The 121,896-nt window shown below is 41.0% G+C and overlaps 4 protein-coding genes and 2 long non-coding RNA genes across 17 annotated transcripts; 4 read left to right on the forward strand and 2 right to left on the reverse strand.

The window, feature by feature from the left end:
- Nucleotides 1-25,333: 25,333 nt before the first annotated feature.
- On the reverse strand, nt 25,334-26,747 carry LOC122234937. Its single transcript, XR_006212938.1, has 2 exons — nt 26,660-26,747; nt 25,334-25,662 (listed from the first exon to the last, which is right to left on the reverse strand). It is a non-coding gene; the product is annotated as an uncharacterized LOC122234937 (long non-coding RNA).
- A 13,320-nt stretch (nt 26,748-40,067) lies between these two features.
- TRMT12 (tRNA methyltransferase 12 homolog) lies at nt 40,068-45,205 on the forward strand. Of its 3 annotated transcripts, none has more exons than XR_444210.3 (2): nt 40,068-41,654; nt 44,969-45,205. XR_444210.3 is itself a non-coding variant. In XM_007076831.3 (2 exons), the coding sequence occupies exon 1, from the start codon at nt 40,068-40,070 to the stop codon at nt 41,601-41,603; it is 1,536 nt and encodes a 511-aa protein (XP_007076893.2). In that variant the 3' UTR covers nt 41,604-41,636; nt 44,969-45,205. The 3 variants fall into 3 exon arrangements, 1 of the variants encoding a protein (XP_007076893.2); XR_006212937.1 differs by lacking the exon at nt 44,969-45,205 and adding an exon at nt 42,783-44,717; XM_007076831.3 differs by having other exon boundaries at nt 40,068-41,636.
- Nucleotides 45,206-55,425: 10,220 nt separating this feature from the next.
- RNF139 (ring finger protein 139) lies at nt 55,426-68,382 on the forward strand. The gene is made up of 2 exons (XM_007076845.2): nt 55,426-55,993; nt 65,740-68,382. Exons 1-2 carry the CDS (start codon nt 55,813-55,815, stop codon nt 67,557-67,559), a joined length of 2,001 nt encoding a protein of 666 aa, XP_007076907.2. The 5' UTR covers nt 55,426-55,812; the 3' UTR covers nt 67,560-68,382.
- Nucleotides 68,383-68,437: 55 nt separating this feature from the next.
- Nucleotides 68,438-113,458, reverse strand: TATDN1 (TatD DNase domain containing 1). Of its 9 annotated transcripts, none has more exons than XM_007076834.2 (12): nt 113,412-113,458; nt 102,739-102,804; nt 100,785-100,834; nt 97,407-97,470; nt 95,522-95,665; nt 95,389-95,431; nt 90,154-90,239; nt 90,022-90,062; nt 87,910-87,986; nt 73,244-73,314; nt 71,686-71,812; nt 68,438-68,632 (listed from the first exon to the last, which is right to left on the reverse strand). In XM_007076834.2, the coding sequence occupies exons 1-12, from the start codon at nt 113,431-113,433 to the stop codon at nt 68,530-68,532; spliced, it is 894 nt and encodes a 297-aa protein (XP_007076896.2). In that variant the 5' UTR covers nt 113,434-113,458; the 3' UTR covers nt 68,438-68,529. The 9 variants fall into 9 exon arrangements, with proteins under 9 accessions (XP_007076896.2, XP_042829586.1, XP_042829585.1 ...); XM_042973652.1 differs by lacking the exon at nt 113,412-113,458 and adding an exon at nt 111,923-112,025; XM_042973651.1 differs by lacking the exon at nt 113,412-113,458 and adding an exon at nt 103,324-103,484.
- On the forward strand, nt 83,386-93,410 carry LOC122235149. 2 transcript variants are annotated; one of them, XR_006213274.1, is made up of 3 exons: nt 83,386-83,539; nt 85,039-85,385; nt 92,940-93,410. It is a non-coding gene; the product is annotated as an uncharacterized LOC122235149 (long non-coding RNA). The 2 variants fall into 2 exon arrangements; XR_006213275.1 differs by having other exon boundaries at nt 85,064-85,385.
- Nucleotides 113,459-113,505: 47 nt separating the features above from the next.
- On the forward strand, nt 113,506-120,877 carry NDUFB9 (NADH:ubiquinone oxidoreductase subunit B9). Its single transcript, XM_007076846.2, has 4 exons — nt 113,506-113,666; nt 116,777-116,969; nt 117,543-117,656; nt 120,648-120,877. Exons 1-4 carry the CDS (start codon nt 113,566-113,568, stop codon nt 120,777-120,779), a joined length of 540 nt encoding a protein of 179 aa, XP_007076908.2. The 5' UTR covers nt 113,506-113,565; the 3' UTR covers nt 120,780-120,877.
- The last annotated feature ends 1,019 nt before the right edge of the window (nt 120,878-121,896 follow it).

The following is a 121,896-nucleotide window of genomic DNA, read 5'->3' on the forward strand; positions in this document are numbered from 1 at the left end:
AAAAACTGTTGGAACTAATAAATTCAGTAAAATTACAGGAAACAAATCAATATACAAAAATCATCTGTGTTTCTATAGACTAAGAATGAGCTATCTGAAAAAGAAATCAAGAAAGCAATTCCAATTACAATAGCATAAAAAACAATAAAATATTTAGGAATAAATTTAAATGAGGTGAAAGATCTATATAATAAAAGCTATAAAATGTTGGTGAAGACTGTTAAAAACTGAGAACAAACTGAGGGTTGATGGGGGGGTGGGAGGGAGGGCAGGGTGGGTGATGGGTATTGAGGAGGGCACCTTTTGGGATGAGCACTGGGTGTTGTATGGAAACCAATTTGACAGTAAATTTCATATATTAAAAAATAAAAAAAAAATAAAAAAAAAATAAAAAAAATAAAATGTTGGTGAAGAAATTGAAGAAGATACAAGTAAAATGAAAGATATCCCATGTTCATGGGTCAGAAGAGTTGATATTGTTAAAATGTCCATACTACCCAAGGCCATCTATAGATTTAATGTAATTGCTATCAAAATTTCAATGGCATTTTTCACAAAAGTAGAAAAAAAATCCTAAAATTCATACAGAACCACAAGAGGTTCTGAATAGCCAAAGCAATCTTGAGTGAAAAGAACAAAGCTGGAGACATCATACTTTCTGGTTTAAGCTATATTACAAAGCTATAGTAATCAAAACAGTATGGTACTGGCATAAAACAGGCATATAAATCAATGAAACAAAAATAAGCCCACACATATACAGTCAACTAATCTTGGACAAAGATGCCAAGAATATACAATGGAAGAAAGTATAATCTCCAACAAATGGTGTTGGGAAAACTGGAAATTCATATGCAAAAGAATGAAATTGAGCTCTTATCTTACAGCATACACAAATTTCAACTAAAAGCAGATTACAGACTTAAATGTAAGACCTGAAACCATAAAACTCCTGGAAGAAAACATAGGGGTAAGCTGCTTGACATTGGTCTTGGCGATGATGTTTTTTGGATATGGTACCAAAGGACAGGCAACAAAAACAAAATTAAACAAGTGGGACTACATCAAACTAAAAAGCTTCTGCATACCAAAGGAAACAATCAACAAAATAAAAAAAACAACCTACAGAGTGGGAGAAAATATTTGCAAACTATATATCTGATAAGGGGTTAATATTCAAAATTTATAAAGAATACTCAATGCAAAAACAAACAAACATAACTCAAGAAACTTCTGGGGAACAAACTTCAGTGAAAATCAATTTAATAGAGACTGCTGAACATTTAAGATGTTATATACAAACCCAGTTGTAACCACAAATCAAAAACCAGTAATAGATATGCAAAAAATAAAGAGAAAGGAGTCAAAATATATCACAAAAAAAAGTCCAGAAAACTGTAAGAGAGCAAGAGAAAAAGGAACAGAGAAAAATAAAAACAACCATAAAACAAGTAAGAAAATGGTAATAAGTACATACCTATCAGTAGTTACTTTGATTGTAAATGGAATCAACACTTTAATCAAAAGACATAGGATGACCTAATAGATAAAAAAGCAAGACCCATCTCTATGCTGCCTACAAAAGACTCATTTCAGACCTAAAGACACAGCATGCAGATTAAAAGTGAAGGGATGGAAAGGCATTTATCATGCAAATGGAAGTGAAAAGAAAGCTTAAGTTGGACAAAATAGACTTTATAATAGACTGTAACGGGAGACAAAGACACTATATAATCATAAAGGGAACAATCCAACAAGAAGATACAACAATTGTAAATATTTATGCTTCCAACTTGGAAGCACCCAAATACATAAAACCACTAATAACAAACATAAACAAAGTAATCAATAGTAATACAATAATAGTAGGAGACTTTAAGACCCCACTTACATCAATAAATAGATCATTCAAACAGAAAATCAACCAAGGGATAGTGGCTTTGAGTGACACATTGGATCAGATGGATCTAATATATATATTCAGAACATTCCATCCTAAAACAGCAGAATACACATTCTTTTCAAGTGCACATGGAACATTCTCCAGAATAGATTACATATTAGACCACAAAACAAGTCTCAACAAATTAAAAAAGATTGAAGTCATATAATGCATCTTTTCTAACCACAACACTATACAACTACAAATCAACCACAAGAAAAAATCTGGAAAGAACCCAAAACATGGAGGTTAAATAACATGCTGCTAACCAATGAATGGATCAACAAAGAAATGCCAAAGAGGAAATCCAAAAATACACGGAGACAAATGAAAATAAAACCAGTGGTCCAAAATCTCTGGGATGCAGCAAAAGCTGTTCTAAGCGGGAAGTTTATAGCAATACAGGCCTGCCCTAAAAAGCAAGAAAAATCTCAACCTAACCTTACACCTAAAGGAATAGGAAAAAGAACAAACAAAAACCCCCCAAACCAATAGAAGGAAGGAAATAATAAAGATTAGCACAGAAATAAAGAAAATAGAAATTTAAAAACAATAGAGATCAATGAAACCAGGAGCTGGTTCTTTGAAAAGATTAACGAAATTGATAAACTTTTAGCTAGACTCATCAAAAAAAGGGGAGGGGGAGAGGACTCAAATAAACATCAGAAATGAAAGAGAAGAAATAGCCAACACCACAGAAATACAGAAGATTATAAAAGAATATTATGCAAAATTATATGCCAACAAATTGGACAACCTAGAATAAATAAATAAATTCTTGGAAACATATCCTCCCAAAACTGAATCCAGAAGAAATAGAAAATTTGAATGGACCAATTACCAGCAATTGAACAAGTAATCAAAAAACCCCCGACAAACAAAAATCATGGACCAGACAGCTTCACAGGTGATTTCCACCAAATATTTAAAGAAGTAATATCTATTCTCAAACTATTCCAAAAAATAGAAGAGGAAGGAAACCTTCCAAATTTATTCTATGAGGCCAGCATTACCCTGATAACAAAACCAGATAAAGGTGCTACATAAAAAGAGAACTGTAGGCCAATATCTCTGATGAACATAGATGCAAAAACCCTCAACAAAATATAGTAAAACCTTGGACTTCAAGTAACTTGTTCTGTGAATGTTCTACAAGATGAGCAAACATTTCTAATAAATTTTAACTTGATAAACGAATGATGTCTTGCAATACAGGTAGTACATGACAGTGAACATCACATGATCACAACTGAGCCAATGGTTCTTCTCTCTCTCTCTCTTTCTCTCTCTCTCTTGCTCTTTCTCTGCCACTATGGGATTGTGGGTGATCATCTCTCATGCTCTGATGCTTACTCTCAGGCCACAATGTTTGGAAGAAATCCGTGATTTTTCAGAACATTGGAAGATCCCCACAACTGGCACTAGTGTATTTTTTGTCACTTCCAAGCACCTATGGACATTCCTTTGCTTTTCCATACAAGAGTAAGCTTAGCAATACTTTGCTTCATTCTAACTCAGGCTGCCTGCAGGTATAGACCCTTTCATCTGCTGCCTTATTGCCATTTACATTAAATACAGTGTATGACAAGAGTTAATTAATACTGGACTGTAGTCACCATCCATGCGAGCATATACAATGGCCCCCATGCGGAAAAAGATTCCAATGAGCCAATAGGTAGAAGTGATTCCATTAGTGAAAGTTGTCCTATGAAACATCCCTCCTCTGTCTTGTTTCCCTCAAACTAGTCACGAAGGTTTTCAAGGTTAAGTGTAGGTTAGTTTGTTTATTTTCTTTATATTTTGTATTTTCTTTATTATTTTGTATTATATTACAGTATTATAATCAATTTTATATGAGTATTTTTGGGTTGTGGAGTGAATCATCTGAGTTTCCATTATTTCTTATGGGGAAATTTGCTTTGATATACAATTGTTTTAGATTACACGCATATTTCTGGAACAAATTATGCTCACAAACTAAGGTTTTACTGTATAGGCCAACCGACTCCAACAATACAGTAAAAAAATCATTCACCATGATCAAGTGGGATTTATTCCTTGGATACAAGGGTGGTTCAATATTCACGAATCAATCAATGTGATACATCATATCAACAAGAGAAAGGACAAAACCGTACGATTATTTCAAGAGATGCAAAAAAAGTATTTGACAAAATACAACATCGATTCATGATTTAAAAACCTTCAACAAAGTAGATTTAGAGGAAATATGCCTCAAAATAATAAGACTTTATATGAAAAAAAAAAAACCCACAGCTAACATCATACTCAGTGGGGAAAAATTGAGAGTTTTTCTGTTAAGATCAGGAGAAAGACAAGGATGTCCACTCTTACCACTTCTATTCAACAGTACTGGAGGTCCTAGCCATAGCAGTCAGACAAGAAAAAAAAAATAAAAGTTATCCAAGTTGGTAAAGAAGAAGTAAAATTTTCACTACTTTTATATGACATGATACTAAATATAGAAAACCCTAAAGACTCCACCAAAAGCTACTAGAACTGATAAATGAATTCATAAGTCACAGGTTACAAAGTCAATGTACAGAAATTCACTGCATTTCTATGTGTCAATAATGAAGTAGCAGAAAGAGAAATTAAGAAAACAATCCTATTTACAATTGCACCAAAAATAATAAAATACCTAGGAATAAACTTATCCAAGGAGGTGAAAGACCTGTACTCTGAAAACTATAAAATATTGATGAAACAAATTGAAGATGACACAAACAAATGGAAAGGCATTCCATGCTCATGGATTAGAAGAACAGATATTTTTTTTAAATGTCCATACCCAAAGCAATCTACACATTTAATGCAATCCCTATCAAAATACCAACAGCATTTTTCACAGATCTAGAACAAACACTCCTAAAATTTGTATGGAGCCACAAAAGACCCAAATAGCCAAAGCAATCTAGAAAAAGAACAAAACTGGAGGATCACAATCCCAGATTTCAAAATATACTATGAAGCTGTAGTAATCAAAACAGCGTGGTTCTGGCACAAAAACAGACACATAGATCAATGTAGGAGAATAGAGAGCCCCAATAAATGTATGGTTATATGGTCAATTAATCTTTGACAAAGGAGGCAAGAATATACAATGGGAAAAAGACAGTCTCTTCAACAAATGGTGTTGGGAAAACTGGACAGATACATGCAAAAGGATGAAACTGGATCACTTTTTTACACCATACACAAAAGTAAACTCAAGATGGATTAAGGACCTAAGCGTGACACCTGAAATCATAAAAATCCTAGAGGAGAGCCCGGGTCAAATTTCTTTGATATCAGCCATAGCAACATTTTTCTCTTTTTTTTTTTTTATTAAAAATTTTTTTAATGTTTATTTTTGAGAGAGAGAACACAAGTGGGGGAGGGGCAGAGAGAGAGGGAGACACAGAATCCAAAGCAGGCTCCAAGCTCTGAGCTGTCAGCACAGAGTCTGACACAGGGGTCGAACCCACAAACTGTGAGATCATGACTTGAGCTGAAGTCGGTCGCCCAACGAACTGAGCCACACAGGCGACTCTTCTCTCTCTCTCTCTCTCTCTCTTTTTTAATGTTTATTTATTTATTTTGAGATAGAGAAAGCATGAGCAGGGGAGTGGCAGAGAAAGAGTCCCAAGCAAGCTCTGTGCTGCCAGTACAGAGCCCAACATGGGGCTCAATCTCACGAGCCATGAGATCATGACCTGAGCCGAAATCAAGTCAGATGCTTAACTGACTGAACCACCCAGGTGCCCCCAATAGCAACATTTTTCTAGATACGTCTCCTATGGCAAGGGAAATAAGAAGCAAAAATAAACTATTAGGACTACTTCAAAATAAAACCTGCACAGCAAAGGAAATAATTAGCAAAACTAAAAGACAACCTACTGAATGGGAGAAGATATTTGTAAAAGACCTATCTGATTAAGGGTTAGTATGAAAAATATATAAAGAACATATACAACTCAACACCAAAAGAACAAATAATCTAATTTAAAAATGGGCAAAAGACAGGGTGCCTGGGTGGCTCAGTCAGTTAAGCGCCCGACTTCATCTCAGGTCATGATCTCACAGTCCATGAGTTCAAGCCCTGCATCGGGCTCTGTGCTGGCAACTCAGAGCTTGAAGCCTGCTTTGGATTCTGGGTCTCCCTCTCTCTCTGCCCCTCCCCCACTGCCCTCTGTCTCTCTCTCTCTAACAAATGAATAAACATTTTTTAAAAAGTAGGCAAAAGACATGAACAGACATTTCTCCAAAAGAGATATACAAATGGCCAACAGGTATATGAAAAGTTGCTCAACATCACTAATCACCAGAGAAATGCAAATCAAACTCACATCTGTTAGAATGGCAAGTACCAAAAAGGCAAGAGATAAGTGTTGGAGAGTGTGTGGAGAAAATGGAACCCTTAAATATTGTTGATGGGAACTTATACAACTAGTATGGAAAAAGTGTGGGGGTTCCTCAAAAAATTAAAGGTAGAACTGCCATATGATCCAGCCATTCCTCTTCCAGATGTATATCCATATGAAATGAAATCATTGTTTTGAAGAAATATTTGCACCCCATATTCATTGCAGCACAATAGCCAAGATATGGTAACAGCCTAGTTGTCCATCAACAGATGAATGGACAAAGAAAATGTGGTATATTGATAAAATGGAGATTGCTTGAAAATCCCTGAAGCAGACAAAACCATATAAGCCACATAAGCAAAACTTAATCTAGCTTATTTCATGATTGTAAACAAAACTTAACATGTTATTTCTTGTACATGACTCTGATAATCATAAATGAAACTTAAGTCATCTTCCTAAAATGGTATAAGATAATCACTTTTAACTAATATCTTGCCATATCTAAACTCCCCTTGTAGTAAGCAGTCATTGTAAAGGTTAAACAATTTCTTCATTTTCACTTTATTAGCCATCCTGTAACATCATGCCTATGATCATATCAGTTTCAGGTTTGCAATATTCCTGTTTGCAGTTTGTTTCTCACTCAGTAAAATAGTCATATCACATAAAGTTCTCTGAATTTCCTTTCTGTGATACACACAATGCAATATTACTCATCCATAAAAAAGAAGGAAATCCTGCCATTTGCAACATGGATGAACCAGGAAGACATTATGCTAAGTGAACACGGCAGATACAAAAAGACAAATACCATGTGGTCCCATTTGTATGTAGAATCTAAAAAAGTAGAACTTGACCAGAGGATAGAACAGTGGTTGCCAGGGACTGTGGAGGAGGAGGGGATGTGATGTTAGTCAAAGGGTACGAACTTTCAGTTATAAAATGAGTAAGTTTGGGGATGCACAGCATGGTGGCCATAGTTACTAATGCTGGATTGTGTGCTTGAAATTTGCTAAGAGAGTAGTTCTTACGTGTTATCACCACACACAAAAATGGTAGCTACGTGATAGATATGTTAATTAATTGATTGTGGTAATCATTTCACATATATACTTATATTAAATCATCACATTGTATGCCGTTAAAAAAAATTATGCTGTACAACCTAAATATAACAATTTTGTTTGTAAATCACACCTCACTAAAGCTTGCGGGAATAATGGTGAAAAAGGCTTATTTGGTGAAAGCCTCATGACTGTTTGACCTGTAGGTGGAAAGCAGTCCTTGGACAGAATGTGGCTCAATGAAGTTGTGCTTGCTTCAATCTTTATCATCTTTTCAGACCCAATCAGGACTTCTATTTCCTGAAATGATTTCCAGGACAGTCTCTACTCCACCATTTGGAAACACTTCCAAAGGACTAATATTAGCAAGCACGGGATGGGGTTCAGGAGAGGGATAATGCTACTTTCTACCACTATCACTTCCCAGGAGCTATAAAATTAAATGATTAGGTCTGCTAAGCAATGTCATAGTAATAGCTAATCATTAGTTAGTATCACCACATAGAAGGCACTGTACTAAGTACTTTGTGTAATTCATCTCATTTAATCCTCTTGGCTTTGCAAAGTAGCTTTTTTAAAATCTCCAGCTTACAGATAATAACAATGAAGATTATAGCTCACCATTATTGAGTGCTTATCATGTTCCAGGTACTTTACTACACCTTTAAATATATTTTTTTTAACATTTATTTATTTTTGAGACAGAGAGAGACAGAGCATGAATGGGGGAGGGGCAGAGAGAGAGGGAGACACAGAATCGGAAGCATGCTCCAGGCCCTGAGCCATCAGCCCAGAGCCCGATGCGGGGCTCGAACTCACGGACCGTGAGATCGTGACCTGAGCTGAAGTCGGACGCTTAACCGACTGAGCCACCCAGGCGCCCCTTTACTACATCTTTAATATAGATTACCTCTCTTTATCTTCATTAATAACCCCATCAGGTCATTTTTAGTCCTCATGTTTTAGATGTGAAGCTAGAGGTAAAGACAGGGTAAGTAACTTGCCCAAGGTCACACAGTTAATAAATAATAGATGGGATTGCAACCTATGGTCTCTGTGAATCCAGAGTTCAAACCTTTTCCCCTTCAAAGGCGCAGACAAGTTCAGACAGACATGTTGACCTTAGAGCCAAGAGCTACTGAGTCACTATGGCCTTCTCTTTGCATGAGTTTCAAGGTATTTCAAGATCATAAGTCTGTTTTTCCTCTTGATAGCTCCAGTGGCAACTTCTCTTAGTAAATTATCTGTTGCCTGACTAGCTTCATATCTAATGACTTTATTAAACTCCAGTTTGAATTTTCTTTTAATATTACCCTTTTAACCATCCCAAATGATTTCTTTCATGTAATGTTGCCCCTGAGGCATTGGAAAATATATCATTTCAGGAAAAATTATATAATACATTAAACACAAGACTCATAAAGAGAAACCAAAACACTATAAATGTTGGAAGATTCACATATTTCAGCCTTCTTCACTTGTGACTATTTATTGGCAACCTGTCTGTATGTAGCACTGTACTAGGCATCCCGAGCTCCTAGTTCCATGATCTCCTCTCCCCCCCAGTGATCCTTTGCTCCCCTCTTTCCAGCCACTTATTCCCATGGTCATACCTGGCCTGGTCCCCACAAATAATGTCAACACCCTAAAATTCAACTATAACACTTCCCCCCTCTGATCATCACTTTCTACCCTTCAGATCACCATGGTTGTTTGACCCTATCACGACCTCCAACCATTGACTCCACCACTTTTTCATTATCCATCAATCCTCTCCTCCTGTGTCCTCCCTTCCCTTTGAACCCAGTTTCGATTCCTTGGCATTACACTCACTCCTTTGAAACACTGTTGACTTGCTTGTCCCCTGTCTCTCCATCCTACTTGTTTGGCAAAATAGCAACTCTGGCTAAACTCAGACATTGGCCAGATAACCACGCTAGCTCCTGAGCGGCTGCATGTGGTTGGAAAACATCACAACCTTCTTCACCTGTCCTCGCCTCTGGGGCTTCTCACCCTTTACAACAGATGCAAGATTCCTGCTCTTCCTTTTTCTTGTTCTTTTTTATTTAAGTATGGTTGACACACATGTCATGTTAGTTTCAGGTGTGCAACGACTTAATGCTCACCACAAGTGTGGCTAACATGTGTCACCATGCAAGGCTACTACAATGCCATGGACTGTATTCCCTATGCTACCTTTTATCCCCGTGACTTATTCACTCCATAACCAGAAGTCTTTGTCTCCCACTGCCCTTCACGTATTTTGCCCACCCTCCATCTGGAAACCATTAGTTCTTTGAAGTTATAGGTCTGATTCTGCTTTTTGTTTGTTTATCCATGTGTTTTTTAGATCCACATATAAGCGAAATCATATGGTATTTGTCTTTCTCTGATTTATCTTGCTTAGCATTATACATTCTGTGTCCACCCATGTTGTTGCAAATGGCTAGATCTCATCCTTTTTATGGCTGTGTATTATTCCAGAGAGTGTGTGTTTGTGTGTGTGTAAATATATATATATATATATATATATATATATATATATTTATAAACACAAATACATACATTTATATAAATATATATACACACATGCATACATATATACCACATCTTCTTTATTCATTCATCTACCGACGGACACTTTAGCTGCTTTCATATCTCAGCTATTATAAATAATGCTGCAATAGTTTCCAACTCTTACCAGGCTTGTTTTTTGGGATCTTGCCTGCTCAAGAAGACTACTCCTAGAATTAACATCTTTAATTAACTAAATGTTTCTTGCATCTTTAAGTTCTTTCTCTGGATACTTAGCCCAAGCATAAAATCATCTTGTTGTATCTTCCACCTTTAAAACAAAACAAATCTTCTCTTGAAGAGAATCTGTACATCTACAGCTACAGCCCATTTTTCTGTTTCACTTCAGAGCAAAACTTCTGAAAAGAGGTGTTCATGGTCATCATCTCCACGTCCTCACTTCCTGTTTACTGTTTAACACACTCAGGCCATCCCCCTCCCCCAACTGCACCAAAATTGCTTTTATCTGACAAGTAATGAGGTCTCTGTTGCTAAACCCAATGCTTATTTATCTGTTCTGACTTTCCTCCAAATCCCGAAGGTATGTGAAATAGTGAACTATACCCTCGTTCGAGAAATGCTTTCTGTTTTGACATCTGAGAAAACACTGGAGTTTCTGGTTTTCCTACCCTCTCATTCACGTCCTTCTTCTAAGTCTTCCCTCAAGGTTCCCCTGCATCACCTTGTCATGTTCCAGGTACCACTCCTCAGCCTCCCTCTTTCACTCTTCACTCCAGGCAATCTCAGTCAGTCCCACAGCTATAAATGCCATCCACATGCTTGTGACTCCCAGATCTGCATATCCAGATTCATGCATCTAGCTGCTCATTTGACATTGCCACTTGGATGTACAATACACATTTTTTTAACATTTATTCACTTTTGAGACACAGAGAGAGACAGAGCATGAGCGGGGGAGGGGCAGAGCACGATGGGGGGACACAGAATCCAAAGCAGGCTTCAGGCTCTAAGCTATCAGCACAGAGCCTGACATGGGGCTCGAACTCACAGACCACGAGATCATAACCCTAGCTGAAGTCGGACGCTTAATCGACTGAGCCACCCAGGCGGCCACAATACACATCTTAAATGTGACATTCGCAAAAGACACATGACTCTACACCATTTATCCCTGATCTGGGCCTAGGTAAGCAACACCACCATCCACCAAAATTCTTGGGGCAAAATCCTAGTAGTGAAACGTGAATAATAGGTAAATCTCTGGAGACAGAAAATAGATCAGTGATCATCCAGGTATACTGGGTTGAATGATGGTCCCTAAAAAGATGTGGTCCTAACCTAGGAATCTATGAATGTAACATCATTTATTTGGGAAAAGGGTCTTTGTGATTGTAATTAAGTTAAGCATCTTGAGATGAGATCATCCCAGATTTCCCAGATGAGCCCTAAATCCCATGACAAGTGTCCTTATAACATATAAGAAGAGAGGACTTGGAAGGGCGGGGATGGCATGTGAAGACGGAGGCCGAGATTGGAGGGATGCAACCACAAGCCTGGGAACACCGGGAGCTGCCAGAAGCCAGAAAAGGCAAACAAGTATTTTCCTCTAGAGCCTTCAGAGATCATGCAGTCCTGCTGACAACTTTAGTTTGGACTTCTGGCCTTCAAAACTGAGAAGGAATAGAGGCATCTGGGTGGCTCAGTCGGTTGAGCATCCCACTTTGGCTTAGGTCGTGATTTTACAGTTCATGAGTTCCAGCCCTATGTCCGGCTCTGTGCCGATGGCGTGGAGCCTGCTTCAGATCTTCTGTCTCCCTCTCTCTCTCTCTGCCCCTCCCCCATGTTCCCTCTCTCAAAAACAAATAAACATTCAAAACTGAGAAGGCAAAACTGGGTGAAAAGAAAGTGGGCAAGTGAGGAGTGGTTGCTAATGGGTATGAGGTTTCTTTTGGGGTGACGAAAATGTTCTAAAATTATATCGTGGTGATGATTGTACAGCTGTGTAAATATACTAAAAACCATTGAACTGAGGACTAAGTGGATAAACTTTTATGGTCGCTACCTTATATCTAAATAAAGTTGAGAATAAAACCCTTAGGAGTTACTTTTTAATCTCTTTTTCTCACATCTAAATCCACCAGCAAGTCCTTGAGCTTGCTTCCTCAAATCTGACCACGTCTCATGGTCTCCATGACCAGCATTTTAGTGCAAGCCTATCGTCTCTGGTCTGTACCACCAGAATAGCCTAGATAATTTCCCTGCTCCTACTTGAGCCTCATCCAAATCCGTACTCCTTAAGACAAACAAAACAGTTCTCTTAGAACACAAATCACACCATGACACTCTCTTGCTTAACCCCTTCCCTGCCTGCTCCCATGGCTTTCCTTTCCACTTAGAGTAGAATCGAAACTTCTTGCCAAGTCCTACTGGTCTTGATATGACCTATCTGGCCTGTGTTTACATCCGAAACCTCATGTCCTCAGATACTGCCTTTTGCCCTACACTTCAGCCACACAAACATCCCTTATGATCCTGGGACAGACCATTCCTGTCCCTGTCTCAAGCTTCCGCCCCTGCTGTTCCTTCTGTGAGTGCAACTTCCCATGACTGTCTTCTTCCTGTCAAAACCTCTTCTGACCACCCTATATAGAGTCACCTTTCTCTCATTTACTGTCAATCATGTTGCGTTTTTAGCTATTTTTGTTTTTTGAAATAATCTTGTTTGTTTAGTTGTGTATTTATTTCTAGTGTCTTTCCGTCCAGTAAAAGTAAGCTCTATGGGAATAGGAACCTTATTCATCTTGCTCGCTGCTACATCCCCACTCTTATCCCAGTGCCTGACAAAAGAGATGCTCATTAAATACTGCATACATGAACAAGTAAAGGATATAAATTATCATGCATAGGCTTTTGCCCTTAGGAAGCTTATAGTCTATTGGAAATACAAGACATACTTGCACTGTCCAGATGGCTGTGAAAATTCTTGGCACTTATATTCCGCTTATCTTTATCCTATAGGTTTCTTTAACTGATAAGTTCAGTGAAAAAGAGCACAGGCTCCTCGATGGCAGGGACATTCTCTGCCTCCTTCACCCTGTATCCCTTAGGTTTAGGCTGTAGGCATGTACTACATGCTCATTTTCCTAGTGAACGAATCAGCCATGTTTAACAACAGCTCAAACAAAACACTCCTACCACCACCAACGAATATCCTGAGCATCCCAGCTGCAAATATGCAATATTAATAATATTTAAATAAATAGATGGTCTTTTATAAAGAAGAAAACCCCACCGTGAGAATCGTCAGGGAGGAACAAACACAAATAAATCAACTACCTCATTAAAACGATTAGGCTAAGTGAGCCAAAAGGTCCCTTTCATTATAAAATTCCAATTCCGAGATTATACGTTAGGCATTTGGAATGGCAGCTATACAAATTCACTGAGAAGTAATCACGGTAGACATAATAGTTCCCTAAAGATGTCACCATATGAATCCCCAGAATGCGACTGTATTACTTCACAGGCAAAATGAAATTTGCCCGTGTGATTAAGTTGAAGATTTTCACATGGTTAGATTAACCTGGATTATCCAGATAGGCCCCATCTAATCACAAAGACCCATCAAAGGGAAAAGGACAAGGGAGTCAGAGAGAAGAAGATGTGACTATAGAATCAGTGATATGCTTGCAGGCGGGGTGTCACAAGTGGAAAACTGTAGACAGCATCTAGAAGCTGAGAAAGACAAGGGAACAAATTCTCTCCTAGAGCCTCCAGAAGGAACGCAGCCCTGTCAGCACCTTGATTTTAGTGCCATAATTTTGGATTTCTGCCCTCCAGACCTGTGAGATAATACGTCTGTGTTGTTTGAAGCTGTTGTTTGTAGTAGTTTGTTACAGCAGCAATAGGAAATTAATGCAACATTTCACTATCATTCATCATAACTGTTTTCCTTGGTAATTTTCTCTGCAGTTTGTTTTATGCACTTAAAAAACAATCAGTTCTGCCACTTACTAACCACTGTTGTGACCTGGAGCAAATTGTTTCCACTCTGCTTCCTCATCTATAAAATGAGAATAAAAAATCCACACCGCAGGGTTGTTGAGAGAATTAAATAAGACAATTTCTGTAAGGATCATAGAGCACCAGGCTCATAGTAGGAACCAACAGAATGTTCTTTCCACTGACTGTCTCCCCAAACCTTATGGTTATGGACTTCCTCGTGAATTTCAAGATAATAATCAGAGTATGACATCGTGACATTTTCCAGACCTGACCAGTGTTGTTAAATCTTAATTGTAGCTACTGCTAAAAATATCTAAGACGGGTTGCTTAATCTGACTTTGACCTTGAAATATTCAAGTACTGGTAGTGTTTTTGGAAACCTAGTTCAAGTTTTGACTAGTATTTTCTGAATAGCTTTGGGGAAATAATTTATGGTTTCTGTTTATAACCTTGCTCCCCTCCTTTTGAATAACCTTCAGGTACATAAGTTCAAATACAATTTATAATTGAAATGGTGATTAAGTAAAAAATAAAGTGATAAGGTGTTTTTCCAGAAATCATGCACAATAAATGTTATTGTCTTAAAGATTAAATTGTCCGTACTGAACCCCATATTCTGCCAGTGTCTTAAGTGTCCCTTGTTAATTAAACACCTTTGAAATCATTACCCTTTTGGTGTCTATTTGATATCAGGGAAGTGTGACATATTTAGTACCTAGGTTATCCAAGCCTCAAAGGTCAATGCATTATAAATCAATAAGTACTTATCAAATTCCTACTTTTCTGTCAATTCCTTGAGGGCAGGGATCATGTATTTTTCATTTCTCCCATTTGTGACTCACAAGTTATCTGGAACATATTAAGTCCAATGACATGTCTTCAAAACTTTAAAAGCAGGATAAGAAACCCCCAGGTTACAAAAAGGTTAAAATACAAAGGTTTCCTTTTCTTAGCATAGTTTTCTATAGAAATATAATATGTGTATATTTCTTTAGAAATAACTATATAAGTAGGAATATAACAGAATGTTAATAATCATAAAATATTTTGATACATACTTATAAGTGACTGTCATGTTACATATATATGAAGTTTCCAAGCTGGCCTGTAAACTCCAATTGAGCCCATAATAAATAAAGTAAACAGGCTTCACTTTATTTTGAACATAATGAGATATATTTTAATATAGGACAAGACTAAGGATTGTCCCTAGGCCAGGTTTCCTTTCAAAGCAAAACTCTGATTCACAGCCACTTTCTAAGTCCCCATACAGGATGCTGAGGCTGGATTGGGGCATAGGAGAGAGACAGAAGGCATAGGGCATTCTAATGGGTAGCATTCTTGTGGCAGAAAAGGGGCTAAGAGACTTTGGTTTGCACTGATCTGGCTCCCAGGAAATAATACTAATAACATCCTCTGCCAAAGTTAGTCTTTATGGCTTATAATGCATTTTCATGTGCAGCAGGTGCTTATAACCTAGAGTCTGTGGGATGTCTAGTGGATGTGTAAAAGGACTTTGGAACTTCAGGAGTGACTTCTTAGAAATTGTAGGCAAAGTCTAGGCTACTTGTACGTTTGTTTTAGAGAGGGTCATTCTCAAAGGGCTGTGTGACTCAAATAAATTAATAGCTCAAGAGACATGGTCTCATTTGCCGCCCCCCCATAACCACTTGGTGGGGAGAATAGTGTAAGCATTATTATATCGGGATCGTCCCCCAATCAGAAGCCATGGGTAACAGGTAGTGGCCCCACAGAATCCACCAGCCAGCTGCCCAAGTGAGCAGGGGTCAAAGTGCACAGGGATGTGAGCATGACAGGTGGCTGGTAAGGGAAGGACTAGAGGGAATAAGGAGTTATTGGAAGGAATTCCTACAGGGTAATCTTGTGAGAAGGTGGAAAGAGAACGGGGAGAGCAAGTGGACTTGAAGACATGAGAGAAGCCTGAAAAATAGTAAGGCTTCATTTTTATCTAAGGGACACAAAGAAATACGTGTAAAAGGCGTAGGCACTCCCTCAAGGAGCTCATACCCTTGATGGGGCATGGAGAAGTTGGGATCAACTTCTAAGTTAACTCATAAGTTGACTAAAAGTAAGTGCTATTTTATGGATCTGGCCACATCCCACAGTAATTATCTCAGTGTACATAGTAGGAGCTCAATAAATATTTTGTTTGTATATCATGTTGACAGTAGACACTAGGAGGATAAAAATAGAATGAGTGATCAATGTGTGGTACTATTCACTGCCGTGTGTGGTCAGATAAAGGATGGAATAACAGTGGGAGACCCAGGGAGCCAAGAGCACTCTGGCTGTACCAGAAAAGATGGGTAATATTTTTGCAAAACAAAGATGCAGTTGAGGGAATGTTTAGACAAATATTGGGGAATATAGTGATATTTTTTTCTGATTAAAACTCAGGGAGTGAAAGAAAGGAGGCCCTTTGAATCCAAATTTCTCATGTGATAGGGGAGGTGATATGACAGTTATATAGGAAGTTCAGGGCTATACTCCGCTCTCTTGACTCCTAGGCTTATGATGTCTCCACTATTCCATGCTGCTATGTTGGATAGTAGTGAGAAATAGGGCTAGATAGATAAGGTGGGACCTGATTAGCAGGGTGTTATATCTGAGAATAGGGGTTTGGGCATTGCAAATGCAAGGTATGAATAGAGGAGCATCATAGAAGAGGCATTGGCCAGTGGAGGAAAACTAATCCTGGGTTTACACATGAAGAAAGAAATGGTTCCATTCTACAATCAGTAAACATTTGATGATTTGGCACGTACCCAGCATCAGAATGAGAAATTTGGCATCTGGAGATTTAACATAAACACTGAAGATAACCAGGCACACAGCAGTGTGGCCCAGACCTTTGATAGCAGCCACCTGCACCTAAATGATGATGGTTGTCGGCCAAACATTCATGAGTATCAAAGACACATCCCAGCCACAGCATATAGAGCACTGATAGACTGGATGCTCGTGGATACAAAGAGCAACTTCACATGCTTGGTGCATGAGTGGAGAAATGATGGCCCATTAAAGAAAGTCTTATTAATCATTAACTATGTGACTCGTGATTTTTCACCAAGCCGTGTCAGATGCCTTGTGCCTGAGACACCAGCTTCACGATATAGCCTTCCGCAGTTGCAGACAACATGCTTCCCACATCTAAGATTCTTGTGATGGCAAATCCATCACTTGAACCATTTTTAACCATTCCCAGACATTGTTTAGAGTGGCTGCAAGCTTTTCCTTGACAATGGTCACAGTGACTGAATCACAGACTTCTTTAAGACATCTCAACTGCCAGCAAAGGTGGAAGATCATTAGGTCATTCATACATTTTTTCTGTTTTAAAGGCAGAGTTGTCAGGATTCAAGGCGTTTTTCAGGAATGATTTACGTACAATGAAATGCAGTGTACTTCAATATAAGTTCAGTGAGATTTCGTGAAGGCATACGACCCAAGTTACCCACATCTCTGTAAAATACAGAACATTTCAATCACCCCAGGAAGTTTCCTCACACCCCTGCCTTGTCAATTTCTGCTCCACCCAAGGCAATCAGTATTCCAATTTCTATCACCATAAATTAGGTCTCCCTGTTCCAGAACTTTATGTAAGTGGAATCATGATTATATACTATTATCTTGTCTGGCTTTTTCACTCAGCATACCATTCTTTAGTATCTGTCCATGTTGCTGACTGTAAGTAGTCTGTTGTTTTTGTTGTGGAGCAGTATGCCGTCATGTACATATACCACGGTTTGTTTATCCATTCCCCTGGTGGTAGACTTGTTTCCAGACTTTGGAAATCATAAACAAAGCAGCTACGAACAATCTTGTACTAGGTTTTTGTGGACACGTGATTTCATTTCTCTTGAATAAACACATAAAAGTGGTTTGGTTGGGCATAGGCTAGATGTCTGTTTAACTTTATAAGAAACTGCCAGCTTTCCAGAAAGATTGTACAATTCCGCCTTTGCATCAGCAATGTATGAGGGTTTTCATTGTTCCACATCCTTGCCAACATTTGGTGTTGTCAGTATTTTTCAATTTAACCATTCTAGGAAATGTATACTGGTGTCTCATTATGTCATGATGAAAATTATATTGAGCACTTTTGCATGTGTTTATTGCCCATTTACACGTCATTCTGTGTCTGCTATGACTATGTGTTTGCTAATTTTTGGGGTGGTAGGGTATTTTGTCTTTTTGTTATTGATTCCCTGGAGAACTTTATGTGGCACTGTGAATATTTTCTCCCATCTATTTTTTGATAAGCAGAATTTTTTTTTAATTTTCATGATGTCTAATTTATCAGGTTTTTTCTTCTATGGTTAGTACTTTTCATGTTCTAAGAAATCTTTGTCTGTGCCAAGTTACTAAGGTAATCTGCTGTGCTTTCTTCTAGGAACTTCATGGTTTAATTTTATATTTAGGTTTATGATCCATTTTAAATTATTTTTTCTGTATTATGTGAGGTAAGGATTGGGGTTCATTTTTTTTTATATGAATGTCCAGTTGTTGAAGCATTACTTATTGAAAAGCCTTTCCTCTGCCCACTGAACAGCTTTGGTGCCTTTATCAAAAAATCAGTTAGCTTTATATGTGCCTGTATATTTCTGGACCCTTAATTCAGTTTCATAGTCCTTTTTTCTATCCTTATACCAACTTCAAACTATTTATTGCTGTAGCATTATAGTAAGTCTTCAACCGTGTCCAGGATTGCTTTGACTATTCCAAATACTTTGCATTTACATATAAATTTCAGGACCAATCTGTCAATTTCTACCAAAGAGCCCACTGGGATTGCATAGAATCTAAAGAAAACTTTGGAAGAACTGGCATCTTAACAATATTGCACCTTCTAAATCACGAACATTTCCCCATGTATCTGGGTCTTTAATTTCTCTCAGCAATGCCTTACAGTTTTCAGTAGAGTTCTTACACATTTTCCACTAGATTTATTCCATAGTCTTTTATGTTTCTGATGCAATTGGAAATTATTTTTAATTCATATTCCATTTAGGTTCCTTTGTCTTTCCTTCTTTTTTAGTGTTTGTTTATTTATTTTGAGAGAGAGAGAATGCACATGAGAGCAAGACAGGGGCAGAGAGAGAGGGAGAAAGAGAGAATCCCAAGCAGGCTCCACGTTGTCAGTGCAGAGCCCGATGTGGGGCTCAATCTCATGAACCATGAACCATGAGATCATGACCTGAACTGAAGTCAAGAGTAGGACACTTAACCAACTGAGCCACCCAGGCGTCCCTGTCTTCTTTTTAATATAGCTGTCTTAAGTATTTCTTCTCCATACATTGAGCCCTATGTATCAGATGGTATATAACTTTTGTTTAAACCATCAAATGTGATTGTAGAAACTCAGGAAGAAAAAAAAAAGTTTATGAGAAATAAGTGAGAAATCCAGAGCATCTCAGGACACATATTAAAGGAGGCCAACTCAGTGCTGTGGTCTTTTGACTTTCCCCCTTTCCCTTTCTTCTTCGTGTAGTGCAGCTCTGTGCTGATATATGGAGCAGACATTTTAAGAGCACAAGAATGAAGAGAAATGAGAAATCCAGAAGGATGTCTGGTCTCGGAAGGCATTGTGAAGGTGCCATACCAATTTAGTTTACCTAACTCCAGATTTCTTGCTATGAGGAAAATAAAAGCCATTTGATTAAACTCGTATGGGGGAGAAGTGCCCTCCTTACTAAGGTTTCTGATTCAGTGGTTTGGAGTAGGGCCCAGGAACCTGCATCTTTAAGATGAGCTTCAAGGGATTCTCATGCTGGTAATCCAAGGACATCCTGAAGAAACTCTACTTTGGCAAGTATAAATAGGAAATTTAGTGATAACAGGGGCAGAGGGGTAGCAATGCAAGGCGGAAATTTCAGAGGCATATAAAAGCTTACAAATGACTGCTTAGGCTTTACATTATGATCCACCAACACGATCCTTAAATTTCCTCACTTAAGAGACATGACAGGGAAAAGGAAACTGATGTGAAAACTAGAAATTGCTTTTAGCAGATTCAGTCACTTCAATTCTCATTTAGCTTTATTATGAAATTCTATCAAGTAGCTGAAATGAGAGCATTTTCTTCCAGAGAACCATTACTTTATAAAATATTGACTTGGGTGATCTATACCCAGAAATATAAGATCTATTCAATTCTCCTAAGTGCAGTTCAAGCAGTGCCCTTTCTAAGAGGTAATACTAAACGTAATAAATGGATGCTACCCCTGCTTAAATAAATAAATGGTTTCAATTGTCAATATCACTGCAAAAACATTCTAAAATTTTCTTGCTGAGAGTATCTTATTTATAGACATTAGCCCCAGTTCTAATGTTGAACTATGACAGATCCCGTGCTAAAACCAATCCGACATGCAGTAGTGTGTTCTTCCAGGAAGATAGACTTGTGTTATTCTTTTCTTTATGAAATAGGAAGCTCCCCTAATGCATTTAAAATTGGACTTTATTTTTTTTTTAATTTTTTTTTTAACGTTTATTTATTTTTGAGACAGAGAGAGACAGAGCATGAACGGGGGAGGGTCAGAGAGAGGGAGACACAGAATCTGAAACAGGCTCCAGGCTCTGAGCTGTCAGCACAGAGCCCGACGCGGGGCTTGAACTCACAGACCATGAGATCATGACCTGAGCCGAAGTCGGCCACTTAACCGACTGAGCCACCCAGGCGCCCCAAAATTGGACTTTATTAACATAGCTTCAGAATTCTTATACTGAAATTTTTGTGAAGTGTATATAGCAAATACAAAATAATTACAGTGAAGTCTTATCTTATGCAGGAGTCAGGCACTTAAGTGTGCTCATAACAGTTTGGTGTAGACATAAATTAACTTTGGGAATTTCTTAAATCATGTATGCAGTGTAACGCCAAAGCGGTTGTCTCTGGTCTTTGATGACATGAATGTTGAAATTCAGAATCCCATTCTCTCATACTTTCAGAGCTAGAAGAGAGGAGCTGAGAAGAACTGACAAGAGCAGGTTGAGTGGCCCATATATGCCCAGGGGAGGGGATTTAGAAGAAAAGAATGAGATGGCGGCCCTCCAGCGTTCAGTCTGGTGGGAAAGACAGACAAGCCAAGAAATCCTTATAGCAAGGTAAGTGTTGTAGGGGAGTTATGGTCAGTCTGGATCACGGACCCATATCAGAGTGAGTTCCGAGCTTTGCTGGAGCTGAGACTGAGGCAGAGAAGGGGAGACCAGCTAGGGAAGACATCTGAGGGGAGGTGCTGGCATGGCAACCACATTTTAGAAGGCGGCATAATCGTAACTGTGTGCTATATCTGTGAAAGCGCAAAAGAGGGCGAGGTTGTTCCCCTCCAGAGCACAGTGTGCTTCAGGAGAGGGGCCACACATCCAGGAAGAAGCACATAGGATCCGTGGCAAAAAAAGGTTTGGATGCAATGCCAAGGAATTCTAACTTTATTATAAAAATAATAGGTAGTCATTAAAGGATACTAAGCAGAAAAATGAAGTAACTAGATATGCATGTTAGGAAGTTTACTCTGATTGATCAGATTTGGTGTTTATGATCATTTCTGCAAAGCTCTCAATATTAGAAACTTGATCAGGAACTTTACCCTTCATATATCTCCCCCAAATAAAGATGGCTTCCCATGGAACTCTGCATTTTTCTGGCTTTCCTTCCTTGAGCCATTGTAACTCTTGGAACTTTCTCTTTGAATACAAGAAATCAATGGAAAAATAATTTAATAGCAACTATCTATCTACTTCTTTTCATTCATTTATTTCCCACAGCCAGCTTTTAAGTAAATCTCTACAGAGAAAATGCTACCGTGGATTGCCAACGTGTACCCTAAATGCAAAAGATAACTAATGATGAAGCAATGAAAAATAAGCCCAAATCTCTAGTCATTGGAGCAATATTTCTATTATATGACATGATTTTATTAGTCCATACCGAGGAAATGCAGAATCAAAGCCAGTTTATAAAGGAACCAGTTTGAAGGACAGGAGTCATGAATAATTATTCCATCTGCCCAGAGACCATACAAAACGATAGCCTGTATGTCCGTATTTGTTTATCATGTAAATGGGTGTCATCTCTAAACTGGACATACTTTGGGATACGATCCAAAATCCGATTCAGAGTTCGAACACACCATCATTTATTTCTCTGTTAATCGGCTATGGAGTGTAGTGCAGTAGTCAAGAGCTAAAGCTAGAGGCTGCAGATTTCAGGTCTGCCTCACTCCAGCTGTGTGATCTTGGGTACGTTCTTGACTTTTGTTGAGCCTTCATTTCCTCATCCATAAAAAGGGATAATGGTAATGCAATTTACCATTACCAATTACCTTTACAGGGTCATTGTGAGGGTTAAGTTAGTCAATAGATACAGAGTACCTAGAACAATGCCTTTCTTATAATAAACATTATAAATGTATTTATTCTTGTTGTTAGTATTATCTTTTACTTCTGATCTGGACAACTAATACTGTCTACTTTTTTCAAAAACCTAAAAAACTATTTTTAAATTACAGAAAAATTTTCTATGTCTCTATTTGCATAATTATTTTCCTTAAAATCAAACAAGGCAATGCACTTGGACGTAAATATAATAGATTTTGCCAGGACACATCTCAGGAAAAACTAGTAGTTGGCCCTATTCAGTGATCTCTGATGAGATGAGTCTGGAATCAACAATATTTGAAAATAACTACAACATCCTTGGGTGTACATTAAAGCAGATTTTTAATGGAAATAGTTTCCTGGGGACCTATACTGGCAGACAATGATAGCATTTTAGGATTATGGGCACAAGCCCTAAAGTCTGATAGCCAAGTGAACACAAAAGAATAGAGGAGTTTCTTTTTCTGAATTTTTATTTTTCTAAGCTACATTAAGGCCATCACCGTATAGGTGGAAAATATTGTCACCTGCTTGACTACAATATTCTTTTCCTTTCTTGGTGATTATCGAGTATATGTATAATCATGTCTAAAATTTATGTTATGACTATTTCATATAATTATATAAATATTAATAATTACATTAATTTATGTTATGTCTAGACCTCAGTTCCCCTTATTTTTTAACTTGCACACATTTTTGGTTTTTTATTTATTTATTTATTTTTTATTTTATTTATTTATTTTTTCAGTATATGAAATTTATTGTCAAATTGGTTTCCATACAGCACCCAGTGCTCATCCCAAAAGATGCCCTCTTCAATAATCATCACCCTACCCTCCCCTCCCTCCCACCCCCCATCAACCCTCAGTTTGTTCTCAGTTTTTAAGAGTCTCTTATGTTTGGCTCTCTCCCACTCTAACCTCTTTTTTTTTTTTTTCCTTCCCCTCGCCCATGGGTTTCTGTTAAGTTTCTCAGGATCCACATAAGAGTGAAACCATATGGTATCTGTCTTTCTCTGTATGGCTTATTTCACTTAGCATAACACTCTCCAGTTCCATCCACGTTGCTACAAAAGGCCATATTTCATTCTTTCTCATTGCCACGTAGTACTCCATTGTGTATATAAACCACAATTTCTTTATCCATTCGTCAGTTGATGGACATTTAGGCTCTTTCCATAATTTGGCTATTGTTGAAAGCGCTGCTACAAACATTGGGGTACAATTGCTCCTATGCATCAGCACTCCCACAAAGACAGAACTTTAAAAACAATGAGTTCATTAAAGAGCTGTATTAGTTCCCTTATAACAACATTACTGAAAAAACAAATTTGTTCTCTTACAGTTCTGGAGGTCACAGGTCTAAAATCAAGACACAGACCTCCAGTTATGGAATGAGTAAGTCACGGGAACAAAAGGCAGAGCATAAGGAATACCATCAATGATGTTGTATTGGCGGTGTAATGGGACAGATAGCAGCTACACGTTGTGTTGAACATCGCATAGTGTATAAACTTGTCAAATCACTCAGTCATACACCTAAAGCTAATGTAACACTGTGTGTCAATTATACTCAAAAAATTTTTTTTTATTAAAGAAAAAAAAGATGGTAATAGTGGGTTTCTTCTAGAGGGTCCAGAAAAGAATCCATTTCTTTGCCTTTTTCAGCTTCTAAAAGCCACTTAACATTCCTTGGTATACGCCTCCTTCCTTGAATCACTCCAACTTCTCACTTCTGTTGTCACATCTCCTACTCCCTTTGATCCACATTTCTCCCTCTTATAAGAACCCTTGTGATTACACAGGGCCCACGCAGATAATCTAGAATAATCCCCCAATCTCAAAATCCTGAACTTAATCACACCTGCAAAGTCCTTGTTACTGTGTAAATATGCACAGGTTCAGGTTCTGGAAATTAGGACACGGACATCTTTAGGGGCACATTATTCAGCCTACCACAAGGTCTTACGTTGTTGAAAATCTCCTGTGTTGCATGAACGTTACTTTAGAGATAACCAATCTGGACATCCCCTGAAGGGTCAAACCCAGGGATATTCAGCAAAAAGTCCTCCTGAACTATCTTATTTCAGGCTGGCAAATCCTGACAGACTCTGAATACATTTTATTGCTCTTATAACTTGTTCATACTCAGAAAAAGAGCAGCAGACGCCAGAAGGGAGGATCAGTTCTCTTTGAATCCTTTCCTGGTGTTACCATGTGAGAACTGATACACAAATCTGTGTGGCCTGGATCTCTGAGCACAGGATGGCTCAACTGAAATCCTGGAGCAACAGACGTGGGAGAGCAGATCTTGTCCCTTGTTGGTCATTATCTTTCATGGTTCCCCATCTCCTTCTGGACTACATTCAAGGCCTTCTGCACTGCCCACAGGACTTTCCAGATCTGACCCACATTTATCTGTCAACCTCTCCCCGAGCACCCCCTAGTGGTACGTCAGATGCTTAGTACTACCAGAGTCCATTTAAGCTGTCCAGTCAATCCCACGGGCTCACTGAAACTCTCATGCTTGCACACGCCTTGTTCATTCTGTTCAGCATCTGGCAAATTAACCTGCCTCCAAACAAACTCCTCCTTTAAGGAAATCGTCCTACCTCACGGCCTTACTGAAGAAACATCTCCCTCAGATTATGGGTTCTCCTCTTTACCCTCTTTATAATGTTAGTGATTCTGTAATTATTGTAGTGGGGACAGGTTACACAATTTGTGGGGCTCACTGCACGATGAAAATGTGGCATCCCCCGTTTAAAAATTAAGAATTTCAAGACAGCAGAGCATTAAACCAAGCTTAGGGCACTTCTAAGCCCAGGGCTGTGTGTGACTACCACGGTCGCACATCCATGAAGCCAGCCCTTGACCCTAGTGTGTGTCTGATAAGGACACTGAGGTCAGAAACTCATCTGTAATCTGTAATCCACATGCTTGGTCAGTGCCCCCCACACAAAGGCACACAAAAATAACGGTTGAATAAATGCATAAATGAATGAATAAGCAATATTGAAGATAGTTTTTATTTTACAGAAGATTGTATATATTTGTTTCCTATACAATGGGATGTCAGAGCAAATTGTCACAAACTTGGTGGCTTAAAACAACAGAGATTTACTCTGTCATAGTTCTGGAGGCTATAAGTCTGAAATCAAGGTGTCAGCAGGGCCATGTTCCCTTTGAAGGCTCTAAGGAAGAATCCTTCCTCTTCTCCTCGCTTCTGACAGCTCCAGCAATCCTTGGGGTTCCTTGGCTTATAGCCCCTTCCCTCCACTCTTTGACTCCATTGTCACAAGACCTTATCCCTTCTGTGTTCATCTCGTGTGTCTTTTTCTCTCCTTAGAAAGACACCAGTCATTGGATTGAGCGCCCACCCTCGTCCACTGTGACCTCACCTTAACTCATTACATCTGCTAAGACCCTATTTCCAAATAAGGTTACCTTCTGAGATTCCAGGTGGATGTGAATTTGAGGGGGAAGACACTATTCAAACCACTACATTTGTTTCTGGGACATTCTTCAGAATGCCTCAAGAATATTTTTTGATGATAACGTCTTTAACAGTTCCTAGGATTTGTAACTTAACTGTATTTGCCAAAGTATAATCTGGAGAACTAAAAGACATTTGGATGTGGTCATATAACCAGTATCAATTATGGTTGAAGCATCCTGGAATGTGAAGGGAGCAAAAAAAAACCCCAAAAAACAAAAACAAACAACAACAACAAGAATAGGAAAATGCCCAAATTTTCATAAGGAAGATAAGGAGAAATCCAGGAACTTCTAAGTTTCCTGCCAACTCTGTGTGTATGTAAATGGCTGGGAGCTAGTTGGTTGGAATTTCCTGTACAGTCCCTGTTCCCTGGGGATGGCTAGGTGGTTAGAATGCCCTTGGGCTCAGCAGTTTGCATGCTGTTTATCAAGGGTTAGGAACGTGTATTACCTTGCATGTGATAAGTAGATAAGATCTGAGAGAAGCCTTTTGAGGGTTTTAATTAAATTCACATTTAGTGGCTTCTTGCTGAATGTTCATGGTTTCATTAATTGTTCAAACTATCACAGAAGCATGAGGGTTTAAGTACCCCCCCCACCTGCTTTATTGGGGTACTAAAAGTTGACCAAAATGTAATATATTTAAAGTGTAGAATGTGATGATTTGATATACATATATATTATACACATATACATATGTACCATAATCAAGCTAGTTAACACATCCATCACATCACGGTTACCTTTTTTTTTTCCCCTTGGGTGGGAATGCTTAAGATCTGCTCCCTTAGCTATTTTCAAATATATAAAACAGTATTATTAACTCTAGTCACCAGGCCTTACATCAGATGCCCAGAACTTGTTCATCTTCTATAACTGAAAGCTTGTACCCTTTGACCAACATCTCCCACTTCCCCCAACCCCTAGCCCCTGTCAGCCACCATTCCATTCTGTGTTTCTATGAGGTCAACTTGTTTGTTTGCTTAGATTCCACCTGTGAGATCATACAGTCTATGACTTTATCTGGCTTATTTCACTTAGCATAATGCCCTCCAGGTTCATCCATGTCGTTGCCAATGGCAGGATTTTCTTTCTTTTTTACGGCAGAATAATAATCCAATATATATATTTACATAATATCATATATAATACAAAAATATATAATATAGTAGGTATATTACAGATGATATATTTATATGATATCTACATTATATAAATATATGTTTTCTTTACCATTCAGTTGTCGATGGACACTTAGATTGCTTCTATATCTTGCCTATTGTGAATAAGGCTACAATGAACATGGAGAACAGATAATCTCTTCTAGATAGTGAATTCATTTCCCTAGGATAAATACCCAGAAGTGGGGAGGGCTGGATCATACTGTAGTTCTATTTTTAATTTTTTTAATGTTTATTTTTTGAGAGAGAGACAGCAAGCACAAGCAAGGGAGGGGCAGAAAGAGAGGGAGACACAGAATCTGAAGCAGGTTCCAGGCTCTGAGCTGTCAGCACAGAGCCCAATCCAATGCAGGGCTCACACCCACAAACTGTGAGATCGTGACCTGAGCTGAAGTCGGACGCTCAACTGACTGAGCCACCCAGGCGCCCCAGTTCTATTTTTAATTTTTGAGGAGCCCCCATCCTGTTTTCCATAATGGCTGCACCAATTTACATTCCCACCAACAGTGCACAAGGGTTCCCTTTTCTCTACACCCTCCCCAACACTTGTTACCTCTTTTCTTTATGATAATAGACATCTTACCAGATGTGAGGTGATACCTGATTTGCATCTCCCTGATGATAAGCGATGTTGAGCATCTTTCACAGAGCTGTTGGCCATTTGTAGGTCTTCTTTGGAAAAATGTCTCTTTGGATTCTTTGCCCATTTTTAAACCAGATTTTTTGGTTTTGCTATTAAGTGTTCCTTATATATTTTGGAGATTAATCCCTTATTGGATATACAGTTTGCAAATATTTTCTCCCATTCCATAGGCTGCCTTTTCACTTTGCTTCCTTTGCTGTCCAGAAGCACGTTAGGTTTTTTTTTTTTTTTTTTTTTTTGGTTGTTGTTTTTGCTTTTGTTGCCTGTGCTTTTGGTGTCAGATCCAAAAAATCATTACCAAGACCAATGTCAAGGAGCTTTTTCCTCTGTTTCCTTCTAAGAGTGTTAAAGTTTCAGGTCTTACACTTGAGTCTTTAATCCATTCTGAGTTGATGTGTGTGTGTGTGGTGTAAGATAAGCATCCATTTCATTCCTTTCCTGTGGCCATCCAGTTTTCCCAACACCATTTGGTGAAGAGACTTTCCCCATTGAGTAGTTTTGGTGCTTTCCTTGAAAATTCGTTGACCATATGTGTGTGGATTTAAGATTTTCTCAGTGCATTTCCTGCTGAAGAAAGAGGCAAGTGTGATTAGGTAATAAGAAGAATCATGTTTAACACTCATTTGATAGTAAAACAAAGCCAGTAGAGTTTTTCCTGCTCTGCAGGTACTGGGCTAGGCCCCCTGTCTCTCCTGTCTTTAACAGAAGTAGTGGAGATGGAGAGGATTTCCATTTAAAGTGCAGAGGCACCACCTAGAGTGCTTCTGTGGGCTGTCCTGGGCCACTATTGGCACATTTCCTACTGTTTACCCAGGCTGGCTCCAAACACCTGAATGTTCTCCACGTGCAGTTACCAGACACGGCAACCGTTTTCTGCAGCCCGTGGTTTTCTTGGTAGGGAGCTTATGATTCTCTTCCTCTCCCTCAAGACTCTTTCCCCTGAGTAGGGCTGTAGAGTGAAACCACTTTGCTGGGAAGCAAAGAGGGAAGCAGGCTTACAGCCTAGAACAGCCTCTGGGTTTTGTCTGGGCACGTGGGAAGGCAGAAAACCTCCTGAAAAAGTCCCTGACCCGCTCAAGTGTGGTGGGGACCCCCAGAAGCCTCGCAGATGCACACAAGGGTAGTCACAGCCAACCCAGACCTCCCATTTCCCCATACTTGAGCATCAGCATAATCTTGAAATCATGTCAGAATTTGAGGTGTTGGGAGGGTCTCCAAGACCGTGGCCCAACCCTCCGTGGGGAGAACCCCAGGAATGAGTTTAATTTCCTATCAGCTGGGAGGAAGAGAACCTTAAAATGAAGTCGAATTATAGATAATAATTATTGGACACTGCCTGTCCCAAATGTAGTGGCTAAATGTCCGGAGCCTCTCACGGCCGAGAGGAGTGAACTCTGTTGGCAGCCTGCACCCTGAACATACCCCAAAACATGCTACAGGGGCCCAGAGCTGAGAAGGAGAACAATGTAAGCTCAGGCTTTTCTCCAAGCAAACCCAGAGCATTGCCAGAACAGCCAGCAGCAGATCCAGGTTTTGTGGGGCCTGGAGCTTAGAAATTCGTGGCTGTCTTGGGACGCCGGGGTGACTCAGTTGATTAAGCGTCTGACTTCAACTCAGGTCATGATCTCATGGTCCATAATTTCTAGCCCCATGTTGGGCTCTAGGCTGACAGCTCAGAGCCTGGAGCCTGCTTCAGATTCTGTGTCTCCCTCCTCTCTACCCCTCCCCTGTTCGTGCTCTGTCTCTCTCTGTCTCTCAAAAATGAATAGACGTTAAAAAAATTTAAAAAAAAAGAAATTTGTGACCATCTTTAAAGGATCAAAAAGTATAAACTACCAGCTATAAAATAAATAGGTCATACAGATGTGATGTACAGCATGGTGACTACAGCTAATATTGCTGTGCTGCAAATTTGAAAGTTCCTGAGAGTAGATCTTAAAAGTTCTCATCACAAGAAAAAACAACTTGTAACTATGTATGATGATGGATGTTACCTAGACTTAGATCACTTAGTGGTGATCATTCCATACTACATACAAGTATCGAATCATTGTATTGTACTCCTGAAACTAATATAATGTTATATGTCAGTTATACCTCAAACAATGAAAAAAAGAACACAAAATTACAAGTATAAAAATAGGAACAAAGCAAATATTTAGAGGCACCTGGGTGCCCCAGTCAGTTGAACGTCAGACTCTTGATTTTGACTCAGGTCTGATCCCAGGGTCGTGGGATTGAGCCCTGCGTCGGGCTCTGTGCTGACAGCATGGATGGGATTCCCTCTCTCCTTCCTTCTCGGCCCCTCCCCCTTCTCTGTCTCTCAAAAGAAGTAAGTAAACTTTAAAAAAAAGATTATTTCTCCTTCTGTCCCTCCCCCACTCTAAAATAAAATTTAAAAAAAATTAAAAAGCAAATATTTCAATTAGTTATTTAGAATAAGAAAAGAAACCCCATATTGCTAACTTAAAAAAAAAAAAAGGTTTATTTATTTTGAGAGAGAGAGAATGCATGCGAGGCATGAGTGAGGGAGGGGCAGAGAGAGAGGAAGAGAGAGAATCCCAGGTGGACTCCATGCTGTCAGTGCAGAGACCAACTTGGGGCTCGATCTCACAAACCATGAGATCGTGATCTGAGCTGAAACCAAGAGTCTGACGCTTAACCCGCTGAGCCACCCAGGCGCTCTGACAGTTGTTTCTATTATCGGTGGTTGGAATGTATAAAACATGCAACTTCACAGACATTCTTGCTGTTTTTATTATTGCCACTAGTTTGTGTCAATAATAAACATACATAAGAATTCTGGTAAATTCAAATGTGTGTGTTGCCATCTCATTTTTTAATTTAAAAAGTATACATTTTATTAATGTAGGGAATAGTGAAAAAACAGGATTTTAATTCTTTTCATCTTTGGGACATTAAGAGCAAGTAGCAAATTACTGTCTCCCTTGGGTTTATGCGGAAGAAACAAAGTCGTGTTGGTATCTTTTAAATGTTTTTATGTGAAAAGTGTGTTTTCATGCAACTTTATATGAAAATTTTATAATTTTTCTGGCTTAAACTGCATTGATGTAGGTGGCATAAGGGAGTGTGACTCTGGCTTTTTCTTTTCTTATTTAGGTTTTTGGAAAATCCTCAGCCAGCAACCACTTGGTTTTAAAAACTTTTGATCAAAAAATCAAATCGTATTGTCAGAGAAATTAGCCATTTGTCATTTTTTTAAAAAAATTTTTTTAATTTTTTTTTTTTTTTTTGAAGGAGAGAGAGACAGAGCATGAGCAGGGGAGGAGCAGAGAGAGAGAGGGAGACACAGATTTCAAAGCAGGCTCCAGGCCCTGAGCTGTCAGGACAGAGCCCCATGCGGGGCTTGAACCCACGAACCGTGAGATCATGACCTGAGCCGAAGTCGGACGCTCAACCGACTGAGCTGCCCAGGCGCCCCAGCCATTTGTCATTTTTAAGATGAACGACTTGAGTGACAGGAGATTCTTTCGGAAACTCACAGGGGGGCCAAAGTGAGACCTCAGCATCAGGTAAGTGCTCGCCTGCCTGGTGCGGGTACTGACTGGGCTACCCACATCGGCTGGCCGGTCTGCCTTCTTTTTCTTTTCCTTCTCACTCTGGGTTCTGTGTTCTTATCCTACAGGAGGTTTCTTCTTGGGGATATTCTAGCTCTATTCTGCCAAAAGGAGATCTAAACAAGAGACGTTGGATACTCCTGAGGTTGGATGATGAATGTGTAATGACTAAGACGTGGAGGCTAGAACACAGGCCTGTAGCAAGATTCTTGTTTTGATATCCCATTCATGCAATTTAATGAGTGCTGTGTGTTTTTAAATTGCGAGCACGTGTCTTGGTTGAACTTGTGTTGAATGTGATGTTTCACTAAATATCCTACTCTCGGGGAGCCTGGCTGGCTCAGTCCGTACAGCATATGAGTCTTGACCTTGGGGTCATGAGTTTAAGGCCCATGTTGGGTGTAGAGCGTGCTTAAAAAACATATACCCTATTCCCAAGTTCTTTTCTAAGGTATGGCATGTTTATAATGAAAATGCTATGCTATCTAGCATATTCCTAACAGAATACTAACCAGGCATTGTTGAAAACTGAATCCTCCATTGAAAATTGTACATGCCAGGGATGCATGTGGGTGGCTGAGTCGGGTAAGCATCCAACTCTTGATTTTCACTCCGGTCGTGAGCTCATGGTCGTGAGAGTGAGCCCCATGTTGGCTTCTACAGTGGGCATAGAGCCTGCTTGTGATTCTCTCTCTCCTCTCCCTCTGCCTCTCCCCCACTCACAGGTACTTTCTCTCTCTCTGTCTCCCTCTGTTTCTCAAAAAAAAAAAAATTAAAAAAAAATATATATATACGTATATATATGCCTGAAGCTTAGAAGAAACTTCCTGCACACTAGCTGCTGACACTTTACTTTTGAAACTTGGTTTCTCCTCTGTGACTCATCTCCTTCCAGTGCCCACCATCAGAGAACATGCTCACATCACCACGGGACACCTGGTCCCGTACTTCCGTGTCAGGATGCTGGGCGAAGCAGTGGCTAGCCACAGAAGTATCTCCAGCAGCTATTCCTAAACCTGAATGCTGGCAAGAACTGAACTACACACAGGAGAGACTGCAATCACACAAATGTATCCCACTACACCAAACGAAGCGTATTCCGGCTTAACTTCACCTACTGAGTCCCCGAAATCCACGCCTTACGGGAGGGGAAGGTGGCGTGGAGCGACACAGTGATCTTAACCGTTTGTGGTTAAGTCCTCTTACTTTTGCAAATTCCACAAGAACACCCGACCCTGTGAGATCACTGTCAAAGGCTTCATCCATCGGAAAGAGCCAATGCACCTGATAGGGCCTGAAGCTTAAGCTTTCTTACCATCACCGTAAATCTGCTTCTCAGAACAGGAAAGGGACTCAAAGGCTAATGCTGTCCAAAGGTTAATTCTTGTGTAGATGGAGCCACCACTCCTTAATCCAGCGGGGTGCGATGGTTACACGTTTAGTCATCTGAACGCAGAACAAGCTGACTCTGGAAAGTCACTTCTGGACTAACAGTTATTTACCGCACGCCCCTTGCCTAGGCACCGTGCCGAGCCAGAGAGAGTGGTTCCCTGCTCCTGAAGGCATCGCTGTTGGTAAAGTGGGTCTCTGTACCCTGCGACGTGCACCACATGTGAGAAATGAACAGTTTAATGGCACATTAACGGAGGCAGGGGTTCCTTCAGATTAGAGGGAGCGGTAGGGACAGGGAGGCAGAATGGTGGGGGAAGGTAGGAGGCAGTGATGCCCAAGCAGAGTTTAAGAATAAGGAGGGGCAGGGCGCCTGGGTGACTCAGCGCCTGATTCTTGGTTTCAGCTCAGGTCATGAACTCACCGTTCGTGAGTTCGAGTCCTGCGTCCTGCTCTGAGCTGACAATGTGGAACCTGCTTGGGATTCTCTCTCTGTCTCCCTCTGCCCCACCTCTGTCTCCCTCTCTCTCATTCTCAAAATAAATAAATAAAAATTTATAATAATAAAAAAAAAGAATAAGGGGGGTTTAGGTGGAGAGGAGGGATAGGAATGCCCTTCTACCTTTTCTCTGGGCTGTGATAGGTCAACTCCTGTAGTGATTTCTTAAAGGCAAATGGACCAACCGGGTGAGTGAAAAGTATCCAGTGGGCAGAAGGAAGATGGACAGTGTGTGCACAGAGTCCTCACTACAGCCAGACAAAGGAAGTGATGAAATCCCTAAGCCCTCCCTTTGGAAATGTCACCAGTCTCTTTGCCCACGAAGCACCCTCTGGTGGAGATACCTTGGAATCCGAACTATAGAAATGATCCTTGAAAGTATAGTCTTTGATACCTTGTAATACAAATACACTCAGACTGAGCCTCTGGAAAAAGCCCCAGGCTTTTAACCTGCACTTCTCTAAGCTCTAGCAGCTGTGTGTTTTACTTCGAAATCTTGGAAAAGAGCTAAAGTGCTAACATAGTATGTACTTTATTACGTGTAGGCAGATACAGAAATTAAACATAGGAGACGCAAAAAAAAAAATGAAAGGAGAAAAATTTAGTATTTCCCCTCTTTACCCACTAGACCATCTCGTATACTCACGTTGCATCATTTTAGAGACCTCTGAACACTGGTGTTGTCAAACTGTGCTTGCTGGATAGCAGTGCCGGGTAATGGTTAAAAATGTAGACTCAGGAGTCAGCTGACCTGGGTACGAAGCCTGGCTGCACCACTTCCTAGCTGTGTAACAACTTTAATAGCCTCTTTTAAAGAACATGAATGATAAAAAACCAGTTCTTGGAAAAGTTCATTACTATACAACATTGAAATTAGTGCCTGGCACCTGATAAGCGCTTTGTAAATGTTACTTACTATTTTTCTCAGCGTCACTATTAAAAATACCTTTAAATCTGGGGTGACTGGCTGGCTTAGTTAGTGGTACATGTGACTCTTGATCTTGGGGTCCTGAGTTCGAGCCCCATGTTCGGCATGGACTCTACTTTAAAAAATACTTTTAAATCTTTTTTTTTTTTTTTTTTTTTTAACATTGTCCTTTAAAAATTTAAAAATCCCAGGTGGGAGGAAAAGGCAAGAGAAGTCTGGAAGGACTTCCTGTAAAAGATGTTCCTAGTTAAATTCGAATTTTCAGAGTTTGCAGAGTGAAGATGAAGGCAACAAGAGTCAGCTCAGCCCTTTCTTAGCTGAACTATGTTATTAAAACTTCTTCATAGATGTTGGGCTTTGCTCTTATGTCTACTTGCCGTCTTTTATCCCAACCCCTGTCCAGAACCCCTTTGTTGTTTCCAGGGTTTTTGCCCCCCGCTTACTGTGTAGAGGAATGTTGCTTCATGGCTGATGTTTGCTCACTCTCCCTTATTTGTCCTCGATCAACCCCACAGTCAAAAAGTAAAGCCAGTCCACTTCCCAGCCTCCCCAGCCATCAGGGGTGGCCTTGGGACCCTTTTGTGTCCCAGAGGGGTAGTGGAAGTCCATGGGGCAGACACTTCTTTCTCTTTGCTCTGCCCTATTCTTTCTGCCTTGGTTTGCTCACAAAGCCTAAAAGCGTAGTGGCCATATTGACACCTCAAGGATAAAAGGGTCATGCTAAGGCTGAGGAGGAGGCTGGTTTACTGCCAAGTTCCCTGAAGGCTACACAAGCCTTGGACTTCCTTTTACATGAAAAAATACGAATCTCCTCACCCACTGTTGAGCTGCTGTTCCTTGGAGGTTTTGTTAATTGCTGCCAAACACATTCGTGTATCTGGATTGGCCACTTCGTAAGGTCAATAGAGCTGAATGAAGAAAGGCCCGTTGGAGAAGGGTAGGCCCCTGAGGGTGTCCAAACCGTGAGAAACCCAAGAACTTTGCTCAGTTGCAACTACTGTGGTGCTGGTTGTTGCTGCCATCTAGTGGCAACAACTTGGAACTAAAACGCTCACCTGGGCCACAGACTGTTTTTCCGCAGATCCTTCTTCTTTCCTTCCATCATTCGTTCATTCATCCATGCACTCACAGACTCACATGTTCATTCTACAGATATTTTATGAGAATGTACTGTATGTGGCGGGTCCTCATAAATACAATAAGGAAATACAACAATGGGGGGAAACCTAGCTCCTTACCCCCCCCCGCCCCCCCTTGAAACTTACACACTGTGGAAAGATAGCCACTAATCAAATCAACATGAAAAATATGACTGGAAGGGGCTCTAAGAGAAGAACATGGTGCTATGAGAATTATTAGTAGGGATTTTCCTTATTGGGGAGATGGATAGGAGGTTAGAGAAGGCTTTCCTGAGGATGTTCTGACTGGCCTTAGCAAGGGAATTTTCTGGGCAGTGAGACCCATCATGAAAGTGAGCTCAGCAAAGAGAGGGAGTGTGTTGAGTACAGAGGAATAAGAGAGGACCATGTGTTTAAGTTATTACTTGGTATTAAGCATTCTAGTGGGTTTTTTTTAATGTTTATTTCTTTTGAAAGAAAGAGAGAGAGTGCAAGTGGGTTAGAGGCAGAGAGGGAATCCCCAGAAGGCTCCAGGCTGTCAGTGCAGAGCCTGACATGGGGCTTGATCTCACAAACCATGTGATCATGACCTGAGCCAAAATCAAGAATAGGATGCTTAACCAACTGAGCCACCCAGGTGCCCTTAGGCATTCTAGTTTTTTGAATTAAGACTATGGTTGTTAATTATAATGATTATCATATAATAATGACCTGATCATAAGCTGAAAAGATACAGGCTAACAGACAACTAGAGAACACTCAACCACCAACAGCGGAACACACATTCTTCTCAAGTGCATGTGGAACATTCTCCAGGATAGACCATATACTATGTCACAAAATAAAGCCTCGATAAATCTAAAAGGCAGGGTTGAAAGTATATATAGTATGTTCTCTGGCCACAATGGAATGCAATTACTAACGAGTTAAAGTGAGAACTTTTTCCATATACTATGTCACAAAATAAAGCCTCGATAAATCTAAAAGGCAGGCTTGAAAGTATATATAGTATGTTCTCTGGCCACAATGGAATGCAATTACTAACGAGTTAAAGTGAGAACTTTTTATATTTTAAAATATTGTTGGGGCACCTGGGTGGCTCAGTCAGTTAAGCATCCGACTTTGACTCAGGTCATGATCTCATGGTTTGTGAGTTTGAGCCACACATCGGGCTTTGTGCTGACAGCTCAGAGCCTGGAGCCTGTTTCAGATTCTGTGTCTCCCCCCCCCCCCCCTTCTCTGCACCTACCCTGCTCGTGTGCTCTCTCTCTCTCTCTCTGAAAAATAATAAAATTTAAAACTTTTTAAAAATAAAATAAAATAAAAATGTTGTTAAAATTTGCTATTTGGGGGGCACCTGGGTGACTCGAGAGCGTCCAACTCTTGATTCCAGCTCAGATCATGATCCCAGGGTCATGGGACTGAGCCCTGTGTTGAGCTCCATGCTGGGTGTGAAGCCTGCTTAAGATTCTTGCTCTTCATCTGCTCCTCTCCCCAGCTTGTGCTTCCTCTCTCTCTCTCTCTCTCTCTCAAAGAAAAAAACTTGCTATTTTTGAATTTTTACAATTTTAAACATTACAAAGTCTCAAGCTCTGGGTATCATAATATAAATTATTCAAATCCCATTCCCCTAATGGAACATTCAATTATGGCATAATGTACTTTGTAATGTGACCGTGTAACTCTTTATAGAATAAAGCAAAGCTTATGAAAAAATTCCTTACCATCTTGGGGCTTTATTTCAAATGCCCTGACATAAAATAAAGGGAGTAAAAATAATAGTACGTTACCAGTGAAATAAACAAAGGTGTGCAGTCCACTCAGGAAGCTGTGAGACCAGGTCTAGGGCACTGTCACTGACACCGAGAGTAGGGGATTCTTTGGGGGAACTGTGCGGCAGGTAAAGTCCATTCAAAATGGAGGTGGCTTTGTTGTGAGTGCTGAGGGCAAGGGGAGGCATAAGTAAAAGAAAAGTCTCAGGTTTGTGACATGAGCAACTAGAGAGACTGGCAGGGGCATTTCATGAGCTAAAGAGGAGTGGGGGGAACACAGGCTGAGTTCAATTTTGGAAGTGTTGAATGTGAAGTGTCTGGGAAACATCAAATATGGTGGCAGGGGGGCCGATGAGAGGAGGTAGACAGGTGTACCCATGGGAAGAAGCATTCAGTGAGGTAGGAGGAAAAGCAGTAGAACGTGTTCTTCAAAATGAAAGACAGGGATGGCTTCCTCTCTCCTCCATGCTCACAAAACACTTGAAACTGCAACCCCAATAGCACCTAAGTAATGGCATCAGAGGTATTTGGGAGTGTACGTATGACTCAGAATAGAGATCCGTGGAGGGAGGTTAGCAAACAGTTGTTCAAAAATTGCAGAAGTGATGCTAAAATGAATGAACAAATGAAGAGGCACCTAGGGGAAGGGAAAGGCATTCCAGGTGCAGCCGGCGAAGTGGAGGACAGAAGGAAGAGAAAAATAAGAACGTGAAAAAAATTATTCCTCTTTATTTCTAGACTCCAGGGTCTATCAAGCCATGGAGGAAAGCTCTTGTGTATACGGCCAGCCCAACACCATTTGGAACCTCCCTCCTACATGAAAACTGACAGCCCTTAAACAACCGAATGCAGCCTCTCTTATAAGAAGCTGGTGGGATAGTCCCTTGGTCTTCCACGTGTTGGCATCTCATCAATAAGAGGCGGTAACAAACTCATCTCCAGCTGGGGTCTCTCGGACAACAACTCTAATGGATATTTTTAATTCATATGGAAATCAATAATTCTGGCCACTTCAGGAAAAGCAGTTTGTGATACAGTTTGCCTCCTCTCTCTCTCTCCTTTTCTCTCCAGTTAATTTCCGTGACCTACTTCTCCTTTACTAAGTAGTTATCTTCTTCTGCATTTGAACCCACGGGTTGTCTAAAAGCTTGTTTACTATCGTCACTGCTGGTTGCTTTTGCTTTGTTGTCATTTTAATGAGTTCACAGGGTAGAAGTGGTGGGGAAAGTGAGGTCATGTGCTTCAGGGAAGGTGGATCAAGGTGGCCATGCACAAGTGGGGCTCATTTGTAAAACTTTTTTAAAGGACCATTTCTAACTCTCAAATATTTAGTTTTCAAATCTACCCCCCAATATTTTGTTTACTTCAGATTAAAAGTAGGATATATCTGGGTCAAAGTCTGCACTACATTATCTTAATTATTGTTGCAAGGTGTTAGACTGACTTTGGAACAGAAGGAAAACCTAGAGGAAAAAACGCTTTCCAAGATATGACTTTTATCACCTCCCACTACAAATAAAATGAAAGGGAGTTTCCATTTGTATGGAACCCAGAAAACAATGTTTTTGCTGCCTTGGGGATCTTCTAAAGATTTTTATAAGATATAAAGCTAACATTTGTTCATCGTATACAATTTGTAACTGGAGAAAAATGTACAAAAGAAAATGGAATCACTTATAATTATATCACATTTAGGGAATCACCGTTCATATTTTAGAGCCTGCCCTAATAAACTTTTTAAAATACATAAATAATATCATCTAAGGCATAATTGTATATTTTCAATTTAACACTGCAAAAGGAGTAACTTCCCATGTCATTAATATTTCTTATAATCATGACCATTGTTTAATATTTCCATCTAAAGGATGTAATCATAATCCATTTAACCTTTCATCTGTACATTGAAGTAAAACAGTAAGGAGTCTTAGTTTATAATTCTTTGAATTTCTAATCATTCTACATTTATGGAATGGATTACTGCTTGAATGGGTACAAACATGTTCAAGTCTCTTAGTGATCAATCATTCTCTTAATTACTATAGCATTTGCCAAGAAATGACTGTGACCAGGAACTATATAAAATACTGGGGATATAGCAGTAATTTTCCAGCATTTCTGGCATGCCCTGGACATAGGCTAAGCCAATTCCGGTGAGCAGAGAAAGCCATTAGACAGACACCTAAGTGCTTTTAGTTAGAAGCCATCGGATTGACATATACAGGAATGGAGAGTCCCAAGGGTATATGGGGCACCAAAGAGTCTTCTACTCTATCCCACTTAATTTTTTTTCTCCATGGAATCTGAATTTTAAACATAAAGACAAAACTGACAACAACAACTCTGATCGATACTGAATAGGTGTCAAGAAACAAGAAACTGTTTTAGTCATAGCCTGGTGCCTCCCATACAGAGAGACCTGAGTTGGAAGTCTTAATGAATGTTAACCTCTCTGGGTCCCAACATCTTGGTATAGAATGGTCGGAGGTAAGTAGAATGAATAGGGCTTCTTTACAACTCTTATTTTTCACTATTTGAATTTAGGTGTAGGGGAATTACTCTTTGTCCTCATTAGCTATATCAAAGCATTTCAAGGGGCTATTAATCTACTACCTAACCAGTTCAACTTATTCCATATATCTCTTTTGAGTATCTACTCTTTACTAGCCACTGTTCAAAGCGTTTTATATATATCTATAATCATAGCAATCATCTGAGAAAGTTAACATAAATCCCAGTTCATAGGTGCAGCTTCTGGTTCTGAGAGGTGATATGATTTACTCAGATACTTCTGACTTCCAAACACTGTTTTTTTTTTTTTTTTTATACTGCAGGATAGTGAGTTGGTGACGACTATCTTAAGGAAAAGGAATGAGGAAGCTATAGTTGACTCCTCTCAGCAAATACCGTGGTCACTGACACTGACCTGAGAGCAGCATGAGACTATGGAAACTGTGCCTTTCTCCAAATGCAGCCCATCATTCCAAGTGCACTTCTCTCTTTGGATTCGTGAGCATAACTGAAGAGAGTACACGAGCGTTCTAGCGGATATCGACTAATTTTAAGTTTTCGAGCCCAGAGAATTCCTTGTTTTAACTAATCTCCCGTTAAACCGAAGCAAGGCATGGTCAACCACAACAAAGATGGCGGCAGCAACGTCTCCACGGCAACGGCGACGCATTTGTCCGCAAGCGCATCAACCTTTTGTTCCGGCCTGCCATTTTTACTTCACTTCCGGCTCCGGCGGGCGGTGTGCGCGCAGCTCTTCCTGTCGCTGCTGCGGTGGAGATCCCGGTGCTGGTGAGTGGAGTCTGAGTGAGTCTCGCGGAGGGACTCGGAGAGAATGGGGCACCAGCAACATGGAAAGGGAAGGTGGGAAGAACGCGGCTGTTGTCGCAGTTGTGACTGAGCCTCGGTTTACCCAGCGATACAGGGAATATCTCGAGAAGCAGAAACTCTTGGATAGACAGCACCGTGTGGCAAAGATGCCGGATGGCACCGTGGCGCTACCCGTGCTGGGCGAGGCTCTCCGTGAACAGCACCTGCGGGAGCTGAGGAATTGTGTGGCCCCAGGCAGCACCTGTATAGTAACCCAGCTCCTGGATCCTGTTCCCTCCAAGAAGGCTCAGAGTTGTGCACCTGCCCAAAGGCTGTGTCTTGAAGTGAGTCGCTGGGTAGAGGGCCGGGGAGTGACGTGGTCAGCTGAGTTGGAGGCTGATTTGCCCCGATCTTGGCAGCGACATGGTAACCTCTTGTTGCTGAGTGAAGACTGTTTCCAAGCCAAGCAGTGGAAAAATCTGGAACCAGAACTCTGGGAGACTGTTGCGTCGGCCCTTGGCGTCCGTCGTGTGGCCAAACGAGGGCGGGTATCACCAGACGGCACTCGAACACCAGCCGTGACTCTGCTGCTGGGCGACCATGGCTGGGTAGAGCATGTCGATAATGGGATCCGATATAAGTTTGACGTGACCCAGTGCATGTTCTCCTTCGGAAACATCACCGAGAAGCTTCGAGTGGCATCGCTGCCCTGTGCCAGAGAGGTGCTGGTGGATCTCTACGCAGGGATTGGCTATTTTACGTTGCCCTTCCTGGTCCATGCTGGTGCCGCCTTCGTCCACGCCTGTGAGTGGAACCCCCATGCTGTAGTTGCCCTGAGAACTAATCTTGAGATCAATGGAGTGGCACATCGGTGCCAAATACACTTTGGGGATAACAGAAAACTGAAGCTCTCAAACATTGCAGACAGGGTGAACCTGGGGCTGATTCCCAGCTCTGAAGAAGGCTGGCCCATTGCCTGCCAGGTGCTAAAACAGGATGCTGGGGGCATTTTGCATATCCACCAAAATGTGGAATCTTTCCCAGGGAAGAATCTCCAGCCTCTTGGAAGCAGTGAAATGGAGAAGGAGCATTGGCCTTATCCTCAGCAAATTATCACCAACCAAGGGACAAATGGAGCTACCGGGGATTCTAGGAGAAAGACACTGCCAGCAGCCACCAAACCAGAGTGGCAGAGGTGGGCAGAATCTGCAGAAACTCGTATTGCCACCCTTCTGCAGCAGGTGCATGGGAAACCATGGAAGACACAAATCCTGCACATCCAACCAGTGAAATCCTACGCTCCCCATGTGGACCACGTAGTCTTGGATCTGGAATGCCGCCCCTGCCCTCTAGTTGGCTAGAGAAGGTGGATCCTGAGACCCAAGGATCTACATGTGAGTGAACCTTAATACGTAAGTTTAGGCTGGGTTCTCACTCCTCTTTTCTCCTGGCAACCTATTTTAATATTTTGTGGCCCTGAATGCAGGCTCTAGACCAATCCGAGTCATTGCATTTGTCTTCTGTTAACACATTGAGAATGAACTACATATCTGGGAGAAGCAGTATGGCTCATTAAAATGAGGCCGGGGCGTTTCTGACTTCTGACTTCAGTTCTGTCTTACCTTGGGTGGGTGATTCCAATATTCTTTTGGCCTTGAATTTCCTCACTTGCAAAATGAGGATTTCTTTGAATGGTCTCACATGGCTGTTATCTAATAAGCAGTTGTTATCTAATAAGCCTTGGTTATTTTAGAGTGAAAGACACAGTGCTGTTTCCAAAATCACTCCGGCTACAATATGGAAAATCAGCCAGAGTGGGGCCAGGATGGAAGCAGGCAGACCGGTGATGAGATTTCTGTGGTTGTCCAGGCAGGAGATGGTGGTGGCCTGGACTAGGGTGGTGGCAGTGGGAAGTGGATGGATTTGAGATATAAAATTGATGAGACTAAGCAATAGAGTCCAAATCAAAGCAATCGAATGGTGCAGCTTTGTTATTAAGACTGAATTAGGGAAGGAAAAGGATAAGAATTACTGTAGTGTATTAACTTCATTCCCTTGCTTTAGCGTTGCTAAATGAGTGTTGGGGAGGATGTCTTATGTATCAGGTTTGTTGTTGTAGAAAAGAGGTTAAGAATGACTGCTTTAAATTATAGGGAAACTAGCTTTCCAGCTTTAAGCTTGTACAAAAAGCTAGCTATTTTATTCGAGGGAGGGAGGGAGGGAGAGAGAGAGAGAGAGAAAATCCTAAGCAGATTGCATGCTCAGCACGGACTCCAGCGCGGGGCTCGATCTCACAACCCTGAGAGAGAGAGAGAGAGAGAGAGAGAGAGAGAGAGAGAGAGAGAGAGAGAGAAAGAAAATCCTAAGCAGATTGCATGCTCAGCACAGACTCCAGCGCGGGGCTCGATCTCACAACTCTGGGAGTTGGACAATCAACCTACTGAGCCACCCAGGTGCTCCTAAGTTGGCTATTTTTAAAGTTCAAATTAAAATCTTAGATTTTAACAGGCCTCAGATTCCCTTTTCGTGTTCCTTCTCAGGTGGACATCAGGGCCAACGTGAGGAGCTCTAGGGAGTGAGAGATATTCTGCAGGGTTTCTCAAGCGTCACTTTGTTTTGTAACTGCCAGCACCATTGTGTGCCCCTGGAATGACTGATCGCAGAGAAGCACTGGTTACCTTTGGAATGACTAATAGTTGAGAATCGCTTTTCGGAGCTGTGTTTTCGTGCACTTCGAAGCCATCTGGGCTTGTTTGCCTGATGAAGGACGCACAGGGAAGTTGTGCTTTCTCAGGATTATGACTGTGTCTGGCATTCAGCTTGTTGGGCTCGAGCTGGGGCTGCTCGTCCTTCTCGGGACAGCGTCAGTAAGGACAGGATTGGTGCTGTTTATGCTTCCACGCAAATTAAGTGCCTGCTGTCTATATGAGCTGCAGATGCATTCGATACAGACCCTGTCTCTGAGGCATTCACAACCTAGCAGCAGAGATAACACAAAAACTCAGAGCTGGAATACAGTAGGTACCGTAAGAGTGATAGCACCATGTAGAAGTGCAAAGGTGAAGAAAAGTTTTCAGAATGGGGAAGCCTTCAGAGGGGTAGTGTTTGACCCGGCTCTTAAAAACTGGGTAAGATTTTGTTAGTGAGTCAGGCTGGAAACAGATGCTAGCGGAAGAAAATAGTGCAGAGAGTTGGCTCAGAAGATGTTTGGAGCACCGTCACTAGAGCAGTCTGGAACAGAAGAAGCAGCGAGAGATGTGTTGAAGATGGAGGTCGTTGTAAGGATTAAAAAGAACAGTGTCCGGTACCCAGTAAGCCCCCAGGAAGTGGTAGCCGTCGTGGGATCCCACCGCAGAAGGGGGCCTGACTGGTCCGTTACCATCCCGCCGAGTGGCCTGTGTTTGCCTGAGTCCTCTCCTCTTCCCCATATTGGTTTCTGACACGCGTGCCTGCAGCTTTTGTGCCTCCGGCTAAAAATGCCACGCTGGGACTGGAGGCAGCGTGGGGAGGAAGGAAGGCAGGGGAGAAACAGGGAGGACGGGGGGTCAGGGAGCCACGTGGCTAGGGGCTGAGGAGTTACCTTTCTGACCCAAGCTATGGATGGGCCGCTGACCTCAGATACACCTGACTGGTCTCGTTCGACCTGTTACGTACACATCAGGCCTTGAGTGTTCAGTGGTCAAAGAAGATTGGCATGGATTCTGCCTTCATGGAATTGAGGTTCCACTCATACACTTTCTGGCCTCCCTTCTTTCTCTGTGACCTGAGGCAGTCTCTCAAGATTTAGTGTCCTGTCTGTACATATGGGTTAACAAGTGTACGTAGCCCGAAGCATACTTGTTAGGGTTAAGCGAGTTAACGGGCCTGAACCGTCAACACCGTCACTGGCACGTAGTGAATACTTCGGTCTTCGTGTAAGGTGAACTGCCCGGTTCCTACTTTGGGTGTGAGGAATAGCTGTACATTTGCTTTAGTTAAAGTAGAAGGTCCTTGTTTTGAAAAGCCATTCACTGATTGATTGGGATGTACCGCGTACTCTCGCTGTCAGGCACTGTGCTGAGGGCGAGAGACACAGAGGTGAGTAAAGCTGAGTCCTGGGGGGCATGTGACTCTTGATCTCTGGGTTGTAAGTTCAAGCCCCATGTGAGGTGGGGCAAGTACTCAAAATCTTTAAAAAAATAAATAAAAAAAAGCCGAGTCCTGCCCAAAATGGGAGGGATCACTTTTGGTGACGGGGACACAGAGGAAACAATGTTAATACTGGGCACTAAGTGCTGAGACAGAAACAGACGGGTGTTCACGGGCACACACAGTGGAGGCAGCCGTCCACGTTCGGGGGTGTGGGTTAGGGGAAGTGGAGGGTGTGGCTGGGAAGGTGGGAGCAGGGACGCTTCACTTGAGACTTAAAGAATGAGCCGGAGGGGCGCCCGGGTGGCTCGGTCAGTTAAGTAGCCAGCTGTCTTGGTTTCGGCTCAGGTCATGGTCTCCCAGTTTCATGGGTTCAAACCCCGAGTTGGGTTACTGTGCACTGACCGCACAGAGCCTGCTGGGATTCTCCCTCTCTCTCTGCCCCTCCCCTGCTCCCGTTCTCTCTGTCTCTCTCAAAATAGGTAAATAAACTTGAAAAAAAAAAAAAAAAGAATGAGCTGGAGTTATGTGTGAATGGAAGAAAGTAAGGGTCCCCTAAGCCTTTTCTCCACCTTGAGTGTGTCCGTTTACGTTACAGTCTTCTCCGAGCACTTGCTGGATTGGCCTGGTCAGAAAGAGGCACCTAATGGAACCAAGGAAAAAAGACTGAAAGGATCAGGAGGCTCATGGAGGCTTGGTCACCTCAGTCCGGGAACGTTTAAAAGTGCTGAAGCTTCCTCCGTGAGCATCAGTATTAGTTGTCACTTAGTGCACCACTTGATGGAGAGGTTGTGATTAAAAAAACAGTGACGATAACTTTTTTAAACTCCCTCAACTATGACTTGCTTTATTCATTAACTTCATGATTTTAATAAGTGATGCGCATCTCTTGGGAGTATAATGCATGCATGTTAAATATAAAAACATAGAAATTTGAAATGATGAGAAACACATAAATAGCATTTTGAATTCACTTTCTCCCACCCTGGACACGTGTCGATATATGTCATTCTGAACAGCCTCGGGGTGTGGCCACTTCACACTGGGCAAGCCGTGACACTCGTCATTTTCTTGGCCTTTGGTAGTGTCCTCTTGTGCGCACTGATCATTACTCAGCTGACGCTTCAGGGGATGGTCGGCAGATCTCGGGACTTCTCCGTGGCCCTCTCCCGTTTGGCATTCCAACCTCTAAACTTGTTAACTGGGCTCCTGGGACTCCCAGTACCATCTCCACCTCAGGGAGTTGGCTGGGCTCCACCCGGCTTCCCCCTCGTCCTGCCACAGCCGGGGAACTTTTTCTCCAGGCAGTAGGCTGGAGCGATTAAACCATTAAATGGCTCGCCTTGTTTTTGTCTCCCATGGATCATTGTCCTTCATTGCCTTGAGGATAGTTGTTTCTTATATTTTGTGTAGCTTTTTTTTTTTTTAACTCTTTAGAAGTTTATAATAGTGTATAAATTTACTAGTTTTCACAATCACTGAAGAAACTCACGTTAGCAATAATAAATACAGATCAATACTTAAGCTGACACAAAACTTCAACATACAAAGTTCATAAGAATTTCTTACCACAATTGTGTTAGGATCCCTACCTATATTATAAACTGAATGTAAAACTATTAACACTAAGTACAGGGGAAATTTTCTGATGAGATCTGAGACTGCCTGCAAGATTACTTGATCAACAATCACATAATTTCAGAGAGGGCCCAAACTGTCAGAATAGGTATTTGCTTCTGGCTTTTTGAAGGTGAAGGTTGAATCAAAGGCAAATAGAAAATAACGAATATGAGGCTACAACTGCAGTTTGGAACATACCACACACACGCACACGCACGTATCCACCACACTTATGTACCCTGTCGTCTCCTGGATGGAGTGGCCCATGCGACGAAGCTCTCTGTACGCTATTAGGTAGGTATTTATAGATGGACAGACAAGACGGTCCTAGTTTCCTTTTTTAGTAATTGAATTTTGTTTTTTTAAATGAAAGCTATATGTATGCATAGTTTCATAACTCAAGCGAAGGTCAGCAAAACTTGATGAGTAAACCTGCAGCTGCACAACACCAAACAAAGCAACTGGCTCCGTCCTACACGGCTCCTTTTCTCTTGTTTTTGTGTCTTCTGTCAACAATTTCAGCTGGGCCCATGTGCCAAAGGGGATGCAGGATCTCAGCAACATGTACCAGCAGGAGCCATGAGAGTACGTATGGAACTGAGCCCTGAGACTGCTGGGTGAGGAGCAGTTTGCGTTCATGTAGGACTCCACTCCCCCATCATTATAGTCTGAGGAGACCTAGGCCATGGGAACATTTCGAGGAACACCCTACTAACCTACTATACTTACGGCATCATACTCATTAGGCCAGAGACACAGCGAGCTAGTATATTGTACTCCGAATAATCACTAATACCATCCAGCAACCTGTTCCATCAGTGAAATTTTTAGGGCTACTGGTCTGCTTGAATGCCAAGATTGCTCCTTCACGGTAAAGAACAGATTTTTCCATCTCACCCACTCATCAGTGTTCCTCCGTCAAGGAAGCACGCCAACCTCTGTATGCTCCTTTGTGGGAATTCGGGACTTGGGAATACTGCTCTGACTCCTCTCCTGGGTGATATAGAAAGCCGCCAGTTTTCAGTGGGATCCACAGCACATAAAGTCTCTGTAGCAGGTACAGGTTGCGGTGTAATTAGCTTTGTTTCATGGACCATTCAACCCAGGAGATTCTATGGTACAAGAGTATCTGTGATAAGCAAAGCAGCCATGGAAGTTTAGGACAAGCTCCAATGGGAAAATCACAAGGTAGTCTCAAGTGGATGTCTGTAGCAAGGCCAGATGGTATGCAGCAGAGAGCCAGGCGTCATCCAAAAATGGCTCCTGGCATGCTAATGGGCGTTGGTAGAATCTGAGCATCTTCTGGGACTTCGGGTAACCATGTAGCCAGAGTTGCCCATCATGAGCTGAGTTTTGTCAGACCCTTCAAGTCAAACCATCATAAGGTGGAAGTGGTACATCTGGGATGGATGGCGAGAGCCAGAGGAAACGAATAGGTGCACAGGTAGGTGCCCCAGACTCCTGTGTCATGTTTATAATTCTTGCATCAATGCCCTTCCCTCGGCCCACAATCATGGCCACTTGAGAAGCCCTTCCGTCTTGCTGATAAAGGATGCAAATGCAGAGCTAAGTTCATTGATGGGTTTTCTTGGAATACGGGTTCAAAACCAAAATAAACTGCTGCTACCCTACAGCCCTACTCAGGAGTGGTCTTAAAAGACAGCAGGGAAGGGTATCTTCCCACAAGGCAGAACTGGGGGCAATATTCCTGGTCATCCACCTCGTATGGAAAGAGAAGTTGCCTGAAGTAAGAATATACCTTCATGGCAAGTGGCAGGTGGGTTAGCAAATTGATCAGGGGCCTGGAGTGGGAAAGATTAGTTCAGGGACAATGAAGCCTGGAGAAGAGGTGGTGGGGAATCTATGGGATTGGATACATGAGTAAAGAGCTTTGTGTTGCGTAAGTGCCTACCGGAGACGTGCACATCAAAGAGGAACTCAACAAGTAAACAAAAGACTTGGCTGGTTAATTTTAGCAGCGGTAGTCATAAGCTACCCCAGTAGCATAAAGAGCTTATGAATAACATGTTGCAGGGATGCAGGTTAGCAAGTTGCCAACAGCATGGCTTCTACTCACCAAAGAGCCTAGTATTCAGCGCTGAGCCCTTGGTTCAACACCATCCCTCAAGGAAACCAAGCAGCTAATTGGTAGTAAGTGGGTTACATTGGGCTTCTGTCATGGAAGGGCATTGATTCACCTTGACTAGAATCTTCTATGTGCATCCATGAGTTTACCTTTCCTGCCCACAAGATGTTGGCCAGTGCTGCTATCCAAAGGTTTACAGTGTTCTATCCATCAATATGTCTCCTGCATAATATTGCCTCTGAACAGCAAAGGAAGTGTTTGAGTGGGCACATGACCAGGTGATTCACTGATCCTATCACATACTATACAACCAGGAAAATGCTGGCCTGGTGGAGTGGTGGAAAAACCTTTTGAAACCAAATCAAAGCTTGAAGATAATGCCCTATGAATGGGATCCCATTCACCAGGATGCAGTATACACTCTAAATCCATACCTATTACATAATGAGTGCCATGTCCCATTTAGATAGAAAATCCACAGCTAGGAATTAAAGGGTAGAAATAGGAGAATTTCCACTGTGGTGGGCTAAACAGTGTCCCCCAAATATGTCCATGTCCTAATACCCAGAACCAGTAAATATATTATCTTAACATGATAAAAGGGACTTTACAGGTGTGATTAAGTTAATCTCAAGATGAGGAAAGTATCCTGGTTTATCCATGTTGGCCTGATATAATCTCAGGGGCTCTTATAAGAGGGAGGCAATACAAGTAGGACGTAGAACGTGTGATGACAAAAGCAGGACAGAGTAACATAAGGAAGAGGCCATGAGCCAAGGAATGTTGGAGGCCTCTGGAAACTGAAAAAGGCAGGGAAATGGATTCTCCCCCAGAATGCTTCAGGAGGAACAGAGTGGTTGATACCTTGATTCTAGACTTCTGACCTCCGTAACTATGAGAGAAGAAATTTATGTTGCTGTAAATCACTAAGTTTGTGGTAATTTGTTATAGCAGCAATAGGAAGTTAATACACCCACTTACTGTCCCCACTGCCCCCCGTCTCCCCCCGGGAGTTCATGCCTCCCGTCTCCACAACTTAGTGAGACTAGAGGGCTGATCCCTAATTGGGAAGCTCTTTCATCAGGAGATACAATAACAGACCCTTTACACTTTAACCTACTGAGATTTCCCAGGCATGTCAGGCTCCTTGTGCTAAGAGACCAGCAGGCAAGCAAGGAAGGGTCACCACTCCGGTTGGGGATAAGTGAATCTGATCATCAGGAGGAAGGAGGGTTATTGTCACACAGTGAGGGCAGGGAAGAGTATATTTCACGCTTACTCCACCCACTAGGGCATCTCTTGATACTTCCCTACCCAGTATCAAGAGTAAAATGAGTGGCTTCCAAAATGACACAGTAAGGACCTCCGAAAACTGGCTTCTCCATAAAATTAATGAGAAGACTGGCGCAAATTGTCAAAATCAACTTTTCTTTTTAGAACTTTAGAAACTAAAAGCTTGCAGCAATCTGAAGATCATTTATTTTTAAAATTGAGAAATTTTGATTAAAAAGGGAAGCTCTGGCATTCTAAAGTGTCCAATTCCCACTCCCTCCCTCCACCCCCCCCACCCCACCCCCACTAATACAAGTTAAATTGTTCTTAACTGTAGGGAGGATGTTTCCAGGGTGATTCCCCGTGAAGTGATATGCAGCCTTTGTTAGACACCTTATATTGCCGGGTTTTTTATCCTTTCCCACTGCACTGTAGTATCAGTTTTATCATAAATCAGGTGACTGTACATGTGGGGATCGTTACCAGACTTTTTTGTTCCATGTTCAGTTACTCTATCCAAGCACCAATACTATCTTGTTTAATTTGCTATAGCTTTACAATAGGTCCTGATATCTGATCTAGTAAGTCCTTCAACTTTGTTCTTTAAGATTGCCATAGTTATTCTTTTTTTTTTTTAATTTTTTAATGTTTAGAGAGTGAGAGAGAGACAGCGCAAACAGAGGAGGGGCAGAGAGAGAGGGAGACACAGAATCCGAAGCAGGCTCCAGACTCTGAGCTGTCAACACAGAGCCCAATGCGGGGCTCGAACCCATGAACTGTGTGAGATCATGACCTGAGCCGAAGTCGGACGCTTAGCCGACTGAGCCACCCAGGCGCCCCAAGATTTTGCCGTAGTTATTCTTGACCTTTTGCATCTTCTTAGGAATTTTAAATCAGCTTGTCAATTTTTGGGAGAAAGAACCTGTTGAGATTTTTTATTGGGATCACATTGAACTACAGGGTAAAATTGACATCTTTATAATATTGAATCTTCCAGTTTTAAGCTTTTATTCTACTCAGTGAGGTGGAGCTCTGTGAAATGAGAAGTGATTATTGATTATTAGAAACCCGAACTATAGAAACCTGTCTAGGATAAAGGGTCCTATCCTTCCCGTCTGTCAGTGGGGTACTATATCCATCTTCTTTGGGCTTCCTGCCTTGGCAAATGTTTTTAACTTCGTATTCCTTGTCCTCTGCCTTTCAGCAGTATCTCGGCCCTCATTATTCTGGACCATCACTTAACATACTTAACATATTTGAACGTATTATCTATTTATATTTTATTTATATTCTACTATATGAATAATTAGCATGTATAGCAATCCAAACTCCTGAGCCATACACGGAACCATTGCAAAGTGTTGCGTGTAGTATCATAAGGGTTCCAGTGAGTAGATCTTGTTCAACATACTAATTATTATTACATACTGCATATCATACTGAGTACTTAAAATATATTAATTTGTATCACTGGCATGAAAAATGACTTGCAGAGGAGCAGATCATAAGTCTCTGCAATCAGAAAAATATGAGTTAGAAACCTGGCTCTGCCACTGTTATTGTCTGTGTCTTTCAGTAGGTTTGTTAAGTTTCAACTGGATAACGCGTGCCGTGTATTTCGTATCTTATTTGGCAATATTAACCGCTTTTTTCTTTTTCCCAGGTGAGGATACTGATGATTAGAGAGTTTAAGTTCTCTGTCTAGAGTGAGAGGCAGAAGCGGGCCAACTTCCTGCCAAATGCATAGAAAGTGCTCGGCAAATGTCTGTCACAGGAATGAACGAGCTGAAGGAGTCAGTATATACTCAACAGTGATTGCAAATGCCACCATATTCTCTGTTGTTTCCTTTGTTAACTAAACAACAGACTTTTCCTATTCACTTGGCATTTACAAAACCGGAAAACTCAAATAGTAGCTGAATGTTGATGGGCATATCTGAAATTTACTTGAATGAAATGAGAAAAACTGTAATTTGGGATCAGAAGCCTTTTTTTTTTTTTAAAGTAATTCCAAAGGTCTGAGAAAAAGTTATGGGGCATATCTATCCCTTTCTGGGCTATCAACTCCTACCCTTCCCCCCAGAATCCCCATCATCCGTTTGAAGTAAATACATAATACATTGGTGGGTAGAGGTGGGGTGGGTAGTTCTAAGTGCTGGCTTCTTTCTGCTTTCTCCCGCTAAGGAAGCTGTTGGCACTGGCTGGTACAGCTGGGGTAAGACACAGGGTCCCATAAGCTCGGCTAATTGCATCTCACTCTTGGAACTTGAAATTGTGAAGAATAATGAAAATAACCCTCTAAGAATCTCCCTTTTTGCTTCAGATAGCCCAGAATCAGTTCCTGTTGCTTAGAACAGAGACCTGGCAAGTGCAAAGGTCAACAGAAAAGTCAAACAAGTTTTTACACGTTCTGTTTCCAAAGGCTTTTTAGAACTAAAGGGCATTCAACCATTAAAGCCAAATGAAGTTATTTTTAAGCTGGTAATATTTTAAACAGGCAACTTATGTATATAGAGTGTGTCTGTGTGAATGCACACACACCCTCCACTGCTCTGAGCGGATTCAATATAAACATATACCTGAATTGTGTAACATTCAAGTCAATGTAGAAACCAAGCAAAGATTAAATTCAGTGAATTGCAGCTATTTCTTTGAAAGCTTATTTAATTTTTTTTTTTCACAGTGGGTGCTATGGAGGGATTATGCTTATTAGGAATTTAGCTTCTGTTTGGATGACGACTAACACAGACATTTCCCGATACAAAGCTGAGAAAACCTCTTGCAAAGCTAAGCAAACATAACCAGTAAGTTCCTTCTGTAAAAACAAAAAACAAAAGAACTATTCCTCTGAGATTTTTGTCCTTGTTCCTCTGTTTCCATCATAGCATCTATTAAGTGGTTTGGTAGTCATTAACTTTTTGGTAGTACAGGATATTTTTGGGTAGTACAGGAGGGTATCCCTTCATCTTTACTTGAAGGTGATTATTTCTCCTAACTTAACTGGACCCCTAAAATGTAAGCAGGCGCCTGGAGCTCAGCCATGATGAAACTGAGCTTAGAATATAGACTTGAGAGATGGCAAATGTAAAACAGAAAAGTGCACCACTGACGTAGGGATTTTTCTTTTGAAAGCTTATCTTTTATTTTTAAAATTCCTAAGCTTTCTTTAAAACAAAAAAAGTTTATTTTGAGAGAGAGAGAGCAAGGATAACTGAGCACGGGAGGGGGAGAGAGGGGCGGGGGAGAGAATCCCAAGCAGGCTCCGTGCTGTCAGTGCAGAACCTGATGCAGGGCTCCATCCCACCAACCATGAGATCATGACCTGAGTTGAAATCAAGAGTCTGACACCCAACCGATTGAGACACCCAGGTGCCACCTCCCCCACCCCCAAATTCCTAAGTTTTCTAAAAACTACCTCAGTAATATACATTGAATTTTAAGGTAGTATTTTAAAGTACTTTGCCAGAATCTTTTTAAACCTTCGTTTTATAGATGGGGAAAGTGAAATCTAGAGCTTAAAGGGACGTGCTTGAAGTCACGTAAGATGAGAACGACTGTGCCATCGCTCCCGAGAGTGGGATTTACTTTGAATTAGAAATTCTTAAACTAATAAAATTTGTGCATTAAATTAAGATTAGAAACCATTAAAGCATTAATAAGTAAGGGCTGAAGCATTTTTATAAGATTTTTATTTACTATTTATTACATTTAACTTTTTAAATAAAAATTGGAGAGCCCATACATTATTTAATTCTCCATTTTGCATGATCATAATGTAATTGGTACTTGCCTGCTTTCTCTACCACACTCCTGTTTTAGATTAGTCCTTGTGGACCCTTTCCTCCACAACAGCTTCTCTCTTTTTGCTTTAAATTGCAATCAGGGCAGAATAACAGGTGAGTTGAGAAGCTAATTTACGTCTCTGAGGTTTTCTATATAAACCTTAATAATCCTCTCATCTTACCAAGTTTGCTTTCCTTTGGGAATTTTGTCAGCGCCACAGGTTTATTCCCCTGGTGTGCAATTTAGGAAAATTAACCTGGCAGAGGTAAACAGACTGATTTATAGGAAAAGTGGTGATCATAATAACATAATGAGGATATTGCCGTGAATCAGGCAAGCTCCAGTAGGATCTTGGGTTCGGATTGTGGCCGTGACAACAGAAAGGGGAATACAAAGGAGACAGGTGGATACAATGTGGTTGCAGATTGGCTGTGGGTGTGAAGAGGAAGGAATCAAAGATGCCTGAAGTTCTAAGCTTCCTGGGTTCTAATCCTTGGTTCGACTCCTACTAGCTATGGCCATTCTAGCTTACTACTTACATACATACTTTGTGATTTGGATAACTTATCCAAGCCCCAGTTTCCTCCTCTCTAAAGCAGAGATAATCCTACCTACCCCAAAAAGGCTGGTGCAAAGATTTAAGTAAAATGTAAAACCCTCCCCATGGTGCCCAGTACACAGCACTAGATAGACGGCAGTCATTATTTGTGGGGGATAACAACAGGTTAAAAACATGAGACTGGAGTAAGGAGTTTGGGTATGAATCAATCTTCCTACCACACCTAACTCCACCCAGAGAAAGGGATGTTGGAGTTTTATAACCCTTTCCTCTGGAGGGTTTTTAATAGAGGATAGTCACCCACACAGAGCTCTGATACAGACCGATAGCAGAGCACAGTTTGGGCTAGGATCCTAAATGAGCCAGGTTTTTTTAATTTTGTTTTTGTTTTTTGATCCCCCTTAAGATGGCTGAGTTAGTAAAGCAGACTCTGGCCCAGTTTACACTCTCATTTGCTGGTGAAGGAACAGAAAAATAAGAATGACCACATTACATTAATTACATGGATAGGCAAGAAAGTGTAGGGAGGGAAAAAGACCTTCCTTCGTGGTCCCACGTCCTGTGACTTGGGACCTGGAAATTAAACTGACAAAAGAGAGATCAACAAGAGAGAAGCAGTTTATTAACCCGTGAGTGCGCATACCCATGCGAGAAACTAAGTGGTGAATGACTCAGAGCGTGCCTACAATTTGGGGTTTAATGTATTAACAAAGAATAATTTTGTAGAGAAGTGACGAAAAGGGGAGTAGGCTTTCAGGGACAGCAGACTGCTAAGGTAAAAACGTAATGGAGGAAACGAATGGAAGATAAGGGTTCATTTAGTTAAGGTTTGCGGGTCACTGAAAGTCTGAGTTGCCCTCTTCTTGGTAAGGGAGAGGGAGGCACCTTTACAAATAGAAATTTATGTCCTGCCTTTTAGGCGAACGGGGGCAGTGAGGAGGGCGGGCAGGGATCTTAAAAAAAAAAATTAAGCTTCTGCTGTTTCTCTGCTAACTTCAGCTCAAAATTACCTTTGTGTCAAAGTGGCATGTTTTGGGGTGGCACATTCTGATCCCCTACAAAAACATAAGTGTGGCTTCTTCCCTGAGAAGGAAAGAAGGGACTGCCTGAGTGTGCGGACGTCAAAGGCCAGAAACACAGACAGAGCCCTGGGTTCCCGCCCTTAAATCACAAGTGGCCCTTGACATTCGCAAAGTGCGGCCGATGGGTGTCCTCAGTTCTGTCCAGTCGGGTAGAAGACACGGAAGGTGATGCGCAAGAGAGGAGAGGGATGCTTTCCTTGGCAGCGCCTACCACCCCCAGCTCATTGCCACGTCGCACGGCCGCAGCACAGAGCGCGCTCAGCGACGCTCCAGCAGGACCCCGGGCGGCCTTGCTGAGATTTTCCCTGGAAAATGCCATCCTCAGACCGGCCTCCGGGCGGGGTGGGGTAGGTCCGGCGGGCGGCGCCCTCTGCTCTCCTCCTCCCAAACAGCTCCGAACCACGTTTATGGGACGTTTAATGGGTTAGAACGAAGCGGCTAATAATTCCGCCCACGGAAGCAGGGAGTCCCTCGCAGAACCGACGCGGCCACCGCCTCCCGTGACGAAGCCACTCAGGCAGGAGGGCGCGGCTGCCGGAGAGCGCCTGCGCCGCCCGGTGGCGCCAAAGCCGCGAAGGTGGGCGGAAACCATGGCAACGCGGCGAGACGTTCGCTACGCCGCGCGTGATGACGGTGTGGGGAGCGCCCCTAACGCCGGATTATGACGCAGTCGGCGGCGCGGGCCCTGCGGTCTCGCGTGACCGCGGACGCAGCCTCCTGGCCTCCAAACAGCAGCAACGGCAGAGGCAGGCGGGCGAGGTCAAGATGGTGGCTCCGCGGGCGGGGGAGGCGTTGGAGGGAGGAGGAGCCAGACCTTAGCCGGCCGGAAACACAGACACCCAGAGGCCTCCCGGGAGCCTCCGCCGCCTGCTCCAGCTCGAGAGACGCGAGCGGGCGGCGGGGCAGGCGGTGAGACAGACCGGAGAGGAGGGAGGGCGGGGGCGGAGTCTCCCGCCTTAGCCCCCGCCCCTGGCCGTGCTCCCGGGCCCTGCCCCGCGCGGCCCTGCCCGGCTCGCCCAGCCCCGGTGTGGCAGCGGCTCATGGCGGCGGTGGGGCCCCCGCAGCAGCAGGTGCGGATGGCCCATCAGCAGGTCTGGGCGGCGCTCGAGGTGGCGCTCCGGGTGCCCTGCCTCTACATCATCGACGCCATCTTCAACTCCTACTACGATTCCAGCCAAAGCCGGTTCTGCATCGGGCTCCAGATCTTCCTCCGGCTTCTTGGTAAGCGGAACCGGGTAGCTTGCGTCCCAGGACGGCTGTGCGGGCCGAGACGTGCTGCAGGGAGCGGGCACCCGCGCGCAGTCAGTGGGTAGTGTGTGTCTGTGTGTTTGAGAACCAGTTTCTTTCCCAACAGAGGCATCTTTGCAGGCTGGGAGAGGGGAGGAGATGACACTTGTCTCAGAGTTGACAGCGGAGCAGTCCTCGTCAAGGGTCAGCCCTCCGTTCATTTTTGCACCCGAGGGTGGGGAGAAAGCATGGATGTGTGAGCATGCGGCTCTTTGCCTGCTGTTTCTCTTGGGGAATGAGTGCTGGCTTGCCGCGTCTCCTGCGACAGCCTTGGAAAAACGGCAACTCTGCCCCATCTCGCCGTGTGTGACCTTGGGCTTGTAGTGCCAAGGCCCGGGCCTCAGTTTCCCCCTCTCCAAAATACAGAGCACTCGTATGTTGTCACTTCTGTATCCCCGGGCCCACATGATCATGAAGTGTCTGCGGGAAATGACACCCAAACGAAGGAGACAGGGTTTCGAATGTCAAACCTTGAAACGATTACCAAAAATGCTCATGAAGACAGCGATACTTGTAACGAGTCTTAGCATTTTCCATGAATAGAGAAGGTATTGAAAATCGTTATAAAAATGGCTAGAAAGTGAGGAGACTTTTCCGAGACTCCTGGAAATCACTGCCTTTGTTGTAAATGAATGGAGTGTTAACAATATCCTGTTTCATCCCCCGTCTTTACTTGCATTACCAGTGTGAGAAGCATTTATGCATAACATTTTTTTTAAAGCAGCTGAAACTTGGCAAATTTTGTTGATGAGGTAATTCTTGTGATCAGTTTTCAGTAGGCTTGCGATTTTGAAGTGTTGCTGATGAAGGGTTGATGATGAGGTCCTTATTATGGAGGCTTTCTGAATTAGGAACCATCTGTTGCTTGTTTATTCCTCCAAAGGGGGGGGAAGTGGTGTTGAGTTTTATTATTGGCAATAACATTTTACATTTGTTTGGTGCTTTATTTTTGTAAAGCATTTTCACTGTTTTTATCTAACCTAAACTTTACACATCCCTCAGAGGTGGATGGTGCTAATCGCATTTTTTAAATGAGGTAACTGAGGGCCATAGAGACTAAGTGTTTTTGATTTTGATACATAGCAGTAAGTGGTTGCCAGAGCTTGGGCTGAAAAATCTTCTGACATCCAGGGTGGTTCACTTTTCTCCTCTATACAGCTGCTATCCAGATACAGAATGGTATAGTAGTGATCATATGTTAGATCTAAAACTAGCAGATGGGACAGTGATGCTCTTTAGCACAAGACTTCTCAGTAACCCACCAGCTACTTGATCCCAGTCATTGCTACTTACCATTACAAAAGTGTAATGCCCTCATTATATGTGGCAAAAAGGGAGCTGTGTGATTTCACAGTGTATATAATATGGAATCCTCATGTTCTACACCTGAAACTAATGTGTTATATGTCAGTTATACCTCAGCTTCAAAAAGAGCATTGAGTGGTTTTAATGGTTTATGCTCAACATATTTTGCTTCATTTTGGTACTCGTAGATAAAAGTGATTTCAGTTAAAGTGAAATTCGTAAGGGGGGCCTGTTGGGATGGCATTTTATTTCTGCCAGTTAGAAGCCATTCATCAAGATCATAGATTAATAGGCTCTTACTTAACTCAGTATAGTTACTGAGGGGTTCCAGCTGAGCCTGATCAACTACCAGCCCTCTTTCCCTGCCATACCCACCCACATTAGTTAGGGATATGCATGCGGGCAAGATCTGTGCCGTTTTTTGGCATCAAGAGACTGAGAAGTGAGAAGAATTACCATTTTTGTTCCTCAACCCCATAGGATGAGAGAGAGCTTGCTAGAGAGAGAACAGAAGCTAACAGACTTCCAAGGAGCTTTATCAATTTTGGGATAACCCAAGTGCTGCTTTGGAAACTCACCGAATATAACTACAGGGATGACTTTCGTCACTTCTGTTTTAAGAGGAGGTCATGGTGGAGCAAAAAAAAAAAAAAAAAAAGGCCACAAGAACCAAAAAACAAAACAGCTGTGTTTGAGGGGATTCATGTATTCTTTGGCAAATGGTGTAGCCACTGCCTTGAATGTTCTTTTGACCTGCAACTTCGTAACCTTTTGAGAAGCCCTTTGAGACCAGGTGCTTAAATGCAGTGCTCTTGAGAGTTGAGCTTTAGGCTAAGGAGCTTTAAGGAAAAGGGAGTATTTTCCTTAATTAAATCATGTGTAGTTTAAGAACCCTGAACAGTAATTTTGGTATTTTCTTTGTAACCCATGCGTATTTTTATGGTAAATCATGGAAGCTGTATTTGGCAAGTTAAAGAATGTGACCTCAGGCAAGTGATTTAACTGCGCTGTGCCTCCCATTTCTTAACGTTTTTATTTTTATTTTTATTTATTTTTATTTTTGGGACAAAGAGAGACAGAGCACGAACGGGGGAGGGGCAGAGAGAGAGGGAGACACAGAATCGGAAACAGGCTCCAGGCTCCGAGCCATCAGCCCAGAGCCTGACGCGGGGCTCGAACTCACGGACCGCGAGATCGTGACCTGGCTGAAGGCGGACGCTTAACCGACTGCGCCACCCAGGCGCCCCTCTTAACGTTTTTAAAGATGGGCAGTGATGGTCTGTCTCAGGATGTTAAGGATGGTGAGTTAGGATGTAAGCTCGTAGAACAGTACCTGGACCTAGGAAAGGCTATCTAAGTGTTAGCTATTAATAAGCTTGATAGCTTTAAAAAAAAAAAAAATAATGCTTCAGTTAAGACCATACTGTTAGATATTTTGGTCTTTTGAAGGCCTCAGTGAAATTTTGGTGCTTTGTACCCACAATTTTTTGTTCACACTTTGTAAGAAATACAACATATTTTCCACATCTATCACCTGGACTGCTACTTACGTTATACCAGTGTAATTTGCTAATTTTTCATACTTGTGAGAATGATAAAATTCTTTTTTTTAAAAAATGTTTGTTTGTTTATTTATTTTTTAGAGAGAGAGAATCCTCAAGCAGGCTCAGCACTGTCAGCGCAGAGCCCAACATGGGGCTCCATCTCACAAACTGTGAGATCATGACCTGAGCTGAAATCAAAAGTCGGACGCTTAACCGACTGAACCACTCAGGCACCCCAGAATGATAAAATTCTTAAAAACTGGTTTTGTTGCTAAAGATTTACCCTGAATGAAAACAAATGTCTTCAATTTTTGAGGCCCATTCAATGAGGCAGCTTATGTTGTTACTGAAAGTGACAGATTTGTGTGTAAAAGCTACCAGAGGATAGTTGAAATTAATTGTTCTATCTCGTTGTTTCTTTTTTTTTAATAATCATTGACCTCTCAATACTGTCTGTAAATCTCAAAACTTGTCAAATCTCATCTTTTTCTTTAAAATGGAATTGTAAACATGGAAATCTATTCTCTAGGAAGCATTACCAATTTTATATCTGGTCTCTGAAAAATTGACTCCTCTCCTACAAACAGGTACCACCACTGCACTTGCATTTGGTATCCAACTAATACAAGAATTTCAGCAGATTAGAATATAAAGCATCTCATTTTGGAGATGCAAAAAATACGAATCACAGCATATGGAGTATTTAAGAATATTAAGCTATTCTTAGGAGGTGTCAAATGCTAAATGAAATGCAACCCAGTGCGGCATAATGCTGAATTAGCAAATCTAAATCCAAGGCAGAAAACGCAAGCAGACGAGTTTGATAGTATTACTCATGTAATGATAATTCATTGAAGTAGAAAGGCCTTTCTAAACACAAGGAAACCCGGAAGTTACAAGGAAAAAATGGATAAATTTGAGTGCATAAAAATGGAAGACTTTTTTTGTGACAAAACTCTTTTTTAAAAAATTCTTAAAAATGACAAACTGAGGGGAAAGTATTCACACTGTATAAGATTGAATAAAAGTTTTACTTTTAAGAAAAGACTTACTTAAAGAGAAACTTAAACTCCCAGAGAAGAATGGGCCCAAGATAAAGTAGTTTCCAATAAATGCAATGCAGATGGTCAGGAAGCAAAAACAAAAAACAAAAACTCAGCCTCATTTACAGTTAAAGAAATGCAGGCAACAAGATTTCAGTTACCAGACTGGTGAAGAGTTCAGCATTCAAATAAAAGTTAGACTACATACAAAGTTCAAATAAAGTTACACAGTTTTGGTATGCTGTCACTTCTGTGTAAAGCCATTTGGTTCTCTCTTGAAATCCATCATCCGTCATTTGACTCAACAATTCCAATTCTAAGAATTTGACCTAATGATATAATTGTACTTGTGCAAGACTATGGGAAAGGATTTTCATGGCAGCATTGTTGGTAATAACAAATTGTTGATCTAAATATCTATTAGATATCTAACTTAGGTAATCTAAATATCTAAAAGGAATCTGTTCTTTATATTAGGTTTAGACATAAAATGAAGTTTTTGAAAAGAATGAGATAGGTATTTTTGGTGGTATAGAAAGAACTCAGAAAACCTTTGAAGTGAAAAAACAGTGAAGCAATAGTGCTTTTGACACCATAGGGATAGACTGGGGATTTTCAACAGCAACCCTATTGATGTTTTGGACTGGATAATTCTTGGGGGGGGGGGGACATTGGGGAGGGTTGCTGTTCTGTGAATTATAGGATTTTCAGCAGCATCCTTGTCCTGTTCCCATCACATACCCATTAGCATCCCTCTTCCTCCTTTTGTGACTGCTAAAAATGTCTCTAGACATTTAGATATTACCAAATGCTGGGTGTGGGTGTGGGGAAGTGGGGTTGGGGCAAAATCTGATCCTAGCTGAGAATCACTGAGATAGATAAATAGACCAGTAGCACAGAATAGAAACCCCAGAAACAGAGCATCCATGTATATAGAGAAACTTGATGTGTTTCAGAGGTAGAATTGAAGTACGTACATTGAGGTAAATACAGACTATTCAGGTAGTGGTCATTTAGTTACATGGAAAAAATTACCCTGGGTCCATACCTCACATCAATATATAAATAGTTTTAGGTGGATTAATACCTCAATGTGAAAAGCAAAACTTTAAAAATTTGTAGAAGAAAATATAGGAGAATATAGAGTTTTTTTAACCTTCGAGTAAGGGAGAAATTCTTTAAAAATGTATGAAAGTAAATGTATAAATAAAGATTGGTAAATCCAACAATATTAAAATTAAAAACCTCTATCAATCAAAAGGCAGCAGCAGAAATGTGAAAAGATCAGCCACATACCTGCAGAAGATATTTGCATTACAGATAACTGATAAAGAATTTGTAGCCAGAATATTTTTAAATGTCTACAATTCAAGGAGGAAAAACCGCTCCATAGATAAATGGTCAAAAGATAAATTGGCAATTCACAGAGAAAGAAACATGGGCAATAAATCGGAAGATGCCCTCTTTGATAAGTAATCAGAAATGCAATTTTTAAAAAAGATAATAAAAACTCCACTATTAGAATGACATCCTCTTTGGATAAGAAGCAAAAAGAATGAGTTCGTGAATGTGTGTTTGCTTATGCAAAACTTTGTTTACTCTTCATTTTATACCCATACCTTTTGACTTTAAAAAAATTATATTCACATTTCTTTTTAATAAAAACGTTAAAAATCTTAGTTTAGAAGCAAAAATTTAGTTTTCTTATTAATAAAAGACTTAGAATACCCTTTTAAACCCCAAATGAGAATTCTGTAGAAATACTTTCTTTATGCTCTCGTTTATTTATCAAGTATACCTACAGATTAACATTTCAAGATATTTTATTTACTTGGTCTACATTTTATTGCTTGGGACTCTCTTTGGATTACGGTAATCATAACATTTCTGTGTTGTTCATTCTTTACTTTGTTAGGCATTTAAATGTTTTTCCATAGTTTTCTTTAGATTGTGTTTAAAAGATATTTAAAGATATCTGGAGAGTTATAAATGTTATGTCTTATTTCCTTCCAGTTTTTAGTCCTCAGTTTCTAGACAGGGTTAAAGGTATGAATGGACTTTACACATAAAGGGGTTAAACGCTTTGTTGTGCGCCATGCATGACAGTGTTTGTTTTGTTTGCTTATTTTGGTAACCAAGTTGAAAAGGCCCTGAACTCTTTCATGAATAGAGTTTGTGTGTATCTTCCAAGCTCCTGAATTGATTTTGATACTTGGCTCTTTTCCTACTGTGAGAACTTCGGTGGAACTCTAATCACTGGGTACTGAGATCCCTGATCTCCAGTCTCCAAGGTGATTTTTCTTCATAAAGTAGCATTTCTATATAGTCTTGATTGCTTCTTCAGGTTACTCTTAAATCCTAATGAGAAATCTACCCCTGCGCTTAATTTTCTTAGGCCTTCAGGATAAATACCGAGAGTTTTATGTCTGAAGTTGTAAAAATGCAACAAACTTTGGTATTATTTCAATGTTAAAAGGCCATAAGAGGGAATGTTCCTTGAGAGGCTTGTTACTTGGCACGTGGGCTTTTTCTGTGAGATGAGAGCTGATTTTTCCTACATTCCATACATAGGAACATGAGCATAAAAGAAAACTGTAGGAACCTTACATGCAAACTTTGGGTGGGAATTAAAATAATTTTAAACTATTCTGGAAATGTTTTGTCATTATTGTATCCTGGAGTATAATTTTAATCACGAAAAGTAACAGTTTCTTACTGTTACTTGCTGGGGCGCATCCAGACCTGGAGTATAGTCTCGCTACGTTGGCCATCATCTCCCCCTTTTTTCCTTTGATACATTTGCATGAAGCAAAATAGCACTTTTTCTACAGAAATATTTGTAAAAATCCAGTCATTCCTTCATTTGTGTATAAAAATAAGCTTTAAGGAAAAGAGCTGTTAGAATAAAAAGGACTGGTTTATCAATTACAACAGAGTTCATGGTTATTCACAGGTAAAGATTAATTTACCATTTTGTGGATAGCAAGTTGACAAAAATTATTTATAGTCCCTGTTTGGCTTTCTCCATTTTAAGTGGCATAAAATAGGACTGAAGTTATTTGGGTTTTATTTTGACTTATTTTAGGAGATTAGGTTAAGTTTTGTCTCAGGAAAAATACCTTTTTTTTTTTTTTTCACATAGAAAAAGTAAGATTACACATAGTGGGTGAGTAAATTCTGTTTCCTGTACCGTACATGAAAAAAGTTTCTAATCCAACCCCCCCAAAAACCCATTTTCTAGTGAAAGGGCCTGTTCCCACCTGTCAGCTCTTTGGGAGATTATCAGTGACCACTTGCTCCAGGAATTAGGTGGTTCTTGTGCAGACATGTATGTGTCTTTCAGGTGATTGTGCCCTTTTCTCCTTTTCACGAATAATCTGACATGTGGGCACAGGATAAATTTTAAGTTCATAGGCAAAGCCATCATTGAGAACTAGCCCTTGCTTTTTTACATGCAATAGACTGTAAAATGCCTCCATTGTAATATGCAGTGTCTTTCTTGATTACGTGTTGAAATAAGGTGGGTAGATGATGTTTTTGGCATTTGCCACTTTTTCTGTACTCCAAGCTCTGGTTTCTCAGTTTTGTCTTACCTTTCCATAGGTTTCAGTTTCCAGGTGGGCTGTATTTTGCGCTTGCCTTTACAAATACAATCTAGAACGCAGCGGAAATATTTCCCCAATGTGACTTCAATGAACAATGAAATAATTGTATTTATTTTCTGCAGAATATTTTAGGATCCATAGATGTGCAAGGTAGGAACCTTGCTTGCTCTCAAGAATACATTGTATAGCAGGGTAGATGACCTACTCAGATAACTACAAACTACAACATCAGGTAGTATATGAGTATTGGGCGTTTCCCCAAGTTCTGTGGGTAAGTTGAAAGATCAGTCACTACCAGAGAAAATGGGTCGATTGGATGGGTAGGATTCAAACAGTCAGGGATTTGGGAAGCCCATCATACCAAGCAAAGAGAAGAATGTAAACATAGCTGCAGTTGTGCCAGAGAAAGGGGTATGTTTGAGAAAGAAGTCTGGAGTGGTGGTCTGTGTGTGTTGGGAGGAGCGCTGCTCTAAAGCACGTTGGATCCTTGGATGTTTGGACAAGGAATGTAGATCTCACTTGATAGTAATTTCAAGAGCCACTGCTTTGGAGCATAGAAATGAAGAAAGGCAGTTTGGTGATGGACTGGATAGATTTGGACAAGAGCTTTTAGGCACCAGCTAACAGGTTGGTGTCGCTGAGTAAAGGGACATAATAGGTGTTAGCAGAATTGGCAAATAACTGTCAAAGTTGGAGGATGTGGGGCTAGAGGCGCCATTAAGAGAATAATGGTACGTGTAACTGAAATCGGAAATTGCAAGAACTATTTGAAGTGAGTTAGGTTTTAGAAATTTTGAGTGTTTCAGTTGTAAGGTAGAGGTGGAACTAGGTGAATATTTGGATATTGTTTCCATCGTTGAAACCTTGGGCAATAATGTTTATTGTGATCTCACTTAAATTTGTCAGAGTTGGGGTGCCTGGGTGGCTCAGTCTGTTGAGCGTGTAACTTTGGCTCAGGTCATGACCTCACTGCTCCTGAGTTCGAGCCCCACATCGGGCTCTGTGCTGACAGCTCGGAGCCTGAAGCCTGCTTCAGATTCTGTCTCCGTCTCTCTGCCCCTCCCCTGCTCATGCTCTGTCTCTCTCAAATATAAAAAAAATAAAAACATTAAAAAAATTTAAAAAAACTTGTCAGAGCACAAATAAAGATGATCCTGGATGCATGTCACACTGTACATTGGTTACGTACAGAGTGTGGGGGGAGGGCTTTATTACCATTTTGAAAAAATGTTTGAGAGTGAGCACGAGCAAGGGGAGGGACAGAGAGAGAATCCCGAGAAAATCTGTATACTGATAGTGCAGAGCCTGATGTGGGGCTCAATCTCATGAACCATGAAAACATGACCTGAGCTGAAGTCAACAGTTGGATGCTCAACCAACTGAGCCACCCAGGCGCCCCTTATTACCAGTTTTTAAAACATGTTTTGGTTTTCTAAATGTTACTTCTGTAATTTAGAGAATAAAAAGGGTTGACTATTTGTAGTAAAAGATACAGTAATTACAGGAAAAAAGAGAACTTTGGAGGATGTTTCTGAAATCTGCAGGAAAGTATGTAGAAAAAAAAAAACCCCTGATTTTGGACCCATGGGAGAATGCAGATTTAAGGAGCAGGAAAAATAAAAGACAGCAGGAGTTCACTGTTTGAGGAAAAGGAGGCCTTAGGTGTAAGTATAAAAGTTAAACTTGATTTCCTAAATGTGACTTTTAAGAAAAAGGAATCTAAGGTTTAATAGGCAAATATTTGGATTTTGATTATTTTTAATTCTTAATGTTTTTTTAAAGTAATGGAATTGTTTTAAATATTTTTAGTGATTATGAAATTATAAAGGATATGTTCTTTCAAGATTTTAAAACATTAAAATGTATGTATCGCTACAAACTGATCTTGAAGATAATTTTGGGGTCTGGACATACAGTACTACTGGAATTACTTTGGGAATTAGAACATAAAGGAGTAAGATTTTTTAAAATATCGTTTGGTCTGTTCTGTTGAACTCTGACTTTACAAAACCTTTGTTGGCCTTTAAACCTAAATTGTCTTGAGGCTTAGTTAAGTTCGTAACTTTGAAAATATTCATATTTCCTGAGTAAGGGGAGAATGGCATAATTATTAGCAGAAAAACATTCTTAAAAATGTTGTGTTCAAATGACCTGTTCTTTTTTTCTTTTTTTCTCCCGTTTAGGTATATTTGCATCCAGTATTGTTCTGATCTTGTCACAACGATCACTTTTCAAGTTTTACATGTACAGTTCGGCCTTTCTATTAGCTGCAACTTCAGTGTTGGTAAATTATTATGCTTCTTTGCACATCGACTTCTATGGTGCCTACAACACGTCAGCTTTTGGAATTGAGCTGCTTCCTCGCAAAGGGCCCTCACTGTGGATGGCACTCATCGTTCTCCAGCTGACCTTGGGAATTGGATATATTACACTACTGCAGATCCATTCCGTCTATTCACAATTAATCATTTTGGATCTCTTAGTTCCTGTAATAGGCCTGATCACAGAGCTGCCGTTACACATCCGAGAGACTTTAGTTTTTACTTCTTCCTTGATTCTCACGTTAAACACGGTGCTTGTCTTGGTGGTGAAACTTAAGTGGTTTTATTATTCTACACGATACGTTTATCTTTTAGTGAGGCACATGTATCGAATTTATGGCTTACAGTTATTAATGGAGGACACATGGAAGAGGATTCGTTTTCCAGATATACTGAGAGTCTTCTGGCTAACAAGAATCACAGCTCAGGCTACGGTGTTGATGTACATCTTAGGGATGGCAAATGAAACTGATTCCTTCTTCATTTCTTGGGACGATTTCTGGGACCTCATCTGCAGTCTTATAATTAGTGGATGTGATTCTACACTAACTGTACTGGGCATGAGTGCTGTGATTTCCTCGATAGCCCATTACTTGGGCCTTGGAATATTGGCTTTCATTGGATCCACCGAAGAGGATGACAGGCGACTTGGCTTCGTAGCACCGGTTTTATTTTTTATTTTGGCTCTTCAGACTGGTTTAAGTGGGCTGAGACCAGAAGAGAGACTTATTCGCTTAAGTAGAAACATGTGCCTTTTATTAACTGCAGTCCTGCATTTCATCCATGGGATGACAGACCCTGTATTAATGTCTCTCAGTGCCTCTCACGTGTCATCTTTTCGTAGACATTTTCCCGTGCTCTTTGTCTCAGCTTGCCTGTTTATTCTTCCCGTTTTACTCAGTTACGTGCTTTGGCATCACTATGCGCTCAATACGTGGTTGTTTGCAGTTACAGCCTTTTGTGTGGAACTCTGCTTAAAAGTAATTGTTTCTCTCACTGTTTATACATTATTCATGATTGACGGCTACTATAATGTCCTTTGGGAAAAGCTTGATGATTATGTCTACTATGTTCGTTCCACAGGCAATATTATTGAATTTATATTTGGAGTAGTAATGTTTGGAAATGGGGCTTACACTATGATGTTTGAGTCAGGAAGTAAAATTCGGGCTTGTATGATGTGTCTACATGCATATTTTAACATCTACTTACAAGCGAAAAATGGCTGGAAGACATTCATGAATCGTAGGACTGCTGTTAAGAAAATTAATTCACTTCCTGAAATGAAAGGGAGCCGCTTACAAGAGATAGACGATGTATGTGCAATCTGCTATCATGAGTTTACGACATCTGCTCGCATCACGCCATGTAATCATTATTTCCATGCACTTTGCCTTCGGAAATGGCTGTACATTCAAGATACTTGTCCAATGTGCCATCAAAAAGTGTACATCGAAGATGACATCAAGGATAACTCAAATGTCTCTAACAACAATGGATTTATTGCACCGAATGAAAATCCAGAGGAAGCTATAAGGGAAGCTGCTGCTGAATCTGACAGGGAATTGAACGAAGATGACAGTACAGATTGCGATGATGATGTTCAAAGAGAAAGAAATGGAGTGATTCAGCAACACACAGGCCCTGCGGCTGAAGAATTTATTAATGATGATACTGACTGATTAAAATAGCATTTGCTAATCATTGAGGTATTTGTTTAAAATTCAGTTCATCCAAAATGGAGTAATATGCTTCACTTCAGTGTGTAACCAAGCACAAAAACAGTATCCATGTTGAATCTGTGAATGGTTTTCCGTTTACTGTGATGTGCTACTGTAAATATACCTCTTTAATTACTTCTGGTCTCTTTGGTGACCTATTTAAATTTGTGTACATTGTTGTACATAGAATAAAATGTTTTCACGTTTTTATGACAAAATTTGAACAACTAGCTTTTTAATAGATGTAATGATAATACAGTGCATCAACTGTGCCAAAGATTCCTCAATGAAAGCATATGAAAGTATCTAACCGTGGACCTTAGTTTTTCTTTAAAATGGATGGGAGGAATGAAAATGCAAATCAGAGGAAACCACATTACGTGAAAGAAATAAAATAATTTGGATCAGAGGATAAAAGCTATACCTAGGGTATTTTAAAACAAAGGCAAAACAGGCTGCCGGAAGAGACTTTCTTGAAATTTGAGAGCAGCCCCTTGTGGAGCTGGGGTGGAAAGTCATGATTCAGAGATTGTGTAAGAGTTGAGAAACAGGCTTATCTCAACTAAACTTTGGGATATAAAGCAGAATGTGCTACTTGTTTAATTTTGATGTAAAAAAACAAAACAAAACAAAAACCCAGTATGCTTATTGGCCATTCTGTGTTTGCAGCGTTGACATAAAACCGTCCTTTCAGACTTTGGAAGAGATTACAAAATGAAATATTTGGGAGTTTTCATTGATGTAAACTAAGACATTAATTGACATTAAAAATTTTTTGATCTGACTTTATGGATTAAAAATGAGGGGGATGGTGTGCAGTAACATATAATAACTTTTCATTCAACTTCCAGAGCATTTCTTTATTCAGTCCTTTAGTAAGGTTTACCATGAAATTTTACATACATGATGGAAAATGGAAAGGACATACTAATTACATGTCAGGAAAAAAGATTTTAATGGTGTTGTTATATAGCGTATTGGCTAATTCCAGTGGATCCTGCTCTCTCACTGCTGACATTATCTCCAGTATTTGACTAAAAGAGAAAACAAAAATGGATGGTTATTTCCAAGTACCTGCTCAGTTTTAAAGGTTTCCTCTTCATCCATGCAGAGGAAGCTCTTGTACGAGCACCTTTAACATAATAAGCTTTAACCAGCTATAAAGTTTTCAACAGAAAGGCTTAACTGCCGCCATATTTAAAATAGGGTAAGTTGAGACAAGGACCAGGTTCAAATAAATTCTAAAACCAGCCCATATTAGGTCTACCACAAATTAATGGAACTAACCCAGTGAAGACGACGAGTTCTTTTAAACCGTAAGTCATTATGCATTCATTAGTGGGTCATGATGAATTTTCAGAAAATTGTAAGAAAAGGAAAAGTACATTGCACTTAAGGGAAGCACTGTTTCATTTTTGTTTGGTTTTATACGTACATGTGTGCTGAGTCGCAAGGTGGGTGGCATTGTGGGTACAGCACAGTTTGAGCACCTCTGCTAAGAGAATTAGTCTCAGAGGACAGCAGGAAGTTGCTGCATCATCATTAGCACGGTGACCGCAAAGGAAGTTACAAGGTATTTACTTGGAATAATGCATGGTTATTGGGGGAGGGGGGAGGAGACGTGCTTTCTCCTCTGTACTTTTTCCCTGCACGATCAAGAACAGCCTGGGTGGCAGATCTTTCAGTTTCTCTGCCTAGAATAATCATCATCATGAGTGTTCTCTAGCCGTACTATATGTAATGTTTTTATACGTGAATTAGAAAGTTCTAAAGTCCAAATTAAACATTTAAATATTCTTTGTGTTAAGTTTTTTGTCCCTGCTATGGGTTTCTTAAATTAAAGCAACTAAAGGAATTAGGGACAGAGATTAGAGACTTACTGGAATTTTTTAAGTACATAATCGTAACACAAAAGCTTCGCTTAATACAGACTAAATTTTTATTATCTAGATCAAAGTATGCCAAAAGCAAATCTGTTAACATTTAAATTGACATTAAGGACCCAATTTTCTTAGTAAACCACAGAACTTTCCTCGGTTAACTACTCAGAATTAGAACTTACCTGCATAATGTGTGAAGTCAGTAAGGTTCCTGCCACCCATCTCCTTTTTCAGTCCTTTCTCTGTGCTGATATGTTAACAGCTTTTTAAAAACCACTGCCATTTTCCTGCTGAAAATCCTTTGGGTCCTGGTGAAATCTAAACTACTAAGGTTGGCATACAGGAGCCCTCACCAGTCTTCCCAGACTTATTACTTACCCGTGCATCCTACTTTTTGTCACAGTAAACTCATTGTTTCCCCTCTGAGCAGCCAAGCCCTTCTGCAGCCTGCCTTTGCTCAAGGCGTCCGTCCTGGTCTGGCCTAACTCCCAGTTGCACTTTGTGACCAGCTGAAATGTTACCTTAGTTAAGCTACTTCCCCACAAGGCAGGCAGTGACTATGTCCTGTGCCGTATATTCATACCTCTATAACAGAACTAACATCTTGGATTATACTTTCTGCTTCTTTGTTTCAGGAGGGCAAGGATTCCTGTCTGACACCTTCAATGTCTTATCCAAAGTGCCTGGCAGAATGTATCTCGTCATCTGCTGGGTGGATGCGGGCAGGGACTTTGATTCTTCTATGTAACCTCAGTAACTTACACCTTCCTGACATACAAGAGCTTCAAAATGTGTTTCATGGAATTTATAATCTAAAAGGGAGAAAAGCTCTCTATAAAAATAATTAAAATATAAAACTGTTAATAGATGGGATTGATAAAAATGACTTTTTAAGTAGGAATTAATTAGTAATTAGCGTTAGACTAGAGGCATGTGTTTCTGAGATGTGGTTTAAAAACTTTGTAAATGCTGGCTTTCCCAAGCTCAGCCTCCTCAACTGGTATTCATAGTTGCAGCTGAGACTCAAGCTTTCTTGCTTCTTAGCAGTCTGCACTTGGAAGACCACCGAATTTTGTTTTACAGATGTGTAACCTAGGTCCAGAGCTATACCGTATTTAACATTAAGGCAGTATAGAAAACTGACTTGGATCCCCGTTGGCCAGTACTTCCTCTAAGCTGGCTGCTGGGAAAATACCAGTTTGTTGTCTCTAGTGTCTCTTTAAATCTCCGAAAGATTCAGAAATAATTGTCTTCTGACAATCTGCAGGTAGCTGCATTTTATAAAAGTTACAAGTGATTCTTTACTAGCCAGGATTTAAATGTATTCCTCAGCCTATGGGTTTTAAAACCATCCTTGCCAACAACAGAATGTTAACAAAGGAAAATCTTTCCAGTATTATTTTTGTAGAATAATTTTTCACTTTTCTGCCTGCTGCATTTTAGATCTTATCTGATACACTTACCTGTTAAAAGCTACTTAAAAAATGTATATGAAAGGAATTATTACAACCTAAAATTAACAGTTCAATTGCCTGAACTGGTAAACCATACTTGATTGATACAGTCTAGATTTAAATTATCAGCTTATGCAAACAAAAAACTGGATGTGCCCATTAAAATGATATAAAGTTAACCTGTAAGTTACATGCTCTACAGCTCCTTAGCAGTTAGATGGGTAAACAGCCCTTCTTTTCACATGCTACATGTATTATAATCAAAAACTAATTCTGAATTTTTTTTTTCTCCTTTTGGGGTAGGAAAAGGAAATCCTTTCTATACCTTGCCCTTTTGTTCAGGGGCTCAAAGAAATGTGTTACTTCTTAGGTTTATTCAGGTTGTCAATTCATTTAAAATACAGATACCATTAAAAAGGTCTCCTGCTAAGAGTGCATTTTTATAACCATCAGCCAGGAAGCAGTATGAGAATCTTTTCTGCCTTTCCTACAACATGACAAATGACCAAAATCACATGAAGTTCTTACTGCTGTAATAAAACCACTTTTATTGAGCTGAGAGGTTGAAATGGTATGAAGAGGGGCAGAGACAGAGCAACTTAGTGCAAATCCTTCCAAATCCTTTCAAAATGGTGGCCTTTGAGCTGAACTTCATTTGAATTTCACCCAACTTTAGTCCCTTGAGTTCATTCTGTAAGTGGCATTTGGTAGTTGACTTTTGTGTTCTGAAGACCAAGAAAACAAAATACTTACATTATATGGCAGGGTTCATTCCTGTCTTTCACACAGTGCCCATTTTCCCACTTCTTTTTGGTAGGAAACGAAGTTTTTACATATTTTGACCCAGCATGTGTACTTTTCACTCCACACCAAGGTGCATCTGGAGTTGAGCAAAGAAAGAAGTCTCTTCAGAGATTTACCTTTCAAATTACTGATTTTTTTTTTTTTTTTAAAGTTTTAAATGTCTATTTTTGGGTGAGAGAATAGGGGAAGGGGAGAGAGAGAGAGAGGGAGACATGGAATCTGAGGCAGCCTCCAGGCTCTGAGCTGTCAGCACAGAGCCCGATGCGGGGCTCGAGCCCACGAACTGTGAGATCATGGCCTGAGCCGAAGTCAGACACTTAGCTGCCACCCAGGCGCCCCTCAAATTACTGTTTTTGTAATGAACATTATCAAACAATGTAAATTCCTAAATACAAGCTAAGATTCAAAGCAAAAAAAATCTAAGCACAAGATTAAACCTTGAACTCTACAAATTTTTTTTTTTAATTTTTTTTTTCAACGTTTTTTATTTATTTTTGGGACAGAGAGAGACAGAGCATGAACAGGGGAGGGGCAGAGAGAGAGGGAGACACAGAATCGGAAACAGGCTCCAGGCTCCGAGCCATCAGCCCAGAGCCTGACGCGGGGCTCGAACTCACGGACCGCGAGATCGTGACCTGGCTGAAGTCGGACGCTTAACCGACTGCGCCACCCAGGCGCCCCATGAACTCCACAAATTTTAAAATGCATTTTTAAAATTTTAATTGCTTTTTAGGAGTCTTATTTTTTTTTCTGCTAACATTACTGTTGGTGTGTGACATACTTTTAAAAAAGAAAGCTAAAAGAACACCAATTATAACTAGAAAAAAGTTAAACCTCTATTTGCCTCTCCTGAATGGGAAACAGTGGCTTTCAACACCAGGATTATTCACTTACCTCTTTCTTTAATAAAGAATTGTAAGAATTTACACATTTTACAAGGATTGTGCTTTTAATAAAATAATTTGTCATGACTCTCCAAGGAAATAAACCTGATTCTTCAGAATGGCTTAGTCTTGACTTTACTAAAAAGTCCATATGTGTAAGTAAAGCCTTAAGTTCAGGGCTAGGTAAAATTTTTAGCTTCTAACCTTGTTTTAAGAGGCAACAGATTAATTTCTAAAATTCTTTGACTAAACCAGTTTGATTTAAATTTATGTACTTGAAAAGTATCGTAGAATTAAGCCATTACAAAGATGACATTATGTAAAAAAATGTTTTGAAGATTTTGAAACCCTGAGGTGAAATAAGACTACTAGTTTAATAAAATATTTATAACCTCCTTAGTCACCACATATTCTGACATCCCATTTTTAAGTGCTTGGCTTAGTCAAACTTCTAAAATTGAGAAACTTGATTGGATACTTGTCTGTTAATTAATAAAAACCTCAAAGGTTTTCTGAAAAGTATAATTGTTGAGATTGAGCGTCTTTAAGATATTTAACTTTTGTCTAGCTCTGTTTTGGTATGGTTTAATATGAAAATGAAAGTTCAAAAAGCATAAACTTACCAGTTTCAATCATTAATTTTTCACTAGGTATTGACTTCAAAACTTCCAAATTAGCCTCAGTTTTCAGTGAGCTTAAAAAAAATTTCAGAGATAATAAGAAGGTATATTTAATGAGGAACTTTTTTTTGTATTATAAACTTACCTAAAACATTACAAAACCTAAAATCCCCAAGCAAAACTTTGGTTGGCTCTAATGGCAGTATACACATTTCTATCCTTACAGAATCCGGATTAAGATCTATTCCAACCATATCCTGGCTTTTGGGGGATGCAGTTTTGTTTTTTTTTTTTTGTGCTTATCAGTTGACCAATAAAAATCAGTCTGTGTAAAACTTTAAAGAATTCATTTGCTTCCCTGGGTAATTTGCATAACGTAGAAAGGCTCAAAATGCTGAGTTAGAAGGTCTGGTCAGTTCTGTATGGGCCAAGTATTGGTACAAAGATATCAAAGTTAATGCTTCACGAACCAGAAATCGAATCTTCACAAAGGATGAAAATCATAGTCTCAGAACAAGCAGCATTTAACAAGGAATGAAAATGACAACCTAGTTAGGAGATGTCAGTTTGAGTCTCCTTTTTTGGTGCCCTTTCCCCCACATCTGGAAACAGGATCTTCCATTACTTTTGACATTCCGAAACTTGATGTGTTAGAACCCTTCCAATTTAGACCCCACCCCCCACCCCCAACTCTGAGAAAAATTATGGGAAAAAAGGAATTTTCCTCTTTTGTCTTCTCTCTTTCTGGGACTTTTATTAGTCAATTTTAGGACTCCTGAATTAGTCTGCTAGGCCTTCTTTCTTTCATCCATTCCTGGGAAATTAACTTTCATTTCCTTAATTTTCATTTTCAGACCACGAGACGACTGTTTTATTGGTCTCAGTTCTTCACTTTCCTTGAATAGAAATGTATCTATACCCTTGCTATGGTTTCTTAGAAGGAGGAGCTTAAATCTGGCCATGAGCAGAAGCTTGAAATGCACTGTTTTGATTTTGATGGCACTTTTGTGATCTGAGAGTAGCATGCATTTAACATCTGTTGCCTCTTCAGCCTGGGCATCCAGAATGAAAACACGTAACTTGGATCTGAATTCAACATGTAGCCTGAAAGATCTGCCTCTATCAGTCAACCCCTAGCTAACCCAAAGACTCAGCAGTAAGAAAAAAATACCTCCTGTCATAAGCCAATGAGTTTTGGGATGGTTTGCTATATAATGTAATGATGATTAATACTGTCCTTACGTTGCATTTTTAATTTTAGCATATATATAACTTTCTTTCTGGAGAGGTTAAAATATATATAAAACTAGAATATAAAAACCCCCATGTATTCATTACTTGGCCCCAACAGTTATCAACTCCTGGCCGATAACTATCCCATCCACTTGTCCCAAACCTCTTCTATATAATCTTGAAGGAAATTCAAATTGTTGTAGTTTCTACATTTTAGCATTTATTTCAGAAAATATTTCAGCATGTATCTTTAAGCATGAATATTAAAAAAAAAAATGCAACCACAATACTATTATCATGTTTAAGAAACCCCAACTCTTTTAATATACCAGTATTCAAACTGTCACAGTGTCCTACATTCTTGTTGTTTGTTTGACTTAGGATCCAAATGGGAGCCACGCATTGCAGTCTAAATCTCTTAACCTGTTAAATTTTCCTGCATCTCTTCTTCCCCTTAAAATTTATTTTATGAAGAAACCCAGTTGTTTGCCTTGAAGTTTCCTGGTCTTGATTCCATCTGTCTCCATCTGGCTTTGTGTCGGGCCTCTGTATACTGTTCTATTGATGTATATGTCTGTTTTTGTGCCAGTACCATACAGTTGGGTAGGTTCCTTTTGTAACGGGAGCATAGTGAACATACAATATTACAGTAGTTACAGGTGTAAACCATAGAGATTTGACATTTGTCTACAAAATGCTCACCATACAAACTTATTACACTATTATTGACTATATTCTCTACACTGTATTTTGCATCCCCATGACTAATTTATAACTGGAGTCTGTACCTCTAAATCCCCTTAAAACAGCCACCAGTTCTCTATTTTTAATTTTTTTGTTTGGTCATTTATTTTTTAGATTCCACATAGAAGTGAAATCATAAAGTATTTGTCTTTCTTTGTCTGACTTATTTCACTTAGCATAATACCCTCTAGATCCATACATGTTGCATATGGCAAGATTTCATTCTTTTTTTATGGCTGAGTAACATCCCATTTTGTATATGCAAACCTTTGTCCATTCATCTATTGACAAGCACTTAGATTTTTTCCATATCTTGGTGGTTGTAAATAATGGTGCCGTTAACACAGGGATGCACGTATCTTTTTGAATTAGTGCCTTTTTTTTTTCAGGCAGATAAGCAGAAGTGTAATTATTGGATTGTGTGGTATTTCTATTTGTAATTTCTTGAGGAACTGCCATACTGTTTTCCATAGTACCTGTACCAATTACAGTCCCACCAACCCTGCACAAGGGTTCCCTTTTCCACACCCTTGCCAACACTTGTTATTTCTTGTCTTTTTGATACTAGCCATTCTGACTGGCGTAGGTGATACCACATTGTGGTTTTGATTTGCATTTCCCTGATGGTTAGAGACATTGAGCATCTTTCCACGTGTCTGTTGGCATGTGTATGTCTTCTTTGAAGAAATGTCTGTTCAGGTCTTCTACCCATTTTTAAACTAGATTTTTTTATTGGTGTTGAATTGTAGGAGTTCTTTACATGTTTTGGATATTAACCACTTACCAGGCTTATCATTTGCAAATAGTTTCTTCCATTCAGTATGTTGCCTTTTTGTTTTGTTGATGGTTTCCTACACTGCGCATAACCTTTTACTTCAATGTAATTCCTGTTGCTTATTTTTTATTCTGTTGCCCTTGCCTGAGAACAAATCCAAAAAATACAGCTAAGACTGATGTTTAAGAGTTTACTGCCTACATTTTCTTTTCTTTCTTGAACTTGATGTTCAAGAGTTTACTGCCTATGGTTTCAGATCTTACATTTGGGTCTTTAATGCATTTTGAATTATTTTCGTTTATGATGTAAGAAAGTGGTCATTTTCCCAACATCATTTATTGAAGAGACGATCTTTTCTCCTGTGTATTCTTGCCTCCTTTGTTGTAAATTAATTCACTGTACAAGTATGGATTTATGCCGGAGCTCTGTATTCTGTTCCACTGATATGTGTCTGTTTTTACAAAATTTTATTTAAGTAATCTCTACACCCAATGTGGAGCTTGAACTCACGACCCCGAGATCAAGAGTCACATGCTCCTCTGACCAAGCCAGCCAGGCACCCCCTTGTGTGTTTTTGTGCCAGTATCCTATAGTTTTGATTACTATAGCTTTGTAGTATAGTAAATCTGAGGTTGTGATAAGATTGCTTTAGCTCTTCAGGGTGTTCTGTGGTCCCTTACACATTTTAGGATTTTCTCTGAAAAATACTACTGGTGTTTTGATAGGGATTACACGGAGTCTGTGAATTGCTTTGGGTTGAATGGACATTTTAACATTAATTCCTCCAATCCATGAGCATGGAATATCTTTACATTTATTTGTGGTATCTTCACTTTCTTTCATCAGTGTCCTAGAGTTTTCAGAGTATAGGTCTTTAACAACTTTGGTTAAATTTATTCCTACGTATTTTATTCTTACACAATTGTAAATGGGGCTTTTTAAATGTTTGTTTATTGAGAGAGAGAGGTGGGGAGGGAATCCCAAGCAGGCTCTATGCTATCAGCACAGAGCCCAGTGTAGGACTCGATCCCACAAACCGTGAGACCATGACCTGAGCTGAAATCAGAGTCAGACACTTAACCCACTGAGACACCCGGGGCGCCCCAGTGGGATTTTCTTAATTTCCCTTTATGCCCATTTTAGTGTACAGAGACCCAACTGATTTTTGTACATTAACTTTCTATCCTGTAACTTTAGTGAATTCATTTATTCTAATTGTTTAGGGCTTTCTAAAAATACTATGTCACTTGCAAATAGCGACAGTTTTCCTTCCTACTTACCAGTGTGGATGGCTTTTCTTTTGCTTGTCTGATTGCTGTGGCTATGACTTCCAGTACTTATGTTGAATATAAGTGGCATGAGTGGACATCTTTGTCTGTCTTGTTCCTAATCTCAGAGGGAAAGCTTTTAGCTTTTCACCACTGAGTATGTTAGCTTGTCATTATCTGTCCTCTATTATGTTGATGTGTGCTCCCTCTGTACTCCCTTTGTTGATAATTTCTATGAGTGGATGTTGAATTTTGTCAAATGCTTTTTCTATTGTCTATTGAAATGATCATATGATTTTTATCCTTTCCTTTGTTGATGTGCTGTTTGATTTTCAGACATTGAACCATCCTTGCATCCCTGGAACAAATCCTACTTGGTCATGATGAATGATCCTTTTAATATATTGTTGGATTCAGTTTGCTGATATTTTGTTGAGGAATGATATAATCATGTTTATCAGAGATACCTGTAATTTTCTACTTTGTAGTGCTTTGGTTTTTGGTATCAGGGTAATGCTGGTTTAATAGAATGAATTTGGAAGGATTCCTTCCTCTTCAATATTTTGGAATAGTTTCAGAATAGGTAGTAACACTTCTTGAAAAGTCTGGTACAACTCATCTGTAAAGCATCTGATCTAGGACTTTGGTTTGGTGGGAGTTGTTGGATTTTGTTGGTTGGGTGCATGGGTATTTTTTTTCTTTTTTTAATGTCTCAATTTCATTACTAGTCATCAGTCTGTTCAGATTTTGTTTCTTCCTAATTCATTCTTGGTATTTTTCTAGGAAATCTATCCATTTCTTCTAGGTTGTCCAATTTGTTATATAATTTTTCACAGTAGTCTCATAATCCTTTCTGTTTTGTGGTGTTGGTTATTTGTCATTTGATTTTGAGTCCTCTCTTTTATTATAAGTCTGGCTATAGGTTTATCTATTTTGCTTATTTTTTCAAAGAACCAATTCTAGTTTCATTGGTTATTTTTTTTTCTCGTTTCTTAAGTCTGTATTTCATTTATTTCTGTTCTCTTTATTATCTCTTCTAATTTTCAACTTCATTTCTTCTTTTTCTAGTTTCTTTGTGTGTAAGGTTAGATTGAGATTTTTGTTTCTTGAGGTAGGCTTGTATTGCTCTAAACTCCCCTTTTATTTAAAAGTTTTATTTATTTTGAGAGAGTAGGGGAGGGGCAGAGAATCCCAAGCAGGCTCCACACTGTCCGCACAGAGCCTGACACGGGGCTTGAACTCACCAATTGTGAGATCATGACCTGAGTTGAAATCTAGAGGTGGACGCTTAACTGACTGAGCCACCCAGGTGGCCCTCTGAACTTCCCTTTTAGAACTGCTTCTGCTGCATCCCAAATATTTTGAACTGTTGTTTTTCCATTTGCATTTGTCTCAAGGTATCTTTTTAATTTCCTCGACCCAGTTCAGTAGCATGTTGTTTAGCTTCCATATTTTTTCCCCCATTTTTCCCTATAATTGATGTTTTAAAAAAAATTTTTTTTAACGTTTATTTATTTTTGAGAGAGAGAGACAGAGTGTGAGCAGGGGAGGGGCAGAGAGAGAAGGAGACACAGAATCTGAAGCAGGCTCCAGGCTCTGAGTCGTCAGCACAGAGCCCGGCATGGGGCTCAAACTCATGGACCGTGAGATCATGACCTGAGCTGAAGTCGGACGCTCAACCGACTGAACCACCCAGGCGCCCCTATAATTGATGTTTTTAAAGATTTTATTTTTTAAAGTAATTTCTACACCAGTGTGGGGCTTGAACTCACAACCCTGAGATCAGAAGTCACATGCTGTACTGTCTGAGCCAGTCAGGTACCCCTCTGTAATTGATTTCTAGTTTCATACTGTCGTAGTCAGAAAAGATGCTGGATATGACTTCAGTCTTAAGTTTACTTGTTTTGTGGCCTCACATGTGAGCTATCCGGAGAATGTTCCGTGTGCACTTGTGTATTCTGTTTTTGGATGGAATATTCTGTATATCCATTAAGTGCATCTGATTATGTCGTCCAAAGTCAGTGTTTCCTTATTGTGTTTCTGTTGGATGATCTATGCATTGATGTAAGTGGGGTATTAAAGTCCTCTACTATTATTACTATTCATTTCTCCCTTTATGTCTGTTAATAAATTGCTTTATATATTTAGATGTTCCTATTGGATGCATAGATACTTACAATTATTATATCCTCTTGTTGGATTGATCCTTTTATCATTATGCAATGCCCTCTTTGTGTTTTGTTAGTCTTTGTTTTAAAGTATACTGTATCAGGGGAGCCTGGGTGGCTCAGTCGGCTAAGCATCCAACTTTGTCTCAGGTCCTGATCTTGCAGTTCCTGAGTGCAAGCCCTGTGTTGGGCTCTGTGCTGACAGCTCGGAGCTTGGAACCTTCTTCAGATTCTGTGTTTCCCTCTCTCTCTGCCCCTCTTCTGCTTGCACTCTGTCTCTCTCTCCCTCAGAACAAATAAACATTAAAATTTTTTTAAGTATACTATATCCTTTAAGTGTTGCTAGTGCAGTTTTTTTTAATTTTTTTTTTTATTTGCTTCTATTTGCATGGAATATCATTTTCCTCCCTTCACTTTCAGGATGCATGTGTCTTTTTTTTTAATATTTATTTTTGAGAGCACGAGCAGGTGAGGGGCAGAGAGAGAGAGAGAGAGACACAGAATCCGTAACAGGCTCCAGGCTCTAGGCTCTGAGCTGTCAGCACAGAGCCTGACATGGGGCTCAAGGCTACAAACTGTGAGATCATGACCTAAGCTGAAGTTGGTTGCATAAATGACTGAGCCACCCAGACACCCCCGTCTATGTGTTGTTTCTTTAGATCTGAAGGGAATCTCTTGTAGGCAGCAATTTTTTTTTTAAACCCAGTCACCCTATGGTTTTTGATTGGAGTATTTAATTAACATTTAAAATAATTATTGACAGGTATGTGCTTATTACCATTTCTCTGTTTTCTGGTTGTTTTTGTAGTTTCTTCCTCTTGCTCTCTTCCCTTGTGGTTTGATGGCTTTCTTTAGTCTTCTGCTTGGATTCCTTTTTACTTTTTGTGTAACTATTATAGGTTTTAAGTTTGTGGTTACCATGAGGTTCATATACAACAGTCTATTTTCAGTTGATGTTTAAGTTTGCACACTGAAAGCACTACATTTTTATTCTTTCCCCAAGTTTTATGTATATGGTGTCGTATTTTACATTTTTATTTTGTGTAATTACTAGAAATATAACTGATTTTACTATTTCTTTTAAATGTCCTATTAGTCTTACAAGTGGTTGCTCTACTATATTGTATGTTTGCTTTTACTAGAGACTTATTTTCTGTTTATGATTTTCTTCTAGTTGGCATTTTCTTATCTACTTAAAGAAGTGCCTTTAACATTTCTTGCAAAGACCATTTAGGGATGATGAACTCTTTTAAGTTTTGTCTGAGAAAACCTCTCTCCTTGAATTCTGAGTAACTCTGCCAGACACAGTATTCTTGGTTGTAGGCTTTTTCCTTTCAGCACTTTGAATATATCACGACACCACTTTATTCAGGCCTTCAATGTCTTTGCTAGAAAAAAAAAAAAATCACCTGATAGCATTAGGGGGGTTCCCTTGTATGTAATCAGTTGCTTTTCTCTTACTGCTTTTAAGATTCTCTTATTAATTTTTGACCTTTTTATTACTAAGTGCTTTAGTGTGGACATCATTGGGTTCATCTTGTTTGGGGCTCTGTGTGCTTCCTGGACATCTATTTCCTTCCCCTGATTAGGAAAACTTTCAGCTATTTCTTCAGATTTTCTGCCTCTCTCTTCTCCTTCTGGGACTCTGATACTGCGAATATTAGTATACTTGATGTTGTCCTAGTTGATGTTTTAAAAATCCTCATGTTTAAAAATTCCTCTTCTGTTCAGCTTGGATGGTTTCCACTACCTTGTCTTCCAGGTCACTGATCTATTCTGCTGTATCCTCTAATCTAGTAGCGGATTCTTTTTCACTTCATTTATTATATTCTTCATCTCTAATTGGTTCTTTTTTATATTTTCTCTTTTTCTGAGTTTATACAACTCGTTTCTAGTTCAGTGAGCATCTTTATAACCATTACTTTGAACTCTCAGGTGGACTGCTTGTTGTGGTTTTATTTAGTTCTCTTTGTGAGGTTTTCTTTTGTTCTTTCATTTAGAATAAACTCTTGTCTTCTCATTCTGTTGACTCTGCTTTTCTCTTTGCATTACATCAGTTACGACTCCTGGCCTTGCAAGCAGCGGCCTTGCGTCGAAGTGTCCTGTGGGGCCAAGCAGCATAATCCTACCCACCCCACCAGGGCACCAGAACCCAGTACCCCAGGGACATGCCACGTGGGCTGTGTGTGCCCTCCTGTTGTGACTGTGCTGCAACTGCTGCAGGCATGCTGGGTGGGGCTGGGATGCAGTCCCAGCCAGAGCTGCCCAAGGTGTGGTGGGGCGGTGGTTGCTTTGCGGGCTCACCGGTCCCAAACAAGGCTGACCACAGGGTATGGCAGAGCAGGTGCCGATTAAGAAGGGCACCTGCCTGAACTAGCAGGTGGGGTGGGGTGGCTCAGACAAGGAATGCCAAGGCAGGGTGAGCCGTGCTAGCAGGCTAGTTGGAGAGGGTCAGACTTGGCTTTCATCATTATCAGGCCAGCTAGGCTGGAGAAGGGCAAGAAAAATGGCACCTGCTACACTCCCAGTCCTGGAGAAAGTTTCTACAGATCCTTGCCCCTCCAGCACAAACCCTAAAATTAGCCAGTAAATCTATTCCTGTATAATCCAGATACTTTTCAAACTGCTGCCTCTCTGCTGGATCTTAGAGTTAGTAATAGAGTGTGCTGGTCCTGTAAGAGTAGTCTGTTTCTGAATGGCACCCTGGCTCTGCTGGAATAAAGCCCTGATGGTTTTCAAAGCCACATGTTATGGGGGCTTGTCTGCCTGGTACAGATCTCTGGAGCAGTTGAGGTGGGGGGTGGGGGCACTCAACATGGGGTTCGATCCCCTTGCTCTTCAGGGAAGACCTCTACCCCTGTGATATCCCTCTCGGTTGTAAGTTGCCGTACCATGTAACTGGTTCCCTACCATGTCTCTGCTCCTTCTTGCTTTCTCAGTGTGGCCTTTTCTTTCTCCATGGAAGAGTCGTTCTGCTCATTAGGTCATTTTCCGAATGACTTGCATTTCACGTAGTTGCTGCCTGGGGTGTGTCTGTGGGAGGAGGTGGGATCCTCCTCCTCTATGATGTTCCCTGGTCATCTCGACATTAAGAAAATTTTACCTACTGTGTTTCTTACAGGATGTCGAGAATACCATCCAGAGTCTTGACCAGATTCAGGTTGGATTTTTTTCTTCATGTTTTTGGCAAGACCTTCATAGGTGGTGGTTATGATCTTCTATTTAGAAGCACATGGTATCTGGTTATATTTTTGTGACACGAGGCAGCCACAGATGCCCAATGCTTAGACCTCTTAGTTTACTAGGAGTTGCAGATGTTGACAGAATCCTATCAACCCTTTACTCACTAGAACACTTGTATGAAGAGAAAATTCCTATGTCTACTATTAGGTACCCAATGGTAGTTGGTAGAGGGGAAAAATATGTATCTTCCTGTTGAATGTGTTGATTCCCTAGCTTAGCCCAATGGTGGTATTAACACTGACATTCATTTTTAATCATTAAGGAATTCTTACTTTTATGTTCTTTCTCTTGTTACAGCCAGACTGACAGAATGTTACATTTCAGCCTTTACTATATCAGGTCTCTTTTAAAGTTCTTTTTCCTAAATTGTTTCCTCTGGTGTTAATTTTTCTATTTGGTCTTTTTCTTTCTGTTGAGGCACCTCATTTATCTGGTGGTCCTTAATTATCAGTTTACATTTAAGTAGGCTTGAGTTTCCAGTGTTGTGTTTCCTCTGCTTTTGTGTAAACAGAGGACTGTTTTACTGATAGTTCTGAATGGGGACTCTTTTTAAAAAGTTTACTTATTTTGGTGGGGAGAGGGGGAGAGGGGCAGAGAGAGAGGCGGTGGGGGGAGGGAGAGAGGGGGGGAGGGAGGGAGAGAGAGAGAGAATATGAATCTCAAGCAGGCTCCATGCTGTCAACAGAGAGCCCGATGTGGGACTCAATTTCACGAAGCGCAAGATCGTGACCTGAGACAAAAATCAAGAGTTGGACACTCAACTGACTGAGCCACCCAGGTGCCCCTCTGAGTGGGGACTCAATGGAAGCTCCTTGTGGGACACCAGGACTAGGAATATTGATCTGCAATTTCATCTAAGAGTGAGAAGGTAAGGAGCTGATGGTTAGGCTATTGCTTCTCTAAATGCTTTCCTCTGGCATCAACATAAGAATTCAAAGTCCTGGCTCTCACAATTTGGTTTGTTCATTTTTCTTGAGAAGAGATTTTTCCCTTTGGTAGAAATGCTTGCTGCTCCTGTACTCTGTGTATAGCAGTAAATATAGGAGTGAGAGCTTTCTCTATAAAGGCCATCAAGCACCCTAATTTGGTCCTATTAGTCACTAATTCTAAACCCAAAGCCCTCTCTCTGATTTCTGCCTGCTAAATTTGCTCCCATCTCCTCTGGGGCCCTTTATAAAGTCTAAGCTGGCTTTTCCAGAAACTCTGGCCTTGTTTCTTTGCCCTTATAGATGCCCATACTCCATTTTGAGTATGTAGGACTTTACTTTAGAATGATTTTAAGATGAGTGAAAGGGAAATGTGTGTAGTTTGCCATAAATATCAGCCTTTTAATGATATCCTCTAGAAAAAAACCAAAATTCTTATTTTCAGCCAACTTAACAGTTGATCAATATGAATATTTCCTAAATATGTTTGATATGGGTACTAAATTTAAAACTTCCAGTTATGAAATTATTTACATAGTTTTAATTTCATGAGATCATATCTTAGTCTTTTCCTACATTAATTCCATGCTTGTAAAAAGTGATCTACATACAGAAATATATACTACCAGAATAAATATTTTTCAATCAAAACCAATTATTGGATGCAAATTAAAAAAAAATCAAAGTCGATTATATCTTTAATAAGGTTTCCCATTTAAGGGAGAGCAGCTGCATATTCTGGAGTCAAATCTGAAACTTCCCCATTTTCTTGGGGGAAAATGTTATAATTTAATCTTTAGAAATCAAAGACTTTATGTCACAGGTAGTATAGTCAGATTAAATTACCATACCTCAGAGCCTCAGATTAAGACTACAATAAACTGAATTTCAGAACAAGAACAGAAATACTGACTTTGATTAAATGACTAACATTAGTTCTGAGTTAATGGAGGAGGAAAAAATCTTGTCATTAACTTAATGCCAAATCTTTATAAATTCAAGGTCATTTTGAAATCTCTCAGACAGTTCAAGTTAGTGAAATAAAGGTCTTCTACCTTATCTTAAAAATCATTTCAAGGGGCGCCTGGGTGGCTCGGTCGGTTAGGCGGCCGACTTCGGCTCAGGTCGTGATCTTGCGGTCCGTGAGTTCTAGCCCCGCGTCGGGCTCTGTGTTGACAGCTCAGAGCCTGGAGCCTGCTTCATATTCTGTGTCTCCCTCTCTCTGACCCTCCCCTGTTCATGCTCTGTCTCTCCCTGTCTCAAAAATAAATAAACGTTAAAAAAAAAAAAAAAAAATTAAAAAAAAAAAAATCATTTCAAAATAGGGAAAAAAAACCCACAAATTTTTTGATGAAACCAGGAGATATTTCTAACCCCTAGTCACAAACTATAAAGCGGAAAGTATATGTTAAAATTATAAATGACCTGTTTATGTGCAAAGTGACTTCAGTGCCACGTGCCTGCAGAGAGAGATACTGAGGACAAGCAAACCAATTCACCCAAGGAAGTTCTAAGAACTGAAGATCCCAGGTACTGAGGCTGGGATAAGGCAGGGGACTGAGTGGGGGTTGTTTTAAAATGTGGGGTACAGAAAAGAGGGGACTCTCAGATTATTTTCCAGCGAACTGACGCGGAGATGACTCCTTCTGCCCCCCACCCTTGGCCTGAGAGACAGAAGGGAGGAGGGGGTATGTGGAGTCTCTGGAGAAGCTAAATCAGAGCCGGGACAGGAGAACAAGAAGCACAGAGGACTGCAGGTGAAGATGGAGACTGAATGCTGACTGGCTGGTGAGTTCCTCTCTCCAACCCCATTCTGTTCCAGAACACGGGTGCATTCATGAATCCCCACCCTGTTTTTCCAGCAGAGATCAGAGGATCCCTCTATGAAGAAAAAGAACCCACCGAGAAGATCCCCTGGTGAGGTCAGCTGGCCTGCATGTTGATAGGCTGTCTCCCCACAGAGATTCCAATGAGCTTGTTTCTTAACTTTTTAAATATACAGAGTAAGAATTTCCTGACATTTGAAGGAAGTCATGACAGAGACGAAAAGAGGAAAAAGGCGCTCAGAGGAAATAAAAGCATTCTCCGGCAAACAGAAAATAACTTACTATTCATGTCTTTCGAGAGACGAGAAGATGCATCTGCAAACGTACATAGTTCCAGAGAATGGCAGGGGGAAAAAGCTTTCAGAGATTAAAACCAGCAGCTGAAGTTTCATCAAAGAGGTTGAAAAATATTTCTGAAAGTAGGTGGGAAAACTAGAGATAGAAATTAGAGGGGAAAATATTGAGATCAGATTATGAGCCTGGGAGCTCCAAAGAAAGACAGAGAGAGAAAAAAAAGTTTCCCAGGACTGACAAAGATGAGCTTCTAGCCAGAATGGGCCAGCAGCGAGTGCACAAATTATCGGCCACCTCTGTGAAGTCTGGCAATACCAGAGGTAAAGAACTAAAATATTCCACTGGGAGAGAATAGTAGGTCATGGGGTAAGGACTAGGAAACAGAATAGCCGCTGACTTTAAATCTAGAAATGGAGCCCTATAAATTCTCGTGAAAATTATTTTTAGTCCAGAATATTATGCCCAGGAAAAATACCAAGTGGAAGGGTTTTTGGTTTAACTATCCAGGCAAACTTTCAAGAATAGAATAAATTCATTTTGAAATAGGTGTTCCATCAAAACAGCTGAATACATGGGATCTAAACATAAGAGTTCTATCAGGGAGCAGACGTGGACTCAAAACGAAGCAGAAAGGGTCAGGAACTAATGGAGAGATCATCTAGATAACGAGATTATCTGGACAGGGTCCTCATGCAGAAGAACAGATAAAGGCACTTTACAGTTGTTGGAAAGTGTGAGAAGGCTTCAAGTGTTGAAGAAAACCAAGTAAAGAAAAAGGAAGAAAGCTGCCCCAGGAAAATAAAAAAAGTGGTATATCTTGTGGTTCAGCAGTCAACAGTATTTACACAGACATCAATGAAAATACTGAATACGCATAGAACCAAAAACTCTGCAATAGCCACACTGTGACGACTGTGGAGGAAATAATGCAGGTGGCAGGGCAGTCCTGGATGGAAGAACTAAGATGCTCATTTCCTTAATGAAAACAGACAAAGGGAATGAATTAAGAGACAACATCACATACATAATATTTAGTTATATGGTGATAAAGAGCAAAGTGGGGGGGTGCCTGGGTGGCTCGGTTGAGCGTCTGACTTTGGCTCAGGTCATGATCTCACGGTTCGTGAGTTCGAGCCCTGTGTCGGGCTCTGTGCTGACAGCTCAGGGCCTGGAGCCTGCTTCGGATTCTGTGTCTCCCTCTCTCTCTGCTCCTCCCCTGCTCACACTCTGCCTGTCTCTCAAAAATAAAGATTAAAAAAAATTTTTTTTAAAAAAAAGAGCAAAGCGGGGGTCTCTGGAAAAGCTGACTCAGAAAGCATTGTGTAGAGACTGTATCAGTAAGCTTTTAGAACTACTATTTAGTCCATTATTCATGCATGCCTTTTCACAGTGGTTTATTAGTTAAATCATTAAAATATAGAAGCAGCATTGAGGACATATAAATAAGTCTGAACTCCATAGCCAATAATTTCATGAGTCTATTTTCCTGAGGATATTTTAGCAAAAACTAATGTAATCAGAAGTGTGGTCATTTTAAAGGAATGAAACACTGAAGAGGGAAAGCCAGGGATCCAGCAGTGCTAGCTGACTATGTTGGGTTTGTGAGGCTTGGTATGCTGTACCAGCAGAAAGGCTGAGTGCGGGGCCAGAGAACACTGGTTCTCACACTAGGAGTACTTTATACCGGGTCCTTAGCTTCTGTGAGTTTCCTGGCCTATAGAGGTACATAAAATGATGTCATAGTATGACTCTCCCCACATCAGACATCACTTGCATGCACAATGCTGCGAACACATATACTTTAAAGTGATAAAATGACCTAAGTATAAATGGCATTGCCAGAGAAAGCTAGCTGCTGATCTCAGTACAAAATTGGTGTCCATGACTGTAATACAGGGTTAGTAGTTTATAACCTTTAACTTTTTTTTTTTTTAACTTAAGTAGGCTCTATGCCCAACACGGGGTTTGAACTCACCACCCCAAGATCGAGAGTCGCATGCTCCACCCACCAAGTAAGCCAGGCACCCCTATAACTTGCAGGAGTAATGTAATTTAATTTCTTGTATAATTACTGAAATTCACAAGCCAAGATCCAGGTGATAAATACATTTAAATAAGAAATTTAAATCTTTATCAGCAATTCACTGTAAAACAAGGAATCTACTTAATATAAAACAAACTTAAGGACCTACCAACCATTAAATCCTATATAGAGATCCAAGTCCATCAAGGCAGCTGCTGCTTCCTTGGTACCATCAAACGAATGCACCTAGAACATACAGGTGTAATTTTATTTAATAATTGCTCTTTCTTTAAAAATCCTAAATAACATTAATAAGACTTTCTAAGGAAAAGTGTAGGTGCATAGGGGTTTGTTTTTTTTGTTTTTGTTTTTTGGGTCAGAGGGTTTCGGATGTGGTGGCCCCTACAATTTTTATTTTCAATTCGAATCTCACAATTATAATGGGTCACCATCTCCAAAGAGGTGAGGCACGAGGGGACGTGGCTGCCCAGACTCTCTCTGTGGCTGTGCTGGTGGCTCCGCAGTACCTTCAGGAATGGGGAATGGACGTGAGAGCCACACTCTTAGGCAAAAGCATGAAGAAAAGTTAGAAATGTGACAAAACCATGTAAAATAAATCTTAAAATGTTGAGTTTTTATTATGTTAGAGGATACTTTTTTCCAGAAATGACTTTTAGAAGAAATTTTAAGGAGATCTAGAAAGTGTTGCGAGAATGTAACTACAAAACTGAACTGTGAGATGAACAGAGCTCAGTAGGCAAAAAGGAAGATGGTGTTGTTCTCCTTCAAAGATGTAAGGAAGAAAGCATAGTCTTTCATACTTTGGATATATATCTATGTAATCTAAACAATAAGTTACACTTTAAATACACCAACAAGTAATGTCATTAATCTGTTACTACAGCACCAGAGTCAGAATCCACTATGGATACATGTTTCTGAAAAATAAAACTGCATTACACGGCTGCCCAAAAGGGTTTATTCTCCTCTCAGCATCTCTAGCTGACTAGAAAATATATCCTCCCTTAATATCAAAGTAATTTTAAATATAACTCCTCATAAACCATTGCAGAAAATTCGTTTTTTTTTTTATTTGGCAATCTGTTTTTTAAAGCTTTTATTCTTAAGTAATCTCTACACTCAATGTGGGGCTTGAACTTAAAACCCCAAGATCAAGAGTTGCACGTTCTACTGACAGAGCCAGCCAGGCGCCCCTTGACAATCTCTTTTTTTGATAAAATCAAACATTTAGGTTTGGATTTGCTAAGTAACTTCTTATTTAGAAATGAAGCAAATGGGCAAAGAGGTAGAGCCATTAATCCCCCCATTAATGAAAGCCTCTAAGCCTCTCTCAGTTCCCAAAGGATAAATTAGAGTCAGTAAACCATAGATAAAAACGTGCGCAGTAATATCAACAGCAACATAGAAAACATTATCACCAGCAGTACACGACATGAAGCAGAGGCTAAAAACCTGAGAGGATACAGATGAAGCTATCAAAGCAGCATATGTGGGCAAACAGTAAGTGCTCAGTGCCATTTCCTCTTTCTTTAGTTGGTGTAGTATAATTGATTTTATATACCTGGATAACAGCCTTTTTGCTGGAGATGAGTGAATCTCCTAAAATCACAGGTGAAAATTTGTACATCTGAGCATTTTTTGGAGGCAGATTTTCCAAAGAGCCCATGATCGAAAAAAGATTTAAGGAACACTGCTATGGATACCTGAGCTAAGTGGTGGGCAGATACTGTTTATGGAAACTGTCTCAAGACTAGTGGTTGAAATGACCACACAGAAGTGTTTACAGAGTACAAGCAGATTCCAGAAAGGAGGAGTCTGTAATCAGAGTGCTAAGTGAATACAGTTGACAAATTAAGAAGGCAAACCTGAGGTGAATATTAAAATGTTTCAAGATATTAAGATTAGTTTATATTTTGCTCAGAATTTAAATTGAAGAACACTGAAGAATGCTGATGGAAGAGGCAGAGAAAAAGAATGGTCACCCATGCTATTAAAATATAGGAGTAAATTCATGGGGTTTTCTTGTGAGCGGAATTCTTGATCATTCTTGTACTTTGGACAAAATAAATGTAATTAAATCGGTGTGATTTAGGTCTGTATTACATCTGGCCCATAGATTTAATAGTAAATTTATGCACCTCAACAAGAGAGGGAAGAAGCTTAATAGCTTTACTGCTGATATCTGGATTCCTTTAGAAGCCGACAGGACTAACAAAGAAGCTTCTGTGCCTCCTTTATTAAAAACAACTCTTCTACTTACCACTCCACCTACACACCGATCTCTGTTTCTTTTCATTATGTCTGTAAATTAAAAACAAACAACTTTTGGCAAATACTTTGCTAATTTCTGCAAAATTCTTTAATTCTAAAGGAGATTTTAGCTCTAACTCACCCAAAAATTCAGCATGTGAGTTCCGACAGTGAAGAAACATTGGTAATTTTGTTTGTTCTGCCAGTTCAAACTGTTTTTCAAAATATCTGCATAATGCCAAAAAAATTTCGTGAATTTTATTTTAGCATAAGAAAAATAATTTTTTTAAAGGACTTTTATTATTATTAGGTGATTACAGGACAGAAGTAGTGAACTCAGACGTTTAAAATACAGCTGGCTTAGCCAGAGGCATTGATAATCATCACATACATCTTCCTGAAAGGAATACTTCATTTTCTGGGATTACAAAATCATTTTCAAAAAATGTCTGTTAGTGGAGACCCTGGGTGGCTCAGTTGGTTAAGCATCTGGCTTCCGCCCAGGTCATGATCTCACGGTTTGTGGGTTCGAGCCCTGCATCAGGCTCTCTGCTGTCAGCACAAGGCCTGCTTCGGATCCTCTATCCCCCCAACCCCCCCTCTCTGTCTGCCCCTTTCCCACTCACGTGCTTTCTCTCTCTCAAAAATGATAAATAAAATTTTTTTTTTAATGTGTTAGCTTTCCATTATAACTTCTAGGTAAATTAGCACTTTCTTGATCACTAGAAATAAAGAGCTATAACGTTTAAGTCTACAGTGATGGGAGCTGTTCCCTCAAATATACTTTTAACTAGCTTTTCCACCAAACCCCAGCAAATGAAGCAGACACCCTCCCATCACCTGTGGGACCCCTTCCCTGCAGCATGTGTTGGTGGTGAATATACCACCAGCCTCTTGCCTGGAGCGCGGGCTGAGCACCACCAGTGGGAATCCATTCGCTCCAGCAAGAGGCCAGGCAAAGCTTTGTGCTCCGTGTTTTCCATGTGCTGTTATACAAGAAATTATTACCACTAAACACAAGGATTTATTAAATATACACAAAAAACTAAAACACTGTTTTTCAAAGATCTGAAAATTACATGATAAAATGGCAGCCCTAAATGTTTGAAGAGTACTTTAGAAAAAGGTTTTTCAAGTACCACATACCATTATCTCATTTGATCCACAAAATAACCCTAAAATAGGACAAGAGCTGGTGTCAGTGGATTTAGGACTTCATCCAAGATCACAGAACACAGTGTGATCAGAACTTCAGTCTCTAAGTCCAGGTCCGGCCAAAACGACCCAAGTTGTATTCAAAGAAGCCTTTTTTCCTGGTCCTATAGCATAAGAGCGAGATATAATGGGGCGGGCTGTCCTATGTTTTCTCACTCAGCACAGTGCTCACTAGTTCTCATTAACAGTCATGCAGTTAAAATAAAACCCAGGAATTACAGATAATAAGTGCCTTATTTCCTACAGGAGTTTACCTCTTCTAGGTGCCTTGATTTTAGGGAATAATTTCCCTGTGTTTCACTTAAATCTCTTTTGCTATATTTTCCGCTGTCTTGTCTCCTTGAAGTGTAAGGACAACCATTTTCCTGAAGTACCCCTTTGTACTCTTGAAAATGCTCAATTTTTTTTCATTTTTTTTTTGAAGTTTATTGATTTATCTTTGAGAGAGGGAGGGAGGGAGGGAGGGAGGGAGGAAGGGAGGAAGGGAGGAAGGGAGGAAGAAGGAGAGAGGGGGACAGAGAGTAGGGAGAGGGAGAATGAATGAATCCTAAGCAGGCTCTGCACTGTCAGCACAGAGCCTGATACAGGGCTTGAACTCGTGAAGCATGAGATCATGACCTGAGCTGAAACGAAGAGTTGGATGCTTAACTGACTGAGCCACCCAGGTGCCCTGAAAATGCTAAATTTTAAAATTAGAAATAGAAATGTACTTCTTAGTTTTCATAAACTTGGTGTTCTTTGTCTTTATTACCCAATGTTTAGGTGTTTATTTACTTATTTTAAATGTATATTTATTTTGAGGGGGAGAGAAAGAGAGCAAGCAGGGGAGGGGCAGAGAGAAAGGGAGACAGAGAATCCCAAGCAGGCTTTGCACCATCAGCGCAGAGCCCGTTGTGGGGCTTGAACCTTCAAACTGTGAGATCGTGACCTAAGCCGAAAGCAAGATTTGGATGCTTAACTGACTGAGCTACCCAAATGCTCCCACTGTGTTCAGGTTTTTAAATCACCTTTTCAGATTCTGCTGGGCTAGAAAAAGCAAAAATAGTTTAACAAAGTGCTAAAATTTCGCAGGGTAGGAAACAAATGAAATCTTAAAAGAAAAGTCACTGTTTCCATAACGTTTAACGTAATACAAGTGTCAGTGAGTAAGTGTGCTCCAGTCATTATATAAACTTGACCATGTATCTGGCTTCTGGCTACACACCACATACCCTTTGTGTTCACCACTCTACATGGATCATTTCTTTCACACAAAACTCCATGTACAAAGCCACACAACCAAGCCACAGATTTACAGAATCTAATGATCACCTTGGGAATAAGCCTATCACAAAACAGGCAAAAGTACAAACTATGAAAATAATAGATACTCAAGCAGGGTGCCTACAGAATTTTGCATAATATGAGAAAAGAAAGTTCCACGCGTTCAAACTAGGTAGGTGTCTTAAGGAGGCCAATTATTCCTAGTGACATATATTGAGAATAGCTGGTGCTTGACGTTAAACTATTGTCTGTAAAGAAAAAAAAAAAGCCACGGTAACCAAAACTAGCATAAGTTAAAGGGCAGGAACTGGCACCTTTCAAGAGACATCTTTGCTTTTATTATTTTTTTCTTAGCTCCTATATGAAAACCGCTGTTTACCTGTGTTAGATTTGCTCATTTTAGTGAAACTGTAATTGCTTCTAATTGTAATACTGCTTCTTACATTTTAGGGTCAACAATCAAGTACAGGTCAGCTTGACCTTGGAAAGGTCAGCTTCAGAATAGCGGCTGTTAGTAGTCACGACTGAGGCAACTCCAGAGCACCCAAAGCATTACCACAGTGTACCTTAACCCACGGTGGCGATCCCTCCTCTGGACTGGCTGATGGCAAGGACAGCCTCAAACTCTCCTCTCTGAGGTCCCCTAAATCCCCAAACGATTTTTTTAAATCCTGTCTGATGTCGGATTTCTTTTTTGCACAGTGTTAATATTTTAAAGCCCCAAGAAAAATCCCAAAGCAAATTCTTCCCACTCAAGTGAACCAAGCTCTAAACTTACAACAAGAAAAGAGAATATGGCCCGTGGCAGAGAAACTGAAAATGCAGGGAATGCTTAAAGGGTAACCCTTCCAGGATGGAATCAGCCTTTCCCTTGTTTTCTGATTTTTTTTCTTTTTAAAAAATACTTTCCAAAAACCCCAAAGAAAAAGAACAGCCAGTATTTTCTTTAGGATGAAAATATTTCTAAGAATAACACAACTGCCACAATTTATTGAACACTTACTTTGTGCCAGGCATGTTACTCTGGGCCTTACATACCAGATGTTAAGAAAAGTAGGTGGAACGATGAAGAAATTGAGATTTACAAAGAGACATACAGCCACCAATGGCAGTTGTGATTCCAGCCCAAAGCTGTTGATTCCAAAGATAACTACTTTCAAACACCGTTATATACTGCCTTTACTTACCATTATTTCTCAGACACTATTTTTTAGACACCGTGTCTACCGCACATTAGTTTTGTCTTGCCTAGTAATCTATCACACCATTTTCTACTTTTCTCTTCTCATAGATCTTTTTCCTGACTGCATTTTTACACAAAAAACAAAAACAAGTCATACACTGGTTAAGTCTCCAGGATGGTATCAAATAACAGCTCAAAATCTAAATTCTTCCGAGAAAAGAGCCAACAGTAAAAGCTGAATTATAAGCTTTATATCCATGCCGCTCTACAGAAATCAAAAAGGACCCTCTCCTCCTCATTAAAAACTCGGTGAACATTTCCCGAGTACCTACCACGTACCGAGAGTACTGTGCATGGCACCATGGGAACTACAACATGAGTAGTAAGACTTGGCACCTGCCTCTGCAGAGCCCAGAGGCTAGTCTGTGTGGGCGGGAAGGGGTAGCGGGCTGCAGCGCACCCACGGCGGGGAGCACTGAAACTAGCACAGCCGCTGTGAGCAGAGCAGAGCCAGAGCCGTGGGAGCACAGGTGGAAGGCGGGGCATTTCTTTCCGTAGCAACGGTCCACACAGGATAACTGCTAGTGTGGTTTTTTACTACATCATTTGAGGTTTTAAAATTTTTTAAAATCTCAGATTGAACTGCCCATCTCTTCAAAATTTATACCAGACTTCAGTCTGTCCTTAGCTTTATCTACTCTGGAAGAGCCTCACTCACATCTCCTCACCTTATTGGCAAAGGCTTCCCTGACTCCCCCGGAAAGTCCTTCCGCCCTACTGCCCTACACCTTTTTGATAGCATTTTCCAGCCTATTTTAATTATTTATGTCTTCTCTTATCTCTAAAGGCACAGAACCAAGCCTATCTTTCCTTGTCTCATACTGAGGAGGCACTTGGTAATCATTTACTGAACGAATGGAGTTCAGACTCCCTAGTACAGATTAATACCTGGGCACTTGGCATCTACGTTCAAGCCTAAACCATATCCTGCTATGTGCATACTATTTTAATTATGAAAGGATTTACTCTAATGTTTAATTATCTTGATCATTAATACACTGTTTCTGAAATGTAACAAAATGCTCAAGTCTTAAGTCTATTTTTCTTTTTAGCCAGTAACACTATCCACCAGTGTGCTTTATAGGAGCTCCAATTAAAAGGTATAGGCAGTGGGTTGTAGGAAGTCTACATGGCTTGTGAGCTTTGGAGTTTTCTCAGAAGCCACCATTCTCCATGTGGCTCCTATGAAAGGATTCTCATATTCTAAGTTGACAATATCCAATGCCCAGCAAGAGTAAAATAAGTTTTTCTAGCTTTGGTGATTGATCCTATAATTTCTTTTTAATATCCCTTGCCCGTAAATCGTGTCCCCCACAAATGAATTTAAATCATCTCACTGGAATGATGCATGCATGAATACATTCGTGAAAAAAAGAACAACAAAAGTCTCTATTATGTAAAACTCATCCCTTTTTTCCACCATTAAAATTAAGTTAGCCGGTTAACCAATTAGGAGCTATATGCTTCCATCCCTTATGAATTCCATGCAAGTATGCATGGAATTTGTTTCACTTAACTTTTGATATACAAAGGGATTAACAAAAAATCCTGATGCTTACTCCAGCTACATTCGGAACTGATAAAAGCTATATAAAAAAAAAAAAAAATCACTCTTAAGATTTTACAATAATTCCTGAAGTCAATAAAGTTCCTTACTTGAGCTGAGTATCTCTGGGACAGAACTGTAGTCGGTCAAAATCTTTAAAAGATAAAAACAGAACAATTACTCGTAACTTGTACGGAACAATCACTTTCGAAGTCAGTCTAACAGGGCTAGGTTGGCACTTACCAAGTCCACACTCCCCTATTGCTACAACTTTCCCCTTATTGTTTTCAGCGAGATTTAACAACTCCATTAGGTAAAGATCAGGGTCATTCTTTTCAAATTCATCACATCTTGTAGGATGACATCCAACTGTACTGAAAAACAAATCTAGCACAAAATAATGTCTTGGGATTATTTCCAAAGTATTTTTCATATTATATTTAACATGTAAAAATGACAGATCAAATACTTTCAGCTGGTTAATTTTTAATAATAGCCATAAACTATTCAAACTGCCAGAATGGCATGAAGTTAATCATATAAGAATTTTTGGAATACCTTAGCAAAGCAGGACAGGAATATGAAAATTGCCTTAACAGATTGGTAAAAATAATTAATTCACCTCTTTCCAAAGCCTGGCATTTACTCAGCCTAACAGAATGGAAAATGAAACAATTTCTTACAGAATGAAGTGTCATAACCTAACTATATCTTCATACTCACTATTCATGTGACCATCTTGTTTCACATAGTTAATATGACAATTAAAATTTAAACATGCTTAAAAAGGGTGAGTTAAGGAGGTGGAAGGGAGATTTGTTTATCTGATAAAAAATTAAGCTCACTTATTTGCAGACCATGTCTTGATAACCGTAATTGCACGAAACACCAACGTGAAGTCAAAAAGGGCTTCTGAGTGGTTTGCACCTGAACCCACGTGAGAGGTGGGGAGCCTTCCTCAGCCTCTCCTGCAGGTGCTTACATATAAGAGGAGGCAGAGGTTTTAAAACAGTGAGACCACAGGTTCATGAAGGGGGGAGTGAAGAGGGCTGACAATGAAGATTCAAGAGCTTTTGAAAATAGATCTCTCTGGGGATAAAAAGTATAGAAGACAATATTCTTATACACCTCAAAGGCATCTGGGAAGATGGTTATTTTTATCTTAATCATTAAGAAAAAGTGTCAGTGGATCCTGAAGAGAAGTACGCAGTTTAGAAAGATTGCCACAAAAAGACAGCTTTTTAAAAAAATATTTTGTTTACTTAGAGAGAGAGAGAAAGAGAAAGAGCAAGAGCAAGCAGGGGAGGGGCAGAGAGAGAGGGAGAGAGAGATTCCCAAGCAGGCTCCAAACCATCAGCACGGAGCCCGACATGGGGCTCAAACCTACGAACCATGAGACCATGACCTGAGCTGAAACCAAGAGTCTGGAATTTAACCTACTGAGCCACCCAGGTACCCCCCAAAATAGCTTTTAGTAAGTAAATCAGTATTTTTAAAAATAAAATAGAATGTCTAATTCTTCAAAGTCTAGCACATGAAGTATGACAAAACACAAAACCAAAAAAAGGTGAGGTAAAACGAATGCCAGATAAAGGAGATGTTTTGTGTAACTAGGATTCCCTTTGGAACCAATTCCAAACCTTATAGATTTTAAATAAATGCAAAACGTGTAACATAAAGTGAGCATCTGAGGGATTATACATTATTACTTGCATTCCTGGGGCCTTACACCGTGGTCTGCATGATACATACTTAATAAATGATCCTTCACAGTTTAAGTTTAAAAAAAGCAAAATAAAAGCAACTCCCATCCTGAACACATTACAGCATACACACAAAAATCCTGTATCAGGAATACTGGAGACTAAATTATATACCTGGTGAACTTAATTCTCATTAAGGAAATCTTAAAATAATCCTTAAGTACGATGAGAGAGGATTTAAGCAAACATCTGATATATCAGTGTCAGAACCCTTTCATCTTAATCACACCCTGTTACACTCAGTCCGTTTTCCTGTTGTTTCCCGTCATGATCCGTTGTATTGTACCTGAGGCAGTTATAGAAAGATTTCTTCAAAATAACTTAATTCATATGGGGGGGAGAGGGTCAAAGTGAGAGGAGGATACCATTTGTTTGTGCCAAATGCAGTGCCTCTTTACTGTCCTGCAGATTTCCACCTGTGATCATAAACTGAAACAGAAAGAAAACATGCCCACTTTAACAGAGTATCAACAAGTTTCCTAAACACGCCTCCCTGCTGCTTTTCCAGAATGCTTTCCTCTCTAAGACTGTCACACACTTACCTTCCTTTAAAATTTGGCTGAAAGGTCACCTCCTACGTAGAGTGGTCCCTGACCACCCCTCTCCACACATACAAGCATACATCCAACACGGAATGTGTCACTCCTTCCTATTAAAGTGTATTCATGTCTGTTTTACATTGAATGACAGAGGACAGAGATCACATTATGCTTAACAGACCGGGCCACCCAGGCGCCCCCCAGAGATCACATTATGAAAGCCTGACTAAATACTTCTGAATTTAGAATTCTGTTAATCTAAGTTAGAGATTCAACAGTGTTTATTAATTCAACAGTTCTCCAAGTGAAGTCCTGGGACATCCAGGGGATATGTGAGGTCAAACCTATTTTCAAAATAATACCAAAGATGCTATTTGCTTTTTCACCCTCAGTCACAAGTGTGCAGGGAGTATTCCAGAGGCTACATGATGTGTAATGTCACAACAGACTGCCTGCAAAAACACATACCCAAGTTCAGCAGTCTTAAGAGCTAGACAGGAAAGGGACGAGATGTTTTAAAAAAAAAAAAAAAAAAAAAAAAAAAAGGTAAAACAATTCCATTCATGTCACTACATTTTTGGGGGTTGGAAAATATTTGTTTTTCCTAAAAATATGTTCCTTATGTAATATATTGGTTTATTGTTAATAGATATTTTGAATTTTTCTCAGTTTTAATGTCTAACACAGTATATATTAACAGATAAAACCAAAACAAAAGTTCTTTGGGGTCTTCAATAATAGTGAAGAATGTGAATGGGTTCTGAGACCAAAAGTCTGACAATCTCTGGGTTAATGTATATTGATGACTTCTTTGTAAGGAAAATGTATGGCTCTTAGCAGAAAAGCACACTTCTAAAGGGATAGCCCTTAGGGTCCACCAGCAGTCAGAACAGTGTCTTTGCTACTGTATTAAAAGGAAAATGTCACCAAAGAGCCTGTGTGTTGACGGTGGCCACTGAGGCAGTGCTGATAAGTGTACATCCTTCTAGAGCAGTGATTTAAGTGCCTCGATGTATATTTCTTTAAGCATCTCACTTCAAGTGCCTCCCTGAGCTAAAATGAAGAATTCACTCTAGGTGTATGCCTAAAGAGAAAACAATAAAACACAGGAGGAAATGCAAATGGCGAACAGACGTTTTTATAAAGCAACTTAGACTTCTAATATAGCAGACATTGAGTATCTTACTCAGGGAATGCATAGGCATAATTAAATCCTCAACTTTTGGGAAAATTTTACTGTTTACCAACATTCCCTAATTCTTTAATACAAGACCAGGTGCCCACATTTAGTATTTCAATTGTGTAAAATAGTTGCTAATTCTACCTTTTATCTGTAACTTTCCCAAAGAGATTAGAAAAACAACAAGCAAGGACAAGACGAGGGGACATAATTTCCTCTCCCAGTTCACACTGAGGACATTAGGCCGATGGCCTCTGCCACAGACTTCACAAAATACAGGCTGCTCACTTCATGCAGGGGCAATAGCAGGTGCTCTGCTTTAGTTCACCCTCACAAGTCTCAAGTAGGCGTTATGATCACTGTCAGACGACGAATGGCGCCGGCGCTGGAAGCCAGCGGTGCCGCGATCACTGTGCTTTCAGTCACAACGTAACAGCAAGGCACCAAGTTAGATTTCAATTTGGAAGCATGTCCAAGTTATTCCATTCCTGTCATTCTTATGTGTGTGTGTGTGTGAGTGTTTACAAATGTTAAGACTGAACTACTCATGGCCGACGCGCGGAAATTCAGGAGCCTGGTATTCAGAGTTTGCAGAAAAGCATTTTATACAGCGATCTGCCAAGCACAGAATGACTGCATCATGAGAGAGGAATGCTGTAACCTTTATCCTTTCTTATTACTTGTGAATGAGAGCTATAGCGTTCCAAGTTGGGACTGAGAACTCATGAGTCAGCAGTGTCATCTTTTAATTTTTTTAATGTTTATTCATTTCTGAAAGAGAGAAACAGAGCACAAGCAGGGGTGGGGCGGAGAGAGAGGGGGACAAAGAATCTGAAACAGGCTCCAGGCTCTGAGCTGTCAGCACAGAGCCCGATGTGGGGCTTGAACTCACGAACCGCGAGATCATGACCTGAGCCGAAGTCGGACACTCAACTGACTGAGCCACCCAGGTGCCCCAGCAGTGTCATCTTTTAAAACTCAGGTTATTCAACTTAGCAGCCACAGTCACCAAGTGTCCTGATGCCATACTATGGAACTTCACCCGATTTCTTTTGTGTGTGTGTGTGTGTGTGTGTGTGTGTGTGTGTGTGTGTGTTGGAGGAGGGGGAAGGATAGCTTGATATTTTTAAAAAAATACTAATTAAAAAGAAGTATCTATTCAAAGAATTTGACACAGTGCTAATATTCATTTGCTTAGAACTCTCTAAAAGATAGAATTTTCCTGATAATCAAATTAGTACTGTAAAAATTAAAGTGTTCTCTCAGTTTTTGAAATGGTATACCCATACTATAAGAGCTAAAGGTGGTGACAGGATACACATTTTTTTTTAATGTTTACTTATTTTGAGGGAGGGGGAGGGGGAGGGGGGAGAGGGGAGAGGGGAGAGGGGAGAGGGGAGAGGGGAGAGGGGAGAGGGGAGAGGGGAGAGGGGAGAGGGGAGAGGGGAGAGGGGAGAGGGGAGAGGGGAGAGGGGAGAGGGGAGAGGGGAGAGGGGAGAGGGGAGAGGGGAGAGGAGAAGAGAGAATCCCAAGCAGGTTTTGTGCTGTCAGTGCAGAGCCCGATGTAGGGCTCTAACTCCAGAACCATGAGATCAAGACCTGAGCCAAAATCAAGAGCTGGATGCTTCACCAACTGAGGCACCCAGGTGCCCCAGGATACATGTGTTTCTGATGATCACTTAATTCTAACAGATGCTAAATTACATTATAAAATTAAGAGTTGCATTTTGACAAACCTGGCAATTCAGATAGGTCTTAACATTTTTTTTCAAAGAGATTTTGCCATTTACCATGTTTCTGATCACATGGAAGAATGATCCAAGCATGAGGTCTGTATCACTTAAATAGTTGTGAACAGAAAATTTTGATATTTTACTTCATTAACTTGCTAATATTACTTGCTGACAATACATATCCCAAAATGCCAAGTGTGGCCTGAGCTCTTTCTCTTCTATTCTGTAGTACCTTAACCAAAATTTAATTTCTTAAAAAAAAACTTAAGAGTAACAAAAATGAAATGTTACCTTTTTAACACCAATCTGGACAGCTCTTTCTATTACATCTTGTAAGTCGTCTATAAAAGCAAAAACCCCACATTAAGAAAAGCTAGTAAAATTTTTTTTCACTTAATTATCTCTTCTTGAAAGAAAAACACATAGAAACAATCATATTTACCAAATCAATACCATTTGATGAGTACTTATGATAACAGTCAGTGATAACCTTAAAAAAAACAAAAAAAGGAAACCTGTATCAGTCAAACTAGGTGACTAGTTATCCATTTAGTTGTATTTTATTCTGTTGACCAAAAGGGAGAAAAATGACAAAAATCAGGAAGTTCAAATGAAAGGTGAATTTGCTCACTACAACTTAAATCAATTGCCTTAAAATTGAAACTTGTTGGTATTGTATTTTTTTTAATAAAAATAAAAGTCATTAAGATTGCTTATTTTTAGTAGGGCTTTTCAGAGTGTATCTGTAATGCTTCCCAAAACATGATAAAACCTCTCTTTGTAAATTTCAGTTAATACCGTATTATTATAATTCCCATTCCCATTGAGGAAGGATAATTTTTATTTTCACTGACAGTTTTTTTTCTTTTTCCCAAAATTTCTTGTTAAGTAACAATAAGCTTTCTGGGGAGATCAATTGAAGGCTAAGCTTTAAGAGGCTTGAGGTAAATGGACAGCAATATTAAAAAATGACATAAATCCATGTATTAATTTCAGATTTAAGTATCACAGTAAATTTGGTTAGAATTATCATTACTTCTAGAAGCTATAAAATTTCTTTCAGACAAAAAATATCAACTTAGTGAACTTACACTAAGACATCCAGTTTTGCTAAATATTGTAAACCAGAGGGATACTGATAAGAATAAAACTTATTTCATAAAAACACACATACAAACATACATACACAGAGTCATAAAGCATGAAATCTATTAAGTGCTACAAAGGCAAGAAAATCAATATAATTACATACTCTAAGATGTAGTACCTAACATTTGATAAACATAAAAACATTATCTAAACTTCTAAATGAAGTAGAAAAGGTATGTTTTGAGGTAAGGCTTATGAAAGCTAATGTTTAACTTTCTTGTAAGTGACATCTAACATTCTCTGTATTCAGAGAAGCTTTCGCTCATTACCACCTAGAAGCATAGTAAAATTATCTTGACGTCACTGCTGAAATGTGCACTTGCACTTCACCCAGGCCTCAAAACCAAATTTTCCTGTTTGCATTCACATAATAACAAGTATGGTAATTTTCAGAGGCAATTTTCACAAACCTTTTCACAAACCAGTTTATTGGAGAAATTCTTTCAAAAACTTGTTGTTGCCATCATTTCCTGCTTACTCACCTCAGCTGACAAAATATGCTTTTTAAATGAACTTGATATGATAAATATAAGCCATTTTGCTTTTGGCTAAGCTTTCCATCAACCTTTGAGAGACTCCTGTCTATTCCCACCTATCCCACAGGTATCTGGGATTTAGCAAGACTTGGATGAAAAGGGGGGAAAGGTAAGACAGGGAGGATGGACAGCAGCACGCCTACTCCTTAATCCCATTACCTCTTTGTCGCTTAGCGGAAAACGTTTTCAAAGGACTAGATACTGATGTTCAACTGCAGGTGATTTTTTAAATTATGTGCCCTACTGTTCAGATGCTTAAAAGACCAATTAAGCAATCAGCGATTGTTTGGCTTTTATGCATATGGTTAAAGTTCTTTATTCAAAATCATAAGCTTCCTCAGAGAAGACCTTGGTAACACTTTGTTATAATAGGTGCTTTATAAATGCTCATGGCCGTGGCTTACCAATATAGCTTACAAATGTTTCACTTTGTTTATAGTTTTATCCAAGTTGCATAATAAATCCTTTAATATTTCAGCTGTAAAGTGGATTATGCTTTCCATCATCTCCCTGAGGCAGAAAGCTTGTCTTTATTTTATCTTAACAACAGAAACATTTACCTTGATGCTTCTGAACTCCCCTATAAATTCCTCTGAACATAGGATCTGTCAAGTTGATACCAATATCTGTGGAAGGTAAAAGTAAATAATTAAGAGCTTCTATTTTAAACTTCTATGATAAATAAAAGCTGTTACTAAATTTTTCATTCAAAGTCTAAGTGCCACCACTTGTCTGTTACTGTGCTAGACACCTGGGATGCAAAGAGTAAGATATAATTCCAGCCCTCAAGAAACTCCCTGCAGAATTGGGAAGGCAGACGCATTACAGACAATTAAGAAATATTATAAGTAGACACTGGCACTGTAGGACACAGAAGAGGAACAACTACCTTAGTCTGGTAGGTGGCCTAGAAGTTTCAAGAAAGAAGGGACCCCTGAACTGAATGAATCTTAAAGGGTAAGTTAGAGTTACCCAATAGAAGAGGGGAAATGCAGACAGAGGAAGAAGGAACAATGCATTCGGGGTGTGAAATAGTGATTGTAGAGAGCTATAGACTGTTCTGGCTATTGGGAGAGAATTACAGGGAAGGGAGTAGCCAGAAAGTCCAGACTCAGCTATGTTACAGACATCTGTCTTTAAAATACCGGATGCAACAAGAAGCACAGATGGGTTTTAGGCAGAGCAGTAAGAGTTGTCTTCTGGACATCTCATTCTGGCATCTTTGCAGAAGGCAGGATTTGAAGGGGCAGATTGAATCCGTTTATCTCATTTGGAAACAGGCGAGAGCTCATTTTCACAACGAAGAGAAACTGAATTGAGGTAATGTAGGTCGAGATGCAGAGAGTGGAATAAACTATTTTTTATTCACCAAATATTATGAAGAGCATCTATCTCTGTGTCAAATACTATGTAAGGAGTTAGGGGGTATAGAAATGAGTAAGACCCAACACTTGGTCCCTGCCCTCCAGGAATTCATAGTCTATATGGTAACTAATATATAATTTGTGATCCAGTAGCCTAGACTAAGCAACACAAGGCAAGAATATTTTTCTTTACTGCTGTATTCCTAGAACCTAGTATAATGATTGGCACATAGTAGGAGCTCTATACAAGTTAAGTTTGTAAATAATTATTATGTGCTTGGGAGCACAAAGAAGGCGCAATAACAGTTTTGGCAAGAAAACCTTCACAGGAGGGCTAGATCTTGAACAAAGCTAAAGCTTGCAAGCTGATGAACGGAAAGGGCATTCTGCAACATGGATGTGTGGAAGAAAGAAATTCTGCATCTAGAAGAAAGAAATTCCTTGTGCCTGTAGAGCAGTGGTCCTCAGTGGAGAGCAATTTTGCAGCCCCTCTCTTCTTCTAACCTCCCTTGTTGCACAACATTTAGCAATGTCTGTATTCATTTCTAGTTGTCCCAACTGAGGGAGTGCTATTGGCAACCCAGGCCTGTGGCCACGATGCTGCTAAATATCCTACGATGATCACGATAACTTCCCCAAAGAATGATCTGACCCCCCCAAGTCAAGTGCCATTCTTGACAAATCCTGCTGTAGAGTATACGGGAGCCAGGGGAATAACAAGATGTGAAGTCAGACTGTGACGGCCATGGGCAATAATAATGCCTTCCTTATTTAAAATCCACTCCCTTTAGCTTTCAGAACTAGGACAAGTTCACAATGATAAGGGGCAGTTGCCTACCAACAGACCCTTATGTTAGTTCTGCTTACTTTCAGCTTCCTCTGAGGATATTCTCACTCTGATTTCTGCCAACCTGGCCCTCAGTAAGCTGTGCTGCTTCAACATTAAGGCAGACCTTAGACAATGAATGGGAGTTTGGATAATCCAAGAGATGATGTGGAGACTATCCCAGGTATTTGAAAACAGCAACAAAAAAGGCAGAAAGTGTCAAAGATATTTCAGCAACAGTATATATGCCAATACAGGGTAGGAGATGAATTCGGACCTGGTACCCTTTAAAAGGACCATGGACACACAAACACTGAATACTATAAATTCAATATAGGTGTTCAGTGGGATGGCTCAGATCACAAGAATTCAGCAACTAGTTTTTTTTCAATTAAGGAAAGGAAATTAGATAGGGAAGGGTGCAGACTGAGAAGGGGAACCCAGGAAAGAGGGGAGGTCTTTCTGCCTAGAATAATCCTTTACAGGGGTCCGTCTACAATCACCCACCATGGAGGATGGTTAGGAGCACAGATCCAGTGTGCATCGTTTCTACCCATTTCTCCTTTGCACAGCTAAGAGATTAGTATTTTTCCAAAGCAATCTTTTACTACAACACAAAGTGAAAAACAAAGGAAAAAAAAGCAAGCAAATTTAACAAGTAAACTTCATGATGCTCATTTTAAAAGCAACCCGAAGACTAGCTTGGAGGCTCAGTTTATGAAACCTTTCCATGTCCTTGTCTCATCCCTCACTGGACTGGATGCTAAACTGTTCTTCAGGGCTTGACCCTGAGGCAGATATGGCTGAAGCCAATTCTAGGTGATACCACTACCTCTGAGAACCTACTTCTTCCAGGTGTGGGTCAGTCCTTTGGGCCCTAAGTCACAGTATACTTCAAAATCTGTATTTGGGGGGCTCCTGGATGGCTCAGTCAGTTGAGTGTCCTACTTCACTCAGGTCATGATCTCCTAGTTCGTGAGTTCGAGACCCACACTGGGCTCTCTGCTGTTAGCATGGAGCCTGCTTCGGATCCTCTGTTTCCCTCCCTCTCTGCCCCTCCCCTGCTCATGCTCTCTTGCTCTCTCTCTCTCTCAAAAATAAACAAACATAAAAAAAAAAATCTGTATTCAGCTTTGGACCCAGATGAGCCTTGGCCTTTAGAATATCCTGCACTGACTCAGTCACCAATTTCTTCCCTCTTCTGCAAGACACCTCTTGTGACTTACAGCCTGTGGCCCTTTTCTGACAGTTTGCCTGAAGTGTCTTCCCTAGCCAGCTGTCAGAGCGGCTTTCTAGCCTTTGAATAGAATGCCTCACCTTATTCAGGTTTGGTGAAGGAGATCAGAACATACCACCCCAAAATATCAGTTATTTTAAGCTGAGTGCACTGGAGAAACAGCAGATGCGAGCAAGGCTCTCTGCTCTCCCCCCGAACTAAAGATACCCTCCCATACCAAGAACAGAAGAGCACTGTCATCACTAGACTGGGAGTCAAAGACAAAATGAATCTGTATGAACAAACCCAAATAACCCTCATCATCTTCCATTAGTTTCCCCTAGTTTCCTAGTCATTGTCCCACAACTTAGACGATTTAAGCCTTTTTTTTTTTTTTTTTTTTTTGTCACATTGCCACTTATGCTGTAGGGCCTAACAGCTGCTTTGGGGCTTCATTCTCCTTCTGAAGACTCCCATATACACAAAAAATAAAACGTATGTGCTTTTCTCCTGTTAATGTCTTAATGTCAGTTTAATTCTTAGACCAGCTACAGAACCTAACAGGGCAACAGGAAGTTTTTCCTCCTCTACATCTACAGAGGCAAATGTGTTCTTTTTCTGGACTCTGAGTCACTTCTGTCTCCTCTAAGTTCTCTCCTCTACGGGCTGGCCAATGGCCCTCCCACTCCCCATCCACCCACTCACCGGCAGACACCTACAGGGTGATTAAGTAACAGGTCAACATGGAGGGATCAAAGAAAAGTTTAAATCGACAGATCACCAAAAAGTAAATCCGTAACCAAGTTCCAAGAAGTACAATAAAACGGAGGAACTGCAGTTCTGGAAGGAGAATGAGCTCTGGAGTCAGAGTCCTAGGGGCGCCTGGGGTAGCTCAGTCGGGTTGAGCATCCGACTCTACTTCAGCTCCGGTCATGACACTACTAGGGTCACGAGATCGAGCCCTGCGTTGGCTCTACTCCACTTGAGCCTGCTTGAGATTCTCTCTCCCCCTCTGCCCCTCCTCTGCTTGTTCTCCTTCTTTCTCTAAAACAAGAAAGAATTCCTGGTATTGTGACTAATAAACTGAATGACTTTGGGCAAATCAGTGGGCCTTCTGAGCCTCAGTTTCCTCACTAGGAGAGAGGACATAAAGTTTCTCCTTCCAGGAATGAAATGTGGCTCAAACTGGAAAATAAATGTGAAAGCATTTTGCAAATTAAAATCCTTATAAAAAGGGGTGCCTGGGGCGTCTGGGTGGCTCAGTCGGCTGAGCGTCCGACTTCAGCTCAGGTCATGATCTCACGGGTCTGTGAGTTCAAGCCCCGTGTCGGGCTCTGTGCGGACAGCTCAGAGCCTGGAGCCTGTTTCGGATTCTGTGTCTCCCTCTCTCTGACCCTCCCCCGTTCATGCTCTGTCTCTCTCTGTCTCAAAAATAAATAAACGTTAAAAAAAAAAAAACTTAAAAAGGGGCGCCTGGGTGGCTCAGTCGGCTGAGCGCCCGACTTCGGCTCAGGTCATGATCTCGTGGTCTGTGAGTCTGAGCCCCACATCAGGCTCTGTGCTGACAGCTCAGAGCCTGGAGAAGCCTGCTTCGGATTCTGTGTCTCCTTCTCTCTCTGCCCCTCCCCCACTCATGCCATGTCTCTGTCTCTCAAAAATAAACATTAAATTTTTTTTAATCCTATAAAAAGTACTTAACTATTATTACTGAGCACAGTATACCTTCTGTAACGTGCCAACAACACATGGAATTTCAGTCAACATTAGCTACACTTCCATACCACCTCAGGTGGCTAACACTCTCAATTCATTATTAAACAGCCAATCTTTTTGTACCCAACTCATGACACAATTATGAAAATAAAGCCAGTCAAAATCTTACTCATTTAACAACTTGTTCAAAATATCCTAATCCATAATAAGGGACAGTCTCTTTTCAATTAAAATTCCTGTCACAAGTATGTCTACTGACAACAAACTTAAAAAGGTAAACAAATACTACATGAGAAGCAATTTCCAGCTTGAAATAGCCTGAAAAACTAAGAAAGCGAGAGACTGGGTAACAGCACAACAGGAAGAAAGACAAGGCAGAAACTGCTACTTCTGACTAGGGGGAAATTGAGGCAGTTATACAGTTAGGAGTATGTCATCTTATAAGGATTAGTAATATTTACCTTTTTTTTTTATAAACTAGCTGCCTTTAAAAGCAGTACCTGCTTTATTGCTAAAAACTACTTCTGGTATTAATGAGTTTTATTTTTCGAAACAAGAGTGGAAAACTGCTTGCGGCCAAAACAAAACCACATCTCCAAACTAATGCCTCACTGTTTGGGCTCAGTGAATCATGTCTATCACCGTCACCTATGATCTAGGGATACAAAAGGACAGCAAATAGGGCATTTAAAATAGTTTCAGATTTGCTTAGCCCTCTGACAGAACTTCGACTTTACAGGAAATACAGGAAATTAGGAGACAAACTAACCACCACCACATAGCAATCAGAGGAATCCAAAAGACAGACTTCCGTGCGGCAATCTCTTGAATTTCTGAGACAGGGCCATGAAAAAAGAAATGTGCTAGGTTAAGGGGTTGGCAAGCTCTCGCCCACAGACCAGCGCCTATTTTTGTTTGCCCCTGAGCTAAAAATGGTTTTACATTTTTAAATAGCTGGGGGGAAAAAGTCAAAAGAATAAAAGTATTTTGTGATACATAAAAATTATAAGAAACTCAAGTTTTAGTCTCCAAAAGTTTTACTGGAACAAAGCTGCACCCATTTGTTTACGTAGTTGTCAATGGCTGCTTTTGAGTGACGAGATCAGAGTATTTCCAATAGAGATCATATGGTCCACAAAATAAAAAATATATACTATGTGGCCCTTTAAGGAAAAAGTTGCCCAACCTCTGTGCTAGATACAAAACTGAAGGACATCCAAATGCATGGCTCTGGGTTAGATACTGTTTTGGACGTGAGCACTTTTGATCTTGGATTTCCCAGACTCCGGAACTGTGAGAAATATTTGTTTATAAGCTATCCAATCTTCGATATTCTGTTAGAACAGCCCAAATGGACTAAAGCAATCTAGGACATTGCCTTTTCTCTCAAGGTATATATACCAAGTAGGCAGATTTTATCTCCCAACCAAACCTGTATACTCTTTTCCAACTATCGTAACACTCTAGTCAACCAATTCCAGTCCGAATGCCACTCTGACCCCTTTCCACTCTGTTCTCCACCGGACCCAAATTTTCTTTCATTCATAAATCAGATCATGATACCCTCAATCAGACTCCTCACTCTTAGGATAAAAACTGAAGTCCTAACATGGTATGATCTTGGCTCTGCTGATCTCTTTAGCTCATTCTGTACCGTCCTCCTATCCACTTAGCCCCTTCCCCATTTCTCTCTGCTCCAGACCACTGGTCATTTTTCAGTTTCTCAAAAAGTACCATGTATCCTCTTGCCACAGGATATTTGCATCGGCTGTGCTGTTTCGAACCTTCTCTCTGCCTATTTTGCCTACTAACTTAGTCTTTCAGAGCTCAGCCCAAGGGTCACTTCCTCAAGGAAATCTTTTCTAACCCACCAGAGTAAGTTCTGTTCCTCACCAAACACCCAGAGAACCATGTTTCCTTTCTTCAGTGTCCCCTTCTCTGTAACTGTGGTAAAGCCATTAGTGCCCTTATGAGGCTGTCTCCACCACTACACTGTGACCCGGTTTCTGACCCCCCACTGATTTGTAGCATTCAGCACACTGGATGGCACAGAGACTCGGTAAATATTTTAGAATGAATGAATGACTAGGTTGCTCAAGGCAATCAAAGACGAAGAATAGGAAATAGGATCCAATCCCTAGGGAAACAGAATTTATACAAAAAAGGTGGCCAGAACTCCCAACCAGCCTGCTTCTAGGAACACAGGACAGGACGAGAATCCTGTTGAAAGAAAACAACTACAGATAAATCTTAGGTGCCTAAAAGCCCCCAGCTGGATGGCCCCAAGAGGTAGTTAGGTCACTAACTACTGCCAGCTGCTCTCATTGGCTCATGGAGGGGCAGGAGGAAGGGCTAGAGCAGGAATCATCTAAAGCTGTGCTTCTCAAACTGGGGGTGTTCCAGAGTTTGTAACATTTTGAGATTTCCTGGAGTATCAATTTTACTTTGGAAGATTTAGAGAACAAAATACCTTAATTTAAAGAGAGCACTACATTATTTCAAACATATACACAAAACATCCAAAGAAATGTAAATGTGTCGTGTTACACACCACTCCTGTCACTGCTGGAAAAGACTTCCATGTAGAAATATATTAAACAACTAGGGAAGGATATACACCAAAACCTTGGATTGTGAGTAACTTGTTCTGCAAGAGAAGCAGACATTTCTAATAAATTTTCACTTGATAAACGAGCAATGTCTTGCAATACAGGTAGTACATGACACTGAACATCATATGATCACAACTGAACCAATGATTCTTCTCTCTCTCGCTGCAGGATTGTGGGTGACCTCTCATGCTCAGATGCTCAGTCTCAGGCCACGGTGTTTGGCAGAAATCAGTGATTTTTCAGAACACTGGAAGGTGCTCACAATTGGCACTAGTGTATTTTTTGTCACTTCAAAGCATCTTTGGACAGTCCTTTGGTTTTCCATACAAGAGTAAGCTTAGGAATGCTCTGCTTCATTCTAGGTCAGGCTGCCCGCAGATATAGACACTTCCCTCTGCTGCCTTATCGCCAGTTGCATTAAACACAGTAGATGACAAGAGTTTATTAATGCCGTACTGTAGTCAGCATCCATTAGTGATCGTGAAAGTCGTCCTACACAATAACCCCCCTCTCTCGTCTCTCTCACACCAGCCACGATGGTTTCCAAAGGTAAGTGGAGGTTAATTTATTTTTCTTTATATTTTGTATTTTCTTTTTTATTTTGTACTATATTACAAATCTTCTTCTAAGTGGAACTAATCTTCTGAGTTTCCATTATTTCTTATAGAGAAATTTGCTTTGATCTACAAGTGCTGTGGATTACAAGCATGTTTCTGGAATAAATTAAGCTCCCAAACCAAGGTTTTACTGTACTTAAAAATTTTAACACCAGCTATCTCAGAAAAGTAGAAATGAAGATCCTACAGGAAAAAGAATGGATTCTAATTACAACCACCTTCTTCAAGAAGTCTTTCCTAGCTTAAAATTCCTTCATCGATTTTCTTATCACCATAGTACTAAAACTACATATATTGTTTTACCCATCCCTACTTCCATTGAATGGTCACTGTACTAAGCCCCTGGGAAACAAAGAAATATTACTGATTATCTGCCTTAAAGTGTGGGCTAATGGGAAAGGCAGACACATAAATATTATAAAATAATGTTTTAAAAGGTGTAGTTACAAAGTCTGAAAAAGCAAGCAAAAATCAACCAGGCAAGATGGTAGTCAGTAGGATATTAGAGGCAGAAGTGACTTTACAGTTCCAAACTGCCACTCTAAAACCTTGTCAGAGGCAAGAAACAGCACGTCCAAATGTTTCAAAAATAAGAGGGATAAGGCTGGAAAAGTGGACAGGACCAGAACATGAAAAGGTTTTGTATTCTATGTCAAGGTACTTCAACTCTTCTGAGGACTGTAACTGAAGGATTTGAAGCAGAAGAAAAATGTAGTTGATTTTTATACAGACCACACTGGAGACTATATGTACAATGGGTTGAAGGAGACATGACTGGAGGCAAGGATTTAGTTTTATATCACAAATAAGTCTTTTCTTCGTGTACTGCTTCATGGCTCTTGGCCCACCTCCCTCATCAATTATATCACAGATTGGAGCGGGGAGGAGGACAGACACCACACCTGGAAAATGTCTGCGACCACTGAGGGCTGTTCCCCCCAGCCCCACCCCAGGCTCTCCTACACCATTTTTAAATTTCTTTTGTGGCACTTGACACATTCTCCCCTGCAGTTCTTTGATGGTATATAAGTCTTGACTGTACATATCTCTTCAGTCTGAAAATTAACTGTGCCACTAGATTCTTTCATAGTTCCACAAAGTTAGCACAAAGTCCTTGGTAAAGAATACTGCTCAAAATAACTCTGACTGGGGCACCTGGGTGGCTCAGTCGGTTAAGCAATCGACTCTCTGTTTCGGCTCAGGTCATGATCTCCCGGTTTGTGGGTTATAGCTACGTGTCGGGATCCGCACTGACAGTGCGGAGCCTGCTTGGGATTCTCCCTCCCCCTCTGCTGCACCGGGGCACTCTCAAAATAAATAAACATTCTTTTGAAAAGTAGAATTGACAAATGTAGTAAAAATAAATAACTCTCAGGTCTAAATTTATAATCCTGACCTCTCACACTACATTTCCAATTGCCCAGTGAACGTCTTCAGCTGGATGTCCTATTAAGACTCTCAAACTTGGGGTGCCTGGGTGGCTCAGTCGGTTAGGCGTCCGACTTCAGCTCAGGTCACGATCTCGCAGTCCGTGAGTTCGAGCCCCGCGTCGGGCTCTGGGCTGATGGCTCAGAGCCTGGAGCCTACTTCCGATTCTGTGTCTCCCTCTCTCTCTCTGCCCCTCCCCCGTTCATGCTCTGTCTCTCTCTGTCTCAAAAATAAATAAAACGTTAAAAAAAATTAAAAAAAAAAAAAGACTCTCAAACTTAAACCTAAATCACATGGATCTCGAGACATCTCCTACCCATTGCCAGACTAATCATGCTTCCACTCATATTTAGGTACTTACCCCAACCCTGAGTCATCTCTGACTGTTCACGCTCTCTTACCGCCATCAACACGCTGCTGCGAAATGCTGCATACGGACATCTCTTGTATTTCTCTCCCCCTTTTCCACTGCCCTAGTTCAAGCTTGGAAACATTTCCCTAGCTCTCTCCCTCCCCCACCAAACCTACAATAGCTATCAGGATTGCCTTATTAAAAGAGAGATGTGATCATTGCCATTTTCCCACCTTCAAGTAGCTGGAAATTCCACGATGACAAGAATCATGCCCAGCTTCACTCACTGCTGTAATAACGCACAGCCCAAGGTTCCTGGTGCATAACTGGCACCCCAAGATTTACTTAACCCATGAAGGTTAAAAGCCTTCAGCGAAGCTCCACTCTATACACAGTAAAAGTAAAGTCAGCCAGACATTTGAGTCCCAAGTTACCCTTCCAATCCTAGCTTTCACAATGTCTCAGGTTTTCCTAGGTGCCTGGTAGTAAATACTCTTCCCCCTCTGGTTCCTGTCGCATTCTCCCTCTTGTTCTACCGATGGTGAACGGATTACTGTACTCGTCAAGTAACAGAACTTGTTCTTCTCCCCACTATTTGTGTCCTCTAGTTTTCTCCACCTGATGGTGATCCCAGCAGATAAGGGTCTTTGTGCCTTGAGTTCCTAGACCGGTGCCTGTCCCACCAGAGGCGCTCAGTAACTGGAATATGAACGCATGAATTAGTGAACGGGTCCCTTGAAGCTGTCATCCTTTCCGTCATGGAGGGGGAAGGGACGGGGGGTGCGCATAGGGAGGGAGGGGAATACAGTGAACGGCCTCTCTTTTTGTAGTTTCGCTTCCTCTTATAACCGAATAGAACACATATGTTGAAAAGAGCATAAATCGTTAACTGCACAGTTTGTTAATTTTCACATATGAGCGCACCGTGAAACCAGCACCCAGGCCGAGCACCAGAACATTAACGGCAGTCAGAAGCCTCCCTGCGCCCTCTTCCACTGAGTGCCCTTTCAACCTTCAAAAAGCGGGAGCGCTCAGGTCCTGGGTGCCTGGCCGCGGCGAGCGACGCGTATAGTCCGAAAAGCCCAAGAATCCCCAAGGCACTCACCCACAAACTTGAAGCGACTCATGACTGCGGCCCGGCTTCTCCCCGGCGGAAGCGGAAGTGGCGTCCGTCGTCCCGCCCTTCCGGCCGCCCCGCCCCTTGGCCCGGCCTCCCGCTTCCCGGGAGTCCCCGCGGCCGCTGGAGGAAGCGGGCGGTCATGGCGTTCTGCGCGCCGGGTGCCTACCTGACCCACCAGCAGAAGGTGTTGCGGCTTTATAAGCGGGCGCTGCGCCACCTGGAGTCGTATTGTGTCCACAGGTGGGAGAGGGGGACCTAGGGTGCGGGGAGGGGATCCCGGGGATCCTCAGGCCTCGGGGGACCGAGCGGCTCAAGGACAAGGAGGACAAAGTGGGAAGCCGGCCGTAGGCCCGAGTTCGAATCCAAGCTTGTCGCCCCTAGCTGCGAGACCTTGAAGAGTTGTTTATCTGGCTTAGGCCTCAGTTTTTGGTTCAGGAATACCGATGGAAGTCCAGCCCTTACTAAATAAGAGCTTTCTTCGTGACCTTCTTGTTCTTAATATAAGCAACAGTAATATGTGCGTTGTTTTTTAGTTCTCAGAACAACTCTAGGAGTCAGGGATTATTTAGCCTTATTTTGCAGGTAAGGAAATAGGCAGGGAGAGTAATTTGCCAAGTCCCTCCAGCTGGTGGCTGGGCCAGGATTAAAACTCAGGTGCCTAACCCTAAAGCATCATCAGTCTCTCACCCCTCGAGTCAGCTTTCCTCTTCAGCTTCATCCAGCCCTTTCCAGTGTTTTCACATTCACATAATTCTTTACCAGCCATGTAATTCTCTTCTTTCTTCTCTCTCTCTCCATCCGAGAGTAGTCTTAGGACATAGTCTTCAGACATACAGATTTTCATGACCTGGATGCAGTGCATGGTGGGGTGGCAACCCAAGATGTGTAGGTGCCAGGCCTCATCGGAATCCTAAAGCCTAGTCCCAGGAGAAGAGCTTCTGGGAAAAAGCTCTAAATGATGGGAAACAAAGTAGGTCTGGAAAAGTTGGGGAGGGTTATCCTTGAAGCCCAGATCGCACATTTGTGATTATTGGAAAGCCATTGACCTGCTTCTCTTTGCCAGACAGAAAGATGGCCAGGCTCAATTGTGGAATTGTTAGTTTCTTCCCTGATGTTCCTCATTAATTCATCTGACAAAATTTGCATTTCAGGTTCTTTGCTGGCTACTGAATAAATAAAAATTAGTAAGTCCTTTTTCTCCGCTGTAGCAGCTCATGGGTTAATGGGGAAGATGGACATGTAAACAGTAACAGAGAATTAACAGTCTTACAAAGATGAAGGATTCAGGTAACACTGAATCGCATCTGGGATTTTTTTTTTTTTTAATTCATTTATTTTTGAGAGAGAGAGAGAGAGAGAATATCCCAAGAAGGCTCCCCACTGTTAGCACAGAGCCTGATGAGGGGCTTGAACTTAACCAGCCGCAAAATCATGACCTGAGCCAAAATCAAGAGTTGGATGCATAACCAAGTGAGCCACCTAGACTCCCCTGCATCTGGGAATATTAAAGTCCATAGTCATGGAAGAAAGAATGAAAGCATCTCCTATGATAATATTGACTCAGCGTTTTTTAAGACTTACCTCCTCTCTTAGGACTTTTCTTTCTCCTTTTGTCCTCAGTGCTCTTTGTTCTCCATGGTTGCATCCCAGGTCCTTGGTTATTGGTGTATATACTTCAGGTAGCCTCATCTAATCATCTAGGACTTGAGTTACCACCTACCCTCGCTTGTCTCTAGAGCTGTTTTCCAACTGTTTTGTTCTTTGAAACTCAACTTGTCTTAATGCCTTAAAACCAGACTCTTTGCTGCCTCATTCTGATCCTTTTCCCAAATTCCCTGTCTCAGCTAATGGTATTGTTAGTAATGGCATTATTCAGCCACTCAGCGTTAAGTTTTAGAATTGTTCTCAAATACTCTCTACCAACTCTGCCAGTGACACATGTACTTGTGTGCTGTGTATAATTGGATACTGATTTTTGTAAATTCTCTCCACAGTGTAATAATGTTAGTAGCTGACATTATTGAGCAGAGGAGGTACCAGGCACTGTCTGAAGTGTGTTTATATGATTTGGTTTGTCAGATCTTTAGGATAACTTTAAGACCTAGGTACCGTTACTAACACTTGTAGAGGAGGAACCCATGGCCTAAAGACATTACCCCCAGGTTACATGGTGAGTAAGCTAAGATTTAGTCCCAAGCAATTTGATTTTAGCAGACACTCTCATATTCTGTAGCATAAGTGTCTTTCTCCTGTCTCCTACCATCACAGTTGCCTGCTTCATGCTCTTCTCATCTGTGGCTTGGATTATTGAAAGGCTTTAAATGATCTCTGCCTACCATTTCTTCTAGAACCTGACCTTAATTTGCCTATAATCCTGCAGTTAGTGTTGGAGTCAGGATTCAAACTTCTATGTCTCTGATTCAGGCAATATAATTGTGTAACACCTCCCTTCCTACTCATCTTTGTATCTCCAGAATTTAGCACAGTGCCTCGCACAAAGTAGGTGGAAATTCAGTAAGTTGTCATTTAATGCGTGTTGAATGATCCTACAGAGGCTATAGTTTTTCTCTTTTGCAAATTATCTTTTTTTGTTGTTTGAATCTGCATTCTTTTTTTTTTTTTTTTTTTTTTTTTTTTGGAGGAGAAAGTGGGGAAAGTGGTTAGGTTGTATTTAATACAGTGTTTTTAAATTTTTTTTAATGTGTTTTTTTTTTTTAACGTTTATTTATTTTTGAGACAGAGAGAGACAGAGCGTGAACAGGGGAGGGGCAGAGAGAGAGGGAGACACAGAATCTGAAACAGGCTCCAGGCTCTGAGCTGTCAGCACAGAGCCCGACGCGGGGCTCGAACTCACAGACCGTGAGATCATGACCTGAGCCGAAGTCGGACGCTTTAACCGACCGAGCCACCCAGGCGCCCCTAATGTTTATTTTTGAGAGAGACAGAGTGTGAGCAGGGGAGGGGCAGAGAGAGAGGGAGACAGAATCTGAAGCAGCTCCAGGCTCTGAGCTGTCAGCACAGAGCCCAATGCGAGGTTCAAACTTACAGTTCGGGAGATCATGACCTGAGCTGTAGTCAGAAGCTTAACCAGCTGAGCCACCCGGATGCCCCTAACACAGTTTTTTGGTTTTTTGGTTTTTGTTTTTTTCCCCCCACTGTCGGGGGCAGGGGAACTGCGGAGGAAGCAGTCCTAACGATGTGGCTGTTCCATTGGCAGGGCCTGGGGAAGGTCCAGGTAGTCATGCTACATAACCAGAAGGGCTTAGTGGAAGTACAGCCTCTTGTCAGGCAGTAATCCTGCTCAGTTGAGTAGATAACATTTCTAATCTCCAAAACCATTTTGATTTAAGGGACAAATACCGCTACTTTGCTTGTTTGCTGAGAGCTCGGTTTGAAGAACATAAGAATGAAAAGGATATGGTGAAGGCCACCCAACTGCTGAGGGAGGCAGAGGAAGAATTCTGGCACAATCAGCACCCTCAGCCGTACGTCTTCCCCGAGTCTCCAGGAGGGACCTCCTACGAGAGATATGAGTGCTACAAGGTGGGCGAGCATCGCGGGGGCAGCCGCAGACTCTGTTCCTCCCATCCTGAACCCTTGGCCCCAAAACCACCTGCCCCGTGGGGGGCAGGGAGGCCAACTTCTTTCTGACAATTGTGAATACTTTTCTGCGGTGTCTGTTTCCTCTCTCCCAGGTGACATTTAGGCTTTTCTTTTCGAAATTCAGCTCCAGAGTCTTGTGGTATCTTTTTGACAAAGGAAGGGGCTAAATTACTTGGTGTATATCACCCACTTTTGCATCTTAAAGGTAACCGATTTGGGTTGTGCTCACTATTTCTGAGCAATTACAGGTAACAATTCCACATAGCAGGAAGAGTGCGCGGGTCAGGGAGCAGTGGTGCCGGCTCTCTTTGGACTGGCCTTGAGGTTTCTCGGCCCTGGGCTCTTTGACTCTGAGCTGCCCTCTGCTGCTCGCTGCGTTGTGCCAGAAACGGTCTGGTGTGTGCGGTGCTTCAAAATATCCCGTCAATTTTGCCTTCTGCCTCCTGGGCAGGCCCTGTGGCTGGCACGTCAGTGCCTCCCTTGGGCCAATGCGGTGATTTCATCTCCGGACAGGTTCCTGAGTGGTGCTTAGACGACTGGCATCCGTCCGAGAAGGCGATGTATCCAGACTACTTTGCCAAGAGAGAGCAGTGGAAGAAGCTGCAGAGGGAAAGCTGGGAGCGGGAGGTGAGTCCTCCCCGCCTTTCGCGCCAGAGCTTGGCCCGCATGGGTGGCACGGGAGCGCGCTCGGGTTTTGTTCCCCGTGCGCAGAGGCCCAGGTTCCGGTGATGACAGTCACCGTGGCCCCTTGCCTCCCAGATATACTTCCTAGTATATCTAGATGTTCCTAGATGTGTTAAATGTAGCACTTACAGGCTTCGTGCAAACAGGTGACAATGTGTCGCTGGTCTCTGGGTTTTCTGCTATTTTGCTTCTGCCCTCCTCTTCCTCAGTCCTTTGCCTGACCTGCTTGCCATCCCCGCCTGTCCCTAACTTTCCACCCGCGCCTCAGACACTTTTCACTGCGGAGGTCTGAGTTACGTTCTTAAAAGCTGAACGTTGCCATAGTGGGAAGGGTGTGCTGGAGAGGGTGGGAGGCGAGATGGAGAGGCCGGTTGGGGGTTGCACCAGGGCGGATGCAGCGGATAGGGAAGGGGCCGATTCAGGATGTCATTTGGAGGGACGTGAAGGCTGACTGGATGCAGCCATGAGGGGGTGCATAAGGGACAGGGAGGAATCGAGAATGAGTTCCAGGTTTCAAGCTTTAACACTTGGAGTTTGGTGATGATTTATCGAGCTAGAGAAGATGAGGGAAAAACAGGTGTCAGAGGAACAAGCAACCGCTTGGTTTTCAGTTTGTTAAATTTGAGAATACTGTGAGACCCAAGTGCAGATGTCAGTAGGTGACTTTGGGTGTACGAATTGCAAACTCAAAGGAAAGATTTTAGTTTGAAATAGAAATTTGTGACATATCCGTTGTTTTAAAAGCCACAGAGTGGCACCTGGATGGCTCAGTCGTTTGGGTGGCCGACTTCAGCTCAGGTCATGATCTCACGGTCTGAGTTCGAGCCCCACATCGATCGGGCTCTGTGCTGACAGCTCAGGGCCTGGAGCCTGCTTCGAATTCTGTGTCTCCCTCTCTCTCTCTGCCCCTCCCCAGCTTGTGCCCTCCCTTAAAAATAAATGGATAAACATTAAAAAATAAAAGCCACAGAAATGTGATTCTTAAGAGAGTGGAGAGAGACAAGCAAAGTCACAGGCGCTCCCACCTGTGGAGGTCAGGAAAGGAGATGGCAGAGCCCCCTGCAGGGGAGAAGGGTGACAGCAAGTCCAGGACAAAGTGTTTCAGGAATGGCCGGTCAGCGTTGGTCACCTTCGCCGAAAGTTGCTAAAAGTGGAATAGAGTGACGCCTGGAAATAATGACCACAGATTGTGGCCACGGGAAGGGCATTAGTGGCCTTGGCGAGAGCCTTTTTTGGAGGGTTTAATGGCACTGGTGGGAGCAAGTGGAAAAGAGAAGACAGCTGTGGGGTTGGGGGCGAGGGATTCTTGAGAAGTTTCACTGGAACTGGAGACCGAGGCATTATTTTCTTTTAAGATAAATATGGATGCATGTGTACTGATGAGGAGATCGGGTGGGAGAGAAACGGACGGGATTGAAGCGAGGTGAAAAGGTCAAGGAGGAAAGCTTTCGAGAAGAGGGATGGGATCCCAGGCGTACGTGGAGGCCTTTGAAAGGAGAACGGGTTCTGCCTCCACGAGAATTGGACGAAAGATGCGTGGAAGTACATTTGGGCCAGAAGTTTTGGTGACGGGAAAAGGAGAGTCGTACGGGATGGCTTCTCTTTTTTGCGAGGAGGAGAAGGCATGAAGTGGGCGCAGCCTGTTTGGAGAATGTGGGAAGGATGTGGTAGCCGCGGGAGAGGAGCACGCCGGGAATAGGAAGATCGCCAGGTGGTGGTGAAGGCCCAGTTGAAGCTGGGAATAGCTCGTGTGTTATGATAGCAGTTGTGCCAGCATTTTCTTCTTTCTAGCAATACAGGCGGTCTGGTGCAGACTGGAAGTGAGTGGTTACCGTTTGTCCAGTCGAGAGTGTCCCAAGACCAGAGGCTGTTCAAGTGATTGTTCTGGTGGGATCTAAGTGGGTAGAGGAGGCACGGAGACAGGAGGCTGGTGGAGAGAGAAGGGCAAGCTGGGTCAGGAGGTCTGTGAACCGGCCATCTCTTGAGTTTCAAGAGCATCTTCAAAGGGACATTTAAGCACGAGCCGGAGAGGGGCACTGTGTTTGTATAGTGGGATATCTGATTCATGATTCGACAGTCATATGGGTGCTTGTGATAAGGTCCGGGATGTTGACGGCAGGAAGTCCTTGGCCAAGGCCGAGTGGAAAGAAAGTCATTGTGACCAGGGAGGGCAGTGTTTGCTAAGGGATGTCTCCTCTTTGGGAAAGGGGGCAGAGGTGTACTTACTCATGGAGAGCAGTAGGTTCATTCTGCAGTCAGTCACCGGTGACCCCTCCATAGAAACGTTCTCCCTTTACCTCGTCCGCCTGACATGATTAAACAGCACATATGCTGGAGGCGCCGGTCACCCACAATCCAGAACTTTTTCTGAAGGAAGTTCCAGAAAATCATGGCTCTGGCGAGTGGGTCTCTTACGTGTCCTCTGTCAGGACAGGGATAGTCTTGGAGGTCTCTGGAACCGGGGGGTGACTGGACAACATCAGGCAGAATGGAGCACGTTTTCACGTGTGATTTCACTTTATATCTTGTTCTGGTTGCTACTTGGGGGGCTTTAAAATGAACATCTCTAACATAGAAGAATTAAGGTTTCCTAATGGTGCTTTTGGAGAGCTCTTAGCTGAGACACAAAAATGTCTTTTTAGGGAGTACAGGTGGGGGGACCATAACAAGGGGTAATTGTCGCAATTTTGCTTAATGAGTAAGGGACAGGGGCAGAGGGTTTCTTGGCTCTGCTGTTTTAAGAATGGGAAAACCTTTAAGGAGAATTGTTTCTCTGAGTTAAACTGTGGGTATAAAAATAAGGCAGGTATATATAAAAAACCCTTTGCAGTAGTGAGAGCCAGAAAGCATGTAAATGTGACCCAGATTCAAAGCCAGATACTTCACATTTTCCAGTCAGTTTGACTCTACTTGTTCCTCCCTTCCCCCTTCTAGGTCAAGCAGCTGCAGGAGGAAACCCCACTCGGTGGTCCCAACACGGAAGCTTTGCCCCCGGCCCGAAAGGAAGGCGATTTGCCCCCCCTGTGGTGGCATATTGTGACCAGGCCCCGGGAGCGGCCCATGTAGAGAGAGAGGAAGACGCCTCGCCTGTCACGCTTGCAAGTGAAATAAGTTACAGAACGGGCACACATGTGCCGTAATAAAAATAACTCCATGTGGTGTGACCGATGTGTTCCTCTGCGCGTTAACGTGACACCAAGTGGCTGTGCCGCTGTCGTCTCCTACCACCTGTGCCAGAAGTATGCGGAGTGTGGTCAAGTGTCCTCTGCCCCGGGGAGTCCTGTCGATAGCGCGTATCATCAGGGACAGCTGCACAGAACCAGATACAGGAGTTACTCTGAAGATGAGTTACAGACTCCAGTTGAAGGCTCAGGGGCTGCAATACGAAGTCTAGGGAAGGGGTGTGAGGATTGAGAACTTGAGATACCATTTTTGGTTTTCTAAAGGTGCCACGAATGAGATTTTAGGTGGTTAAAAGAAAACCTCGAAGCAGCACACACTCAAATAAGTATGATGGAGTTTGTGGGGTTCACGCAGGATTGGAGGTTTGGGGGTTGCAGTGAAAGGGTCCAATCTGAAACTGTGACACCTATTTTGGAGGCAGTGTTCCAGCCTTGCTTCCTCTCCTGTGGCCTGGATTGTCACAGGGAAGGGGACAGCAGCACTCTTCATATGTTGGAAGAAGCTTCTCTAAAAGCTAGAGCCATTTTTACCATCATCAGCCAACCCACCTGCTTTTAGTTTGTGATAGCTCATTAGAACGGTGTTCAAATAGTTCATCGATTGAGGCAACTCGTGTTCTCAGGGGTTCACGGCCATCACAAAAAGAACGTTCTGTGGGTGTTCTGAGTAAGCCCAACCGGAGTCTCCGGGTGTCTTCTAACAGCTAAGACTTGCAACTGAGTTTTAATAAGTCTTGAAATACCGTTTTTTGTTTTCTAGTGGTTCTTTATTTATAATGTAGGCTGAAGCAATTGTTACAAGGTAGAAGGGAGACACATTACACAATTGTTATTTATACAAGTTTAGAACAAAAAACTGCACAGGGAGAGGTCAACTCTCAGTACAAACTAGCAACTAAACCACAATAATTTACCTTGAGAAACGATTTCTTTATTTTTAGCTGTGACACTGCTTTTACAATATGCAAAAACACAAACAGAACTACCCAAGGTGTTTTGTC

This window comes from Panthera tigris, chromosome F2, assembly GCF_018350195.1.
Source record: "Panthera tigris isolate Pti1 chromosome F2, P.tigris_Pti1_mat1.1, whole genome shotgun sequence".
Taxonomy (NCBI): Eukaryota; Metazoa; Chordata; class Mammalia; order Carnivora; family Felidae; genus Panthera; species Panthera tigris.

Excerpts from the sequence above, each read along its gene's own strand:
- TRMT12 (XM_007076831.3), top strand. The coding sequence starts at position 40,068 with ATGGCGGCAGCAACGTCTCCACGGCAACGGCGACGCATTTGTCCGCAA.
- RNF139 (XM_007076845.2), top strand. The coding sequence starts at position 55,813 with ATGGCGGCGGTGGGGCCCCCGCAGCAGCAGGTGCGGATGGCCCATCAG. Across the intron at positions 55,994-65,739 it reads GATCTTCCTCCGGCTTCTTG|GTATATTTGCATCCAGTATT; the intron begins GTAAGCGGAACC and ends TCTCCCGTTTAG.
- TATDN1 (XM_007076834.2), bottom strand. The coding sequence starts at position 113,433 with ATGAGTCGCTTCAAGTTTGTGG. Across the intron at positions 102,805-113,411 it reads GAGTCGCTTCAAGTTTGTGG|ATATTGGTATCAACTTGACA; the intron begins GTGAGTGCCTTG and ends TACCTTCCACAG. Across the intron at positions 90,240-95,388 it reads CCCAGAGATACTCAGCTCAA|ATATTTTGAAAAACAGTTTG; the intron begins GTAAGGAACTTT and ends GGCATTATGCAG.
- NDUFB9 (XM_007076846.2), top strand. The coding sequence starts at position 113,566 with ATGGCGTTCTGCGCGCCGGGTGCCTACCTGACCCACCAGCAGAAGGTG. Across the intron at positions 116,970-117,542 it reads AGAGATATGAGTGCTACAAG|GTTCCTGAGTGGTGCTTAGA; the intron begins GTGGGCGAGCAT and ends ATCTCCGGACAG. Across the intron at positions 117,657-120,647 it reads GGGAAAGCTGGGAGCGGGAG|GTCAAGCAGCTGCAGGAGGA; the intron begins GTGAGTCCTCCC and ends TCCCCCTTCTAG.